Source organism: Xenopus laevis, chromosome 4S, assembly GCF_017654675.1.
Source record: "Xenopus laevis strain J_2021 chromosome 4S, Xenopus_laevis_v10.1, whole genome shotgun sequence".
Classification (NCBI taxonomy): Eukaryota; Metazoa; Chordata; class Amphibia; order Anura; family Pipidae; genus Xenopus; species Xenopus laevis.
Window position 1 is genome coordinate 93781400 of NC_054378.1, and position 144179 is coordinate 93925578.

Below are 144179 nucleotides of genomic sequence, written 5' to 3' on the forward strand. Positions count from 1 at the left end.
TTTCCACTTTCTGCTTTTATGATTATTCAGATCAGTGTCCTTACATGTGTATGGCCACTCCGTATCTGCCTGTTTGGTTCGCAGTCCGGGGGAACAATACAGGCTGGTCAGTACCACACTGGTATATAGACACATTAAAGAAGTAGTTTAAATTACACTGTGATATTCTGAGACTATTTGTACATTTAATTCTAATTTAGATTTAAATAATCTATCTTTTTGTTCAGCAGCTCTCAAGTTTGGCTGGCAAAATTCCAATTTACCCTAGGAACCAGGAAGTGGTTTGAAGAAAAATGACTGGAATATTAATAGAAGAGGGACTGAGCAGAAAGATAAGTAATAAAAAGTAATAACAATAAAACTGTAGATTCATAGAGCAATGCTTTTTCAGCTATCAGCTGGAAAGAGACAGAAGAAGGTGGCAAATCAATTAAAAGCTATAACAAATTTAAAAAGTTGCTAAGAACAGGACATTCGATAACATACTACATAACACTGAACTTCCCCTTTAAGTCAGCTGGAACATATCCCATAAAATACATGGATCCTGACTTACATGAAGCTTGGGTTCCCATCCTAAAATGGACTAAGAATTTGATGTCCCACAGACAGACTTTATCCAGGATTCAGGGCCGTTTTTATATATAGGCCCCCCGAGGGCCTGTGCCTAGGGCGGCACCGTTTTGGGGAGCGGCCCTCAGGTTGCCAATATTTTTCTTTTTTTTTTCCTTAAAGAAAACCCTCCCCACGGATTTTCATTGGAAATCCAGTGACGAAGCTGAGGCACCCCCACTGGGTAGGGGGTCAGAGGAAAACTGCGGAAGTGATGGTACATGGACGGTGTGCTAATGTCACTTCCACTGAACGCATTGCCTGGAGTCAGCGAGTACGGCGGCGCATGACGTAGGGATGTGTTTAGGTCCAATGTCTATGGCATCGGACCTAAATACAGCCCTGATTCGGGGTGATGATGACATTAATTCCCTCAGTTAAAAGTGACCCACATAGATCCAAAGCATTTTGATGTCAATTCTAGGAGCAACAATCAAAATCTCTGATGTGCCATATGGAATTCTGTGTGTTACTGGGCATTTGTAGATGTTTAAGCCCAAGATGATAACCAGGAACAGGACAACTCCTACTGATTGAGGAGATGATGGAGATTTACAAATTGGGACAGAAAGGAGACCAGACAATATTTCAAATAGCAAAACTTAGTTAATTCAGTGGGAAAGCAATTGCTATTGTAACACTTTCTTGGGCTATTCAGCACATACCTGTACAGTAGATAAAGGTGTCCAGCTAGTTTATGAGCATGGGTTACACTGCAAAACTACACTCAGGGCAGAGCCTTCGCCAAATGGAAGCTTCCCCTTTAATATGTTGTAAAACTACAACCCACAGGCTAATTCGTGTAAAATAGATGAATTGGACGCCAGGAGGTTCTTGAATAGTAAAACAGGTGAACAGGTTTATTATGCACAAATGCAAATGACCACAGGTTTACTCACAGCATATACAGGATACAGCAGATGGAATCACTTAGGACATAGTAAGGATCACAGAAGCGACTCCTTTAGGTATATGCAAATAGGTGTACATCAATTCCCAGTTCAACGACGTTGCCAGTGAGGGGATCGGGATCTATCAGGTAGGGTACAGGTAGTCCTTTGCTAACCAAGATGCCTATCAACTGAGTTCCCTGCTCTAAAGGAAACAGGCCTTGTGGGAAAGCTACTTCCTTCTACAATCCTTGTTGGAGCGACAACTGCTCTTTCCGCTACACCTCTCTGTCTTACTCTCCTAGAGAGTCTATTACAGGAGCTTACTATGCTAGCTGTTCCTCGTTTACGGAGTTACCTGGTCCCCGATTTAAGCACCAAAAGGGTCAGGTCCCTTTGGGGTAAATGTATTTAATTTTAGCCATCTCAGGTAATTTTGCCTGGTCATATGCTTTCAGAAAGAGCCAGCACTTCAGGAATGAACTGCTTTCTGGCAGGCTGTTGTTTCTCCTTCTTAATGTATCTGTCACAGTGTGACATAGATGTTTACTATTGAGTGCTGTACTTATAGTAATCTGGTTACCTTCCCATTGATCTGCTAATGGGTTGCTGGTGGGGGGGGGGAGAAGGGAGGAGGGTGATATAACTCCAACTTGCAGTGCAGCAGTAAAGAGTGACTGAAGTTTATCAGAGCACAAGTCCCATAACTAGGGGCACCTGGGAAACTAAAAATATATCTAGCCCCATGTCATATTTCAAAATTAAATATTAAAAATGGATTTCAGTGCAAGTGTCTGCTGGAGCAGCACTATTAACTGATGCATTTGGGGGGGGGGGAAAAACACGTTTCCCATGACAGCATCCCTTTAAGTCTACTAAAAAAATAACTAAAACATTAATCAAAAACAATAGTTTTGCCTCCAATAAGGATTAATTACAGCATATATTATATAGTTGGGATCCAATACAAGGTTTTCATGTTACAGAGAAAAAGGAAATCATTTTCAAAAATTTTAATTATTTTAATTATTTGATTAAAATGGTGTCTAAGGGAGATTACCTTCTTTTAATTTGGAGCTTTCTGCACAAAAGGTTTCTGGATAACAGATACCATACCTGTATATGAAACAGAAATGAATGTAAATTGGCTCAAAGTAGGGCTCAGAGAAGAACCCTGAGTAGGTTCGCATCAATTCATTGTTTCGATTCAGAACTCCTTTAAAGGGACAATAATGTTTGTCCTTCAGACAAGAACATATGCACTAGCCTCTTTTTTGTACAAAGCTGGCTATAGTACTTACTATTTTACTCCTCATTCCAAGAGTCAAGCTCCTCCCACAAGAACACAATTTTATAGGTATCTGTCACAATATACAGTAAGGGACATGTGGCAAAGTCCAGTGTACTTAATACTTGTTGAGGTTGTGCCTTCTCATTCTCAATGTCTGACCATGTTTTGGGGCTCAATATCTCCCCACCCAACTGCCACCCTGTGTCGTTATATAGGCAATGGCACATGGAAAATATACATTGCTTTGTTTTTTCCGAAGATGCCCCCCATGGTTTCCTCTTGAGGCAACTTCAGGCAACTTTGGAAAAACAAAGTGCTTTATACTGTATGTTTTATCATCTACAATTCACTCTATTGCTAGTGGGAAAGAATATGGAGGAAGTTAATCACCCGCAGAAGAATTGATTTGATCTAAGAGTGGGGTGCAGCATTAGTTTGACATATGCTAGCATCTCCAGAAAAGACAAAGAGTTAGATAGTGAACACTAAAGACATAGACAGGATTTAAAAAACCAGCAATACGTTTTGATCAGTCTGCAACAAATCAGAAAATGAAAGCAAAGTCCGGATTGGTTGATATGGGTAATTGCTCTGGTACATTTAGTTTCAATATCCACTCAAAATATAGAATTTTACCGTTGTCTTCCTCCTAATAAAATCTTTCTGTGAAACAAGAGAATGAATACTTCAGTAAGATATATGTAGAGAGGCAAAGAGGTCAGTGGAAAGAGATGCTTTTAATAAGACAGTAAGTGAGAATAAACCTTGTGACCTCTTGTCTGAGCTGTATATATATATATATATATATATATATATATATATATATATATATAGCACAGGTTGGTGGCAATACCTTAAGAGATCTCATTGGGCAGCGGCACAAATGCAAGTAGCCAAACAGTGTGAATTAAAAGCTCTACAGGTTTGTTAACAAACTATGCTGCAGGTTATCCCCAAAATTCATTAAATGTACCTTTTCCGTTTGTGTTATAAAGGGCAGGTGTTTGTTCCAAAAATACATATTTTCGAATACAAAACAAACGATATATTCTGAAATTATGGAGTTATTAAACTAATTTAGATGAGGTTAGGCAGTCAGATTTGCAACCAATATTAATATAAACATGAATAATTTATTTCTCCTTATAATAAAGATGGTTATAAAATATAGGTTTTTCTGCACTAAAGGGAATGTTTAACCTTGTAAAAACATTCACATAAATATGCACCCCAGTGCTCTTTTGCAATTTTTTTTTAAAAAAATGCCTGGACTGAACAACAGGGGCACTACAGTTCACACATAATTCATAATAGCAGTGTAGAAAAAAAATACAAAAGAAGCAGTTTGTTCTAGACATAACAATGGTTTGGTGCTATTGACATTCCATGAGTGAACAAACATACATTTTATGATTTTTTAGAAAGGAAAGGCATAATTAGGTCAGCTTTAATCACTGAAGACTTAATTACTTAAGTGGCGCAAAGGAAAAGAACATTCTGACAGTGTTATGTGTCAACTTCCCCTCTTGAACTATAGAGGAGCCTCTAGACATAATGCTGTGAAACGCATGACGCAGGTCTAATAAGAAGTAATGGGGGGCTGAGGGAATGACGATCATTACATGTTTGTTTTTGGGTTAATCGGATGAATAAAACTCAAGTGGGGCTCAGCTGTGGTAAGAAATAACTTAAACAACGAGTTCTCTGGAGCACTCAGTGTAAAATGGACTAATCAGATAAATAAACAAGTGGTTTAATTAATACACATTGCATAGCATACCCTGGGGAACGGAAAAGAAACAAAGTAGAACCCAATAGAAAGCAGGATATTTAGCTCCTTAATTTAAACGTGTGTGTGACTTATACTCAGTTCATCTATTTTCCCCCCTCAAAAGTAGCACCGCCTTGTGTAGGACAAGTCATGTGATAGTTACCAAATGTATGCATTAATGCAAATATACAGTATATAGCGCAAATATTTTATGTGCAAATTCAACAATGAACAAGAAACCTAACAATATATAAATGATGTAAAGGTAAATGTATTTTTCCATTAAGCTGGGTGCTAATTGGGCCCCTTCAAGTCCCTAGTACTGGTGCCACCTCTGTTATTGTTTCAGTCAGAAATGTAATTTGTTCTTGACTCTGGGATTAGCTCTTTGTTAAATAAAGCGTTGTTCAGATGCACAACTATTAGGGGCAGATTTATCATAGGTAGCATTTCAAATTTATGTGAATTATGTGAATTTATTTTTTACTCCAATAAATTTGTATGTACTCAAAACGCGAATGTTATCTAAATTTAAGAAAAAACTTGAACGTCTAAAAATTGAACAAATGTAACTGACCCAAAAACTCAAATCGAATTTGATTCGAATTAGAATTAAAATTTGATTCAAGTTGTTCTCCATAAAAAAAAACCTTGAATGTCAGGAAGGCTATTAACGTCTTCAAATGGGTCAACGGACCTCTGCCATTGACTTGTAAATGAATTTTAGGAGGCAAATATTCGAATTAGAACTGATAAATTTCCCATTTAAATTTATGTTCGAGTTGGTGCTTTTAAATTTTAATCTATGAGTTTTGAAACAAAAAAAATTAAAAAGTTCTAATCAAACCTTAATAAAGCTGCCCCTTAATGTAATAGTAGGTCCCAGTGCGCCCATGGGCTAGCTAAAGTAATGCAAATATAGAAAAATAGAACCAATTATTGGTACACGCTATATTATTATTATGTACACTTTAATGGTCAATTACATGACCCACAATGCAGCATTTTTCCCAAGAACACTCCTAATAGCAGGAGTCCACTGAGCAGTGTGTATGTCATAGCTTATGCAAGATTTATGGTAATTTATGTGTAAGCCACATTTGTGCTTTTCTGTTATCACTGTGAGTGGGTATAATATGATTTCTGACCTGAGGATACTTATTGCACAGGAGCAGCATCAGCATGAAAACAATTAGGAACAAGTCAATTACAAGTATTGGTGCAAGATGCAAATGGAGCCCTTAGTAACATCTCCACAATTTTACACCTTACACACAGGCATTTTTGTGCTTTTCATGCTAAGGTGTAAGTGCACCTAAACACATCAATTGTTCCCAACAATAAAATATGTCTAGTTGTACTCTTGAGCATTCAGAATTGCATTTTATTGCATTCCCCCTTTATGGGGGGGGGGTTAAGAACCAACATAATGCTGGGGATCTAAGATGTGCACCAATTGGCTTCATCCTCGATGATCCCAGTAGAGTGCACACACTGCAGGCCTCCAGGCCACTGTGTTGCTAAATTTCCCCAATAGTTGCACTGCTCTTACTCAATGCTGCTGGTGGTGACAGAGTACAGGATCATGCATCTGACTGTGGAAGAGAAGACTTTCTAATAAATTCAGCTTGCTGGGCTGCACTTATTGCAAACTGATCCCATGTAAATGCAGTCAGTGCAGCCATTCTAGCTGGATTGCCTAGAAACAATATTTGGTAGATTGTTACACTGTAGTGTTTTCTTTTATTTAGCGATACTGAATATTTTTCTGTAGTCATGCATGCAATACGGGTCATCAGATTGCTCGGTGAAACAAGCTGAGACATGAGATGTTTGTATTCTAAGAAACCATGCGCACTGAATTTCCCAGGGGTGGCTGGTCAGCTAGAACTAACGATCTTTACAAATAACCATTTGATTTTCTGTCAATATCACACAAAAACAACTTTACCAGGAGAGTTTTAGTATTTGTAAGTAAAAAAAATGTAAAGGTGCAATTTGTGCAAATACGTTATCTATTTTCAAAAGTTGGACAATGTGTTAACCCCTAAATGTTGAATGTCATGCACTTGTTATATCTGTTACTCTAAGGAAGAGTGTAGGGCTCATTTACAACCCTGGGGAGGCACAAGTGCAAGAGCACTAAAGCTGGCCATAGACGCAAAGATCCGATCGTACGAATCAACGTACGATCAGACTTTCCCATCTCCCGACCCGCCACTAACCATTCAGATCAAAGTCTTACCAGTCAGATTAGTAAAAGAACAGATCAGCCGATGTTCTGCCCCTGACAGCAATCGTACGAAAGTTATGTCCGACAAAAGCTGGTGACAGTCTCCCACTGAAAATCGTATGATCAGCAATACACGCAGAGATATTATCGGCAGCCGACAGAAATTTTCTAACCTTTCCGATCGACCAAACGACCAATCTCCGCCGGACGAAAAATGTCAGGACTCTCCACACACGGTCCGAAAATCGTACGAATCCTCAATTCGTACGATCGGATTGTTGCGTCTATGGCCAGCTTAAGGGGTGCAAGAGTTTTCCCAATTTTCTTGCTTTTGTAAATTGCACCTCTTGGGTTGTTGCACTCAATCTGGCACTGTGTGCTGAGCAGCGTCTGAAGACACAGCCAAGCCTTGTCCATACTGTCTGCCCATAGGTACAGGTCACCAGTGGCGTAACTGGGCCCCACAGCAAATTAATTTTAGGGCCCCAAACATATCCAGAGGTTGTCCTGTTTTACCAAAATGTATTGAAATTGTATATGAATTTGAGCCTCATGGGGCCCCCTATACCTCCTGGGCCACCTGCAGCCGCAGGGTCTGCTTCCTCTGTAGTTACGCCCCTGCAGGTCACCCATCCGCCCCTTTATATAATCCAGCAATCTAAGGAAGGCTGCACTCAAGCCTAGCGCCATCTCCATCATCCAAAATGGAGTGCCTGTGGCTATCTGCATAATGCCCCACTCAGTGGGCAAAGTGCGAAAAAATTGCCAGTTTACACCTTTTTTTGCTCTTGTGAGTTTCTATTGTGTTGGGGTTAAATAGTGATAGCCTGCCAGGGATCCAGGGAGCACAGTGCAGAAACTTTGTGATAAGGACTGCAGGGGGTAACATTTCAAAGCTGTCTTATTGGTTAAAATTGCCAGTATGTCTCACAAATATATGTGTAAATCAAATGTAGTTGAAGTGTGCTTCAAAAGCAGATTAGGCTCCTTGCAGCCCCGGGTGCAAGCCATACCCCCTGCCAGGGCAAAATATGCATATATCAAATAAACAGCAGCACTCCGGTATTGTTGAAAATAGTGAAAAACTTTACTCAAATGCCATAGGCAACGTTTCTGGCTACACAGGCCCTTTGTCAAGCCAATGGCTTACCGGAGTGCTGCTGCTTTATTCGATATATATACAAATACATGTGTAAGTTCATGAAAATAATAACTGTGTGCATAGGAGCACTGTTATTTCATTCGTGCCTTTTCCTTGTTGACATTGTAGACACAATTTTAAACACTGGCAAAGCAAATGGTAATGGTGGAGCAACTGGGAGGCACAAATGGTGTGTTAACTGTGTGCATTTAGAAGGAAGGATCGAAGGAATAATCGTTCGGTCGAGCGATAAAATCCTTCGAATCGAATGATTCGAGGGGTTTTAATCCATCAATCGAACGATTTTCCTATGATCCCAAATTGGCTAGAAAGCCTATGGGGACCTTCCCCATAGGCTAACATTGATGTTCGGTAGGTTTTAGGTGGCGAAGTAGGTGGTCAAAGTTTTTTTTAAAGAGACAGTACTTCGACTATCGAATGGTCGAATAGTCAAACGATTTTTATTTCGAATCGTTCGATTCGAAGTCTAAGTCGTAGTCGAAGGTCGAAGTAGCCAATTCGATGGTCAAAGATGATACCATCAAAAAAATATATGCATTAAGCAGGTTTAAACTGTAACAGGAAGAAGTTTGAGAGTAAAAACCACAGCTCTGTCCATTCATTGGTTGATGTAACCTAGCATGCACGTGTGCCCTTGGTTTGTGTGTGAGCACAGTGTCTGATGCAAGCCAGAGTCATGGTATATTTAAAATGCCAGTTTTTATGTCACGTTCTACAAGAACAGATAGATAGATAGATGATTTTATGAATAAAAACTGGTTGCTATAGGGCACTGCACCTGGGAAAACATTGGACCTTTTATTACACATGGGGGTAAGGGTTTGAATTGGATTTAACAGAAAACACATGCATAAAGTGTTGGAATTCTGGACTTGGAACGTGCCATTTAATATTCTGGGGGTGGGTGTGCCCGAGAAAGACCGCTAAAACCCCTCATCCTTTTCCAACCTCTATCAATAGACAATCTCATTTCAAGTGCTGGATAAAAGCACAAGTCTCTGTGTTACCTGTAACAAGCGCTAGCCAAGGATAATTGGCAAGTACCCAGTAAAGTGGTATGTTTGCCTTGTATTCTTTCCATTATCCTACCCCCCCTCCAGCACACACACACTTAGAAGAAGGGAAGGATAAAAGGGAATAGGTTTGTTTCAAAACCTTTTAAATCTTAGAAGAATGTACGTTGCCATAGAAACTCAGTTGTGCAAGGTTTGTTATGATATTCAGCTCTTCATAAGGTTTCAGCTGAGGAGCTGGAACACACATAATTACAAGAGCTTTCAAGGCTGAAGGCAGAGACAGGCAGCGGCTTTCATATTAATGAGAGCCCGATGTGTCAGGATCCGGCAAACCTCAAAGTGTTACATAGACATCTGTAATATAGGTTGTAACATCATGTGTCACAATCACAGCAGCAGATTTTTAAATCATTATTTACTGGATAATGGCTGCAAATAATGTGATTTGTTGTTCTGTTTTTGCCAGGGCTCACTTTCATTCTTCTGCAGATTCATGTTCATTAGCTCCCTGCTAAAAAGTGCCCAACTAATGGCAAGGCAAGCATGATGGCTTCCCACAGAGAAGGAAGGTAACCCAAATGTAGAATACTCCAATAATATGCTCCAACAGGCTTCCCTTTGCACCCTACTTCTTCAGAGACCCTTGTGCAGCCCTGTCTGTGTTTATCCACCCACATTGAGGGTGAGGTTTGAAAACAAACATTTTATCCCACTAGACTTATTGTATAATTCCAGAACTTGCTGTCATTTGTGTTATCATCTGCGTAGATCAAATTACTATTTCATCCACAATCTTGCCTAGTTGCAGGGAGTTGACTGTGTGTACACCAAGCATCGTGAATAGACGTCAGTCTTGCCTAGCTGCAGCTTAAATTCCTCTTAAAGGAGAACTAAACCCTAAAAATTAATATGGCTAAAAATGCCATATTTTATATACTGAACTTATTGCATCAGCCTAAAGATTCAGCTTCTGAATAGCAGCAATGCTCCAAGATTTTAAATTTGTCACCATATTGGAAAGTGCCTGCGACACTCACATGCTCAGTGGGCTCTGAGCAGCTGTTGAGAAGCTAAGCTTAGGGGTCGTCGCAAATTATAAAGCAGAAAATTAGTTTGGCCTGTAATATAAACTGATGCTACAGGGCTGGTTATTGAATGCTCATGCTAATTGCACTGGTTTACAAGCTGACATGTAGTAATTATCTGTATTAATTACTAATCAGCCTAAAATTGTGACATTTATATTCTATATGTACTGTTTATTGTGGGTGAGCCCCTAAGCTCAGTAAGTGACAGCAGCACAGAGCACGTGCAGTGAATCAGCAGAAAATCAGATGGGGAGCTACTGGGGCATCTTTGGAGACACAGATCTTCCCTGCTAAAGGGCTGTGGTTGCCTTGGGCTGGTACAGAAGCTCTGCACATTTCTAGCCTACTTCTTTAGTTCTCTATTAAGTGGCCATACACAGGCACTGTCCGATAGGGGTGTCTTGGCAACCAGGGCTGCCACCTCAGGGGTCCCCACCCAGTTACTCTTCCAAATGCTGCCAGCCACCGCTCACCCTACTCTTGCACTGCATACAATGCTTTCTACTTCCTTTCTGCAGCTGCAGTCAGGGGGTGGGGCTGAAGCTGGTCTGGGTTGTCCCGCTGGCCTAGTCCAACCCTGTACACGGGCCAATTGAGCTGCGATTTGGCCCTGCAGACCAAGTAGGCAGCTAATCTGTCCATGTATGGGTATAGGTATAGGTTTAAAAATCGTATCACAGAAACATCCTAACACATGACGGTCTGCATTGCTGCCTTATGATTTTATGGTTGGCCCTCAGTCTGATATCAGCCAGCACAAGGTGGCCATATCACGAAAAAATCTGCTAATTTGGGGAGATCTTAAAGGAACAGTTCAGTGTGAAAACAAAAACTGTGTAAATAGATAGCCAGGGTAACCAGTCAGTGTAACCAAGAGAGCTGAAAAGCAGGAAGTAGTGTTCTAACTGACATGTTATACATCAAATCACTCCAGCCTTTATACATTACATTTTTGGCTAACTAACTATATCAGAAACATTTTTTATTTTGCACAGCCTATCTATTTACCCAGTTTTTATTTTTACACTGAACAATTCCTTTAAGGTGTATGGCCACCTTAACACTAAGATTCAGCAGGTAACCACCAGTGATTATTGGATAAATGCTGATGTGTCTATAGAAGGTCAGATGTAGAGGGGCCTCCTAAATAAACCTCTTTACAGTAAACACAAACTAAAAAGTAGATTTAAAAGGCTAGTCCAACTTAAAATTACATTTTAGTGTGTTGTGTCAAATTATATATTTTTTCATCTGCAATTCTTTAGGACTGCTAGCAACTGGGCAGTGGCTTGGAAGTCAGTCAGAGAGGAATAGGCGAGGAGCACACAATTCATTTTTGGTTACAGAAGACACAAGTATTGTGAACCACTTAAATACTTTGGTAAGAATTGAGTTAAACCTTCCACACCTATAGTTAATTTAAAGGCAAACTTAATCACAGGCATTCAGGTGACCACTGGACAATTCTGTCTGATATTGCAGCAATTTATATGGTGTAATAGCTGCAACAAATTAATGCCACAAGGTCTCCAATAATATTATGTACAGCTTGCTTAAATGTGAATGTTATATTGTTGTGTGTGTGTGTATATATATATATATATATATATATATAACGTTACGTTTCGGTCCCCTCTGGGACCCCCAGAGGGGACCGAACGTAACGTTGGCTGTATATGCACTTTAAAAATATAAATGTTTGATTTGTTTCATCAAAACTCCCAGTGTTGCTGGTCTTTTTGAATATTACATACACGATTTTACCGTGCACCTGTGTTCTCAACGATTGAAGCGGTGTGCCACCCTATGCATAAATATATATATATATATATATATATATATATATATATATATATATATATATATATATATATATATATATATATATATATATATATAGTAACATAGGAAGCTCTTCTGTCTGTATCATTTTAATTTCAGTGTTTTACGGTTTATAAATATTCCAGTAGTAAAAAAAAATTTTTTTTTTACATCGTGTGCCACCTTTGCTGAATGCTTTTTTTTAAAGAGACTTAACCCCCATATGTAATAAAACATAGTACGTTTGCCCAGGTGCAGTAACTCATAGCAACCAATAGGATGTTTGCTTTCAACCATGTGACCAGTATGTGCTACCTGCTGATTAGTGGATAAAATGTGAATGTTATATTGTTGTGTGTGTGTGTGTATATATATATATATATATATATATATATATATATATATATATATATATAACAAAAAAGAAAAAAGATGCACACCAGGATTTGTATACAAAAAGTTAAAATTCCATATTTATTAATTTACATTAAAAACGTTTCGGTCTGCTCCTAAGACCTTTATCAAGACCATATTCTTAGTAAATCCACCATGTTTAAATAGCTAAAAACATGTCACTCAACCAGTCGTGCACACCCCCGCAATCATGTGACTGTGAAGAAACCCAGCACCATGTAGGTAAAACAAGTTTGTGTTGTTGCTACAAAGTATAAAAAAAAACTTTGTTACACAAAAATTTATACAAAATAAAACAAAACATACAGACAAATCAATGTGGAAACATTTAAAGCTTAATGGCAACAATATAACTGGTAGCTCCTGGTTATCGCTGGTTTAAATAGCATAAGAAGGAACAGTATTCATTTAATCCTGCAGGGGCAACAGTGTTAAGTTTACGGATCCAAAAGGTTTCACGCTGCAGTAGCAATCTAGATCTGTCTCCACCTCGCTTCAGCGGTGGGATATGATCGATAGCTATGAACCTGAACATGGGTAATCTGTGACCTTTTTCCAAGAAATGCTTGGCCACAGGTTTGGTGGTATGGCCATCCCTGAAGGCTGTGCTGATAGCAGAGCGATGCCCATCCATCCGTAACCGCAATGTTTGATCGGTTTTGCCTATATAAGATAGCCCACAGGGGCACGTGATCAAATATATCACATGGGTGGTAGTGCAGGTAATGTGATGTCTAATGGTCAGCCTTTTACCAGTTTGGGGATGGAGAAATGATGTACCTGGGCTCATGTATCTACAAGATGTACAATTTGGACATCTGAAGCAACCAGGTTTCAAAGTGCTTAGCCAACCTCCGGGTTTTTTAGAATAGCACATTATTGGATCACTCTTGACCAATAGGTCTCTTAGATTAGTACCCCGTTTGTAGCACAACATTGAGGGCCCTGATACCACTTGTCTTAAAGATTTATCCGCCTCAATAATTTTCCACTGATCCCTTATATGGTTACTGGCCGTCTTGGCACATGTATTGTAAGTGGTTGTGAAGGTAAGTCTAGGCTCTTTTTGTAGTGGCCTACCTGAATCAGATGTCCTTTGTCTAGCGGTAGAAAGGGCCTGTTTTATGAATACTGTTCCTTCTTATGCTTTTTAAACCATCGATAACCAGGAGCTACCAGTTATATTGTTGCCATTAAGCTTTAAATGTTTCCACATTGATTTGTCTGTATGTTTTGTTTTATTTTGTAACAATTTTTGTGTAACAAGGTTTTTTTTTTATACTTTGTAGCAACAACACAAACTTGTTTTACCTACATGGTGCTGGGTTTCTTCACAGTCACATGATTGCGGGGGTGTGCACGACTGGGTGAGTGACATGTTTTTAGCTATTTAAACATGGTGGATTTACTAAGAATATGGTCTTGATAAAGGTCTTAGGAGCAGACCGAAACATTGGCTGAATTTTTAATGTAAATTAATAAATATGGAATTTTAACTTTTTGTATACAAATCCTGGTGTGCATCTTTTTTCTTTTTTGTTATTTGGATAATTTTGCCAGTAAAGATAGCACCCAGGTATTTTTAAAGAGACTTAACCCCCATATGTAATAAAACATAGTACGTTTGCCCAGGTGCAGTAACTCATAGCAACCAATAGGATGTTTGCTTTCAACCATGTGACCAGTATGTGCTACCTGCTGATTAGTGGCTAACAATTCGGCTTCAGACCAATGCATGGAAGAGCATAAGAACGAGAGTGGCATTGTCATATCTAGCAGCAAAGCAGCCAGACCAGACCCTGAAGACCTGCAGTATTTAATCCATGGTGTTCATTACAGAAAAATACCATATGTAGAAACCGCTGGTGCGGAGCACTCCACAGCATGTACTGCACGTAGAAAAATAAAAATAAGTAGACTCAAGCAAGCACGGGGGACATGTGAATGATAACGGGCATTGCGTGTTGTGTATGTAATAAACAGCTAGCATTTGAGCACGCCCATGTGCCTGATCCCATAAATATAACAGAAAAGGAAATGAACACAGTGAACAACAGCTCCGAGAACTGGCCCAACAAAACTGCTTCAATACACCTTGGCATAGATCCTACAAATGTTTCAAACTCAACTAGAGGGACTTCAATATGCAATGCAAAATTCCATCTGCTGTTTTCTTGATGGTGAAAATGTCAGAATGTTATAGACCGTGAATACTTATATTTAAGTCTTCAAACCATTCATTGGTGTCTGGTCTGTGGGTCAACATTATCCTGAAAATTTCACTCCATCAGAAGATAGATACCTGCGCATAGGGTGAAAGGGGATCTGCAGAAAGGCTTTGTCCTTAAGATGGCCATAGACGTAGAGATCCGCTCGATTGTGGATCTCTCCTCAATATGCCCACATTGAAGTGGGCCGATATCCGGCTGATCCGTTTGTGGGCCCTAGGGCCGAACGATCGGATCAGAATGGATCCAATCGGGCAGTTGGATCACGGGACAGCATAGACGTACAGATGAGGCTGCGATCAGACGGGATTTTTTTAACCTGCCCTATCGAAAGTCGGCCAGATATCGAATGGGATGGCTCCGCACACATGCCAATAAGCTGCCGACTCGGTTTGTCGGCAGCTTTTATCGGTCCGTGTATGGGGGCCTTAAGACTAGGCAATCATTCTAGAGGCTGTATGGCCCACAGGCTATTTAGTTCTCTGATGTATTTAAAGCTCACCTCTTGCTTTCCATTTGCGTAAATGGAAAATGCCTAGAAGCACAACGATTTTGTGCACGATTTTCTTCAGCACGTCTTTTTTTCAACAATGGAACCTTGCGGGGGCTTCTTGCCGATTGCTTGGTTTCACATAGCTGTTTTCTAATTGTAACAATACTCACAGGCAACTTTCAACTTCCTAGAGCAAGTCTTTGCTATTTTGCCTATTCTTCTATCCATTAGGTAGTTTTCCGTTTTCGTACACTTCTTTAAGGTTTTGTTGCCATTTTAAAGCAGTTTGGATAATTTTAGCAGAGCAACCTATCGTTTGCTACAATTCTTTATAGATTTTCCCCTCTCCAATCAACTTTTTAATCAACGTATGCTGTTCTTCTGAAAAATGTCTGGGATGACCTATTTTACTCAGCATTTCAGAGAGAAACACACTGTAACTAGCATGCACAACATGAGCTGCCTTCCTTCCTTAAATAAGGGCCATAACGGACACCTGTTTTTTCACAGAATGAATGAACTCACTAATTGAACTCCATACTGCTATTATTTGGAACATGCGTCAATTAATGGTTCAATTACACAGAATCAGCATCATACATGTTACGACTATTGGGTCTGTTTGTTTTCTATTAATCAACTACACCTACTAGTGAATTATAGGCCATGTAGAAATGTAATTTCTACCAAAAAAACAGTGATTGATCAGGTTAGTGATGTCAGACTGCTATTATTCTGTACACAACTGTAAATGTATAGCCTTTTAATACTGACAATATTTAACATTAATCAAAGGGAATAAATGTTACATGGTTACCTGATATGTGCCAATGATTTAACCTTCTTATCTTTGTACATGCATCATAAGAAGCTGCTGTTTTTGTTGGTCAAAGATATAATATCCTCAAATCAACAGCATTTAGGCAGATAAATCCCACTGTTTATAGATACAGATTCAATTGAAAAACTACAGGAAACTACACTCTGCTTCTTGTTTTAGACTGACCTCTGCTGGACAAAGCCACTTCTTACAGTGTAACAGCAAATTAAAGTTGTCTTTTTCCTGCATGCTAATGCAGTATATTTTGATGAAGGACACACAACAAAGTTTAGCTAGTTACCTGAAATTTTCCTATTTGTTTTTTTACTATAGGCCCTTTAGGATGTACTATGCATATGCCAATGCAACAAGAGAGTTAATTAGTGACCCTGCTATAGCAAAGTGACCAATCCCTAATTGTCTAGTTCCCAGATACAATGCATAGCTATGGAAATCTATTATATGATCAATTCAATTCAGTTCTGAAATACAGCAGTGAATAATCAAATCAGCATCTTTGATTTGATCTTTACTATAAAACAATAACTTGTACTTGAGCTGCCATTAACCAATGTTGATGGCAAAACAAACCTCTTCTGTATAATGATTTTACAGCTCTATTACATTAGTCAGTATAAATTAGTTAAAACTTTTCAGACACATCCAACAGTTTGGGAAGAAGTCACCTCCATTGCAGTAACATGAATAACAGAAATCAAACACAAGGATCCTTTTGTAGCATGTATGAAAATTACTATTATTCTACTACAAGTTGTTTTGCATTAGAGAAAGACTCTTTAACTGAAAAACCACAGTACATAAGCATTCCAGTTAATATATCCCATACCTTTTTTTAAAGGACATTTTTATTCCATCCACGGTTATTTTGATTTGGAAAATGTCAAATTGGCATACCTTTTCAATTGTTTTGAAGCTCCACAAGCCATTCATTGGAGTCCAGTGTTGTACAGCAGCATCCTAGAGCATCTGACTCCATCAGGTGAGAAATATCTCACCATGGGATGAAACTGAACTGCACAGCGGCTTTGCCTTTACTGGGATAAAGCTAATGCCATGAGGTTAATGGAACGGGGTATGTTTTCTCCACCTACATATTTTGATGGTAAAGAGAACTGCCCAGAACTGTACCTGCAGCCTTCCAATCATATTACTGGAAAAAGCTCAACTGCTGCCCGTCAGATGTTTCTCATTTCTAGGAACGGGTGGCAGCTGGGGGAGATATCTATGTTGCTCGTTCAGCTGAAACATTCCAATAGAGAATATATCCATATAGCCAACAGCCATATACAGGCCTCTTCAGGCTGAGTGAGCAGCTTACAGGTGGGATTTATAATGCCATGTTCGATATTTGGCCAGATATCTATCAAGCACCTATCGGATGAGGACCATATCATTATGTTGGTTTGGCCCTTCCTGGCAGTTCTTCATCTACATTTGTGTATTAGCGTATGATCCCAAGTGATTGGACTAGCCTGCTTTGTCTCAGCACATGGGTGGCCATTAGATTTATTAATTTGGTAACTTTTCCAACAAAAGCGGATCTATAAGTATAATACCAAATATACATTTTTTGAAAACATTTTTTTTACATTAAATAAAAATAAATATGGGTATTGGAGGTTATTTGGAAACCCAATATCCATAAATCTCTGATATACGGAAAGGCCATCTCCCATAGACTCCATTTTATCCAAATAATACATTTCTTAAAAATCGTTTCCATTTTCTCTGTAACAAAAAAAAGAAAGTAGCGTGTACTTGATCCAAACTAAGATATAATTAACCCTTATTGGAAGCAAAACCAGCCTATTAGGTTTATATAATGTTTACATGATTTTCTAGTAGACTTAAGGTATGAAGATCCAAAACACGAAAATAACCGTTATCCGAAAAACCCCTGGTCCCGAGCATTTAGGTTTACAGGTCCCATATATGCCATTTTAATAAATGCACAAAGTATATAAAATAAGAATCTGACAAACCAGGTCTAGATGGATGCACCTCTTTCAATACAAAGTGACAGTTACCTGTAGCAAACCGCTCACTGACTGTCATCTAATGCAGATATTCGAGCACAAGACTGAAGAGGACAAATATCGTGTCACAGATAGAGCTCAAGTAATATAGGAAGAGCGGGAGGGAATGCAATAATAAAGCTATATACCCCAGAACATTACCTGCTTGCCTGAGCTGAAGTGATAAAGGGAGAAAAAGGAACAAAAGGTTAAAATGAACTTTATTTTTTGTTTTTTTAACTTTTTTATTTTTTGTAGTTTTTCTTTTTCTAGAAAAAAAACAGTTTCATTTTCCCATGTGAAACACCTAACTCCAAAAATTAAAGGTTTCATGGCTGAAATGAAACACACACGAAAGGCGCCGCCCACCCCCTCCCACCTTATTTGATCATGTGGGCCAACATACAAGAGTTATAAAAAAAATATATATTGTCCATAAGAGGCTTATTTTGCTTTAAAAACAAAGAAAATGTTCTCTTGACCATATATTTTTTTACAATATGCTTTAGTTTTAAAAGAAAACCGATGAGCATTTTCCCAATGTTGAAAAAAAACAACTGAAGAATGAAGGGGGTGAAATAAACAAAAAATTCCTGTGTTTATTGTACTTGATAGATCTGCATATGGGCTTCTGACCAGACTATTTCATCACTATGTAAGACTGATGCCGTTAACTATATAGTCAAGCAGGTTTTCCTCCGACTTTGTACAGTCTGCCATAACTTCTATAGGTTTCTCATGAACATACTTTCATGAGTATGAGTACTGAGTGCAGCATACATGGAGAGAGAACACTGCACCACAGTATACTGAGAAAAGGTTGGACAAATTATGTTTTTTAAAAGCCAGTTCCAAAAGTCCTGTTTTTTTCTTTTACATATTTGGGGTTATTAAAATGAAATTTCAGCTCAACCATAAAAAGATTTTGTGACTTCCCTTTCAAAGTCTTTTCAGACTAAAAATATATTTATATATATTTATCTTTTTGAATACCCCCCCCCCCTTTTGTTAAACAACCCCACCCTCATTTCAGGATGTAGACTTTTAAACTGTGAGGTCACTTCCTGATGTCACAATTCTGAGGTGATGTCATGAGTCCATGTAGGAAATGCTTGCAGCCAAGTAGGAAGAATCCCAAGAGAAGGCGATGTCCACCCAATGAAGGGAGAAGAGAGTTTTGTTTCACTCCTGTGTGATGATTCCACTTTATCTAAATAGCTTTACCTTAAAAACAGAATAGTACTGTGAGAAAATATTACAGATATGGGAAATTAATGTAAACAAAACAAGATACCAGGAGTAACCTATACATTATTAGCATACATATAGTCTTGTGGCCTAACAATGTCATAGGGTCGGTTACAGGTACTGGCAAAAACGTTTAGCCTTTGATCTGAGTGGAGAGGACATGAGTGTGCAGGCCTTTCCATAGTTAATAAAAAGAGATCCATTATTGATTTGGTGAACTGCAGGAGAAAGAAAGCTGGCATATAACAAGGGTCAGCAACCCAAAAATAATCCACACAGCTCAGGGAAGTTGAGAGTCTTGATGTCGCACTTTCCTTTTGAGAACTATAGAGAATTACAGCCCGAATTAGGAGTAGGCAGAAGAGGCAGCTGCCTAGGGTGCAATAATAGGGGGTGCTGGGCAGCTACCTTCTGCTTGACTTCTGCCTACCCCTAGTCTGCACCTCTTAAGCTGGCCATAGACGCAAAGATCCCATCGTACGAATCAACGGACTTTCCCATCTCCCGACCCTCCACTAACCATTCAGATCAAAGTCTTACCATTCCGATCAAATAAGAACAGATCAGCCGAAGTTCTGCCGCTGACAGCAATCATACGATAGTTATGTCTGACAAAGCTAGTGACAGTCTCCCACTGAAAATCATATGATCAGCAATACATGCAGATCGGCAGGCGACAGAAATTTTCTAACCTGTCTGATCGACCAAACCACTGATCTCCGCCGGACGAAAAATGTCGGGACTCTCCACACATGGTCCGAAAATCGTACAAATCCACGATTCGTACGATCGGATTGTTGCGTCTATGGCCACCTTTAGTCCTCTTCCTTCCCTTCTGACACCCTCCCCTCCGTCGATCTCCCTCCCCTCTGTCGATCACCCCTCCCCTTCCTCTCTCCCTCCATCGCTCAACCCTCTCTGTCACACATGTGCGGGGCCGGGGCTTGCCGGCCTGTCTGCCTAGGGCGCCCGGCCCTGCCTATTACGATCTACATCCACAGCATTCTGTTCCATGTAAAATTTTACTTAAATATTGATTTGAGAAAATTTATATTGCTATATTTAACAAACAGCTATTTCTTATTTAACTAACATAATAAATAAATTAATGAAAAGCATGAAATAGGATGGTGATTTAGACAAGCCGTTTGTTAACAGTGTCTTGAGATCTACTTATCCTTATTATCTACCTTCTGGGCACCCCTGCTTTAAGCAATGTTAAAGACTACCTCCTAGCAAATTTGTACATAATTAATTTTCTACAGTTCAAGGTTCAAAGAGTGGCATAATTATGTGTTAAGAAATGAGGCAGAAAGGTGCAGGTAGGAGAAAAAATAACGAATTTCCATTGCAGTTAACTTTAAATTACTGATACAAATAAAAATAACAAGAGCAAAGGGGAAGCAAACACTTAAATACGAGAAACTGCTACACAAATCTTCCTAACAACTGGTATGCTGCCCGCGTGGAACACCTTATGCCTAATGGACTGGGCCCAACTGCATGTTATTCCCTGAAATCACCCTGCATGCAGCTAACCTCCCACATATAATACATCCCACCATTACACAGTTAATTTAGGTTGAAAAAAAGACAAGTTCAACCCTTCAAAATGATCTCCAGTGCATTCATATACAGACCTATCAATACACTTGCAAACATTTATATATAAACGTAACAGCAGCTCCCCACATTCACTCATGCACCAAATCATAATCAAATTCCAGCAACACAGAACTGTATATATTAGCAGTCAATTTGTAAAGTAATTAAATCAGTGTGCATCCCTCATCAGTAATTCTGTAAAGAGAAAACGGATGGGCACCCCCCGTCCAGCTTTTTCAGTAAACACTTGGCAGCAAATTTATATATGAACCGTCTGTCAAACAGTAAATCCCCAACTCCGGCAGGCAGACCAATGTTTGCTTTTGGAAAAGAATGAACTAAGGGGTTGTATTACCTAATGATAATTAGGTAATAATGTCTTAATAAAGGATGGACATCAAAAGGTTGACCAAAAAAAAAAGAAAGTCTCAAAAACAGCCTTATAACACAGAATGAGTTGGAAACTTCATAAAAGAGTCAGTAAAATCAATTATTATTGCAATCTTTTTAGTGCTATGTCCTCTCAAGATATTAGATAAATTGTTGCTCATTATCAACATATTTTTGCAGAACAATGAAGGCTAATTTTTTATTGGTTGCCATAGCTTGCTGACCAGATACAATTTTTCCCAGTATTGATAAATACTCCCAATTGAGACTGTGAAGTAAAAAATGACAAATGAAATGTTGCCTATAGAGGGAGCCAGAGTAACATTGCTCATACCAGATTATGTTTGTCTTTCCCTCTGAACCTAAGTGTGAAGCTCTCTTTAAAAAAAATACAGCTAATTGCCACTGACCCTAGACACCAGATACAGTCAAAGCTTAAAAAGTGAAGAAAGATATTTTTTATAAAAAAAATTTTATAAAAAAAAATAAAATAAAGGAAATCAACAAATAAAAGACAAATGCCTCCGCCTCTCTTCATCAGGTGCACTGCTCTACCTTTAAAGGGGAACTATCGCGAAAATGAAAATTTAATATAAGCTTCAGCATACTGAAATAAGAAACTTTCTAAATACAATCAATTAAACATTTGGTACTGTTACTGAAATAATCAAGTTTATCTTCACTATTCCTCTCAGCATCTGTTTCTCTTCATTCTCTCCATGCAGGCATTGGATGTCAGATATTCATTGACAGTTAGATACAGCATATCTTATCGGGGGGCTCCTGTTGCCTAGAAAATGTATTAAGAGCTCACTATTAAAATCACAAGACATCATGTCTCTCTACATGCAGGATTTTTGCAAAAGGCAGTTATTTTGTTTGTACTGGAATTTGAGTGAGCTCTAATACATCTGCTAGAAAAGGGAGATATATTGGATCTAACTGTCAATGAATATCTGACAGCCAACCTCTGCAAGAAGACAGAATGAAGAGAAACAGATGCTGATAGAGGGATAGTGAATATAAACTTGATTATTTCAGAAACAGTACAGAATATTTAATGGATTGAATTTACAAAGTTTCTTATTTCAGTATGAAATAAGAACATAAATTTATGTTTAAACCCTATATTTTCTAGGCAGTCTTAAACATATTTTTCAGATATTTGTTTGTTGGGCCAGCTCATAATTCTGACAGCAGGAGCCTGTCTGTATATGTGTGCCTGACCCCCCTGAATATTCTCTGGGTGAATCAGAATACTCTGAGCCATGCAGAGCTCAGTGAACACAAGGGATCCCTCATGCTTGGAAGTGATCTCATAGTCAGTCTGACAGTAGCAAAATGCATTGCTTATTCACTTACAAACCCTGAAATGGTGCAGAAACAAATTGCACACGTGCTCAGAAGAACACTAGGCTGTGTTGAGGTAACACATGCCCCAAATAAACATGTATCATATTTCCCCAGAAGTGTATAATCAACAGCCCTCTCCCAGTTAAAGGGGAACTATTGTGAAAATGAACATTTAATATAAGCTCTTTCATACTGAAAGAAAGTAAGAAACTTTCGAAATACAATCAATTAAAAATTCTGTATTGTTTCTGAAATAATCAAGTTTATATTCACTATTCCTCTCTCAGCATCTGTTTCTCTTCATTCTGTCTTCATGCAGCAGTTGGGTGTCAGATGAATGATCCAATATATCTTATAGGGGGGGGGGGGCTCCCTTTCCTAGAAATGTATTAGAGTTCACTCAAATAACTGATTATAGTCCAATCAAAATCTAACAAAATAACTGTCTTTTGCACAAATCCTGCATGTAGAAAGACAGGATTTCTGGTGATTTTAATTAGGCATGCACCGAATGCTAATCCATTTTCAGCAGGATTCGGATTCTGCTGAATCTTTCTGCCTGGCCTAACCGAATCATAATGTAAATATGCAAATTAGGGGTGGGGAGGGAAATCATGCGTTTTTTTTTTGTCACAAAACAAGGAAGTAAAAAAGGTTTTCCGCTTCCCACCCTTAGTTTGCATTTGCAAATTAGGATTTGGCCAAATCTTTTGTGAAGGATTCGGGGGTCCCGCCGAATCCAAAATAGTGGATTCGGTGCATCCCTAATTTTAATAGAGTGAGCTCTAATACATCTTCTATGCAAAAGCCCTCCTATAAATTATATTGGATTGTTCATCTGACACCCAACTCCTGAATGAAGACAGAACGAGGAGAAACAGATGCTGAGAGAGGAATAGTGAAGATAAAATTGATTATTTCAGAAACGGTACAGAATATTTAATTGGTTGTACAGTATTTAGAAAGTTTCTTACTTCAGTATGCTGAAGCGTATTTAAAATTTTGTGGTCTGTGGTACTACTCTGTCTACTATCACCAGGCTTACTCACCTGTGCTTGAATATTATTTCCAAATCTAGGACATAGTTCCCCCCTCAGCCCTGTTCAGGCTGTTCTGATGAAACACCCTTTACTGTCTTGGTCTGAAAGGAGGAAAGACAGGAGGTGAAAGAGAAGGAAATGACACAGGTGAGTAGAACGGAAAAGCAAGGTTAGACATAGAAGAAATCAGACCTAACTAATAGCAGTCCAACAGGGATGGGAACCCCAAGTACTCTGGAGAAAAATGAACCCAGTTACAGAAACATTATGCTGTAAAGCAAAACCACAGAGCAAATTCATTACACTGAGAAATATGGCATGTAGTATTTGAAAACATGGTTTATCTTGCCAGGGTAACAAAAGGTTAAACAGCAGACCTACGAACTATAATATCAATCTGCCACTAAGCAGTACTTATTATGCCCTGCATTGTTCATGTCAAAACAAAGCTCTATCACAAAATAGGAAGAGGATACTGGATCCATTGCTTATTGATAAAGATCTGTCAGTAGAATGTCCAGTCTGCACATACCTCGATATCATAGCCGCACCTCTGCTGCCAGTACTTATATTGTCTCACTATACCTTTTGTGTCAATTACCCATTATTAGGTGTGGGTAACTATATAGCCACCTAATAGGAATCCCAAACCGAATGATAATGTATTTACATGCAAATTAGCAACAACAAAAAGTCTCAGCATGTGAAGCATCAGCTTCCGTACTCATTTGTTAGTGCATCTCTATTAATGAGAATATAAATGATAATGTTTATGTTATGTAAATGATAGCCCCATGCATATTTTCTCTATTAGTCTGTGTCTATATAGATATGTTACTGTGCAGGTGAAATGGTTTTGCAGAAGAGAGACACAAGAAATTGTTCAGGGATGAAAGCATGCCAGGACCCCCAGCCGACGATCAAATATGTGTGCGTGTAGCAAAGCAGTATGTAATCAAATGCACTGGATTCATTAACAAAGGCGGCAGGTTGGCTGATCCATTTAAAACATAAAAGTGCTTCCAGTACAAGAATAATTATGCCCCACTAGCAATGCATTTGATTATCCAAATTAGACAGATATATTTAGAACTCAGCATGACATACCTTGTGCTTGGGGCAGCGTACAGAGAAGTTCTCCTCACTTAGTAAACATTCTGCAAGAAGCAAATGTGTTAGTTGATTGTCACTGTTTACAGTAAAAGCGGGAATAGGTTCACTACACATATATATAAGATGGGGAATTCAATAGGCCCTCTCTATGACAAATCCTGCTAGAACATGAGAGCCAAGTGGTAGTTCAGCAAGCACACCCACAGCAATAACTCATCACTCACAGGACTTGCTTGAAAAAAACATTTTATTTTGCAAAATCAACGTTTGGGGATTTTGCACAATAAAAGGTATTTTTCATTTGTTAAGCAATTCCTGTGAGTGCTGAGTTATTGCTGTGGATGTGCTTGCTGAACTACCACTTCGCACCCAGGCAGTTGGTGATCCGACCATCCGTTTGGCCTCTGTTCTGATGTTTTGTTACTTTGGAAACTGACAGTCTTCAGTTACCATGGCAGACATAAGTTTGGCTTTCAGGCCTTAATGGAAACAGCTCTAAAATACTACATTTTAAAAAGGTGTTGACAGATACAGAAAAGACCGACTTATTTCCAGATATACCCCTTCTTGCAGCCTTCAGTTTCTGAGATAATGGTATCACAATTCGATTCTCCGTAGAATTTTAGCAATTTTGCCCATTTTATAAATATGCCCCACTGTAAGGTTCAAAATTAGCCTGTTTAGTAGGCCTGTGTTGAAAGAGTAATCTACTTACAGGCTTCATTTTAGTAAGATGCAGACAGGGATAATATTTTGAGACAATTTCCTGCTGGTTTTAATTTTTTTATAGTGTTTGAATTATTTTGGTTTTTGTTCAGCAGTTGTGCTGTTTGGAATTTCAACAGCTATCTGGATGTTAGAGTCCAATTTGCCATAGAAGTAGAAAGTGATTTGAATGAAAGAGGGGGGAGATAAATTAGAGAAGTTCTGAACAGAAAGATAAAACAAAGTAACAATACTAATAATAAGTGAATCATAATGGAGGACTATGGTGATGTGCTGAAAGAGAACTACATCCATGCACATCTCATCCAACAGGATTTGCAAACCTGTCACATATCAATGGCATAAAACCTCATACACGGGCCGATAAAAACTGGCGACAGACCAAGTCAGCAGCTTATCGGCCCGTGTGTAGAGCCCCCCGCTTGTTTTTCACGATGGCGATCGGGCAGGTTAGAAAATCCCATTGGTTCTACCATTTCGTAGATGCGGTCCCGTGATCCGACCAACCGTTTGGCCTCTGTTCTGATCCGATCGTTGGGCACTAGGGCCCACGATCTGATCAGCCCGATTTTGCCCACTTCAATGTGGGCATATCGGGGAGAGATACGCTCGTTTGGCCACCTTTAGGGGCAGATTTATCAAGGGTCGAATTTAGAAGTTATGGGAGTTTTTTAAAAATCCCATAACTTCGAAATTCAAATAAAAAAAGACCAAGCAAAATTTATTGAAAAAATCAAAGTTTTTATTTGGGGGTGAATAGGCTGTATCCGATCGTTCGAATCGAAGTAAGATCGAATTCGATTCTATGTATTTTCAAAAAAACAACTCAGATTTTTCAAAGTCCACCAATTGACTCCATATAGGTTCTAGGAGGTCCCCCATAGGCTAAAACAGTAATTTGGCAAGTTTTAGATGGGTGATCGTCGAAGTACATGATAAATTTTAATATTCAAATTTTTTTCAAATTCGAAAAGGTATTTGGACTATTCCCTAGTCGAAGTACACAAAAATAACTTGAAATTAGAATTTTTTTTACTTTGAATTTTCACTTCGACCCTTGATAAATCTGCCCCTTAATATCACCTGAAATTGTGGCTCTTTACAGGCAGGATTTATGTCAAAGACAGTTACTTATTCGATTTTGTTTGTGCCGCAATCAGTTAGCTGAGTGAGCGTTGATACATTTGCTAGAAAAGGGAGCCCACAATAAAAGATATATTAGAGCTAAATGTCAAAATTTGACAGCCAACTCTTTCTATCACAAGAGAATGAATTGAGAGAGATGATGAGAGAAGGACACTGAAAATAAACTAGATTATTTCAGAAACAGTGCAGATTGTGTAATGGATTATATTTAGAAAGTTTCTTATTCAGTATGATGAAGCTAATATTGAGCTTTTCATTTTCATGATTATAGGTTTACAACAATGTATATTGCCCTTCATCACAACATTTTGCTGCAAAGTTCTTATCTTACCAAACCTCATTGGTGAACTCTACATATAATTTTCAATGAGTAAGTACTCACTGGAAGATAGCATGCCGCGGCTCTATGCTATAACAAAGAGTAAAACATAAATTTGCCTTGTGTGAATGTCTTATATGAAGAACTAGCAGACAATGGAAGGCTCATATTTTGGATTTGCAGTTAATGTCTTACCTGAGTCCATGGCACATGGCAAGTGATAGCAGCAGGCACAACCCTTGTTGTAGCAGCCCAATGTGGCTCCAGTTTCCTGGCAGTGAGTACATTTCTATGGGGAAGATGTACAGAAACAAGTTAATTTCTTAATGCGTAAATATATTGGAAAATGCAGTCACATTGTAGTCTAATGGACAAAGATCATGAGCATATGGCTCTGGAGGTTACAATAATACCACATACCAAATAATACCATAATACCAAGTGAAAATGTGAATTTACTTTTAAAAGGTTATGTCTTGTTAGCAGCACCAATATAAATGTCATCCTATAGATCTTCAGATCCATGAATGAGACTTTGACCTCTGATGATCTAAAAAGACTATATTATGTTATTGTGTCTTGTGTCTGGACACCTGACTTCCTGAAATTGAAATGAGGTTAGCCCTTTGCTGCCATATAAATGTTTCTGAGAATGAAAGAACATGGTGGCATTTGCTTCAATTCAGACACTAGAGCATTAATGAGTCTGGGCATAAATGTTGGGCAATCAAGCCTGGCAAATCAAGTTCTTCTATTTCCATCTCAACAAACCAATTCTGCCTGCAACTTGCTTTTGCACATGGTGCATTATTGCACAGGTATGGGACCCGTTATCAAGAATGCTCAGGACCTGGGGATTTCCGGATAATGGATCTTTCCGTAATTTGGATCTTCATACCTTAATTCTAGAAAAGCTAGAAAATCATGTAAACATTAAATAAACCCAATAGGCTGGTTTTGCTATCAATAAGGATTAGTTGTATCTTAGTTTGGGTCAAGTACAAGGTAATGTTTAATTATTTATTACTATTCAATTATTACAATGAAAAGGAAATCATTTTTAAAAATGTGGATTTTTTGGATAAAACGGAGTGTATGGGAGATGACCATTCCATTATTTGGCGCTTTCCGGATAACAGATCCCATACCTGTACTAACAAAGGAAAGAGCCTTCTTTAGATTTGTAGCACAAAATAGGAAACAAATTGTCAAGTATATTTCTGTACATATATTTTTGCTTTCAGTGAAACCAGGGGCCCTATTCCAGATCACGCAAAACAACCTATACCACTCCAACAAACTACCCTTTCAGTATATTTATACAGGCAGTGTTTTCCCTGCATTTCTTTACATAACTCCTCTGAGATCCAGTATGGCACATATGCACAGAAAACACACAGCACTGGTAATGGAAGTACATGCCTGCAATAGCAACAAAGCTATTTGTTAATCTCCATTTCTTATACCTTCAAATACAGAATACTGGATTTCAGCAGCAAAGACTTCCGCTATAGTATAATGAATTCAGGGTGAGCACATGAAATAAATAGCTTTCAGGTAATTTTCCTTTCAATGGTGCTTGAAGTGAAAAGATGCATGCAGCATGCAACCCCTGGGTATAGTGATTCTAATTCTACAGACAATAGCAGATGTAAAGCAATGGCACAGTCACTCATACACACACAGCCCACAGAATTCCATGCAGAACATATTCCATACACATACTGTCCAACAGATTTACAGTGCAAAAAGAGACCAAACGTATCCATTCTATTTTGAATGCAGATATTCAGTAAAGGTATTACCATTGCTCCCAGATCTGTATTACTAGTGTTGCCTTTTCTGGAAAAAAAATACCAGCCTGAGCCTACCCATATTCTCTGCAACCTTAAATATGACAAATTCAGATCAATGTTTGGGTCCAATAAATATGAACTGTACCTTCCACTATTACTACCAGTGTCGGACTGGGATACCAGGGGTCCACCAGAAAACCTTAGGTTGAGGGCCCGCTTTCCAAAATGTACACCTCTTCTCCTCACTCAACCTCTTTATTCTCCTAGTATCTTTTCTCTACATACTATACTCTTCTTCCATTATTAAACCTCTTTGTTCCCATAAAGTAATAGGGAATGACCATGAAATAGCCCAAATGGTTAGAAGGAAGAGGCCCACTGACACCTGGGCCCACCGGGAGTTTTCCTGGTATCCCTGTGGGCCAGTCCAACACTGCTTACTACACTGTCGCACTGTATATAAACATAGGGTCCATAGACCCAGTGTACAGACACTCCTTCTAAACTACGAAACCCACTAGCACCTTGTCATGGTGTTTATGTTGCTCTGTAAGGGGGATATTCAACATAGTTTCCTCAGTTTTTTATTGATATACATAGCAGCCAATGGCTGTCTATATGCGTCACAGTGGGACTTTTACTATTGAGTGCTATTCTCATATCTACACCTAGCAATTCAGGTGTCAGGGAGCGGTTATCCTGTTACTTTGCATTATTATGTTGTGAGTCTGCTGGGGGAAAAGGGAGGGGATGATATCGCTCCAACTTGCAGAGCAACAGGAAACAGTTCCTAACGTTTATCAGGCACCTGGGAACTTAACAGCATGTCCAGCCCTAGGTCAGATTTCAAAATTAAATATAAAAAAAATATCAGTTTGCCATTTTGAAAACTTAATGCAGAATTTACTGTTAACTGATGCAATAACAAAATTATGTTTTCGCGTGATAGAAAACCTTTAAATACAGTACATCACTTTATATAGACTGACAATCACATATGTGCATCATCATCTGCCATCAGCTGCCAAAGGTCACTGCAGTATGACGGCAAGCATAGTGATTAAGGATGCACCGAATACAGGATTGGGTTCGGGATTCGGCCGAATCCTTCTGACCATCTGAACAGAATCCGAATTTGCATATTCAAATTAGGGCCGGGGAGGGAAATTGTGAGACTTTTTGTCATAAAACAAGGAAGTAAAAAATGTTTTCCCCTTCTGACCCATAATTTGCATAGGATTCGTTATCTTTCGCATAGGATTTGGCCGAATCCAAAATAGTAAATAGCCTCCTCTTATTTATCAGAGATTCGCTCTTCGGCACTGATACTGGCACACTGTAACCCAAAAATGCTTAAAGGAGAGGGAAAAGCTAAAACTAAGTAAGCTTTATCAGAAAGGTCTATATAAATACGCCAGTTAACACTCAAAGTAATGCTACTCTGAGTCTTCTGTCAAAATAAACACAGTATTTCTTCCCTGCTATTGTGTACACATGGGCTTTTGTATCAGACTTCCTGTTTTCCGCTTAAACCTCCAGGGCAGGGCTTGAGCATGCTCAGTTTGCTTCTCTCCCCCTCCCTCCTCCCATCTCTGCTGTAATCTGAGCTCAGAGCTGTAAGTGAGCAGGGAGAGACTCAAGCAGGAAGTGATGTCACACCAAGCTTATATGGCAGCTTCTATCCTAAACAAACAGCTGTTTATTCAGGTATGATAAAGCATTCTGCAGAATAAATATAGAGTTGTAGCTTGCACTATTGTGGCTACTCTGTTGGAGCTTTCCTTCTCCTTTAATAAAGCATTTTTAGAATGCTGAGTCTTGTCGGTACCTCATGGCAAAGGTCAAAAGACCACATGTACCAAACGGGCTTGCTTAGAGGATTATCTTTCTTCCTTCCAAGATACAAGAGCATTGGATTTGATCACTCGAAAACATTCTCTTTATAAAAAACTAAAAAATGCTATTTTACATTTAGATAGGTTTGTACAACCTTTGCAAGAAAAATATTTTACAGATACAGTAACAGACTTTCATCCTATTGTAACTTTCAAAAATGGAGGAAGTACCGTGAGGTACGAAACCGGTCAGTAGTAACGATAATGTGCACTGTGTCAAGGCTGACATGCAAATAATATAACATTAAATAAAGAAGCTTTTATTAAATCACGAAAAACAAGCCATGGAAATCCATTTTTGAAAGTTGTGAGGACGCTCTGTTGCCAGGGAGCTGGATTTTGGACACGTGATGGTCGGGAGCCAATTGGGGAGCTTCACACTGGTGAGAGAAGTGTTTTCATCCTATTGTGTTTTAAAAGCCCAAAATGACATCTGACCTATATATGCTAAATGTCAGGGTTAGTAAAGGAATAGTAAAAATACATTATTGCTATTATTATCATGGTTGCAATGTTATTTTGTATATGGAAGGTGTTATACTGTGTGTAAAGACTGATAATTGACATTTGATGTGAATTTCTTAGGCCCCATAGAGGCAATCTGCGTTTTTATTGCATAGATTTTACTCTGCTATGAAGTGGTCCCCTAGCAAGCATCAAATCAGGGCTCTACTGTATATACAAACAAATATATAAAATATTGGGGTTTTTTTTCAAAATGCATCAGTTAATAGTATGGCTCCAGCAGACTTCTGCACTATCCAATATTTCTTCCCTGTGCCACAGGCCTTCAGCAAAGTGGGAATAAAAGCCAACATTTCGCTGGTTCAATTTTTTCAGCATATATGCCACATTTTCAGCTATCCATCTTGTGATTTATTTGTGTTCATGTGGATGCACAAATCCCACAATCTCTGATGGCTTGCCCTTAGGGATGATGGCTTGTAGTATATCCAAGCAAGCATTCAGTATTTCTCATGATGGTTCCATCACTTACAACAGTGCTGTCCAACTTCTGTGGTACCGAGGGCCATAATTTTTCTGGTCTACATGGTGGAGGCCCGATAATGGAAGCCAGTGTTAGTCAGTCCCTGTTTTTAGACCACACACACTTTAAACCACACCCTGTTACCACAAACCATGTCCACATTAATAACACACCAAAAAACCAAATGGTTGGTGCTCACTAGTGAAAAAAGTTAAGTCATATTAAAACATACCCTTAAATCCATATACCTCCTCCTCCCCTGTGGATAACACAGCACCCCAGCATATGATTAAACACCTAAGGGGTCCCTAACAATAATTTCCAAATGCTAACAAACCCCCAGAACAAATACCAGGCTTATGTTCCACAGGCAGAGCAGGGCACACACAGGGAGCATGAGGAAGATAGAGTATGGCACACACTGGCAGAGTATGGCACACCCAAGGAGAAAATGGCATGCAGAGTATGGCACACCCAGGGAGTATAGGATACGCAGAGTATGGCACGCATAGCGAGCATAAGGCAGAGTATGGCACACCAGGGAGCATAGGGCAGACAGAGTATGGCACACACACGGGGAGCATAGAGGAGGCAGAACAGAGCAGGAGACAGGGAAACCCATCAGGACCAGTCTAATATGTACTACATACAGTGACACAGTGCTGGTGCCCCAATATCATTTTGAATAAGGTGTGAACAGGTGAACAATGTGGGCAGTTTCAGTCTGGGTCTCAGGTGTGAACAGTACAGGCCTTTAGGGTGTGAACAACAGAGGTGTCACAGGTGTGAAAAATGCAGGGGGAATTACACGTGTGAACAATACAGAGGATTACAGTTACAAGGACAAGCAAACAAAGAATCACTACCTAAAGGAACCTATGTCTATATGTTTAAGTGACTATGTGAAGAGGAAAAAAATCAACCTCTGCCAATAAACAGTGTGTATTTCACCTTGTAGAGCAACCAAAAAAAAACACATTTACATGTTCACAAAAAAAAAGGAATAAACTATAATTTCTTCCATAATAGCATAATGAACTTGTTGCTTTTGTAAATATCCTGATCGTAAATCCTACACAAGTATGGAATCAGTTACCCCGAAAGCTCTGAATTAGGGAAAGGCAGTCTTTTATAGATTCCATTATAATCAAATAAAGATAAGTGGGGAGGGCATATAATTAGGAGCTTGCAGCGACTTAGGGTCAGGTGTGTGTTCAAGTTCAGCTTTTTTTGACCTGCAGATCACTATGGCAGTCACTGTCTAGGGCTGCTTGGATACATTAAATAAAAAAAATCATTATGCCCCTCTCCAAGTGTGCATACAAGACTTGACAGAGTATGATGACGTAGCATTTGTGAAAGCCACTTAACGCAGAATTTGGCATTATTTTAGTTTTAATTTTGTACAACAATTACAGGCATGATACGTGCACATGGGTGTATAGGCATGGGAATTACTAAACAAATAACATAGGCCCTGTATAAAGAGTCACTGTAATATAAAGGACCATGTCCTTTAAACATAAAAAAAATGACATATAATTGCCTACCCATTCACCCAGCCAGGTCCTTAAATATTTGGACAGTCAACTTGATTGAGCGTTTCATAATACAGATGGACAAAAACATACAGCCAAAGCAACCCAGGAGTTTATTAAAGCAAATGGAGAATATTCTTGAATGGCCAAGTCAGTCACCTGATCTGAACCCAATTGAGCTGCATTTCACTTGCTGAAGACTAAACTTCAGACAGAAAGGCCACAAACAAACAACAACTGAAAGCCACTGCAGTAAAGGCCTGGCAGAGCATTTAAAAGGAGGAAACCCAGAATCTGGTGATGTTCAGGCTGTCATTGCCAGCAAAAGGGTTTTCAACCAAGTATTACAAATTAACATTTAGTTTTCAGTTTTTTAATTTGTCCAATTACTTTTGAGCCCCTGAAATGAAGTGATTGTGTTAAAAAAAAAAAAAATGCATTTTTATGCAATCTTTGTTCAACCCACGGAATTAAAGCTGAAAGTCTGCAGCTCAACTGCATCTCAGTTGTTTCATTTAAATTTCATTGTAGTAATGTACAGAACCAAAATAAGTAAAAAGTTGTCTCTGTCCAAATATTTATGGACCTAACTGTATGTCAGCTCCAGCGAGTTCTTAAAGGAAAAAAATACCCAACTTTTTGACACAAGCTCATTCATTTAGGCTTATGTTAAAGGGTTTATTTTTTAATTCATACATGATTCCTGAGAGGGAAGCATAATGGCTTACTTTCTACTGGCACATACATAACAGTAACAGCAATTCCACAATTATGGATCCGCACACACCAGTTTTTCTGCAGTGGGGAAGCCCCCTTTCTTTTATTTATATTCACCATCAATATCAACGTTTCGGGGGGTACAACCTCCCTTCGTCAGGATATAATTCCAAATGTGAAAAAACACCTTTATAGCCTTAGCTCCAATATACATGTGATCTAATTAGCATTTTACCTTTATATCCCCTTCAACCAGCACCTTCAACCAGCACCACTAGAGCAGCGAAAGTGAGTAAAATTCCGGGTGTGCGGTGTAATCACTACAATACATACATAACAGTGTCATTCTAACAAGAGACTGCAGACTCCTTTTACAATATTAATATAAATGATATTAATTATAATTTTCACAGATTTTTAAATAAGCTATTGCCTGGCCATCTAAACCAGGTCACACAAGCTAATTTTTCTTGTAATTTGCAGTTACACAAGGAATCCGTAGAATTGTGCTTTATCACTTAATGTTTTTATATCAATATATTTATCTATTTCTATATAGCACTGGCTAGTGGCGTAACTACCGGGGGAGCAGGGGGTGCGATTGGGCCAGGGCCAGGGCCAGCACCCCCTCAGGGCCCCCGGCAGCTCGCGCACCACTCTGTTCTGCGGCCGTTTCCGGCCGTACAGAGGGGGGCGGGGCCCGGCTGCACGTCCCGCACCAGGGCCCGCCCCCTCTAGTTACGTCTCTGTCACTGGCTCTATCACTGAATGTTTATATATCAATTTATCTATTTCTATATATCACTGGCCCTGAAAGCAAGTTTAATAGCCCCCATTAAGGGGTTCCAGACTTCTTTGCCAAACATACGAAAAGAATTGCCACGTCAAGTGTACTGTGCTGTACAAAAATATAGCAAGGTCAAAGCAATATGCAGCTACTGCGGGACGCCTGGAAAGGTATAGCAGTTGCTTTCCTCTATTCCAGCGCAATCAAAGTTTTGCAATCACTCTGCTTAAGTTTACAGGTAATTTTAACAATCCACAAATTACACACAGAATTCAATTTAGATTGTGATGCAATTTGCTTGATTTACCACATACACATATACATTGATAAAAAAAAGTGTAAATCTCAACAAACACTTTAATAAATGAATTATATTGCACTAAAAACATTTGGTGCAAGATCATCTTATCAAAGCCTTAAGGCCAATAGCAAGTTTACAACCGATCCTGTTTCATCAAATGTGGCTTCCTCAGGGGAATATTCATCTATATACATGTTATTGGTGCACAACACACTTCACAAATCACTGCACTGCTGTTGCAGTGATTTGTTACAAATACACTGAAGGACAAGCCAGTGTATGCAAAGTCAATTCCCTTCATTGGAGAGAAAGGGAAGAGGTGCCTCATGTGTGAACAGTCATTGGCCCGTCACACAAAGATGTGGCTTCCTTAGAATGGAATGCACACAAAGGGAATAACACCTGACAGGTGTAAAACATTCAATCTGCCAATATACTTGTGAATATTGTCACTTAATGAACTGCAGAGAAAGCAACAACCATCGCAACTCTATGTAAAAGTATAATAGTTAAATGACCCGGCATGAAAACAATACCACATCAATATGTATATATACATATATATATAAAGTACATCATATTACTATAAAATCAGACATGTTATTAAGACCATTGGGTATTAAAATTTGAAGATTATAAATCCAAAAATTCTCCCTTTGATGTACAGTTGAACAGCATCTGATCTGACAAAAAGGTTGTCATTTGTTTAATATCTTTTAACATGCACACCACTAATATTTCTGTTGTGTATCTCACACGTCTGGAAAAGCCATGGGTTCTCTCACCTTTTAATACCTGAAGTCTAAACCTATCCTTTAACTCAGAGATCCCCAGCCTTTTGAACCTGTGAGCAACATTCAGAAGTAAAAGGAGTTGGGGAGCAACACTAACATGAAAATTTTTCCTGGGGTGCCAAATATGGGCTGTGATTGGCTATTTAGAAGCCCCTATGTGGATTGTCAACATACATTGAGGATCTGTTTGGCAGTGCGCCTGGTTTTTATACAACCAAAACTTGCCTCCAAGGCAGCCTGAAATTAAAAAAATAAGCTTCTTTGAGGCCACTGAGGGGTTGGAGAGCAACATGTTGCTCATGAGCTACTGGTTGGGGGATCACTGCTTTAACTCCTTGTTTGACCTAGATCACACCCATTGAGACCCAAGAAATATACTGATGGATCTTATGTTACCTATAATCTTTTGACGTGAACAAAATATTTTTTGTAAGAGTTGGAGATAAGGTTTCATTTCATCACCCTCGTCCTAAAGGTTTATAGATAGATAGAAAGCTGTATTTTTTGATGTATGGGTCGGGTTTTTCCCCGAACCGCACCCGCCCTCCCTCCACCCGGCTACCGGCTTCATTTTATAGACCTGCGCTGCTGATGACATCACAAAAGGGGTGGGGCAAGCTAAAAGAAGAACCCAGAAGTCTGAAGCCGGCACTGCAACGTGGCGGGCGGGGAGAGCAGGAGAAGAGCCCGCAAAGAGGAGTGCGAGGTCGGCCCAAACTCACCCGACCCGTGGGTATCAGCTAGCCCGCACATCCCTACTGTCCGGTACCCAGTGGAATACGTGCCTGACTGGAAAAAACCTGGTTAAAAAAGGAAAGCTCTGTGACTAACCCAAAAATATTTTGAGCAACAACAACATCTAAGAGTTAACCATGGCACGTGGATTTGACTCAAAGAGAAATGCAATGTTATTAAAACTCTTGTGACTATAAGTCTAACAAAAATATTAAGACAATCTACATTAATTATTCTATGTGAGTTTCAGTACATTGTACACATTCCCTTATGTGCACCATGGTAATGGTATTATGGAAGGTGTTAAAGGAACATTAACATCAAAAAATGTAATTTTTTTAAAGTAATACAAATATAATGCAGTGCTGCCCTGCACTAGTAAAACTGTTGTGTTTGCTTCAGATACACTACTATTGTTTATATAAATAAGCTGCTGAGTAGCAATGGGGGCAAGCATTCTAAGCTCAGGTTACACAGCAGTTAAGCTCTGTAGAACATAATAGTGTTATCCACAGTTTAACCTGTACCATATAGCCTTATATCAATTTCTGCCATTGCTACACAGCATCTTGTTTATATGAACTATAGTAGTGTTTCTGAAGCAAACAGATAATTTTTACCAGTGCAGGACAACAGTATATGATATTTTTATGACTTTAAAACACTTTCATTTTTGGTGTTACTGTTCCTTTAAGGCCAAACACAGACCAATAACATTGTCAGCTCAGCCCCTCTAGAGAATCTGCCCAACCATATCTGGCCAAAAATCATCCAGGTATCAGGCACGTTTGAAAATCCTAAGGGGCGAAGACCTCATCAGCACATTGATGGGGTCCTTGCCCAGTGGGTCTCCATAAGCCCAAAGTATGTATACGGTTATACACTGCATGTTTATGCTTGCGGGAGGTGAGTATAGTGGGAGGTGTCCATAAGGTGTTTACTTATGCGCTGGGGGTTGTTGTTCTATCCATAGGGTAGGCAGGATATGGATTTAAGGGTACTGTATGTCTTAAAGGAACAGTAACACCAAAAACTAAAAGTGCATCAAAGTAATGAAAATGTAATGTACTATTGCTCTACAATGGTAAAATTGGAGTGTTTGCTTCATAAAAAGTTCTATAGTTTATATAAACAAGCTACTGCTTAGCCATATTTTACCAAACTTAAATTCAAACAGAAAAGCTGTAGAAGAGTGGTTCTCAAACTGTGCGGCCCTCCAGCAAAAGGTTAGTTTGAAAGAGATTTGAGGAGAAAGCATTTTTGGTCTCATAGATACACCAGAGAACTCTTCTCTGGTGTATTTGGGTGGCCAATTATTTGCGGTCCAATACCTATTTTTTTTTTTGTTTTTTGTTTTGGGTCCTGACCAAACACTGGACTTTAGAGGAAGGCTTAAAATCCAAAAAAAACATCACTGATCACTAAGATAAGGAATTCAAAAACTGAGTGTAGAAAATAAATAGGGATGCACAGACTGAACTTTTTCTGTGCATACTTTGTATCCCCCTTCAGTACCCTAACCTGCACACAGATTTGGGAAGGCATTCGCCAGAATCCTTCCTGAACTATTCAGTGCATCCCTAATAATAAAGGAAAACAGAACTAAGAAAACCACAGTCTACAGGACACTAAATATAAACATAAGCATTATGTAAAAGAGGAGACATTTTATATCCATTCACGCAAAACAGGATTAAAAAAAGTGTGTAAAGAAATTGATAGAAATGCCTAATACTCTGATGAAGCCTTAGAGCAAAAAACAAAATTCATCATATGGAAAGGCAACATAGAACAACAATTAAGAAAATGGAAGTATGTGTACATACTCGCTGTTCACTGTCTCAATTTATCTCAGGATGTACCATACAGCAAAATTGCATGCCGCTTGAGCTGCATAAGTACATAGTTGTACTGCAATTTACCTCCCTGTAGTACCTGTACAAATATTAAGATTAGTAAAGGAAAACTTGTGATATTAGATCACTTTCACTGAGTCAGCATAACATAAAGTACAGAGAACAGGAGGTGGTAGGGGCCATTCTGACCACTTTACTGTAACCTAAATTAAATGCCATGCACATTTAAACTTACTTTAGTCATTGTATGACCACGTCACAGGTCTGGTAAGTATCATGCACGGCTAAGTGTTAAAGCTGTAACTGGCCAACCCACAAATGAACAGCAGAGCTCAAGCAATTACCATGATAATTCCAAATAGCTGATAAAAGTCAGGCTCTTGTCCTTATATATAGTTAACTTTCTCTGGCAATGCTAAGGGCTCTTTTCTGGAGTTTACCAGACTAAAATAGGAATTGTCCCAGAAAATTGACATGGTTATTGTACACACAGGCAGATATTGCAGAATTATATTTTGTGGCCAGACCCTACAAAACCATTATGGAGTTGCAGGTTATTCTTAGATAACTGTATCTGTTTCCCCCTCTAGACAACAAGCCAGAAAAACAGTGTGTGTTCTAACCTCTAATCCTATATGGTTATCTTGTTTGCTGGTAAAACTATGTTTGTAAAGTATCCCCCAATTTAAAAAATGAGCAATTCAAGATACTGTTGTAAACAGTCATATAGCAAGCACTCACCATGTCTCGTGCAATGTCAACAGCCTCCCGAAGACCATATAATCTGGCACAGACAAAGTACACACCATTGGCCCATAAGACACACCCCTCATGCATCCAAAATTCATTGCTGTCAAGAGGTAGTTGGGGGATCTGAACTCCTTGCTCAGGGCCTGCCTCAGATGTGGATGGCCCACTAGAGTCCATGGGAGTTAGTTCAGAAGGGTCAGTGGTCTTCCTGCAGGAAGGTACAGTAAGTCTGGAGGAGGTACACTCTCCTGAACGGTTCCGACGTTTGTAGCGAGGGTGAGTAGTTAGGCTACGTTGTTCTCGCACTTGCTCTGGTTCCTCTTCCTCCTCTTCATCAGAGTCAGTCTTAGAACCATCAGAGGTGTCTTTGTGACGAACTTTAACTTTTCGAGGAGTCTCTGATGATTTTTTGGGAGGGGGATTTTTAGAAAGAGTGGACGCATATTCTTGGGTGTAAAATGGGCCAAACAAATCTCCCAAATTCCTGTAATTAGCCCACTTACCACAAAGACAACAAACAAGGTGACCCATGGTTGCAGACTCTGTGACAGCTGGCCCTTGTACCATGAAGCTAGATGAGGGAAGTGCTTTACTGTCTGTGCTAGGTTGTGGGGAAGCAGATCGCTGACCTTTGCGAACTGATGTTAATTTTTTCCAACGCTGCTCTTCCTCTTCAGCATTGATGATGACACAAGATAAGCCTAGCTCCTCTTTATTTTCCACATGTATGTAAGGAATAAAAGATTTAGTTTTGGTCTCAGTCTTGTCTAAGTTTTGGATGGCGTACTTAAGTTTGATTTCAGGCTCTACTGGGGCAACTATTGGAACGGCTTGCTTTCCCCTTCTTCTTGGCGCTCCAGTAGGTTTCCTTCTTTCTGTCCTCCTCCTTTTAGGTTTAGGCTCTGCCTCAGGGCTCTGCTCTTCCAAATGCTGTGGCTGGAGATCAGACACTGGGGCTGGTGGGGGAGTGGATGGTGGCTGCTGATGGTCTTGCAACAACTGCTGTTGTTGCTGCTGTTTCTTTTGCTTGTTGACACTACCAATAGGACGTCCTTTCTTCTTTCCAGAAGGGAAGTAACCTTTTGGAGGTATAAATTCTTGTTTTGGGGTAACATTACAAGGTGTACTTGCAAGTTTTTCCTTTTCTACATTTTCATGCTGCTGCACCTGGGGTAAAACACATTTTGGTTCCAAGGCTGTAGATGTACCTTTTCCTTCCATATAATGGTTAGATGCTTGTGCTGGAAGCCCAGACACTGATAAGTCTTTGGTTTCCATAGAATGCTCCTCTACTTCAGTTTTGATTTTCTTTTCATCATGGGCCCAGACATCAAGTGACTTGGGAGACAGACTTTTAGCAGTTTTCTCTTCACTGCAGGACATTTCTGGCTCAATAACTACAGGTAATTCTGCTTCTTGCATGGATCCATTCCCACATTCTGGGCCCTTGATCTTTAGAGAGAGGATATCATCTAGTGTTACAGCTTCAGCTGCACTTTCTGCACTACTTGGTGCTGAAATCCGCCAAACATTAGGTGAAGTGATTTTTTGTACAATAGCTTCTAGTTTTAGACCCCTCCCTTTGCGTGGAGGAAGGATTTTTATCTTGGTTGGACTAGAAAGATATACGGCTGATGGACTTGTCTGTTCAGGGCCACCTTTGGGGCACTCATCTTTGCTTCTAGATGTTAATACCGGTGACATAGATGCCCTGTCTGAAGTTTCTTTTACAGTAGAAATAGGCAGGCGCCCTTTGTCATCACCAGTCTGCCTTTTGCTGGGAATTGGAGAGATAAAAGAACGTACCCTTCTCCTCATAATAAGTGGGTTGTGATGTGATTGATCCTCTGCGCCTTGAGGTCTATGGACATTGCAACCAGGCTTAGAGATCTCGGCTCCTTCTCCTGGTCTATGAGCAAGAGTATCAGTTTCTCTAGCAGGACTAAAAGGTTTTTGGTTTGTCCCTACAGGAGACCCACGTTTTTTGGCAGGAGAAGCCTGACGGCCCATGTTCCAGTTAGTAGATTCCATTGGTGGTGTTTTTTGAGCACTTCTTTTAAGCTCTAGAGCGGTCAAATTGGTGGGTCCTCCCTCACCAACACGCAGCTGGCGACCATATTCTAGAGTACCAGACTCATGATATGCGCCTGGTTGGTTATAAGCCATTACCTCATTTTCACTCCTTCCTGGACTACGGACATAAAACTGCTCCTGCCTTGGGCTTTTACGCTGCATTTCTTGACGATGCTGTGATGCAGAAAGTATAGCTTGAGCAGAGCTTCCCAGCCATTCTTTAAATTCCTCCTGCTGGTACACTGGTCTCTTATAATGAAGAGGAGATGTAAACGTTGGGTGAGGTTCTCCATAAGAGCTTGATCTAGAGTTTGGATGATAACTCAAAGAAGCATTATCAGCATTCTGAAAAAAAGCAGAGTAGAACGCTTCTCTGCTTGCTCTTTCTGAGAGGCTCATTGCTGGATTCATGTGATGAGTTTCTGCTGGCCCTCTGCTTCTTCCTGGAGACATCTTCAGTTTGTCACCAAGATCCTGTACAGGTGATCTACCACGGGCTCCCACTCTGGCAGTTCCCCTTCTGGGATGAGGTCCTCTGCTATTATGTGGACTGTATTCCTGGGTTGGATCAAAGGTCATAGATCTTGGGCTGGCATTACACCTGGCAGATTCTTTGGTGCTGTATGGCATGCAATGATCTACAGTTCTTTTTCTATGCATCTTTGCTGCTTCAGTGTCTTGTTCTTTAGGTGTCCCCCCTTGGCTGCTTGATTTTGCATCTAAAGAGATCATCCCACTAGGCAAGATTACAGACTGCCCTGATCTTGCATCGGATGATCTTTCTTGTCCAGGGCCAACATGATGAGAAGTAGTAGGGTCTCGCACAAGCTGCCTCAGAGGAGAGATGTCACATATTACAGACCGTCTTTCTGAGGGGACACCACTAGATTCCTGAGAGGAGGCCGGAGGGTCCACCTCAAATTTCCTTGCAGGATAATCAGTTACATTCAATGGTTTGACATCAGGAGCCAACTTTCTATCCCATGGACCCCAATTAGGTGTTTCTAAATGCGGAGTCACTGTTTTGCCAAGAATGTTACGGTTGGGTAACTCACTTGCCTGACTCATGAGTATGTTTGGTCTCAAACTGACATCAGCACTTCCAGTAACTGGTAGAGGGTCTTGTGTGTTTCTTGCATACCTTCGTTCTTGCTGATGATGTCCTTGCAGGACTTCCTGAAGGAGGCTAGGATACTTATCATTTCTTCCTGTTCCTGGTTTCCTATCAACCTGTCCCCCACACACCCCTGTTTCAGGAGTTTTAATACGCAGAGGCAAGTTGCTGGCATTTCTGGAGCTTGTTCCTCCATCTTTAAATCCAAACCCAGACCCCACAGGAGATTTAGCTTCAGTTCTAGAAGCAATACTTGCTGTGATAGATACAGGCTGAGAATCAGAATCGCTAGGTTCTCCATTCTGGCTGGGGGTGCATTCCTTGACATTATCATCATCTTTAACAGTTTCAGGCACCTCTGGCTGTGATGTTGTTTCAACTTCATCATTATCTGGTGTTGAAGATTCTTCTGTAACTTTATCCAACCTGGTGGCTACAGTCTCCATTGCTACTATGACACCCACCGATTTCTCACTCACTTTGGACACTTCTTGAAAGGTTTCAGTGGCTTCTGGAATGGTTTCTACTTCTTGCACTTGTGTTTTTTCTGAAAGCTCAGTTGACCACCCCTGTGCAGGGGACGCTGGTTTTTCAGAAGAAGGTCCCTTGTAACCAGCTTCAGAGCTTGTGCTTTGCCCACTGAGTTGCCTTACCCTTTCACCTGGATCTCCTAAACTGCTAGAACAGCTGCCATCTAGTGACTCTGCCATTGGAGATTTAAGTTGGTCTTCAGCTTGGGAAGAGGTTTCTGAGTTGGCACAGCTGTCAGTCTTTCTAGATGTCCGCTTCCCACTCTTCTTGTTAGGTGCCAGGGCATCTGAGAGCAGCATGTGTTGAACGGTGTTGGGCAGGTTGGCAACCTGGCTGCTCAAAGCACTAAGGCTACTTAGACCTGGGTCAGTCAGTCGTTTTTCAGGTGGTCCTTCAACACCAAATCCTTTATAGCCTCCACCATGAGGTGTAGGGCTTAGCTGTGGCATCATCTGTAGAATACGATTTCTGGATGACAGAGGCACATTACCCTGACCACATGAGAGGTTTTCTCCACTTGTCATCAGAGGTGAGGGAGTGGAGCTACAGCTTGGAGACTGCACAACCGAGGCAGCAGGAGAGGGATTTGAAATTGGACTGAAATTCTGTTGGAACTGCATAGGAGAGCGTACTGGGACTTCAGCCTGATTGTATTGTCCTGTCTGGCTTTGAAGGGATATTTTAGAAGAATTGGAATACTGCATGACATGAGAAGTCTGTTGCTGTGACTGTCCCTGCCCTACATTCTGTGGCAATTTAGAGGTCTCAAAGCTTTTCATGTGCTGGCTGGCATAACTACTATATCCTTGCTGTGCTGCATATGATGACCCAGACATATGACTCTCATATGTAGAGCTAGACCCTCCTGGACTGTAACCCTCATAGTTTGGACCAGTCTGTCCAAATCTCTGAGAAGAAGGAAAAGAGTTAGAGGAAGAGCCAGGAGGTGGCTGGTAGTGTTGTCCATATTGCCCCATTCGTAAATGGTATCCAGCAGGGGAGCTAAGAGCAGTTGAACGCTGCATCTGCTGTAGATGTGGGGTAGCTGCAGATGTTGGTGGGTTCCCAGACTGAGACAGGGATTGTTGAGATTGATAAAGCTGCTGCCTCAACTGCTGGTTAGTGACATGAGATGGGTACTGACTACCACCAGGAGAAAAGGAACTGGGAAAGTCCTGTGAGTATTGGGAGAGATTGCCTGCTGCTGAATGCTGGTTAGCAAACTGGTTGTGATGCCCCTCTCTTCCATAGGGTGTGCCAAAATTTGTACCACTGCTGCTGTTTCCTTGAGGAGGACCATAGCTTTGCACAGGCCCAGATGGCCGCCGCTGTGGTGTCTGGCTTGCAGGTGTCCCTCCTTCTTTGTTACCCAAATAATAAAAATCCCCAGATTCTTTTCTGTAAGACTGGTAGCTCTGAATACTTGAAGATTCTCCAGCTGGATTCGTAGCAGGAGTGCCTGACCCTCCTCGACGTCCTCCATAGTTTTCCTGGAATATCTGACCCTGCTGTCTTGGGCTATACTCTTCCAGCCTGGAGGGACCGTGAGCTTCCGGAGGATACGCCTGCTGGCTACCATGATAACTGCTTTGCTCTCGGAAGGACTGCATGACGTCGAGGAGAGGTCTCTCGCTACCTGCAGAAATAGAATACAAAAAGAATGTCAGATGGTACAAACAAAGCAGAACATAACTTGTTAGAATATTCAGGTGAAGCATACATTTAGAAGAGAACTAAACCCTGAAAACAAACATCGCTAGAAATGCCATATTTTTTATACTGAATTTACTGCACCAGTTTAAAGCTTCAGCATCTCTATAGTAAGTCACCATGCTGAGGGAGTCAGAGTTTCAGTTACACATATCATTGTGGTCTGGGCTGCTGCTGAGAAACAAAGCTCAGAGTTCACTACGCAGAAAATGAGGTTGACATGCCATAGAATCTGATGCTACAGGCTGATTATTCATTTCTGGTGCACTGGTTTCTGCGCTGCCATGTAACGAATCGAAATTATCAATCAGCTTTGTTTTGTGAGGTTTATATTCTATATATACTATATATTGTAGCAGCCCAGAGCATGTGCTTTGAATCAGCAGAAGAGAGGGTGTAAAACATTGTTCAACTTGGGCTAGTACAGAGTTTTAAAAATGTATGTGCAGCATTTGTAGCCTTCTTTTTTAAGCTTTAGTTCTCCTTTAAAGTCATCGCATTACTAAGGTCCCAACTAGCAAAGTGCTTGAAATAGAGATATTTAACCATTTCAATAACAGCCCACTAGTAGCCAACTCAAAAATGTATTAAAAAAAAAATCACTAAACAAGTATGTGATCTATTTTCCAGAATGCATTGGATCTGAGGTTTTTCAAATCATTCCGTAATGTCGAGCATCAAGACTTAAGGAAACTTGAAACAACAACCCTAGCAAGATAATTTTTTTGTGCGACATAGATTGATAACTGTTTAAACAAACAATTCTTCATTTTGGACTATACCTTGTATTTCATATTAAATAGCACACTATGGGAAATTAATTAATTTGTTTTTTTTGTATTAAACTGTAACTTAATATTTGTTAAATGTCCATTGGTTATCCTAGAATTTGAAAAGAAGTGTATGGAGAAAATATTATGTTGTAGTTTTTCTTATTAAGAATATTCAGTACCTGCTTAAATTTAAAAAAAAAAAAAAACACACACACACACACACAAATACAAAATTCTGCTTTTTAAATGCCTTGATCATATCAAAACTCACACTCCTTTCTCAAACCATTTCAACAGTCTCTATGCAGAACACTCCACAGAACACATAAATAAATTATAGTTTCTGCAGCATCTAAGAAAGAAAACTAAAAGAAAAACTGAACCGCACTTCGCACCTGACCTAATTTATATCTAAATGCATGCCTAGCCCTTAAAGTCATGTTAGGGGTTCATGGTAACTTTACTAGCAAAAAAATACATCTAGAATTGGGATATGGCATTTGCCAGCAAAACACAAATATAATAAGAAAACTAGTGATAGAACTAGTAACTTATTAATGGCAGGAGATCAATAACAGCAAATAATGAAAATGCTTTATAGATTTTTTCAGCCCAAACATTTTCAAATTAAATTTTTCTCTGCAGTAATAGACCTGTTTTGATTAAGAATGGTTTCATTCCATAGATGGGTAAAATAAATTTGACAGCATATCACGCTTTAGTACAAATTTCAGTTTTACCATATATAGTATTTGCTATGCAAATTGGGACTTAATGCCCTGGAATCTACCTCGAAATAGCAGAAGAAAGTGCTTTTTATAACAAACATCTTCAGGTGTGTTTTCAAGCCGAGTGCATGGAGCACACTGAGTAAGCAGCATGATGGCAGATTGACAGACTCAAAACACTGAATAGAAATATGATCAGTTTTCCCTGATTGAGAGTTAATACACTGTATGTTTTGTATCTACTTCCATTCAACACAAAATATCCCCCATACCTGGTGCAGATGGGTTACTATAGATACATGGTGTGGCTGCTGCTAGACTGTTTAAAAACAACTTATATTTGCAATTTTTTTCTTTGCTATGTGACTTATGAGGATACATATGCAAATTATGGGGATGGGCAAAGAGAAGCAATATTGGGGGTTAATAAGACCTCTCTATGTCAGATAAACTGGGTATACCACAAGCATATTTCCGCTAGTCGCTATAATAATCAAGGAAGCCACTCCAGCCATAAATATGGAATGAATAAAAACCAAATAGCAAAGTGGTTTTGAATCACAATCAAGCACAGCATGTTGGGCTGTAAAAAAAAAGGCTGCAAATGTATTGTTATTGTTACTTTTTATTACTGATCCAGGGATGTCCAAACTATGGCCCGCGGGCCAACTGCGGCCCAGGGATCCATTTTTAATTGGCCGCAGCAAATTCCTAAAAAATACCAGAATATGCTACAATGCTCAGGCGTCAGAACCGGAGGGCTGTGTGTTTGGGCTGGCTCCTTCTCCTTCTCACTGGCACCAGCCAGTGCAGTGGAAGTGGCCAGCGGTGAAAAGGAAGTCTGCTGCAGAGCCAGAGAGGGAGCCGGAAGAGGAGCCGGAAGAGGAGCCGAACGTCACAGCAGCACATCACAAGCGCGCCTGCTGCACTTGAGAATCCTGCTGCCGACTGGGATTCGGCCTCTTCTCACTCACCGGCTGCTGCGCTGCCTTACATGATGCCACAGCACAGGCACGCCAACCTGCCTCCCCATTGCCACTACAGCAGCCAGCCTCGGTGATTTTTTAAACCTCTGTTCTCTCTCTGTTCACTCACCTTCTGTCCCCTCCCTCCCAGAAACCAGGCATGAAAAAAGAGCTGCCCCCCCTATAGTTTTACAACTCCGGTCTCCTTTACACACAAGCTCCTCTCCTTCTGGAGCTGCCAGCTCCCCCTCCCTCCCAGAAACTAAAGGTGGACTCTGTGACTGTGACTTACTTCCCTGCTGCCGCACATTCATTTCAATGTGATCACAGAGATAGGCGTTAGATAAGCAGGATCAAGCTGCAGCAGCACATTCAATATTCACGTATCTCTGTGATCACATAGAAATGAATGTGCGGCAGCAGGGAAGTAAAGGTGGCCATACACGGGCCGATAAAAGCTGCTGACAGACCAAGTCGGCCGCTTATTGGCCCCTGTATGGGGCCCCCGACGGGCTTCCCTGATCGAGATCTGCCCGAAAGTCGGCCAGATCTCTATCGGATGGGACTAAAAATCCCGTCGGATCGCGGCCACATCTGTTCATTGATCCGACCACACGCTACTATTCGTTAGGATCCAATCGTTGGGACCTCAAGGTGGGCATATCGGGGAGAGATCCGCTCGTTTGTCAACATCGCCAAATGAGCGGATCTCTCCGTGTATGGCCGCCTTATGTCTCAGTCACGGAGTCCACCTTTAGTTTCTGCCAGGGAGGGGGGAGCTGGCAGCTCAGAAGGAGAGGAGCTTGTGTGTTACGGAGACCGGAGACCGGAGTTGTAAGACTATCAAGCTTTTTTTTCATGCCTGGTTTCTGGGAGGGAGGGGGAGTTACAGAAGATGAGTGTCTAATGGAGAGAGAATGGACAGTTGAAATAAAAGTTACAAGACTACAGAGGCTGGATGCAGGGGTGGGTGGGGGCTGGCTATGGGGACAGAAGGAGATCAGTGCAGTAGGGCACTAACATACCATAGTGGCTTCACATTTCATTTTGCCTGGATCCAGCAGCCCAGCAGCTTCATGAATACAAACATAATGGTTTGAATCAAAGAATTTCAAGCTGAATGGTCGGCCCCCACACATTTTCACCTCACCAAATCTGGCCCTCGTTGTAAAAAGTGTGGACACCCCTGTTCTTTTCAGACTCTCTCCTATTCATATTCCAGTCTCTTATTCAAATCAGTGCATGGTTGCTAGGGTAATTTGGGTCCTAGTTACCAGATTGCTTAAAATGCAAATTGAAGAGCTGCTGAATAAAAAGCTTAATAACTCAAAAACCTTCAACAATAAAAAATTAAAACAAATTGCAAATTATCTCAGTATATCACTCTCGACATCATACTAAAAAAGTTATGTCAAAGGTGAACAACCCCTTTAAGGGAAATGCCACCCATATCACCAGCAGGGATCTTTATTAGGATACAGTCTTTATTTAGCAAAAACATTAGTACATTTGTTCATGATTGTGCATTCTATAACTCACAGAAAAACAGAGAAACATCTGCGGTCTCACTGCAATGTTGCATTCTCTGTAAAAAAAAAAAAACATCTCCCATTGAAGGGACTGACGCAAATCCTCAGCAAGCTCTGTAAAGCATGGCCTCACATATTAGCGCTATATATAATGTTAAGGAAGTTGAATGTGAATGGTCAGGGAGGTGAAGTTGGAGGTGATACCAGCGCTATCTCAAGCACTCACTGAATATACGATCATACATTCTAGGATTTAGAAGCGACTTCACCTGCATACAGTGATGCAATGAACAAAGCTAGATGGCAATACAGAGAAAAGCTAGGGAAGGACTGTTACTGAACTTGAACTCTGTTCACATGTAACCTGACCCCTCCCCTGTAACATCTGGAGAACAGCAGCCCGGGTGCTACATACATGTAGCCAGAGTGCTACATATCTCCCATCAGAACACAGCTCTCGTTTGGTGACGGAGAAAATGCTGAAAGAAACATACGCACTAGCTCTTGCCTACACAGCTGCCTGGCACAATAGTGAGCCCCTTTGTCTGATGTGAGACAAATACAAATGAATACCCCGCCCCCGGGGACGTCAAGTCACTCTCACACATCAGTGCAAAGTGAAAGCCTTTTCCCCGAATCATTTACCTCCCAATTTAACCCGTTCACTCATGGCGTGGCTGCCAGGTACCCACCACACCCCTTTACCCATTTCCAGCGTGCCCAGAAACCTTGCCGTGATACCCCAGAATGACAGCATCTACTGCTGCCCCGCGTCCCCTTCTCCTGTAGTACCTGCGATACCTCGGCTCCCTCAGGTCTTTCTGATCTGTTGCACAGAGAACACGGCCATCCTCTGACATCACTTCCTGTATGTGTAACCTCTTCCTTCCCAGCTGCATTTCAACCAACTTTATTGGCAAATAGGGCGCTGACCACTACATGAGCGTTTGTATAAAGACTGGGTATTCTTTTGTACTCCATCTCTGTCTTACTGTACCACACATGCAGTTAAAGTCCTCTCTCTCTTATTACCAATTTTGGTTAAACAAACAAACAAGCAGAGCCTCACAACCCAACTGTGCCTGGGACCCCCAAGAGAAAAAAAAAAAAAAAATAATAATAATATATATATATATATATATATATATATATATATATATATATATATATATATATATATTAGATGTATTAGATATATTAATTCTGTATGTTCTTCTATATATAAACACATTTATTTTACAGCGTTGAGCAATCTTTTGGCCCTCTAAAGAAGGTTGAAAAAATACTGTCCTTCCTAGATATTTTAAAAATATGGATGCAAAAAATTGAATAACTGACAATTGGATAGCACCTGGGTCAATGTAATAATTGAAGCGTGGGAGTGCTTGATCCACCACAACTTAATATAATATATATGTATATTTATTTCCCAGTTTCGATCTGCACCCGCTCATTTCAAATCTCCAAATGAACACCAAGCCTGATGACGGTCCCTTGTGGATCGAAACTGTGGTTGGAGGAACAAAGACCTTGTTTTCTTTTTTTTATGAAAAGTTGGTGCCGTGAGTGCTTTCTGCTTGTGAACTTTAACTATATTGGTGAGCACCCGACCTTTACCGATGCGAGTGGTGAGTGTCGATACACGGAATATATATCTATATATAGATATTTAGATAGATATATATATATATATACATATATATATATATATATATATATATATATATATACACACATATATACAGTAGAACCCCCATTTTACGTCTTTCAAGGGACCGGGGAAAAACAATGTAAAGTCAGGGAAATGTGTTAAAGACCCTTAGATATGAAGTATACAAAGCAAATAAGGTCAGAAGTACTAATTTTATTTAAAACACATGAACTGCTCCCCTTCTGCTCCAGCAATGCTCAGCACTTCTGCTGCTTCTCAGTCTTTGCATTTTCACAGTACAGCTGCATACAAGCCCCCCTCCTGCTCCCCTGCAACGCACAGCTTTCTTCTTTCCCTGCTCACAGCTTGCCATTTTTGCCTGGAGGGTCACCTTTCCTTTGTCTGCCTTCACCACTAGGGCTCCTCACTTTTGCCTGGAGAGTCACATTTCCCTCACTCCCTCTCCCTCTCACTGCTGCTACTGTCACAGGCTTTCTCTTCCTGCTTCACTGATCGGCTGGATATGGATGTGAGGGAAAGTTTCAGGAGCCATAAATCGCTAAGTAAGGGGGTTTCTTATCAAAAAATATAGCGATTAGCATGGGACAGGGCTAGAAAAACTATCTAAAATCCTGGAAAACCAAACGTAAAATGAGGGAAATGCACCCATAGGAATGCATTGAGGCTGGTGGTACTGTAAAAAAGAGACGTAATATGAGGGAAAACGTAAACTCCGGGGACGTAAATTCAGAGTTATACTGTAGATGTATATATAGCAGTCCATGAAAGCACTCATAGCAGTCGCCATCAAGCGTGTATCAAAAAGTCATTTATTGGTGCATGGACATACCATGCACCAATAAATGACTTTTTGATACACGCTTGATGGCGACTGCTGTGAGTGCTTTCATGGACTGCTACAATTACTTATGGTTAGCACCCAGCAAATGATCATGTGAATGGTGAGTGCCGATAATCTCTACATATATATATATATAGATATATATATATATATATATATATATATATATATATATATATATATATATGTATATATATATATATATATATATATATATATATATATAAATATAAAGATTCCACTGACAGCACCACTCCCATATTTCGGGCAAAGAGCACATTTGAACTTTCTAATCCACCAGCTTCAATAAAAACCTTTGGGAAGATTCTTAGATATGGGTCACATACCCAACAAACAGACTGTATATCATAATCTCACTCCGTCAGAGCGTCAGGCCATCAAATCCCTTAAAAAGGACACAGACCTGCTGATCATACCGGCGGATAAGGGTGGAGCCATTGTTCTACTGGGCTACTCTTACTATAGGACTGAGCTTTTGGGCCAATTGGCTGACACCAGGACATACCGACTGCTTCTCGGGGATCCTACTTGCATCTTCAAAAAAGAGCTGGACAACTACCTGGCAAGGAACACTGGATGGCTGGACCAAAACACCCTTCGTTTTCTGACTACTGAGCACCCACGTACACCATCATATATACACTTCCGAAGGTGCACAAATCCCTCTCTGCCCCTCCTGGGAGGCCAATTATCTCAGCAGTCGGTTCTCTGTATAAGTCTATTTCCACCTACGTGGACCACTATCTTCAGCCTTTCGTAAAGGCCATGCCCTCATATACCCAGGATTCCAGCCACGTCATCCAACATCTGAACGATCTACACACTATTCCAATCAACAGTATCATGGTGACCATGGACGTCAAAAGTCTCTATACTGTCATTCCACATGTACAGGGTATACTTGGCTGCCAGATAGCTTTGAGTACCATACCTCCGAAAGGGATACCAGTTGATTTTCTCACCCATTTACTTGAACTTACGCTTTCCAAGAACTTTTTTGAAAAACAGTTCTACCTACAGGTCTTGGGCACCGCGATGGGCAGTGCATTGGCACCATCCTATGCCAACATCTTTATGCATGAATATGAAACTTTGCACATCTTTCCCCTAGTAGGTCAACAGATCCTAGTATATCTATGCTATATAGATGGCCTGTTCTTGATATTGACTGTCACTGAGGAAGCACTTCTCTCCTTCCATCAGCAGCTTAACAACCTGGACAGCCCCATCAGACTGACCCTGTGCCACAGTCAAAGTAACAGACTTTCTTGACCTTAATATTTTCATAGACAATTCGACATTGGGGACCTGTCTCTACAGGAAACCCACAGATCATAATTCAACTCTGTACGCATCTAGCCACCATCAACCAGCCATTACCCGTGGGATACCTTATTCACAATTTCTGCGAGTTATCCACAACAACATATGGGCCATATATATATGTATACATATGTATATATATATATATATATATATATATATATATATATATATATATATATATATATATATATATACACACACACATATACACACAGACTACAATGGATCAAGCACTCCCATGCTTTTATAGACCCTGGTGCCATCCTTCATTTAGAATTTCTCAAATGTATGGATGCACACTGGGATTTGTCTATAAAAAAAAAATCTTCACCTTTAATATTAAAAGAAAACGTTTCGGTCCCCATCTTGGACCTTTATCAAGACACAGTTTCCATTTTAAAATCTCAATAAATAGTTCAAAGCATATTGATTAACCAATCAATATACAGCCTCACTATGGAGTATGACATCACAGAGACACCCACTCAGACTAGGGGAAGTTAAACTGACTTTATCATTTGTCATTGCAATAAAGTATCGGAAGATATATAATGTATCCCTTAAGTCTATACTTATAATATACTCCATCTTACAGCAAAGTGCCTTATCTTTTATTCAAGAAGCACGAAAAAGAACAATGTTCATTTAAACCACATGGTGAAAAGGTATTCAATTTTTTTTATCCAAAAGACTTATCTTTGTAATAGTGCCCTGGATCTATCGCCTCCTCTACGCAAAGGGGGAACACGGTCTATGGCAATATATTTAAATGTAGGAGTCTGTGGCCCATCTCTAAAAAAAGTTTAGCCACTGGTTTTTGAGTTTTACCATAAATTCTATATATATATATATATATATATATATATATATATATATATATATATATATATATATATATATATATATATATATATATATATATATATATATATACATCCCAGTTTTGATCCGCACCCACTCATTTGAAATCTTCAAATGAACACCAAGCCCGGTTGCTGCTTAATGAGGTGCAACCATAAAAATATATAAGCACACTCCTGGGTCTTCATATAAAGAAGACTTTATTGATTCATGCCAGTATCAACGTTTTGGCTCGTCTAGAGCCTTTCTCAAGATACTACACTATATCATTATGTAGGGATGCGAAATTCTTAGACACCCTTACACTTTACAGACAGGCACATCCCTAGTTATATGGACGCCTAAAAGGTCCTTATGGGGACCTTGTGCTTATGTAGCCCCTGTAGTTCACACAGTGTACACCAGATGGCACTGTGCCAGAGTATAAAAGGTTTAGGAACCATGAGGTCTGGGTCCATTGCTTTAGCCCAACCAAGCAGGCTGGAAGGGAATGGGTAGTGTCGACCCTAGGCGCCTTGGCTCTAGTAATTAGACAGCTATACTCAATTATAGATCATTCTAGGAGTGATAGAGAGGTTATTTAGTTGAGCAGCTCAAGGCTCCACGGGGAGATTAGAGGGATTAAGATCCCAGGGTATTACTGACCCGGAGTAAGGAACCAAGTGTTGAGATAGGGATGTCAGGAGTTCCCCTAGTCTGCCACTGGAAGATATCCTGAAAACTGGGCAATACCAATCACATGCTGCCAACTTACTCTCTGCTGTATATTCCCTAGCCTGTGGGGATTCAGCCTATACGTGCTGTGAGTATATGCTTCCTTTATGCTGCTGTGTATGTTCTATACTCCATTGTGGATCAATGTGCTGAATGATCTATGTGCTATTGTTCAATAAATACAGTTCTATGTTCAACCGTTAAAGAACTACTGCCGCCCATCATTGTGCTATCGCACCCAGTTACACTAAACCTTGCCTCCACCCCGCTGCGAGGGCTTGCCCCTGAGAAAGAGAGCTCATCTGTGGTATCAGCCCACAAAGGAAAGTAGCTATAACTGCCCTCACGCAAGTCAGTTTACTATAGCGCTACAATTATATAAGAATTTGTTCTGTAAATTGTATAAGAACATAGGCGGAGGGTGTTTTTTTTGTTTGGGGAGACTAAAGATAGTTATACAAGGGCTAACCTAAAGCTAATGTCACGTATAGTAAATTGTTCACCGGTGTTTAAATAGCCCCCCTCAACTACCACCCGCATTTTTTTTTTTTTTTTACTTTAATGGAAACTACACAACATTTCAGTTGGGATGGGGAGCTTTTCCACTCTTTAAAATTTTTGTCAAGGTATCATATATTTAAAAGGGGAACAGACATGTTAGTAAGGTCAATGCAGCTAATTAATTCAAAACAAAGCATTAACCCTCAAGTTCCAGTAATATTACTGAAAAAGGATAACAAGGATTGTACTTCAAAACAATTATTTAGAACATTGCTGTAACCCCACACAAGATGATAAGAAATCTGCCGAAAATTTATGATAAATTAACCCTAGACAAGACACTAAGGTCACTGCTGTAACAACATGATAGAAAAATCAGGAGCTAACAAAGAGAATAGAGGCACCATGGGGTTAATACATTTGGCCATAGAGACAGGATTAGAGCAAAGACAGAGGATGGCTGGTTATGAATTACATTTACAATTATGGTATTTGTGTGGAGTTATGTAGTTAAACCAGGGGTGTCCAAACTGCGGCCCGAGGGCCAAATGCGGCCCAGGATGCATATGAATGCGGCCCAGTTTGGTTCCCGAGGAAACGTCATGTCGCAAAGGATATAGGAGGAGGGGGGACTCTGCCCATTGTCCAGTTAGTAATAATAATAAGTCTATTTAATATCCAGGTGTCCCATATTACAGTGTATAGCTCCATCTGGTTATCCAACTGGCATTGTATTTCTTTTCTGTGTATTTCCTTTACTTTTACAAATCAAACGTGTTTGTGTATATCATGTGTGGCCCCAGACAAATTTTTCTTTTTCCAATGTGGCCCTGCGAGCCAAAAGTTTGGACACCCCTGAGTTAAACAGTTACCTTTTTTTCATCCAAGACAGATGTATTTCTAGCTGGAGGAGTGAAAAATGTGACTCAGGTTGCCATTATATAGCTATAATACACAAAAGCCATGAATATCCTGTAAATTATATCCTTATAAACGGTGAGTTCTGATGTCATCAGTTATAAACGGTGAGTTCTGATGTCATTTCTGTCACATGACTCACTGAAAGTTGTGTATTATAATAAATAAAGTACCCCCAGTTGCAAAATATGAGGATATTAGAAGTTACCTCGGAGTTCCATGACCTGTATAAAAACACTCGGCCTTCGGCCTCGTGTTTTTATATGGTCATGAAACTCCTTGGTAACTTATAATATCCTTATATTTTACAAGAGGGGGTACTTTATTCACTATTTATTTTGCAGACAATAGTCAGAGTGCCTCTTTTCACAAGGATGCTAGCCATAAGCCACTCTGTGATTAGCTAAGGGAACAGTAATAGGGATGGGCGAATTTGACCCGTTTTGTTTCGCCAAAAATTTGCCGTCTGCGAAATGATGCCGCCGCCAATTAAAGTCTATGGGCGTCAAAAAAAATTTGACGCACAACGCCATACAAGTCTATGGGCGTCGTTTTTCGGCGAAACAAGGCGAAAAAATTCACCCATCCCTAAACAGTAACATCAAGAAAATTTTTTATTTTGTTTTAATTCGTTAGTATACATCAAAAAATAAACACCAAGACAAAAAAAAACTTTAAAATTACAAAGCCTTTATTAAGAAATAACTTACTGAAACTCCACTTCCTGTCCTGTCCTGTTCAGAAAAGGCAACATGGCGACCATCCATTGTGCGGAGCTGGATATCTCCTCCTTGGCTATCTCTCATGTACTGACAGCATATGAAGAGGCTGCTGCATCAGGAGCGTGGTGTCCATGACTGCGGATTGCTGGCTAATTGGCGCGCTGGCTCCAAGGCCCCCTGGTTAATGTTCAGCTCCTCCTTTACCAGATCGTTATAGGGGTCGCACTGCTCGTAGGGTCTTCAAAAGCTGCATTACGGATCACGAGAGCACACTGAGTAGGGAGCTACTTCCCCGCATAGGAAGGTGCAGGCAGCGCACACCAGCACTTGTAGCTCTCCACCAGGTAGGTGAGCACGGTGAAGAGCATGGAGATTCCGCACAGGATTGCCTAGATGCCCACCCAGAACCGGGCGAAGCGCACTTCCTCCTCCTTAAAGTACATGAACTCGTTAACTTTGCCCGGCTCGCAGGGGGCGCCGCTGTCTTTCTCGCCCAGGAAGCGGTAGCCCAGGTAGGTGGGAACTGTGGGGCTGACGAGGGCACGTGAAGTCCCGGTTGGGATTCGGCTGGAAGGTGAAACTGTCCGGCAGGTAAGGGGTGTGCTAAGCGGTGGGGCCGGACGGGCTGTTATCTGGTGTTCTGTCCCACGCGGATCTCCCCCGCCCTGTGTACAGGGAAATTCTCACAGCGCAGCCGCTCGGACCACTGGAAGCCAAACTTGTTCATGAGCGCCTCGCAGCCCTGCCTGCTTCAATCCTCGCCTGCACTCGTAGGCTCTGCTGTGGTGGAGGTGCGGGTAAGAGAGCTGAGGAAAGGTGAGCATTGGAAGCTGTTCTCCCTCTGCGCCTTTGACAGGATGATGGGAACATCACACCGGAGGCCACTTTGCGCTGGATTTGCTCTTCTCTACCTCCCACAGCCACGGGGAATTGGCTACCAGTGCTTGTGTGCGCCGCCTGCATCTTCCTATGCGGGGAAGTAGCTCCCTACTCAGTGTGCTCTCGTGATCCACAATACAGCTTTTGGAGACCCTACGAGCAGTGCGACCCCTATAACGATCTGTTAAAGGAAGAGCTGAACATCAACCAGGGGGTCTTGGAGCCAGCGCACCGATGAGCCAGCAATCCGCAGTCTTGGACACCACGCTCCTGATGCAGCAGCCGCTTCACATGCTGTCAGTACATGAGAGATAGCCAAGGAGAAGAAATCCAGAGCCGCACAATGGATGGTCGCCATGTCGCCTTTTCTGAACAGGACGTGGAGTTTCGGTAAGTTATTTCTTAATAAAGGCTTTGCAATTTTAAAGTTTTTTTTGTCTTGGTGTTTATTTTGATGTATACTAACGAATTTAAAAAAAAAAAATTGATGTTACGGTTCCTTTAAAGGTGGGGGACCCTTTGACCCTCCTGACTTGAATAATTACAGCACTGGCAGTACCTTCATTGAAAGAAACAAACAGCAGTTTTTACGATGTGCATAGGTTAAATAATTTCACTTCACTCGGAGGCTAACAGAATTTTGTTCACCCCTATCGACTGTTCCTGGAACAGGAATAACCGATTGGCTGAGACAGGGGTGTCCAAACAAATATGTGAGAGCGGACTCACACCCACAACACCCTCCTGTAGAGTAGCCTGTTGCTTGGTAGTGGAAGTTTCGGCAGCTTCCTATTCAATGTACAAGAAGAAAGTTACCAGCACTCACGGTCTTAGTTTGCCGGAAAACCTTGCTTTATTTGAGTGTGGTGATGCAACGTTTCGGGGCCACTCTTAATAAAGGGGCGTGGCCCCGAAACGTTGCATCACCGCACTGAAATAAAGCAAGGTTTTCCTGCAAACTAAGACCATGAGTGCTGGTAACTATCTTCTTGTACTAAGACAGGGGTGCCCAGACTTTGTTACCCTGGGATCTACTCTCGACACCTGGCCCCCATCAGGAGATCTACCTTGAGAAAAATAGTTTGCGGTCTATCGTACGGCACAAGAACAAGTATCCCAAGCCCATAAAATGGTTGTATTTAAATGTGAGCAATGCCTTTTAAAATCACTGAGGATAGTGATGTAATCTGCATTGTAAAACACTCTCCAGGGTAATATCCACTGACTGCAACTTTTGCAATGCTTACCCCAGGTATAGATTAAAGTGAAATGTACCCTGTATAACGGTTGCCCCTCTCCCCACCCTGTGTTGTCCTCAGCCATTGGCTGACACAGCAAGATTTATACATTTTTTGATTAAGGTGAAGAAGATGGCTACATTTTATAACATTTTCTATTATAGTGCAGAAAATACAGGCCATGGTGGGAGATAGGATGGAGGAGCGGTCCTAAAATCTGCTGGATGGACAGAGTGGTGTTTGCCACTGCTGCTAAAGTATAACAAGCTGCTGATAGAGGTGAGAGAATTTTCTTCGGCGTCAGTTTTTAGTTTGTGCCTGTATATGTTTTTCAGCTGCCAGGCACATTTGGGAAGGCTAAGCCTCCCTAAGCCTTAATGAAGATCCGCCTATGTATAAGAATCTCAGGTAATGTAGTGGATAGCAGGGAATGCTGGGAGATGTAGTCACTAGGAGGTCTTTTATGATTGGTGAACTGAATATGGACATGCCTCTCTCCACGCGCGCGTCTATTGAGCACTGCGACTGGCCGGGTTGCCCAGGGCACCTGGCCCGCTGCTGGATGTGCATTCAGCTATCAATAGAATAGAGGGTTGGTGCTGGAATGGGGAAAAAAAATGCTTAGCTGCATTTAAAAAAATCATTTAAAGCAAAATATGTTTTTTTTCACACTCAGCGTGTATTTGAAAAATGCAGGGAAAAATATCCGTTGTAAGAGCCCTTAGGTGCTCTTAGGGCCATATTTTCTATATACAGACAGTATCTTGGGGCATATAAATGTACATATATATATATTAATCCATAAGGAATGAGTGCACACAGTATATATATATATATATATATATATATATATATATATATATATATATATATATATATATATATATATATATATATATATACAGTAGTAAAGGGACCCGCACTCCAAGTTTTATGTGAAAAAAGTGCTGAATTTTATTCACACATGCATATCCAACGTTTCGGTCCACACTGGGACCTTCCTCAAGGACTGTATATATATATATATATATATATCTCAAGGACCTTGAGAAAGGTCCCAGTGTGGACCGAAACGTTGGATATGCATGTGTGAATAAAATTCAGCACTTTTTTCACATAAAACTTGGAGTGCGGGTCCCTTTACTACTGTGTACAAGAATACTTTGACCAACGCACCCACCTCGTTTGAAATCCGGTAAGAGTGCGCTCACTCAACAGACTGTATATATATATATATATATATATATATATATATATATATATATATATATATATATATATATATATATATATATATATATATATATATATATATATATATATATATATATATATATATAGTTTATTATCCAGTGTTAATAAAAGCAACCACAAATGCTTTGATGATTAGGCAAACTATAACTCTGAAGGTCTCTATATACAGTAAATATTATCACATAAACAGCCCTTATTACAAATATTGTATAAATAAAGCCTTTTCATGAAAATGATTTTATAATATGTGCTATTGGAGAATCCCATGAAGTCTGTCCCTTTTGCTCTTATGAGACTTTGTGCTCACACACAAACTAAGTACACTCAAACATGCTAGGATACATCAGCCGATGAATACACAAAGATGTATCTTGCTCCCACACTATTAGGTACAATATGATTGATGATACACAGCTTATCAAAAAATGGAGGCTCAAAGTAAAATATGTAAAAGGAAAATATTTATTTATTCATATTTATATACCAATTTGACAAGATTCTTTACTAGTTTTTCATTCAGCAGCTCTCCAGTTTGCAATTTCAGCAGTCTGGTTGCTAGGGTCTAAATTACCCTAGCAACCATGCACTTATTAGAATAAGAGAATATGAATAGCAGAGGGTCTGAATAGAAAGTTGAGTAATAAAAAGTGACAATAACAATACATTTTCTGGCCTTACAGAGCATTTGATTTTAGATGCGGTCAGTGACCCCCCGTTCAAAAGCTGGAAAGAATCAGAAAAAATAGGCAAATAATTAAAAAACTTTAAAAAAAATTTTTAAATTAAGTCCAATTGAAAAGTTACTTAGAATTGCCTATTTTATAACATACTAAAAGTTAACTTAAAGGTGAACCACCCCTTTAACATAATAAATTCTGAATGAAAAGCATGAAATAGGAGGGTGGTTTAAGCAAGCTGACTTGCGTGTGTCTTGAGATCTACTGATCACCAGCTAAAGGTCTACTGGTAGATCCGGATCTACCTTTTGGGCACCCCTGCATTAGCTGTTGTTTACATTTTAGAGAACATTTTGTTGTCCTTTAATTACTTGTAATGGTAATTGTAATGTAAGACTTGCCCTACAATGTCCACTGTAGAATGTATGCTTGGCTATACCCACAATGTCAACTGTAGAATATATACTTGTCTGTACCAAGTAAAAATTTGAAGAATTTCTCAGCATGGGAGAACTTCAACTCAGCAAGAAAATCAATATGAAGCATGGGATAGCTTTCTAAACACTTAAATTGCCAGTTTGATATTCAACTTACTGTGCCACCACCTACAAGGGAATGCATATGCCAGCCTTAGTTTTTACACAGTCTCTGTAAAAGCTATGATAAAACTTAGGGGAGATTGGAGGAATTTCCTATGATCAGTCTGTTACATGAACAGTTTCCAACAAATCTACCCTTTTATTTAAAAAAAAGAAAGAAAGAAAGACATGATTTTTAGGGCCAGGGTATATTGCGCATTGGTTCTATTATCCTGCATTGGGGTTTTTTTTGCAGGCTGAGAAAAACAGGTTCACTCCCTTCCCCAGCTCAATTTATCTGAACTTAAAGGAACAGTTCAGTGAAAAAAAACTGGGTCAATAGATAGGCTGTGCAAAATAAAAAAAGTTTCTAATATAGTTAGTTAGTTATGAGCTCTCTAACTCTGAGTTATCATCATCATCATTATCATCATTTATTTATATAGCTCTGTCAAGATACGCAGTCACTGAGTTAGTCAGTGACTTTAAGGTGTGGGGGGAGGCACATGGGACATAATGGTTTGCAATTGATCCTTAGCATGCAGCTCAGGTTCAAAAGCAAACAGTTATGGCCCATCCGCCCCCTTCACCTGAAGTCTCGGACTGATTATTGCCTGTTAACCAATCAATGGAAACCAAGAGAACTGCAAAGCAGGAAGTAGTGTTCTGGCTATTATGTTAGGGATCTGGTCACTCCAGCCTTTATACATTAATTTGTGGGCTAACTATATCAGAAACAAATATCAGAAACAAATATCAGAAAATTCCTGCTTTTGCATTTTCGGGCCGACCTTCACATTTACTCACATGATAAACCTCAGAAAACTATCCAATTCTGACTTGGAATCTTACGTTTAAAGGGGAAAAAACGCACCTCCTAGATATTAATGGTAAATGTGAAACATGTTACTACAGAACAACAGAACATGAGAAACCTCACTGTATCTTTAAACAAATCTGAGCAGCAATCGGCAAATTCAAAATGTGACAAATCGATTTTATGGGATTTTACAGCAGACTACACATATGGTCAAGAAGTTGCAATTACAAAAATGGTGACCACAAGTCTACGTGCAGAAATGAATGTGAAGTTTGTTCAGACCATGCAGCAGCTTATAGAAACAGCAACCACAGACCTTTTTGGGAAAAGACATTGCCCATCTTCAGGGAAGATCCATGCGGCAGCTGTGAACTGCTGCTTGACATTATCCAACAAACCTCACATTCATTTCGCACTATAGAGAGCTGCTCCTTTTTTATTTCTCTTAGAATGTCTGAAGGTCCATGAAGCATAAATCTAGCGGGAGATGCTGCATCGATAATAATCCCAAATGTTATGAGCTAATCCAAAATTACCCGTGAAGACACGCACACACAATGTCAAAGTGCTATCACTAGAGGAGCTGAAATATTGATTTCCAGATTCACTGTGGTATTCAGCAACATATTTATAATTTAAACCAAATCTTCAAATATGGATTTGTGCATCCTTAGAAAACAGTGGGGGGAATTCAATAATTCCCTGGTAGGAAATTTAATATGCTCTTGCTCTACCCTGTTAAATGTAAAAACTTATTACCAGGAATGCATGTCCTTCGATAATAGATGCCAAATATGCAGAAGTTCGAGTTTCAGACTGCCAGTGGAGCAGAACAGGCACTGTTTATTTTTAGTATTTCATAATAATGCACAAAACATGGTTTACTAGTCATCAATATTCCTACTTTTTGTAACTTATATTTTATGGGCTTTCCAAAAAAAAATAAAAATTAACATTTCTCCAACAAACGTCCCTTATGTTTGTAAGTGATGGACACAAAAATTCTCTATTATGCAACGTAAGCATAAATAGTGAGCTGCTGGCAAGCTTCCCAATGCAGGAGGCTTCTGTTAGGGGACTTAAGCGAGGAACAAACTGGCACGGAAATTTAGATTATGTTCATTCAAACTAAAATTAACCTACACTGTACTAACAAAGATATTTTTGATGCTCCACTTGTATGTATTGACGGTGTTTCAAAATGTATTATGTACTGTATCGTTATAAAATTTATATGTAGACTAATAAAAGACTATGAAATGTGAAGCTGTCCTGCATGTGCATTTTACAGGGAATAACTATAAGTCCCAGAGAACATGGGGTGTAATCTGTTCTGAGCTGTGGAACTTTTTAGCCAGAAGAGAAGTGCATGAACATGGCTGCACAGTTAATAATCTACATGACACTAACAGTAGACAAAAAAACAAATTTGACAATTTTCTACCTGGGCAGCAAGACTAAGGTCTGTTTGGCAGTAACACGCATAAGCCAATAGCTGGATAAATCAGTGTAAAATTACTTAGGCAGGCCACTTATCCTATTGTGATCAATTAAACACACCTTTTGATGACCCATCCCAAAACAAGCATACAATAAAAAGGGCTCTGATCAACGCACATTCCCTGTTTCATTAATAAAGTACCTGTGCAAGTATATATATTTTCAAAAATATGGGTTCTTACTTACCAAATTATAACCATAGAATTGACAAGGCAAAATACAGTATAAACCCCATATGACAAAAGATCGACTGCTGCAACTGTTATGTCAGATATTGCCAAATAAGTATAATTAGTATCTTTCATATCTAACCTCATCCTTATTTCACCTTGTATATGAAACCCATAGACACTAACAGAATGTGCTGATCGTTCAATAAATGATTATAAGACAATTCATGTTGCACTGCTACAATTTCTCTAACATCACTTCTCCTTTATAAACACTCCCTCCCATAAACTTACATATACTAAAATAAGCTGTTGGTGAGATACTGGAGAGTCACAGTTTGCCCATGACTGAAAAAAAGTATTAAAAAATAAAGCATTCCATTCATTGAATCAAAACTATAATAGGCTCAGCCATGATACTTCCAAACGACACCAAGTTATGGTCAGCTCAAGCTAATGTTGTAAAGGTTGGGATGGATTGCAGCACTGTGACAATTCATTGTATTAAAATATATAAATATATAGCTTTTTATAGCTTTTTGCATTGACGTCATTACTATAGATGCACCAAATTCAAGCTTTTGCTGACATCAAATCTTTGTGAATGCAACTGAATCTCTGTATAACTGAATAATTAGGTTTGTGCACTAGTAAATATAGCAGAAACTGCCTCAGAATATTTACCCTCTCTATGCAATGTTCCTTTCTATTTAAAGGGGCAGTATAACCCCTTGTTCAACATGTATTTAGTGAATAGGACTTGTGCCGAAGATCCTCATTGTGTATTGTTTTATTCATAAAAAAAATCTATGGTTCATATTATTTCTAGGATGGGACAAACATGGAAACTGAAGCTACATTTCAATTAATTGGTTTTTGGGGTAGATAGGAATAGTTAATTTGAAAGCCCCGCTCAAAGTCTGCGAACCTTTGCGCAGCCGACCCGCTGACCCAGCTAACTGATCTTCTGCCTTGCTTTTTGTGACGCTGGACTGGGGGCGGAGCAATCCTTCCATAGGCTGAAGTCCTGTTTTCATTCATAATCAGCCTATGGAAGGATCGCACCGCCCCCAGCCCAGTGTCACAGAAACAGCACAGAAGATCTTTTAGCAGTGTCGGAGGGTCGGGTCAACGCAGGTTCACGGGGCTGGGGGAGGCTTTGAGGGGAACTATTCAGGGTGCAGCAACTATTGATATTCATACGTTCCTATGATTTTTATAGGAAAGTGTCAGTATCGCTTTAATAAAAGTCACAACAAAGGGTGAATGAGGGGGGTTCTTTACTCCCTGTTTAGCTAAAAAAATAAAAACAATAGATTTACTGTAATTAAAACAATAGGCAATATTAATATAAAAGTACATTTGGCACAAATGATATTCCTGAACTCAGGACAAGGAGGCACACTCTCCTTTTAAAGGTGTTGGACAGAGACCTGTATGTCCCACTTGCTATGCATACATCACTAACACAATGGGCATAAAGAAAGGATATTTATAAATACTGGTGACTGCAAGTTTGTGTTTTCCATCAATCAAGTAAAGCTAGAGGTGACCTTGACTACACATGCCCCCGTTATGCATGGCTGCAACTGTATCATGACATTAGCCAATTGTACAAAGATACTTTTTTGAGCTTTTCCTTTTAGGATGTGGTGTAGCAACTGCATTCTGACAGCAGCACAGGAAATTAAAACACCAATAAAAGTGAAGATCAGCTTTTTCTAGTTTATTTTTCTGTAGAATGTAATTTACTGTTGCAATCTCTGAGCTGGTTAAAGGAAATAAACTGTCATTTCATACATTTCCTGGAGCAGTTCAGGTGGTATCTCAGCCCTAAAAATGATTTTAAAATATATGGCAGACAATGTAACTGCAAAAAAGCCACCATATACCAAAGCACACAACACTTCTGATCTGTCCTGAAGAAAGTGACTTACTTTTTAATTCCTTTCTGGTTAAAAAATGTAATCTTAGAGAAAACTTTCTCTTTTTTTTTATTTTTATCAACACTGGTATTTACTGCATGGTAGCTCACTAAGTCATTACTTATAACACAGAATACTGCACTGGCATCCAGCCATTTTGGGAAGTGAATAGGCTAAGGCACTGTGCATTCTCATTACTGTAGTGCCAATGAACAACTCAGGGAAAGGGACCAGACATATCTCGCAGGGTTGCATTTTGAAATGTTGTTGAACTAATTAAGTAAATGACATTGCATGAAATAACTCTTGAACAATGGCACCTGCTTTGCGATATTCAGATGGGGTATGTATTGGGCAAGTCAAGAAATCATGTATGTACATTTATTAATTGTATCTAATGCTTTCTTTGTTTGAAAGTGAAACCCAACACGCTTGCAAATCTGCAAAAACCCACAGCAAACTGACATTTGCTTTCATTATTCCAACTCCTCTAGAGACATAAAAGCTAATATTGTCAGTTGCTATGGGTTTAAAGTCACCTGATGTCAGATCATCTTGGTGCTGATATTGACATTGCAGGCTTTGCCATGCACTGCACTATAACAGCACAACAAAAAAAACAGTTGTGGGGATTATTGTTGTGTGTCTGTTTGTGCTTAAAAGGGAATTTTAAGGCTACTGAGATTTTAAAACAGTTCTGCTCTATACAATTCCCATAGATGTCCATGTTCCATGGTGAAAGAGAGACTTTGGCACAGTTGTGCACATGGCTCCTGGGGTAACTGAATATGTAGCTGGTGTCTCCAAAAAGATATTACTTTGTATAGTGACCCCTCCTTCTCTGTGGGATTGTGAAATTTATGGATAGGTGAAAGATGGGAGCTTGTCCCCATGGAGTCAATACAGACACTGCCTGCAAATTCAACTAACTTTTTATGCCACCAGCTTGGCAGCCATGAAAAATAGATATTTAGCAGCATCAAACTGTAAATCCTGTAAAAAGCTACAGTAGAAAAAATGTATTTTCTTAAATGATAAAAAGTAGTATTCCCTTTTAGGGCATGCTAAGTGTGAAAACTGCATAAAAAAATCAACTAAGTTGAGTAAGTCAATTCCAAAAGCATTTTAGTCTATTGTCTTTTAAATGCATGTCAAGCTGAAAAAAATTCATCAAATTGCATGTATAAAATGTAATGCAACACAATTGCAGTGAAATGCAATTATGAAAACTCATGTGTACTACCAGGCAGAATATAATGGAATAAATTAGCTGGTGTGTTTAGGTATACTTAAACCAGCACACCAACTGCTTAAAAGAATACTTCAGTGTACAAATAAAAAAAACTGGGTAAATAGGTAAGCTGTAAAAGATAAAAAAATGTTAGTTAGCCAAACATGTAATCTTTAAAGGAGAAACAAACCCCTTATTAAAAAAAACACCTACCCCTTACCCCCACATGGACTTCTCCTCCCCCTCAGCCTAGCTGCTTCCCCCGGGCAAATGCCCCTAACTTTTTACCTACCCCGCCTCGGTGCAGATTCAGGGATTGGAGTTCACGACAGCCATCTTCCGGGTCTTCTGTAATCTGAGACCGGAGTGGCGGCGATTGCGCAGTTGGAGCAATTTCCCGGTTCAGGACATGTGAGCATGAGCTGAAATTGACGGAAATTGCTGAAGTGCCGGAAGAAGACACGAAGACCCAGAAGATGGCTGCCGTTGAACTCCGATCCCTGAATCTGCACCGAGGGGTAGGTAAAAAGTTAGGGGCATTTGCCCGTGGGAAGCAGCTAGGCTGAGGGGGAGGAGGGGGGAGAAGTCCATGTGGGGTAAGGGGTAGGTGTTTTTTTTAATAAGGGGTTTGTTTCTCCTATTAAGACTGCAGTGACTGGATGTCATAATAGCCAGAACACTACTTCCTACTTTGCAGCCCTTTGGTTACCAGTCAGTGACCTGCGTGCTAAGGCTAAAAAAAAAACTACCTGAACAGTTATGTCCCATGTGTCCCCTTCAAGTTGCTGACTAATTCAGAGTTAGAGAGATGCAAAGCCAAAAATGTAACGTATAAAGACTGGAGTGAAAGGATGTCTAACAGAATAGCCAGGACACTACTCCCTGCTTAGCAGCTCTCTAACTGATACTTAGTCAGAACTAGGGGGGCCACATGGGACATAACAGTTCAGCCTTTGCATGCAGGTCACTACCAGAGCGCTGTAAAGCAAGAAGTTGGGTTCTGGCTAATATGTTAGACATCCCTTCACATCAGCCTTTATAAATTACATTTTGGCTAACTAAATATATTAGAAACACTTTATTTACTTTATTTTTACACTGAACTGCTTTAAAAAAAAGGTAAGAGCCATGTTGCAGCTTCCAGCAATGCCACTCCTAGAAGTTTTAATTAAACAGGATCAGCAGCACAGGTATCAAAGCCCCGCTGCAGTGTGTTCTCCAGAAATTGCCCTTGCCGGTTAACCAGTATATATAACTGAATGTACAAAAACCCACAGACATACTGCATATGAGGCTGTGATTTATATATATATATATATATATATATATATATATATATATATATATATATATATATATATACATATATATACACACACATACTTAGTAGTAATTCTGCTAAACCTATAGTATACAAGCACATTTTTGGCTTATGCATGTTTGTACAAACTACGGTATGTGAACAAATGTGTCTCATTTTCACTTGTATGCAGGTAATTCCTCTCTTTGCCTGTATAGCTAATGTTTTGCTTTTTTTCTGTTAACATGTATTTATGCCACTTTAAGTTTTTGGAGTGCTGAGAAAGTTTACATTTTAATATATATATATATATATATATATATATATATATATATATATATATATATATATATATATATATATATATATATATATATATATATATATATATATATAAAGATTCAAATATTCTAGTGTTTTATCATGTTAATTTCAGTCATTGCTTACTATATATATATATATATATATATATATATATATATATATTATATATATATATATATATATATATATATATATATATATATATATATATATATAGATTCAAATATTCTAGTTTTTTATCATGTTAATTTCAGTCATTGCTTCGCGTTACAAGCTTGTTTATGTGTGTGCGTGTGTATATATACCGGTCTGGCTGGTAAAATTATAGTTGATCCCAATGTTATTGATAGGGAAAAAAGATAAATATATAGGAAAGCCGGTATTTTTTTCAGAAAAGATGGCAACCCTATAGACATACATACAATCTATAATTTGCACATTAAATTTGCAATTCTATATCAGTTTGTTAGTCGGGTTTCTTTCATATCACACTTAAAAAATAGATGTATCCAGTTTTCCATGAAGCATGCAGGATCAATGCCTGACAATTGGTATTCAAAGGAGGCTAAATATGCTGTCGGAGAGGGGGAGCCTTCCCTTCCCCCACAAATGTGAGTGCATTACTGCATCACTGCAAGAGCCCCTCTCAGGAAAGGTGCAAAGCATTTGCTTACAGACACAATTCATTTTTTCAGCATGGAACAAGATCTGTCTGTGTTCTGAATCTGCCATATTTTTCCACTCTAAACATAGATCAATTCTAATTCATGCTAAATATATAATAGTTCTTGATCTGGCATTTATGGGCCAGAGAGATTGCCCCAGAGTAAATCAAATGGATTTTAATTTCTCAGTCAATTGAAAGTGATATTTCCGGCGGTTGCTCCTAACCACTTCTCAGGTGGGATACAGTTGCCCGGCATTTCAGCGCTGTGCTAGTAAATCTGGCAATAGAGATATCTTCCAGCTGGACTGAATCCTCAGAAATGTATATACACATGTTTTACACTTGAAGCACAAAAAAAGTCAGAATCCTGATCATGCATATACATATAGCATATTCCTGATAATAAACATATTGTCTGTAGTTGGTATATTATATCACATCCCCACCCCAAAAAACAAACAACCACAATTATGAGAGCAGTTTGAGGCCTTGTACGGCCCCCTATGACAAATGTGGGGTTAGAAAGGGTTGTTTACAACAGAGCAGTCTATGAGGGGGCCCTGCCTATAAAATTACATTATCGAGACTAGTGATTGACTAGACATGTGATTCAAACCACCGTCACGGGAGGCATTTCCTCCCGCAGGCTCTAAAGCTCCTTATTATATCTGAGCTATTTCAATCCAGATTGCCATGGAAACAACAAGGCCGCAGCCTCAGATTGCAGTTGTGTGTGAATGCTTAGCCAATTACACCTTTTTCCTGTTTAAAACTATACCCCTTTTTATGATTAAAGTAACAAAAATGTCTGCTAAGCAGATGAAAAGCAAGTGAACATTTTAAGGAAAGGCCTTTTTCAGGCTAAAATAAAAAAGATTTAATTGTAAAAAATTAAATAAGCATGTTATTTATTTACATTAATTATATTAATTAAGATTAGAACGAATACAACCATAAGAATACAATCACTCTTTTCGAGTGTAGGCTGTATCTTTAATATTGTGGGCTCTATTACTTTTTGTATCATTATCAGTTGTATACTGATAATTCTGTACAGTTGTGCGGAATATATTTGTGCTTTATAAATATGTGTTAATACTAATGACCTGATAATATATTGTATGCGTCATATTCACTGTTGTGGATTTTCATCTAAAATTACTTCAAAGTATATGAACTGGAATTTAATTTCTGGAAATGACAAAAATAAGTAACAAAACAATAATTTTCTGAAATATAGATGTATTATTATTACTGTTAAAGCTTGCAAAAATAACGGTTCCTTTTGCCTCTGCATGGAGAAATGCATACATATACTGTAGTTTAGTAGCCTTCCTATCAGCATTAATGTGTGCTTTCCAAGATTTGCCAAATACCCACTGTTATAATTATTATAAAACAATGATGTCATACAAAGAAGTCTGTGAAGATCTTGGGCATGGGGCCTATAATCCACCAGTTAGACAGCCCCCAAAAATTCCACAGAAGAATGATAGAAAGATAGACAGATATACACCTATACAGACCTATCAAAACACATAAACATCACAATATATATATATATATATATATATATATATATATATATATATATATATATATATATATATATATATATATATATATATATATATATATATATATATACACATATACACACACACACACAGATATACATAGATAGATAAAGGGGCGTAACTACAGAGGAAGCAGACCCTGCGGTTTCAGAGGAGCCCAGGTTTTTAGAGGGCCCAAAAAATGTCCTAATTAATAAGCAATTTTGGTATATCTCGGTAAATGTTTTTAGGGCCCTAAACTGAATTAAGTGTGGGGCCCAGTAATATCTAGTTACACCAAAGGATAGACTAAAGTAACTGTAATTCTTACAGGAGAACTAAACCCCCATAGTCAAAAGTCCCCGCTGGCCCCCCTCCCCAGTGTTATTTTAGAATTGTGTCCCCTTTTGAAATATTGACCGCACATGCAGAACAGCACAGCGGAGCACAGGGGCGCCATGTTTGTCAGCCTCAGCGTCTTCTATAAGTGAGCGCCGACATGTCCATATATAGCACATGCACAGTTGGAGTGGGAAAGCTCTGTAAATTACCGAACGGCAAGAAGATTATCCGGAAGAAGCCGAGGCTGGCGAACATTGCGTCCCTGTGCTGTTCTGCACGTGCGGTCAGTATTTCAAAAAGGGGACGCAGGGGGAAGGCAGGGAGGGGGCCAGCAGAAGGGGCCAGGGGGAGGTTTAGTTCTCCTTTAAGATGACTATAGCACTGGCAATTATTCTTACCCCAATGATTTTTTTAAACCATCCTCACTGCCCTCATCATAAGGAACCATTTTTGCTGTTTTCAAATGAAAGTTCATCAAATTTAAAAGCGCGGCTTCTGTTTCTTCTATATTTTCATGTGTAAAAAGGTTCCCCACTATCTGGCTATGTATTGGTATCCTCAAATCATCAGAAGCCTCCCAACACACTGCCATTCAAAAAAAAAATTGCGGTAAAAAAAAATTGCGGTAATTTACAAATGCAAAATCAATTTGCATTCCAACTAAAATGGTGCACTTACTGATGCCATTTATTAACGAAACAGCACGCAGCCATTTTTAACATGAACTCAGGACTTTCACTAAACATGCTTTTTGTTTTAATTAAGAAATATACATGGTTTCTATTATTTCTGGCACTAAACAAGACTATAAAGCCAGGCCACCAGTCCACTGAGAAGTCACATGAGCTGATGAAAGGCTGCTGCTTAGAGAAGCAAGGGGATTGTTTTGTCAAAGGTAGAGTTCTGAACAAATTGCCTTTTTATAAAGAGGGGAGGGGTTAAGTTCAGTGAAAATTGCCCAGCTTTAAATTTGGGCTTTCTAATAGCAAAATGCAGCAAAATATATATTTTTTTACATCAAAACAATAGGTAACATATAATTTAACAGTGTTGTTCTTTTTTTTAGCAAAGGTGCTTTTACACAGTCAGGTAACTGAATCTAAACACGCTACTTTTTGTGTTTAGTTGCGCAAAGTTACTTCTATCTGCCTCTTCTGAATCATGCATTAGTCCATCTGTTGGTGCTGAGAAACCCTGGAGCTTTTGCCACCCTAAGCTTGGCAGTAATCCTGGTATTTCCCCAGTGGGTTGCATCAATAGGCACAGCAGACTTTCACCAAAAGAATCACTTCCAGAACTGGTGCAAGCCGGAGTCTGAAACAGGGTTGCCATCTGTCCAGTTTTCCAAAAGGGCTGTACAAATTTCAAAATTAGGAAATCTGAACAAGACTTTGAATTGAATGGCATGTCGACCAGCCAATTGCTGATTGCCATGTCATAGCTCCCCCACCTTGGTGCCCCCAACATCATCGGCCCCATCAGCCCCATCCAGACCATCTGAACAAGACTTTGAATTGAATGGCATGTCGACCAGCCAATTGCTGATTGCCATGTCATAGCTCCCCCACCTTGGTGCCCCCAACATCATCGGCCCCATCCAGACCATAAAGCCGAATAAAGGTAAATCAGATTTGCTAACACATGCACGCACAATTGCAATCTTTTCCATGTATAAGGTGTGATTGCTATTATGCTGGAATTATGGAAGAAAACATCGGATCATGGATAAAACATGGCAATTTTGCACTTGTGGTCTTAAATGATCTTTAGCATATAATTTTGTCATACAGTTACCTGGGACAATGGCAAGCATAATTAGGAAAGCTTTATAAGAAACATGACTCAAATAAGTTGCCCCTTCCACATATATGGTCCTAGCACTGGTTGCTAGTGTTCATAAGTTTGGCAACTAAATGCCAGATTCAATTTTACATGCGAACTGAAGAATGAATTAAATAAATAAATTACTACAAACACGAAAAACACTATAATTCACCTTATGCTGACATTCAACTTCATTCAACTTGTAAACTGTAAGGTTACATTTTCCTTTTATAAATGTACAGCTCCTTGGGGTAGCTTTTGTTTAAACATGCTGTACCCTGCAATAACCATGTGCTGCAGAGACCACAAGAACATTCCCAAAGATGACAACCAAAGGCGCTCTCACTGCTTCATTTACTTTCTTTGGAACATCATTCCTTTTCATCAATGCCCAATTTGCTACAGGGGAGAATATCATCAAAGGCCTGCAGCTACTTTAAAGGAGAAGGAAAGGATTCTTGCACTTGGGGGTGCCAAATGTTAGGCACCCCCAAGTGATTGTATTGACTTAACTGAAAGCCAGGGCCGGTGCTCCTATCAGCAGAAAACTGGGTTTATACCAGTGAGCACCACTGAGCGATAATCTTCTGTCCTCCCCATTCCTTTGCACAGCAGCACATGTGCAGTAGAACGAAAAGCCGAACTTTAACTAAAAAGTTGGCTATTTCGTTCAACTGCGCATGTGTTTGCACCGGGAAATTGAAAGAAAGAAGCTGCCGGAAGAGGATCGCTCCGTGGTGCTCACTGGTATAACCCCGGGTGCAGTTTTCTGCTGATAGGAGCACTGGCCCGGGGTTTCAGGTAAGTCATTACAATAACTTGGGGGTGCTTAACATTTGGCATCCCTAAGTGCCCGAAGCCTTTCCTTCTCCTTTAAAATGTTCCCAATACGAACCCACTGTGCTCTGATCTTTTTTTAGGACTGCACATACTGTAACGAAATTGTCAAATGTCACTAATTGTGCAAAACTGTGAACCACTATTCTGAAATGTTGTACATTATGCACATATTTTTGTCCCAAAGTGATGCTATTTACATTATATACAAACTAGCAACCTGCGTTTTTTACCAGCTGTGATATGCATATACAGTAATCCAATCTGCAACTGGTTTATCCGCAACTCAACCTGTTATCTGCTGGCCACCATGAAATGGTAAATGACATCATAGACTGGAACAACAGCATCATCATAAACCTGGAAGTGACATTTTTGGCAGGGAAGGTGGCAGTTTGTGTTACTTTGTGAGCCACGGCCTACAGTGCCAATACCCATATCTGCAATTCCTAGCCTCAACCAACAAATTACCTTCATTTTTGTGAATAATGCATAGGTAACTATCTACTGCAGGTCTCTAGTCAGTGGTGTTACTAAGAATGGCTAGACACCGCCCCCTACAAGAAAATTCTTTGGGGACACCAGCGCTGACAGACCTTCCTTACCATTTCACGACCCTCACCTACTTACTTAGCCACCCGACTACAACAAACAAGTTAAATTAAAGAGCCAGAAGGCATTAAGTCTACCAAACAACAAAACCCGGAGTACTAGCACCCCAGGGTCTGCTGTATAGTACTTACACTACTGACACTGGTGCATATTGTTATCCTGTTATGTACAGAATTCCTATTCCTTTTTTTTTTTATTCCTTTGAAAGCTAAATAACTGCAACTGCACAGTAAGAAAGAATTCTTTAACACAAAGTGCTGTCTACACACTTGAAGTCCGTTAAAAACACAGCATTTCCAATTCCTTTAAAGCTACCACTACTAAATACAGCATGACCTGCATGAATGACAACCTTCACAGACACAGCACTTCAAATAAAAAATAGAATATACAGGATTTTAGCCTGAAAACAGATATTGTGTGATGTGATATATGATATGATGAAAGCCGTCTTAAGACAGTCTCATACTACCCACGAAGAATAACCTTCATTTAAAGGGGATGTGCTTTAAACCCAAAAGTTACATTTTTGCCAATGGATGTAAATGTACATCAAAGCAACTTTTCAATATACATTTATTAACAATGTTAAATGGCATTTTGGAAATGTAATTACTACTGAAATCGGAATCTATCCCTTGCTATTTTCTGCACTGGCAGTAGTGGTAGTAGATGATAACAGACCTATGAATATGAACGCAAGCAGTGAAAAATTCTGTTTGGAGAGCTGAGTTTTGCTACATTGCTCCAAGAGTCAGAAAGAGGAGAGCAGAAAGGGATGGACAAACAGTGCTTTTAGTTGCAGTTAGCTTCATAAATATCTTTAAACCTATTGTCATTTTAATTTGTGTATACAAAGGTTACTCAGAACTACATTTTCTATCATTAGACAAAATGTATTTGTGGCTTTAGCTGTGAATCTCAGTTCTCCCAAGAGACCTGATTATCTTAAATAGTTACATTTGCATCCTTGCTTATCTTAAATTACAAATGTATTGAAGTGCAGCTGTTCAGTGTTCTGGACTCTAATTTCAACTAAAGGAACAGTAACACCAAAAAATGAAAGTATTTTAATATCATATAATGTTGCCCTGCACTGGTAAAACTGATCTTCAGAAACACTACTCTAGTTCATACAAACAAGCTGATGTGTAGCAATGACGGAAACTGAAAAAAGGCTATATAGCACAGGTTAAATAGCAGATAACACCATTATGTTCTACATAGCTTATCTGCTGTGTAATCTGAACCTTTTCTCCTTTGAATGGCTCCCCCCATTGCTACACAGCAGCTTATTTATATAAACAATAGTAGTGTTTCTGAAGCAAACACAGCAGTTTTACCAGTGCAGGACACCACTGCATTTTATTTGTATTACTTTAAAACACTTTCATTTTTTGATGTTACTGTTCCTTTAAGTTTCAGAAACGTTGTATCTTTTTCTGGTGGCAATGCAAGGGATCAAAGAGAAACTCGGGACATTTCAATAATTAAACCGGGACTGTGGGCTGAGCTGTCAATATCGGGACTGTCCCTCAGAAAACGGACAGTTGGGAGGTAGGCTAATGAAGGTGAAACTGTCCTTTAAGTTGCTAGTTCTCAGTTCTCCCTGTTTATTGTAAATAGTTACAATTGTAAAAGTTGGAGTATTCTGGGCTCTGCCAAAAAGCCTGTTATTTAATTACGTTTCAGAAACTTTGTGCAATATATAATAGAGATGTGTCGGCCGGCCCGATACCCAGCAGGTGTACCTGAGGGTCGGGAAGGTTCGGACTGATCTCAACACACCACTTGCAGGCTTGGGTTGAGCTCTTCTGCTTGCTCTCCCCGCCCGTGACCGGCTTCCGTTTAATACACGTGCGCCCTCTCCACCCCTTTTGTGACATCATCGGTGTGGTTCTATAAATAGAGGGCAGAAGGCGGGTGTTCTGGGGAGATATATTAAATAAGCATCATATGGAACCTGTTCTACTATATGGGTAAAGTATGTCACTAAATAAGACCAGATATTTTGGGGCACTACCCTATAACAGTGCTGGAATGTATAAAGTATGGGAATAATATAATAAAACAGGTGCAAAGCAAAGTTTATTTCTTGGAATAACAGGTTTACTGCTCTCCTGTTTAACAGCTAACAAATAATTGGTTGCTATAAATTACTTAATCTGCACTAAACCATGCCAAAGTTATAACTTTAACCCATATATTTGTTCCACAAGTCTGCTGTGGATTGTTTGTTGTGCCATTATTGAACTGCTTAATGCAACATCTTGCAGGGGGCAAAGGCAAACTGATATCTACTCAGAAAGAAACAAGTCATTCATGGTTGTACAGTGCCTTGCAAAAGTCTTCATCCCCATTTGGCATTTTTCATGTTTTGTTGCCTCAGAACCTCGAATTAAAATGGATTGTTTGAGAGTTTGCACCATTCCATTTACAGAACATGCCTACAACTTTGAAGAATACAAATAGGACAAAATAACAGAAATATTCAGCGTGCATAACTGTTCACCCCATCTAAAGTCAGTACTTTGTAGAGCCACCTTTTACAGCAATTACAGCTGCAAGTCGCATTTATTATTATTATTATTATTATTATTATTAACATGTATTTATATAGCGCCAACATATTGCGTAGCACTGTAAAGTAAATGTGATTATACAACTAAATCACATGAATTATATACATAGAACATATGGAGTTACATACATCACAATCAATACAGGTACAAAAGGTGAGGAAAGGCCCTGTGCATAGGCATACAGTCTAAAGGGAAGGCAGTAATACACAAGGTGTGGGAGTGGGCAAGATCAAATTAAGTGGGTGAGAAATGTGGTACTGTATGTGGTGTTGCGTTTGGTAGTTAAGCAGAGTGAGGGTAGGCTTCTCGGAAGAAGTGCGTTTTAAGAGATTTCTTGAAAGCAGAAAAATTGGGAGAAAGTCGGACACACCGTGGGAGAGAGTTCCAGAGGAGGGGTGCAGCCCTTGCAAAGTCTTGAATGCGAGCATGTTAGGAGGTAATGAGAGAATGAGTAGCAGTTCAGTAGAGGACCGTAGTAAGCGGTTGGGTGAGTATATAGAGATGAGTTCAGAGATGTAGGGTGGAGCAAAGTTATGAAGTGCTTTGAAAGTCAGTGTCATTAATTTGAATTTGATTCTGAAAGGTAACGGTAGCCAGTGCAGGGATTGACAGAATGGCGAGGCAGAGGAGGAGCGGTTGCTGAGGTATATGAGCCTCGCAGCAGTGTTCATTAAGGACTGGAGAGGTGACAGTCTCTGGAGGGGAAGGCCAATTAAAAGAGAGTTACAGTAGTCTAGACGTGATATGATGAGAGAGTGAATAAGAATTTTGGCAGCATCTTGGGTGATAAATGATCGTATTTTGGATATGTTCCTTAGGTGGAATTGACATAATTTAATAAGTGACTGGATATGAGGAGTGAATGACAGAGCAGAATCTAGGATAACCCCAAGGCACCGGGCCTGGGGAGAGGGGGTGATAGTTGAATTGTTAACTATGATGGATACTTCCGGGATGTTACTGGTGTTAGTTGGAAGAAAGAGAATCATTTAGTTTTAGAGAGGTTTAATTTAAGGTAGCGTTGCAACATCCAGGTAGAGATAGCGGACAGGCAGGAGGAGACGCGAGTTAGGAGTTCTGGGTTGAGATCAGGAGATGAGAGATAGATCTGAGTATCGTCAGCATAGAGGTGGTAGTGGAAACCATACGAGTTGATTAATTTGCTGAGGGAGGAAGTATAGAGGGAGAATAGTAACGGTCCCAAGACAGAGCCTTGAGGAACTCCAACAGAAAGAGGTAGGGGAGAAGATGATACTCCATTGTAGGGGACACTGAAGGAAAGATTGGTGATGTAAGAAGAGAACCAGGACAGAGCTGTGTCACGAAGGCCAAGCAAATGGAGGGACTGGAGGAGGAGAGGGTGATCTACAGTGTCAAATGCGGCTGAGAGATCAAGCAGTATTAGTAGTGAGAAATGATTGTTGGCTTTAGAGCTTAAAAGGTCATTAGTTAGTCGAGTCAGGGCAGTTTCCGTGGAGTGTTGTGGCTTAAAACCAGATTGTAGGGGGTCCAGCAGGTTATTGTCAGAGAGGAATGAGGTAAGTCGGTTGTAGACTAGGCGCTCAAGTAGTTTAGAGATGAAAGGTAGCAGAGAGATAGGTCGGAGGTTGTCAAGATTGGAGGGATCAAGAGAGGGTATTTTCAGAATGGGGGTGACAAGAGCATGTTTTAGTTGAGAAGGAAACAGTCCAGTTGTGAGCGAAAGATTAAATAGGTGAGTTAAGGCTTGGATTAAACAAGGATTGGTATTGCGGAAAAGTTTTGAGGGAATTGGATCAAGCGGGCAGGTGGTAAGGTGAAAAGAGGCCAAAAGCTTTGAGACTTCCTCATCAGTGACAGGGGTGAAGGAGCACAGGATGGACTGGGGAGTGTGGAGGGAGGGTGGTGGAAGTCTAGGGGGGTTGAGTAGTGTAATGTCCCTTCTGATAGTGTCAATTTTGTTTTTGAAGTGCTCAGCAATATCTTGAGCAGAGACAGATGTGCATAGAGGGGGTGGAGAAGGGGAAAGGAGAAAAATTGTGCTGTTTTTTTAGAAAAGGAGTTAATGAGTGAAATAAAGTATGTTTGTTTGGCTTGGAAGAGGCTGGTGTTATAGGAGCGCAGGGCAGATTTGTAGCTCCAAAAGTCTGATTCTGAACGCCAGCGACGCTCAAGTGCACGTGAATGTCTTTGGAGCGCTTTTGTATGAGCAGTATGCCAAGGTTGAAGTGGTTTGGGTCAGTCTCTATAAGTATAAGTCTCTATAAGCTTGCCACATCTTGCCACTGGGATTTTTTCCCATTTCTCAAGGCAAAACTGCTCCAGCTCCTTCATGTTGGATGGTTTTCCCTTATGAACAGCAATGTTCAAGTCTGACCACAGATTCTCAATTGGATTGAGATTTGGACTTTGACTAGTTAAGAGAAACATGGTGCTCCAGAATGATTAGTAAATGACTCACCAAATAGTGAATGTGGTCTGCGTGCTCCAGCCCCAGACCCCCAGCTTTAGGGAGCGGTACAGCGAAGGATAAATGGAAGCAGGGCCGACCGGCACTCAAACGGATCCACAGGACCAGAGAGGATTAGTAAAAAATATATTTTATTTATACAAAGTTAAAAAAAAGTGTATCATCTCCATCCGCCATGGGCGGTGCAGTTTTCTACTGATAGGAGCAGCGGCTCAATGTGTCAGGTAAGTAAATTCAACCACTTGGGGGGTGCATAGCTTTTGGCACCCCCAAGTTAAAAAGACTTTTCTTCTTTAATATTAAGGCTAGGACTGATAAAGCACTGCAGGTTACAATGCCAATGGAACTTCCATGCAATGACACAACTTCCTCTACCCAGCACATTAGTAAAGAGATTTTCCCATTGAGTAGAATACACAAAAGCCAACAATATCTTGTAAATTATATCCTTATAAATGGTGAGTACTGTCAGTTATAAATGGTGAGTAGTGATGTCATTTATGTCACATGACTCACTGAATCTTGTGTATTATAATAAATAAAGTAACCCCGGTTGCAAAATATGAGGATGTTAGAAGTTACCTCGGCCTTTTGCCTCGTGTTTTTATATGTTCATGAAACTCCTCGGTAACTTATAATATCCTTATAATTTACAAGAGGTGGTACTTTATTCACTATATAATCTACAAATGTAGCTTTTACAATTCTGGCTTCTGGATAACGGATCCTATACCTGTACTTACTGCATGTTATATCCTGCTTTACTTTAACTCTTATTATTATTATTTATTTTTTAAATTTTAAATGCTACAAAATAACTTTATAAATGTTTCATTGCAGAAACAATTTTAACAGTTATTTTTTCACCCAATAAAAAAAAAGGTTACATCAATTTTACCCACAAAAATCTGTAAATGATTAAATAAAAATGACAAACACAGAACTAGGGATGCACCATATTCACTATTTTGGATTCGGCCAAACCCCCAAATCCTTTGCGAAAGATTCGGCCAAATACCGAACCCTAATTTGCATATGCAAATTAGGGGTGGGAAGGGGGAAACAATTTTTACTTTCTTGTTTTCTGACAAAAAGTCACACAATTTCCCTCCCAGCCCATAATTTGCATATTCAAATTAGGATTCGGATTCAGTTCGGTTGGGCCGAAGGATTCAGCCGAATCCGAATCCTGCTAAAAAAGCCGAATCCCGAACCGAATCCTGGATTCGGTGCATCCCTACACAGAACTATTTAAAATATTAGAGTGCCAAGCTAAACCTCAAAGCCAGATTGGAATTTTTTTTCAAACAATACAGATACATGAAACAGCATTCATTAAATACAAAAACTACACAGTGAGCAAACCTATTTCTAGAAAAGCAAGTCAATTTGACTTGCTGTGTGTGCATTCTGTAGAAAAGCTGGCTGCAATTTATCAACAGAAGGGTTAACTGCTCCTTATGACAGTTTTTTTATATATGCCTTTAGCGCTTTGCACTTCAGGGGTCCCCCAAGGAAAAAAAATCCGAATTTCTACAAATGATCATAGTAATCACACATCTACCCCTAAGTAGAAATCCTACAAAAGCCAGTTTGTGTTGGCTGGGGATCGTGCAGACTTTTGCAGTTCTCTCTCCATAGCAACAAGGAGGCAGTTTGAGAAGAGAGCAGTCATACATGCTAAAAGCAAGCGATTAGCCGTGCTAATTAGGCCCTCTTTATACTGCAGCACACACAGCATAGGCTTCTGCGTCACAGACAACTGCAAGCGGCCCATGTCTGCTAGAGGGACACAGAAGCCAATAATTTTTGCTTACAAGTGTAAAATGTGACCTGATCCAAATGTCCCCTAATAAGTCTCACAGGAAAGAGCAATACAAAAACAGCACAGGTACCCCAAAGATCCCAGGAGGGGGGCTTCTGAAACGCAGACTTATTGAACGATATACTTACATGAGAGTACAGCTTCTCAGGCCGGGTCACAGGACCACCTGACTGCAAACTTTTCATGCATAAAGTCACATGAACAATCCCAGGCTGATCAGTCGGTGGAAAGCAGCTTGAGAGGGCATGAGAGTATACACAACCACACGTAGACACCAATACATACACATATTCTCTGAATCACCCTTTCTAATGGGAAAAAGTAGGTGGGAGGAGACTCAAATTTCACGAGAGGAGAGAAAAAAAAATGGAGAGAAAAAAGGGGGGTTTGCGCCTCACTGTTTCATTGTGTGACTCTTCTATTTAAGTTTGTTAGTGGTGTTTATGTACAGCAGTGCAAGGGCTTTATAAAGAAATTAGGTTATCCCAGAGCAGCCGCAGCAAGGGACGTTCTATACAGACAGAATAAAAGGCAAGTACAGCAGTAGGAGGATTGAGGGATGCTGAAAGGAGACACAGCATGGAAATAGCATGCTGAATACTCTATCAATTGAAGATGGAGACAGGCTGCAGCTGTACTGAAGGTAACAGAAATAAACAGTGTCATTTAGATTAGCCAGCTCAGTAGTCATTAATCACAATGGATCACCATTCAATAACCAAACCAACCACTATAAACAACAACTTTCTTTGAAATATTTAATTTTAATTTCAGGGTTACAGGTAAAGCATCTCCAGGGGTTACCACTGAGATAAAAAGGCCTCTGGTTCATGCTCTCTCTACAAATGCTAATTTTAGTACCACCAAAACACTGTGTCTCCTGGGAATTGACCTCTCCCATTCTCCTAGATCCTAGAATATGTTAGAATGTAGAGTAGTGATGTGCGGGTTCATCTGAGGTATGGAAAGAAAGAAAGAAAGAAAGAAAGAAAGAAAGAAAGAAAGAAAGAAAGAAAGAAAGAAAGAAAGAAAGAAAGAAAGAAAGAAAGAAAGAAAGAAAGAAAGAAGGAGAAAGCTGGCCCTTAATCATCCAAGTATTGGGGCCAAGGAAAATATAGACCAAGTGACTTTCAAAATAATTAAGGGGAATTGGCATATCTGTATGGTAAGGTCTTCATTCTTTGCCAGGCAGCAGCTGCATCTCAAAAAGTCAGTTTGATTTTTGGGTTCCACTGCATCACACAGAATGATTGAGCACTGCTTATTAGAATATAATTTTACATTATTTACTGGCTTTTGAGTATTTGAAGGTTACAAATAACAGGATATCATACACATATTTAGGGTTCTAATGTATTATATATAAATAGAAAACAACAAACATGAATGCCAGAGATATGCCTGGAATAGGTGGCCTAAAGAGACTCTCTATACCTTTAGGTATATATAGAAGTACATGATTCATAAACAGGAGCACTGCTTCATATTCAACAGCTTGTATACAAAGGATGCACAATGAGTGTGTGAAGAAGGTTTATTCTCATGCTTTCTTTTACTTCTTCACAAATATCCTGCAGTTTGTTCCCTGGTGCAGAACAAAATCATTCCCTTTATGAATAAATGATAGTAATATTTCATAAAGTGAAATAACTAGGGTTAATAAAGCAGTATGCTGGAGAGAAATAAAGTGAAAGCCTAACTGAGCTAGTTTAACACACAAACATATATTTAGCCATACTACAAAATAATGTGTACTGATACAGTGATCATTAATATGTGAAACAAGAAAAGCCTTGCATTTACTGTCCCAAGAAATAAAGCTGTTCTCAATGAATGTAACATTTCAACTAAAAGCTGTATCTTGGCAAGGCCTGGTGTTTAATTGTTCCTATTTTTTTGAAGAGGCACTATTCCTGCTAATTAATATATATATATATATATATATATATATATATATATATATATATATATATATATATATATATATATATATATATATATATATATATATATATATATATATAGGGGTATATATGAGGTGACAAGAAAGGTGACAAGAAACCAGATGTTCTTCTGTCTCACAGAACAAGACAAAAGGTCTGCAAAACTCATATTGAGGCTACAGTAACCCATCTACAACTTTCTATACCTTGTCCAAGGCACCAATACAAAGTAACTATTTGTATCTCGTCAATACCGGACTGGCAATCTGTGGATGCAGAGGGGGTGCCATAAGAAAATAACCAGAAATAAACTAGAAATAACCAGATCCATTTTTCACTATGTTCACAAAGATAATCACGTTATAGACAAGGGGTTTGTGGCAAACGGAGCACTTTTCAGTCAGCTTGCCCAGCAAAAATTATTTTATATACCAGCCACAGAGGCTCCACAGACAATTTACAAATAGTGTAGGGGGTTCAGAGGGAAGAACTGCAAAAAAAACAGGCCAGATGTTTTTTGCTCACCATGCAGTTCACAGGCTCAACTCTCTCATCTGTGTTTGAGGCCCTACATAAAAGAGAGGCAAGACAAGTACAGCACTCCCTTGTTCTGTTATCTGCACCTTGCACTCATTGCACACTGGTATAGCCAACACATGGGTGCAGAGCACAGTGGCTCCACACTAGCACCACTTAGAAGATCTAGGCATATTGTGTAACCACTGACACATCTGATATCCATTAGTTTACATAGCACTTGTCCCTGGAGTCCCTAAGTTGGTTTCCATTTAGATTGTAAACTCTACAAGGCAGGGACTAGAGTTGCCCAGTCTGGCACAAAACCCATGGGAACCACAAACTGGGTGGGTTAGGCTTGTGCAACAGGTGGGTGATGTGTCTAACTATGCACTTGGTTCTCTTAGTCTTTAGGAATTCTGCCTGCCATTTTTTATTTATATTGCTGTACCTGCACAGTTGCCTCTGGCACAAAGGTATGGTATACAGCACAGAAAGTTCTATTAATAAAGCATACGACTGACACTATGCAAAAGGTTTAAGGGCAACAGAAATGCAGTCATTTTTTCACCCCCTTTCCCTGTGCTCAGAAGATAGTATACAGAAGTATACAGAAGCCTGGAATCTCCTCTCTAATACATTGTGAACCGGGTGAAGACAATCGCCCTTCCCTTTATTGCAAATAAAAAAAATGTTATACGCTTTCAAGCAAGTCAGATTCATCTGGCCTCAGATTTCTTTTGCAGGGCATACCCACATAATGGATACGGTACTACAAGTCTGTGGATGTAGGTGTGCTTAAATCTGTCAGACAACAGCATGCCCTCACTTAAGGGCTTATTTAAGAAAGAGTGACACTAGAGCTTGCAACAGTATAATTTCACCACTTTCTATACATTTCTACTGCATTTGCATATTTCCCTAAAAATCCCATAGAAATAAATAGAACGGTGGAATATCACTCTAGCGGACTGAGGCAAGCTCTAGTTTCACACTTTGACGAATATGCTTCTTATTCCCTAATCCAGTGGTCCCCAACTTTTTTTTTACAATGAGCCACATTCAAGTGTAAAATAATGTTGGAGAGCAGCAACCTAAGCATGCAAAAAAATTGTGGGGCTTCTAAATATGGGCTGTGATTGAGTATTGTAGCTCTTATGTGGACTTGCAACCAGCACAAGGCTCTGTTTGGCAGTACACATGGTTTTTATGCAACAAAAATTACTTTTAAGCCAGGATTTTAAAAATAAGCACCTGCTTTAAGGCCACTGGGAGCAACATCCAAGGGGTTAGAGAGCAACATGTTGTTCAAGAGCTACTGGTTGGGGATCACTGCCTTAATCCATTGGCTTTCCAAACACCTATTCAAGGCAACCCGAGAACCCAGAGATGCTGATGTATACAATGACCAGAATACTCATGCAAAATTGGGCTCTTGTTTTTGCAATATTTAAATTAAAGTTTAATAAAGAATAGAAATGTATTCTTTATTAAACTTTAATTTAAATATTGCAAAAACAAGAGCCCCCACTCAAATAATTTATAATAAGGCATTACTCAGCCTTGCTGTTAAAATATAACAAAAGAAGAGGGCAACACTAATATTTTTCTTTCTTGGAGGATTGTTTTGGCTTAGCCAGAGAAGAAAAAAATCATGGACAATAAATGTTTTAGGACTGTAGAGGTTTGTGTATAAACAAATAATCAAGCATTCAAGTAATTTGGGATTCGGGAAGGAACATTTTATTAGCCATGGCTTCTTGGTTCTCAGAATTTAGAAAGATCTAACTACAGGTAATCTAAAGTGTGTGAGTTAAGATGGCCATAAATGTAACAATTACAGTCTTTCCTGTGACCATTATTTTTCAATACAGATGTGATAGCGCTAAATCATCAGATAAACAGGTAGAAACAATAGCCTCTACCAGATTCTGACGATTCAGCAGTAAACCCTGGCCGATGTTCAAGCTCCCTCAAGAGCACTAAATCAAAATTCTCTGACCTGGCCAATCGACGAGCCGACCAATATCCAAGTCATTTGCTGATATCAGTCGGCTCATCTCCCGCCATACATGCACCATTTTATAGGATACCAGCTGTGCATCTATGGCCACCTTTATCCATCAGCAGCCCACAGCTACCACTTTCATAAAACTAAAATACACGTGTGAGATGGGAACTCTGATCATTAAAACAGAAAAAAACATTTTTAAACCAATAATTTTTTTAAAATGCAAGGAAATCTTTTCTGAAAATAACTTTTCAGTTTTAGCTATGATAAATGCTTTATATAGTTGAAGGGATCGATTTCTCTTGCATTTCTGATTTCCTGCTCACAGAGGAGTAAGTAGGCTCAACCAAAAGCCATAGTGCAATCACATCCTATATCTTGTACAATAGAGCACGTGGAGCAAGGGATACACAGAGTTGTGCCAAAGAGTAGCACATATTACAGAATGTGTAGATGAGCTGGACCAATGAAACTGCCAAGTCATCTCCTTTCCCAGAGCTGGCTCAGAGTAGCTTAGTCTCACACTAATATATTAAATCTGTTTGCCTTTATCTATAAAACTGCAGTCTTCTGCTCTTTCTCTGGATTATAAATTACTGAAGATTTATGGATGCTTCTCTTGTTACACTAAAAGCAAAGATACAGCCTGCGTCCGCAAGCATACATGTGGTTCGTAATTGAACACTGCCTGACAGCTGTCTGATGTAATAGGGTTCAGAGGCCCAGACATTCTAATAAGGTTATATATACGTGCCCATGGGATACATATATAACCTTATGTACAGCTCGATCTCTCCTGGCAGGTGAGAATGAGACAAGAACAAGGCTCCCTATGGCTGTTTGAAATGCACTATACCATGAACAATGAATATTTAATTTTTGGTCTACCCCAGCTTTCAAAACATGACTGTGTCTAGGAAACGTGCATTCAACACACATCCACAATTTATATTTTTTTTACCTACAATGTTCCACCCTGCTGTGAGGGGTAGGGTCCTCCATCCTTTTGTCTCCTTAACACTGAGCACTTAATCGGTATTGTAATTAGATTTTGTACTTATGTGAATTGTATTTCTAATAATGCACTTATTGTTATACTTATTATTGCAGTGAACTACTAATTTATTATTTTCCTGTACAGTGCTTTGCCCTCAAGGAGCGCTATACAAATAAAAATATACATACATACATATAAGCTCAAGTCTATATGCATGCAATGCTGATATTGTCTTGATCTCAGGCACAGTTTAAAGGGATACTGATTTTTATTATGTAGTTTTTATTTCTAAATAACTTTGTTTACACTGCAAATAATTCACTCTACCATATAAAATTTTATTCCTGAACCAACTCTTAGTGGAGTTGTATACAGAGTTTAGTTAGAAAAGCTCAAGTCCCTCTGCGCACAATGCTGAGGTCATCTCAATGATCTCAACCAGATTTAAAGTAAAGTTATACAAAGAGTTTACCTTGAAGCAGCATTAGATGAATGAATCACAACAGTTTATCCAAGTGAATGCTTAGAATAAGTGGTGGAAGGAAGTTAAAAAGCATGCAGGACTGAATGGTTCACAGTATGGTAGAAAGTAGGTGGATCAGAAAGATTGTATGAAACAGAATAGTGAGGGATAAATGACGACTAATCAGACTGTGTGAAGCAGAATGATTAGAAATTGCCACATTAAGGGGGTTATTTATCAAAGGTCGAATTTTAGAGTAATGTGAATTTTTTTAAACTGCATATCTTATTTATGAAAAAATTAGAACGTCTAAAATTAGATCGAATAGTCCCGACCTGAAAACTTGAATCAAATTCGAATCAAGTTTTCCTCCGAAATAAAAATTCTTGAATTTTGACCCGCAGCATTTTTTTTCCTCTCATTTTTTTGACCCGCAACATTTATTTTGACGTGCAACATTTTTTTTCTCCCATTGAAGTCTATGGGACATCATTTTCAAAGCGAAACTTGGCAAAAATTTGGCTCATTACTACTATTAACATCTTCAAACAGTTCAAGAGACCTCTGCCATTGACTTCTACATGAACTCGGCAGGTTTTAGATAGAGAATAGTCCAATAAGAACGGTTTCCAGGGTCAAGGTGCGATGAATTCGAGTTGGTGTTTTTAAATCCGAATTTGTGAGTTTTGACCAAAATTCTAATTTACTATTCAAACCTTTGTAAATCTGCCCCTAAATGGCTAGATACTTTGTAATGCACTGGATAGAAGAGTTAAAGCATGTGGGATAAAAAAAAAACTAAATTATGCATGAAATAGTGTAAGTCTGTGTGGGAAAAGCGAGTCAGAATATGAGAAATTGAATCTTTACATTATGGTGCATGCAATAATTGATCAGAATAATTAGACTTTGTGGTGCAGAATGGCTATAAAGTGTTGCCTATTGTCACTAGAAGGAGAGAATGTGTGTATTATTATACAGGTTTAGGGTCTGTAATCCAGAATGCTGGAGGTTTTCCAGATAATGGGTCTTTTCATAATTTGGATCACCATGCCTTAAGTCTGCTAAAAAATCATTTAAACATTAATTAAACCAAATAAAATTGTTACATCCAATAAGAATTCATTACCTTAGTTGGGATCAAGTACCATATTCTGTATTATTATTATTATTATTATTATTATTATTATTATTATTATTATTATTGATAAAATCATTTGATTAAAATCGAGTCTCTGGCAGATGGCTTTCCAGTTATACAGAACTTTCTGAATAACGGGTTTCTAGATGACAGATCATATACTGTACCTGTACTGCCTTTATACTGCACTGACAGAGACATCCACATAGTTACATGGGTCATGGGTGATATAGGTCCCAGGGGAGACTGTTTTATCACATTCAGACAAAAAACACACAGTTTTACAAGGAGCCAATAAATCTGTCCATTTTGGGAGTGTTGGAGAAAACAGTATTAGGGTGAAACCTACACAGACACAGGGAGAATATCTCAATGAATTGCTGAGAGTGCCCTAGTTATTATTATTATTATTATTAACATGTATTTATATAGCGCCAACATATTGCGTAGCACTGTAAAGTAAATGTGATTATACAACTAAAATCACATGAATTCTATACATAGAACATATGGAGTTACAAACATCACAATCCATACCAGTACAAAAGGCGAGGAAGGCCCTGTACAAAAGAGCATACACTCTAAAGGGAAGAATCAAACTCAGTTTTACATTGCTGCACAATCTCTGGTGCTTCAATCTGGCAGCTCAATAATTCAGGTGCAGATTCTGAACTGTTACAATTATTTGATACATTTATCAGCAGTATCTATGGAATATCAGCAACTATTGTATCAAATTCTGAAAGGCACATTAAAGGCAGCTGTTAAATTGGAAGTTCTACATATTTGCTAAACTCCGTCCCCACTATGCCTTATCTTTCAGTGCCATATACCCAGGGCCGCCATCAGGGGGGGACAGGGGGGACAAGCGTACCGGGCCCGGGCATGAAGGGGGGCCCGGCAGCGCTGCATTTTTTTGAAGATCCGGGCCCCCCTTACGAGCGCCCGAGCCGTACGTCTTGCCTCTTCAGTGCCGAATGCGGAAGTGCCGAAAAGCCGAAGCCGATGCGACGAAAAGACCCGAAGTCACGGAAAAAGCCGAAGTCCCGAAGTCACGAAGCGCCGAAAAGACCCGAAGTCACGAAAACAGCCGAAGCCGAAGTCCTGAAGCAGCGCAAAGACCCGAAGTCACGAAAACAGCCGAAGCCGAAGTCCTGAAGCGGTGAAAAGACCCGAAGTCACGAAAGGAGGCGAAGTTGAAGTACTGAAGCCATGAGTTCAATTCTACTGAACACCAGTTTGTGTTTTTTTTTTTTTTTTTAATCCCCTGGCCACCAATGTATTATTTTAATATTCTATAGGCCCCTGCCACCAATCTTTTTTTTAAAACTTTTGTTTTTGGGGCCCCAATTTTTTTTTTAACTCGTAAGGGGCCCCTTGCCACCATTGTTTTTTTTTGGGTTTTTTTTTTAAAAAAAAAATTAATTTTCTTTTTGGTGGCCCCAAATTTTTTTAACTTGTAAGGGGGCCCCTGCCACCAGTTTTTTTTTTTTTCAAAAAAAAATTATTTTTTTTTTAAATTTTTTTTGGGGCCCCAATTTGTTTTTAACTTGTAAGGGGGCCCCTGCCACCATTTTATTTTTTTTCAAAAAAATTTTTTTTTCTCCAAATTTTTTTTTTGGGGCCCCAATTTGTTTTTAACTTATAAGGGGGCCCCTGCCGCCAATGTTTTTTTTTTTTTCAAAAAAAAATTAATTTTTTTTCAAATTTTTTTTTGGGGCCCCAATTTGTTTTTAACTTATAAGGGGGCCCCTGCCGCCAATGTTTTTTTTTTTTTTTTCAAAAAAAAATTAATTTTTTTTCAAATTTTTTTTTGGGGCCCCAATTTGTTTTTAACTTAGAAGGGGGCTCCTGCCACCAATGTTTGTTTATTTTTTAGTTTTTTTACATTTTTTTTTGTTGGGGCCCCAAGTTTTTTTTAACAGGGGGCCCCTGCCACCAATGTTTTTAAAAAAAAAAAAAATTTTATTTTTTTTTTTTTGGGGCCCCAATTTTTTTTATAAGGGGGCCCTGACCATCAATAGCTTTTTACAACTTGTGTGGGGGGGGGGGTTACTTTTTTAGCGCTGATGTCTGTGTGGTCTTTTAACTGCGATGTGGGCGGGATATGGGGCGGAGCTTGGTCGTCAGTGTGGGCGGGGCCCAGGGGGCCCCAAAAATTTTGTTGTACGGGGCCCCGTGATTTCTAATGGCGGCCCTGCATATACCTGCATATAAAACACTGGATGTTAGTTCCTAACTGTGACTAAAGTACAGTATGTCAAAGGGGGAAATGTACAGGATTTCCAATGCAGGAATTTAAATTACATGTTGGGAATTTAATGAAGGGATGTCCAGCCTGTAACAATTAAATTGTTGTTTAACTAAAACTCCCAGCATCCCAGACAGTCACACTTTCAACAAGATAGTGTATGTTGGAGACTGGGACAAATGCTGCCCTACCCTAAAAATAAAACTAGGAATCCATTATATACATCATTATTAATACTTCATTAGTTAACAATACAATAGTATGTCACTAACACTTTTACCTCAGAGCCTGGGGAACTAGGACTTATAATTAAAGGAAAACTATACCCCCAAAATCAACACTTAAGCAACAGATAGTTCATATCATATTAAGTGGCATATTAAAGAATCTTACCAAACTGGAATATATATTTAAGTAAATATTGCCCTTTTACATCTCTTGCCTTGAGCCACCATATCGTGATGGTCTGTGTGCTGCCTCAGAGATCACCTGACCAGAAATACTACAACTCTAACTGTAACAGGAAGAAGTGTGGAAGCAAAAGACACAACTCTGTCTGTTAATTGGCTTATGTGATCTAACAAGTATGGTTTGTTGGTATGTTTGTGAGTACAGTGAATCCTACGATCCCAGGGGGCGGCCCTTATTTTTTAAAATGGTAATTTTCTATTTATGATTACCCAATGGCACATACTACTAGAATAGTATATTATGATGAAAATGGTTTATTTACATGAAGCAGGATTTTACACATGAGCTGTTTTATGCAATATCTTTCTATAGAGACCTACATTGTTTGGGGGGTATAGTTTTCCTTTAAGATCCTGCTCTAAAACCATTCATTATATGCAATCCTCTGAAACTTGGAAACAGACCATTCATTTATCCGTTTATAGGTTCTGCATTAAATATCCTCTAACTGGGACTCTACCTCAGTGTCATTACGGTAATACCAATACTTCTACATGATAGTGTCAGTATGACTTTAAATGTCTACTTAGCTTCATTCATTGGTTGATCAACAACATGTTCCCTGCCACCAGCCTTGTGCTCAATTCCTGTGGCAGTTTCATGAGCATGGGGCTGCCACTTTAGCACGGAAGATGGTTACAGTATACAACATCAGTACAATGGAACAATTGCTATCTTTATTGCTTTGTGTGGCATTATCTGCAATCTAAGAGACTAAGCTAAGATTGTTAGCTCCACTGAGGCAGAGACTGGCGTGGGTAAAGCATGTCTTTAAAGTGCTATGGAATATGTTGGCACGATATACACAACTGATTATATTTTGGGAGGCACAAATCAAGGATTTTTGAATTTGCCCAAATACCAAATCCTCTACAAAAGATTATGAATATTTCAAAACCAAACTACGGTCTAAATTGCACATTTAAATTAAAGAGAATTTTAAAAATTAAATTAGTTATGAACAAACATTCCTCACGTTGTTCCTAGTTTTAAGGCTTGTGCCACAGTGGGCTGTTTCTTGACCTGCATATGAGCATAGGCAAAGAAACAGACCCTCTTATTGAATCCACTTTGTCTTCTGTCTGCACCCAGACCAACGCAGCATCTACCAAACAGACTAGATTTTGTTGCTGAAACGCGTGAATATGAATTCTTGAAATGAGCTCTGTGTCAGCACAGTGCCTTTGGGTGCAGACACAAGTGAGGATTCAAACCTAGTATGCAAGCCAAGAAATTAGACTAAAGGCTTGGATTCAGTTTGGCTGGAGATTATTAAAGGTTGAGGTCAGCAAATTCTGTTCTAATGAAAGATAATGGACAGTACACTCACAGGAAATACCCCTAAAATAAGAGAGCACAAAATGTTCAAAAACACGTCTGGCACTGATGCAAATGAAATGAGAAATTTTGCTGGCACTTAAAGGGTTAATAAAGTTGTGTATATTGATATGTATAAATGTATGTAGTGCATCCAGAACTGTCTTTTGGGGGATGCAAATAAGTGCTGGGCTCAAAAGACAAAGATGCCCTACACAGCAGCGTTATGAAGAAAGAATGAAAAATACTGATTCTCTACTGACTTTATATCAGCAATGTTCAACAACAACACCTGAAGGGTTACATAAATAGCTGGCCAGGGAACATCTACAAAGAAACCTGCAAAGGATTTTATCCATACCAAGATTTTAGCCATCCAATAAAAAGTTGATATCTAGGACTGTTTGCATGGTATTCAACAGGGGTATCCCTAAAAACGTCCAAAACCAGGAGGGACATATTAGTAGCCTGGCTCTCTGGCTTGTGGACTCAGCGCAGCCCTGAGGCATCAGATGTACATATAAAGTAGTGGCCAACTCGGATGTGGAAACAACAGTGTTTTCTTTGGTATAAAACAATATCATAACTATGTAATCCATGTGAATTATGGAGGAGTCATATGGCAACGAGATGTGCCTGGAAGCTGATGTATGCAGATTTTAGCAGAACAATTCATTGCAGAATGCGGGTTCTCTCTGCTTCTGTAGAAAAGGCCCATGTAAGACAATACATTGTTATTAGATTGTGTAATAAATATGTGTTGCTTTTGGACTACAACTCCGACCATACCTCAGTAAGCCTTCCCCAGTAGTGCTGTAGGAGTCGTGTATGCTGCATTATCCCAAACCTTTTTTTATTTTTTCTTACTCCATCTTGCTGGGTAGTAGTTGGATGCCCACGCAGTTCTGTCAATCGACAGTCAGCCCAGGCCCAAAGTTACCAGTACAAATCCATACTCAGACTCCATGCATCCCAACAACAGAAAAGTTTCTCTGGTCACAAGCAAGTTTCTCAGCTTGGATGACATTTCATTTCATTTTACAAATAAATGGTGAAGTACAGATTCTGAGTGGGCTTCTTCCTCATACAGGCTGGATAATCACCTCCTGATTAAATTGACCATTTTGAAAACAAGACATGGCCCTTAGATTGTAAGCTTCACTGGGGCAGAGACCCCAGTGAGGTCAACTCAAGTAACTAAAAAAAAAACAGTGGGTACGGACTTGTCAGACCTACTCCCCAATGCAAAAAAAAGTCTTTATTTCTGGGGAACAATCTAAAAACAACTGAATTGAAAAAAGTGTTTGGAAGGTGAATTACCCCTTTAACTATAGTTTAAACAAGCTGCTGTGTAGCCATGAGGGCAGCCATTTAAAGCTGAAAAAGGAGAAAAGGCACAGGATACACAGCAGATAAGCTTTGCAGTATACAGTGGTATTCTTCAGAACTTATCTGATCTGTTATCTACTGTGTATCCTGTGCTTGGATGGCTGCCCCCATGGCTACACAACTATTTGTATTTGTTAATATAGTTGTTTTTCTAAAGTAAACACATCAGTTTTTCAAGTGCAGGGCACCAGTACATTATGTTGTCTTTCCTTTAAAACACCTTCATTTTTTGGTGTTAGTGTTCCTTTAAGAAGGAATTTGATGGCCTGAGGGAATACAGGGTTATGGGAGATAGCTCATAGTACAAGTTGATTCTAGGGAATGGTCCAATTGCCGTCTTGGAGTCAGGAAGGAATTAGAATCATTTCCCCCCTCTGAGGACTTGTCTTTTTTCAACCTATGTTACTATGTTATAACAATATGGATGATTTTCTGATTTTAGATACTGATCACACAGACCATTGACTTGGCCACACACATGGCCAATAATCTACCAAAGCTGCAAAGTCATCCGTTAATACTGGGCACAGTATTACCAGCTTAAGCTACTTTATTTAATTCTATTAATCAAGCCATGGGCATTGCACACAGCAGCATAGTAAAAGTTTATGAGCTAGTCAGATAAATTGTATTTGATCCTGGTATAATGTACATATCCCTACCATAAAGCAAGATTGGCTTTTGTTACTTGGAAGTTAGAAAAATAAAAATAGAAAATAAAAAACCAAATAACCAGGTGAGTTCCTAGAAATGAATTTCCCTAATCAAGAACAAAAAGTGCCAATTACTTCTAAGGTTTTTTGCATTTATTTAGTCCATAGAATGTAGACTAAACACTAGAAATCTACCCACATTTAAAGTGGATAGGATTAGGAATCACTGTGATCCACCTTGACCTGTTAATTTACAGACTGTCACTAGACATGACAACAGGGGCATATTTATCAAGGGTTGAATTTCGAATTGAAAAAAACTTAGAAATTCGAATTCAAAAAGACCAACTGAAATTAAGTCAAAGTTTTTTTTTTTTGGTCGAATAGGTCAGTTTTTGATCGAATAGGTCCGTATTCGGCCGAATTTGAATCGTACTAATCAAAGGAATATCGCATTCGAAGTTTTTCCCAAAAAAAAAGTTTATTTTTCAAAATCCACTAATTGACTCCAAATAGGTTCTAAGAGGTCCCCCATAGGCTAAAACAGCAATTCGGCAGGTTTTCGATGGCGAATGGTCAAAGTCGATTTTTATAAAGAGACAGTACATTATAAATTTCGATATTTGAATTTTGACTATTCCCTAGTCAAAGTACACAAAAAAATAGCTTGAAATTCGAATTTTTTTCATTCGAAAATTCACCTCAACCTTTGATAAATCTGCCCCTTAGCATGCATCATTCCAATACATTTTGCATTAAGGTATAGGATCAGTTATCCGGAAACCCATTATCCAGAAAGCTCCAAATTACTGAAAGGCCATCTTCCATAGACTCCATTTCATCCAAATAATCCAAATGTTTAAAAATGATTTCCTTTTTCTCTGTAATAATAAAGCAGTGCCTTGTACTTGATCCCAACTAAGATATAATTAATCCTTATTGGAAGCAAACACAGCCTTTTGGGTTTATTTAATGTTTACATGATTTTCTAGTAGACTTAAGGTATGAAGATCCATTATCCGGAAAACCCCAGGTCCCGAGCATTAACAGGTCCCATACCTGTATCATGTAGTAAATGATACTCTCTTCAAGCAAAATTATATAGTTGATATTAGAAGTCAAAGAGTTTTGTGACCATAGAAGTGACCCAAGGGTTCTACGGCTTGGATGAAGGCATTCTCCCTGTAAAACCCTTTCTTAAAATACTTTAACCCTTTAAGTGCCACCCAATGTAAAATCACTAACTCCAAAATAATAGTACCATTGTGCCAACGCTGTAGAGCCTACATTTCCAGGTTGTCTTCTGATCTTTGCTGTGGTGTGTTTACTGGTAACATAAGGCACAGGGAATAATACAACCATATATATTTTAAATTTAAACATGCAGTTATCCAAGATGAATTGCCAAAGGAGGGAAAAGGTCTTGCAGGGTCTACAATCTAAAAGAATTGCTGACACGAATAGGTGAGTAATACGGGAAGGTTTTACACAATTTACCTTTTTTGAGGTTTTTATCTCATAACATTACTAAGTACCTTTATAAATATATATTTTACAGTTTATTCATGTATCTGTGAAACAATTAGACAAAGCATGGGTGCTTGTTATATAAAATAATCCACGTCAAAAATGTAACATCCGCATAAGTTCCACAGATACATAGTTATATATGCAAGTGATAAATATACCGCCACATCCATGGCCATACCATCAGAGATATATTCAACATAGCCATACAGTATATGTAATAAAATGCAAGGTAACAACCCATGAAGTCAGCAAACTTGCTGTCCAATTGCAGATGAATGATAGACACAACACTGTCTATATACAAATGGCATAAAGGATGTTATGTTGACCAAAAATGGGGCAACTCATTGAAATTACATGGCATGATCCTATTAACAAAAATGGCTTCCATGAATATACAATTATTATTTCCCCACTCCTATAATACAAATGCAATGCACCATGTTATAGTCTAATCTAAACCATCTGAGAAGCATTAACCGGATTTTGTCAAAATATGCCCAAAGACCAGGGTATAAGTGATTCCAGGATGGAATTGCAAAGGAATATTGTGTTAAATATGTCAAATTATTCAAATTATATTTAATAGGCAATAGGTATTTCAATAACAAGCCCTATTCAGTGAACATATATTGACGGGGGGTATACTTCTCCTTTAAACCCTAAAAATGAATACAGCTAAAACTGCCATGTTTTATATACTGAACTTATAACACCAGCCTAAAGTTTCAGCTTGTCAATAGCAGCAATGATCCAGGACTTCAAACTTGTCACAGGGGGTCACCATCTTGGAAAGTGTCTGCGACATTCACATGCTCAGTGGGCTCTGAGCAGCTGTTGAGAAGCTAAGCTTAGGGGTCGTTGAAAATTATCAAACAAAAAATTAGGTTGGCCTATAATAGAAACCAATGCTACAAGGCTGACTATTAAATTTTAATGCTAGTTGCACTGGTTTCTGTGCTGACATGTAGTAATTATCTGTATTAATTACTAATCAGCCTTATACTGTGACATTTCTATTTTATATGTACTGTATATTTTGAGTGGGTCCCTAAGCTCAGTAAGTGACAATTTCACTGAATGATTCCAAATCACTGTGGTATAAAAAAGTGCAGTCTTAAAACTGATGGCCCATACAGATTAAGTATATAGTAGGTTATTTTAATGTTATGTATAGCACATAGAATATTATATGGTATGAATCTCATTGTCAGTGCTGTGCAGCTGGACTCCAGATTAAACCTATAGCTCAATAAACCTGTATACCCTCCAACTAGCATATCTATATATACATATGAATTGTTCAGTTCTTGATGTCATGCTACTGCTACTATGACGACTACTACTAAACTCAAGAAAAGGACTGGCATACACCAGTAATATAATGTAAGGGAGATTTACCAGTTGCCAAAATGTAAAAAGGCATAGTGTCTCCCTATGGTTAGATTCATGGTGAATAACCACCAGCTCCCAGTTCTGGGAAGGGGCAATAGGACCACTGCAGACTTGCCCCTAGGGGACTCAATTTATATTATATATATATATATATATATATATATATATATATATATATATATATATATATATATATATATATATATATATACACATATACACACACACACAACAGGTATGGGACCTGTTATCCAGAATCCTAGGGACCTGGGGCTTTCTGGATAATGGATCTTTCCATAATTTGAGTACCTTGAGTCTACTGGAAAATCATATAAGCATATGCATAAACAATAGGCTGGTTCTGCTGCCAATAAGGAATAAATATATATTGGTTTTGATCAAGTACAATAACAGTTTGGTTATTAAAGAGAAAAAGAAAATCATTTTAAAAATTTGGATTATTTGAATAAAATGAGCCTTTCCGTAATTCGGAGGTGGATAATGGCCTTCTGGATAATGGATCCCATATATATATATATATATATATATATATATATACATACATACACACACAAACTTATGACCTGCTTCGTTTGCATACAAACAAATAAAAGGGTAGTCAAACAAAGAGTCCTATATAGGTATGTTTTGAGATTATATAAAATATATTAAATAACACACAGTATACACTACCATATAAATTCATGAATATAAATATTAAAAATGAAAATCTACAGATATTTTTAGCTCTATAATGGGTATGAACATGCCATACACTGAAAAGTAGAATGGATAGGCAGTAAGGTAGAGAGAAAACGTACACTGTGCCCAAAGCCTCTGATTAGCAGTGAATACATTGCGACTACTGAGAAGCACAGTGTGTTTGAGTGGCTTGTCACAGCTCCCATCTTATCTACACTTCCTACCATGGAATTCATCTTCATTTCTTGCTTGGCAAGATGAGAATCCATCACTACCATCCCAATGCTCTCTCTATACACACAGACAGATCTATACACACATCTATACACACAGACACACACATGCCATTCCCTATACAATAGCACTGCCAGTGAGGTGACACAAACACACTATTTCCTATACAATATCACTGGCAGTAAGTTGAGTGTGTAAATGGGGTCAGAATGACTTGGAAGGGTAGTAGTGTAGTGTGTATTAGTAAAGTGAATATGTAGTGTGTATTAGTAAAGTGAATATGTAGTGTGTATTAGTAAAGTGAATATGTAGTGTGTATTAGTAAAGTGAATATGTAGTGTGTATTAGTAAAGTGAATATGTAGTGTGTATTAGTAAAGTGAATATGTAGTGTGTATTAGTAAAGTGAATATGTAGTGTGTATTAGTAAAGTGAATATGTAGTGTGTATTAGTAAAGTGAATATGTAGTGCGTATTAGTAAAGTGAATATGTAGTGTGTATTAGTAAAGTGAATATGAAGTGTGTATTAGTAAAGTGAATATGTAGTGCGTATTAGTAAAGTGACTATGAAGTGTGTATTAGTAAAGTGAATATGAAGTGTGTATTAGTAAACAGAAGTACATACAAAGCACAAGTGGGAGTGGATAGTGAAAGCACAGAGGAGATTTCCAGCAACTGTGCGAGCTGAATGAAATTGCAAATAAGCATTGCTCTCTTACCTTGTGCAACTCACTCCCCCATTCCTCTGGGATACTGCTGACTGGAATATCCCTTGGGCCAGAGGGAATAAGGTGAATTTTGGAGCCCCTGTACTATCCCCTTTCCCCCAGTCCTTGCTGTTTGGATGCTGAACAATCAGCCCCTGTGTCAGGCTTTCCTGGCAGAGCACAGATGCTCCCTGTGTTTGGGGGGGGGCAGAATCTGGGATCAGACACTCAGGTCTGTCGGGAGAGAAAGAGGTGGGTTACTTTAGGTTGTGATTTCCTCCTGCTCCTCTTCCTTTCCCCTCCTCCTCCTTCCCCCTTTCCTCCTCCTTTCCACTCATCTCCCTCCCCTTTTCATATTAGCACTCACTCTGACAGGAGGAGATTGTACCCTCCCATTAGACCTGTGCCTTTCTGCCTCTTGCTGAACTTTAGCTCCCAGACTCCAGCACATGTACAACTGTAACTCACTTGTCACTAGTATAGAAGCCTGGCTTCTATACTCTAGGCTGAATAATCAGAGCCTGATTGTAGGGCACCAGTAATCTAACAGAGGTGCCCAGCAGAGTTACATGTGGCTGAATTATGTCCTGTATTCCAGTAAAGTGTGCAGTAGGTTTTTTTAATTTTTACTATCTTCATTTACATCCAAACAAGTCACAATTTAAACCTTTGTTCTTCAAACTCCATTGTCACAAAGAGTCTAATGGGTTAATTCACCGCACATTAAAACTGCATTTTTTTAAGCTCCAAAAATTAACTTTAGTCCACCATGGTGCTGTCTTGCTACATCTGCCGTTGTTTACACAATATTGCAGATTATTTAGTTCTGCCCCCAAATGCAAATTCTAACAATTAATAGCTATTATGAATTTTCAGTAAATTGGATCAATAAAGTAATTATTAGCAATATATCAATGTAATTGAACATTGAAATATAAACAATTACCATATTTTTTATACATTACAGGTATGGCATACCTTACCCAGAAACCCCTCATCCACATTCGGTAGAACCCCCATTTTACATTTTTCAGGGGACCAGAAAAAAATGGTTTAAAATGTAAAATGTATTATGCATAATATAAAGGTGGGACCACAAAACAGCAATGTAAAATGAGTGAAAACTTAAAATCAGGGGATGTAAAATGGGGGTTCTACTGTAGTTCTAAAATAAGGGAAAGCCAACTCCCATAGTCTCCATTTTAAGCAAATAATTCTAATTCTTAAAAATGATTTATTTTTTCTCTGTAATAATAAGATAAGACAAAACAATCCTACTGGTTTTATTTAATGTTTTTTTGCAGACTTAATACAGGGGATCCAGAGATCCAGATTACAGATGCCTTATTCAGAAAACCCCAGGTCCCAAGCATTCTGGATAATAGATCCTGTACCTGAATTTTCAATTTAAATAATTTTAATGAATTGATTGATAATACAGCCATATGTATTATATTTTCTTACACCTGATGCACTAGTGCTCCCTGACGTGATATCTTACCCTCTATACAATTTTTGGTGCTATTTCACATAACAGCACTCTAGGTGGCAAAAAAAATGCATTTTGTCATGATTTGGCTATAATTCTAGCACTGAATTCTAGTAAACTATGCAAAACTGCTGCTGAAGTGTGGGTGTGATAATACTTGATAACATATATGTATCCCAGAACGTGAGTTAGTGTCTCAACAGACAGTGTTGGGACTGGGCCAGCAGGACACTGGGCAAAAACCCAGGTTTGCTCCCTCACTCAGCGCCGTTGCTTCCCCACTTATCTGTTGGGTTGCCACCTTTTCTAAAGTTCTTTACCGGCTGGTGGGGGGCAGGGACACAAAGGGGCGGGCCGTGACATCAAAATGGGCGGGCTGTGACATCAAAAGGGGCGGGGCCGCGCCATGGACAGTTTGAATTTGGAAAAGAAAGGGGATTGGAGGCAGGCAGAGGAGTCTTTTTAAGCGTATTACAAATTTACCGGCAGCTACATTGGCTAGGCTGGTAAAATACCGGCCGAGTGGCAACGCTACTCATCTGTGATGACGCCAAGCAGGGCGAACCGTGGGCTGCTGCCACCCCCCTCTCCCGCTCCTCGCTTAAAGGTTTAGTGTTCGAGCAGGTCACTAGGGGCTGCATCGGTAGCGGAATGAGCTAGGAGGTCCCCCATAGGTTAAAACAGCAATTCCGCCAGTTTTAGATGGTGAATATTTGACGTTTTAAAGAAACAGTACATGATAAATTTCGATAATTCAAATTTGAATTTTTTTCAAATTCGAATTGAATTTGGACTATTCCCTAGTCGAAGTACACAAAATAGCTCGAAATTTGAATTTTTTTACTTCGAATTTGCAATTCAACCCTTGATAAATCTGCCCCTAAAAGCTTTTTTCATATGTCCTGTTTAACAGTATAGAAATCAGTCTTAGCCAGTTAACTACAGCAGCTGAATGGGGGTCCAATGAAAAATGTAATGGTTATATGTACTTTTGTACATAAGTGTTCCCGTTTTATAATATAAAGGCAATATTGTGGCTATAAATTATAATGTGATTGTTCTTCCATCTGGTTGTGTTGCTCTAGAGAAGCAGCATTTTTGTCTTCATGACTGGGGTATGGCAGAAAGGGCCTCCAGCATCACAGGTGCGTCTAACAGAAGTTGATAAAAATACAAATTACATTTTATATTAAATATTTGTAATTTTTTGTATAAACATTTGGCATGTCCAACTTGTGGCCCTCCAGCTGCTGCTATACTGCAGCTCCCAGCATCCCACTGACAGCTGAAACACCCACCATCTCCAATTTTCTATTCAGTGATAACTATATGCCACTATACACTGCAATCCAAACATTTGGGGGAAATTATCTGTATTGCAGATATGTGTTAAAACTGTGCATCAATTTAAACCCCACCCCTGTTATCTTAGGTCCTCCAGCAACTATAATTTGTGTTCTGCTGAGCACAGGCCAGTCAGCCTTATTTGCACACCCCAGAGATAGCTCTGCTGTTATCACTAATCTGGGTGCAATCTGCATTGCCAGTCCAAGGATCCAAAAAACACTGTGCCAGTGGTGGCAGATCCCATAAGTCTTCTCCAGACAGTCACCAAAGCTGATAATCACCAGGGGGCTGAATGTTGTTGGGTGAGGACATGACATAGGGGACTGGGGTGGGACATCGGTGGAACAAGGGCAGGACATGGGAGTCTGGGGCACAGCCCAGGGCCCAAAGAAGATTTTCTCTGCCCCTCTACTGTGCTCTATCAGAAAAAGACTTTCATTTTTAAATAAGGGCTCAATCATTAGCAGAACCGCTGAAGCTAGCACCTTGTCAGTTAATAAATACTTATTAGGCACCACATGTTTTGAATATGGCCATGCATGCAGTGCACGTTACACAATATGCAAATTAGAAACATTAACGGTAACATCCTAATAATTCCTCCTACCCTATTACCATAGCTGTGCTATGAGTGATACAAATGAACATCAATCCCTTGCAAAGGGCATGACTGATTTAGGGCTGAGAATGCATAGGACAGTGAACTAGTAACACCAGAAAGTGAAAACTGTTTAATCAAATTTAAGGATTTTAGGACTCATTTACCACCAGTACAGTGGAAGTACTGCAGCTTAAAGGGATACAAAATCCCATTTGCTAGCAATCGATACTGCTGTTAGGAAATATAGAGATGGGTGATATTTTGTATTTATGTCTTAAATGATTATTCTTGATTCATAGCACCGGATCTTTAAAGGGACCAATCACCCTGAGAAAGAAATTCAAATCCTGGCCACTGTTGTTAAGGAAAGTTAATAACTTTTGAATACACCAGAATGTGGAACCTAATGCCTATGCCCATGGGGAGGGAGAATGTGAGTAGGGCAGGGACATTTAGAAAATGCTGACTTGAAAGTGAAAGTAAATGGTAGGATATTATTTCTTGTAATAACAAGTTAAGCTGAGCCATAGTAACATAGTAGACAAGATTTAAAAAAAGAACACAAGTATAACCTGCTTAGCTCCTAGTTTATCTAAAGGAAAAAAAACCTAAAGCATTTACAACTCTCCAGTGGCGGATCTACCAGGGTTGAAGGAGGTGCGACTGCACCAGGGTCTGTACCCCCTCGCTTTTGGAGGGGGTGGGGGGGGCAGTTGCACAGCCTGCACCCGGGCCCCACGAGGGTAGTTACTTTACTGCAATTCACCAATTAAGCTCTGGACCCTGTCAACCAATACAAACACTTATGGGTTATAATTCCACAACTTCATTGTGATGGATGCCCTTGTGTCCCTATGTATATATTTCTCCATAATGATGGCATTCCCTCCTAAACCAGTGCAAACAATCCCAATGTGGCCAGTCCTTCATAACTGGGACCTTCTATTCCCTAAATCCCTCAGCTTTGTCAATCTTTTTTGGACTTTCTCTATTTTATTAATATCCTTTTTAAGCATTGGAAACCAAAACTGCACTGCATGTTCTATTGAGATACCTTGGAAAGGAGAAGAATGGATCTCTCCTCCCATAAATCTACTGTATATTTATTTAATGTTACACAGCAATAACTTGCTGGCCCATCCTGATGCTGACTGGCGTAACTTGCTACAGCTAAATGTATAATCCACAATTGTTCCCAGGGTTCGTCTCCATTATGATAAGCATAACAGTCCCATTAAGGGTATGGAAGGTGCACCATGTGTCATAAATTACATCACTAAGCACTAATCATGACTGATGACATAACATCAAAAATTTGTATAGAAATGCACTCCAGTTTGTGTAGCTGCATGACTGCTGCATCTATTGCAGAAATAGGAAATCTGTGATGCTCTAGATGCTGTTGGACTATACACCCAAAAATACACTGTCCCTGTTTTATTATTATTATGCCTTCAGTCAATCACATATACAGTATTTTACAAGGGGTTACAGAAGAAGATAGTGATGATATTCAGTGGCATAAGACCCAAAACTAGGATTTTTTTTTAAACAAATGTAATTGAAAACATTGAAATTTAATTCAAAATAGAATATACAGCAAGTCTCTCTCTCACTCTCTCTCTCTCTCACTCTCTCTTTCTCTATATATATATATATTGTGTGTTTGCAGGTAGTTTTTTTCATTAATTGTGTAGAGTTTTCCAATGCCTGAGCAGACAACATTGTTGTAAATTTGTGGTAAATGAAATGCAGAGTGCGGATTTGCTTCTTGCAGCATTATTCTGCTCCATACTCCCTGATAAGCCATTAGCTGAAAATTAATCCTGATTCATTTCATAGCATCTTGTTTCCACAGCAACACAGGCCTGAAAAATGAGTGAGAAGATAAAATAAAGGGAGACGTTTTTTCCTGGATGGTGCATTATGATGTTTATAAAAAATGGATTAGAAATTACCTTCTTGTTCCTTGTTTTATTGTGCAAAAAGCAAAAAAGAACAGAGAGGGAAAAGAATGGCAAAAAGACAGGCAGATCGAGGGGAAAAGATCTTTCCATTTTAATGTTGGGGTGAATTTGCCAAACATGGAAAAAAATAGCCAAATAAACAGGCTTTTCATAAAAATGGCAAAGATAAATGTAATATGAAAAACGCGTTTGATCATCATTTTAATATGATTGTTATTTTATATAAAATAATCATACTGGGTCCCATGTAGAGACCTGCACAGGTCTGTTTTTTAAAACCTGCACCCAAACTGTACCCATTGTCCCCAAGCCTGACCCAGCACTGCTTACCTGCCTTTGCAACCCCATGGATTTTTACCCAACCCGCTCCATGCAGTGTTCACTGTGCCGACAGGGAATGACATCACACTGCTCAGCTTTTACCATTAGGACACTTTGATTTTCATCTCTTTTTCCTGGATTGACCACCTCTAGCCCCCCCACCACCACCACCACTGCAGAGGATCGGGTACCCGAAGCCCACCCACACACTGGGCTAATGAAGAATAATCCGCCCAAATCCCAATCATATTCTGGGTATTCTGTGGGTACCTGACCTGATGCAGCAGTGGCGTAACTAGATGTTGCTGGGCCCCACAGCAAATTAATTTTAGGGCCCCCAACATATCCAGTGTTTGTCCTGTTTTACCAATATATGTTCAAATTGCTCATCAATGAGAGCCTCATGGGGCCCCCTGCAGCCGCACGGTCTGCTTCCTCTGTAGTTACGCCCCTGTGATGCAGGACTCTAGTCCCATATAACCATGGAAACATTTTATGATTGAGAAATGAATTCTTCTGGCACTGAAGTAAACAAACTCTCTGTTTTTTGGGGGTAATGTAGTGGTGAGCACAACTTTTTTTTTATGTAAGCATAATGAATGGGGATTTTATGAAAAGTGCCTTTTCTATGTTTTTACCATCTGTCTTTTTATCTGTCTAACTATCCTTCTGTCTCTTTGTTTGTCTGTCTATAATCTATCTGTCTGTCTTCTATCTATTGATCTACAGTATCTGTCTGTCTATCTGTCTGTCTGTTATCTATCTACCTATCTGTAAGGGTACAGTTGCCCTTTCTACTACTACACATTCGGTTCCCTAGCCTGCCCAGAACTCTCTCCTTGGTTCTCTTACATTAAGACCTGTAAGAGAGTAGTGGAGGGCTCCTTCCGAAGCCAAAGGCAGTTATAGGCAGAAGAGTGAGCTGTGACCGGGTCCTTGGAGTTAGTTCTGTTGGGATATCATATGTTACGCTATCATCCATCTGTCTTATATATGTCTATCTCTTTCTATCTATCGATCATCTTTCTCTATCCATATCTATCTATCATCCAGCAATTTATTTCTACACCTCCTATATGTCTTCTATCTATCATCTCTCTAGCTATATCATTTGTCTTCTATCTATCAATTGATTTCTGCTCCTCTATTAGGAAGTACTTAGTTGAAGTTGGTGAGAATGCTTTTATTATCAGTTAGAGTGTGGCAACCAGTACGTGCCTTGTACTACATGAGTCAGGCTCCTCATAAGATAAAGGACAGACCAGGGAACCTGTGAGTCCTGTCGAGAAATATGATCATTAGACTCCGCCAGAAAAAAAAAATTCTGTTGTACTGGGAAAAGGGACCTTGTGTGTTGATAATTGGGAAAAGGTGCTCTCCACCAATGCAATGTGGACACCATGGCACTTCTAGATGACTGCATTTTGAATTTTGAATATCTTGCATCTTTTCACCTTGCTGCCCTAGGCACAGACCAAAACAGCAGTTAGTTTTAGTTGATCATTGTGCTACGGGGTAGAAAATAAAGGCAAATATCTGATTGGTAGCACCTATCTTAGTAAAATAGGCCCTGAGTATATCCTGCCCAGCAGCAAATGTTATAAGTGATTGTGACATACAACTGTGAAAGTCTAAAGTTTTACTGTACTGTGCACAGCCTAGGGCAGCCATAAGGACACTAAAATAGGAGGCAACATGGAAGTGCAGCCCTTACTAGAATAGTAACCCAGGCCAGTATGTATGTATGTATATTTTTATTTATATATTGCTACTTACTGTATACATATATATACGCATACTTACTGTATACATACAGGACTAAGCAGCAAAACAATACATTTATAAAAGAAATAGGGGTCAATACAATACAGCAAAAAGTAGTAATGACTCAGGGTCTGACGGACTGATCAGGCATAAATGTAGAGCCAACGGCTCTTGTGGGGCATACCACCCCAGACCCGCTCCCTGACCTTCTTTTTCCAGTCTTAAATCCTGTCAAAAAAGCCTACAGTGTAAAAGATGTCAATCTACTGATCACTCCCTCAGATTGCCCCTGTTGATATATTGCATTATGTGTCCTGACAGACTGGCTTTGTTCTAATGAAATTGCAGGACGGTTCTGTTTGAACTCTCTACAGAGGCACCCGTACATTTAGTAGTAATCTGCCCAAGGTCATGGCCTGAAAATTTTTTAACGCTTCTGCATTGCTATTCTCAAGACCCAGTATACAGAGGATGACCATTTTTAGCCAAATCATCACAGGCCACAGTGTCCCTATGAAAGCATGCAGCAACCCAATTGCCTAAAACACTCCTTAAGCAGTTGAATCAGTAAGTTTAGCCTGTGGCCCTAAAAATGTTGTAATTTGAAATAACAATTGCCATAACCAGTATATCAGTTGCTAGGGACGGCACTACATGATTTTCTGGTTTTATGAACTTTATTCTGTATGAAACTTTCCTGGTCAGACTCAGGACTACTGCTTACTGTGTACAGCTCAACAATAATTGCATCCATATGGAAAGTAGGGGAACTCTAAACAGAATAGCTAAAGTTTTTCCCCCTGACTGTAAGTGGAAACAGATGTTTAACTGCTTTTCTTTCCTTTCCTCTGATTTACCTCAAACCTGTGTACAAGCACAAATGCACAGTACTCAGGTCACACTGCAAGCTTACACGCGCTCTACTGAAACTTCTGCCTAATATTTACCCAATGTGCACATTTGTGAAAGGATTGAGTATGCATGCATTTGTTAGCTAGCAATTGGGATATTGCTGCATTGATCAGGGGGTAGATATACAATTAGCTGATTTTGTGTAAATTGTTTTAGTTCTGTTCCAATCACTAGATGGCACTGACAGGTAGGCAATCCCCTTGAGGAGGTTTACTTGATACTTGAATACTTGATAAATGCCATATCTTCTCCCACGTACCTGTGATCTATAGGACCCTTGACACAGAGGGTGGACAGAGAGAAAGGGCCAAAAAACAGCAAATAAATCCCTTTACTGGTCTGATAGATATATAGTGAATAAAGTACCCCCTATTGTAAAATATAAGGATATTATAAGTTACCGAGGAGTTTCATGACCATATAAAAACACGAGGCCGAAGGCCGAGTGTTTTTATACAGGTCATGGAACTCCAAGGTAACTTCTAATATCCTCATATTTGCAACTGGGGGTACTTTATTTATTATAATACACATATTTCAGTGAGTGATGTGACAGAAATGACATCAGAACTCACCGTTTATAACTGATGACATCAGAACTCACCGTTTATAAGGATATAATTTACAGGATATTCATGGCTTTTGTGTATTATATATATATATTTACATAGTCACAAAAACATATATCAAAAATGTGTCAATAGTATTATGTGTCATCAAACCTGCAACAAAGTTACCCCTGGAAAAAACGTGTCAAAGTACATGTATTCAATGTGCATCAAGAACATATGTTAAAATATCTAAAAGGGCTATTTTGTCATCGATAGTGTATAATCTGATGTTTACCCTGTTACAATCTTAACAGGGTTATTTCCATTTAAATAAAGTCATTGTTTTGACTATATAGAGGACATGTTGCATTATTTTATACAGATTCTTACAACGGACTTCATCCACATCAATTTCTAGATTCTGATATTTTTAAATGTTGATGTTTTTTAAATTTTGATTTATTTGATTCATTATTATCAAAATTTAAATATTGATTTCCCTTCAGGTCTTCCTCAAAGTCAGCCAAGTCACAGGATGGCATGTGCCTGAAGGACCTACAAGCAGGGGAGGAGCACAGGAGTAAAAGAGTTAAAATGAGAGGGAAATGGATGAAGATGGAGGGGAGGGAGAACTGAAATGGAGTGCAGAGACCCATGTTTCCTAATTAATACAACACTTCCTACATTCAGCAGCTCTTTATGCATATGTGACAGACAAGAGGGACCCAGACAGATGTGCTCTTTGAATAAACACTACGAGGTGCAGATCCACAGCTCACCGCTGTTCACTGCTCCACTGCAAAAGCCACTCCACCTCCGCTACTTACTTTGATGTTAAAAATTAAAGATGGAGTGTGTTTCACAGTGATCGGAGCAGGGGTGGCTAGCAGGCAGGTGGGCAGTTTGACCATTTGGTCTGATGCAGGGCCACTCCTGCCATAAGGCAGTTACAAGGGGCAGCAAAAAACTGCCTCTTGTAACTTTAAGAATTTCCAGGTGAAAACCTGCTAGTGGAGAGAGTGATATTGCTCCCATTGCACTAGCGATGTGGCCCACCCTTTGACCCACTTGGATGCTGATGTTTTAAGCGAGGATTGGCCCTGGTCTGGTGTCTTGGTAAATGACCCCATTAATTTCCCAATATCTACAGACTGTTATCCTGCTTTCCCCCTGACACATGGTCCACAGCAGTAACAGGCCAGTCACCCACTCCCTGTAATTTACAACTGAACATGAACCACCTCCAATGTAACAAATTCTCAGAAACAGGCAACGGCTGGCAGAGCAGGGAAAGCAATTACACAGCATGGCCAGGGGCATGGTCAGGGTGTAAAAATATAAAACTTCTTAACGTCTTGGGATATGGTGATTCATTTTCTTCCAGTCCAGTTATGCCAGTGTAATTTTCCTATGCTTAGAAGGTTTTTGGTGTTGAGCCACCTTTAGAGGGAAATACAATTACTATGAATACTGTGGAGGATATCAATTTATAGCACATCACCGAGTCAATTAACACTATGATTACTTGAATTGGCTGATACATTGGACCAAATTGAGCTTATAGACAATTACAAGAGTCCTCTGCACTCAACCCATTATCAATATATTTAAGACAGCGACATTTTGTGCATACTGCTACTGAAAAATGCCTTACCCTTTAAACAACACAGGGATTGTTTGTCCATATATTGCAATATATTTAAGCTGGCCAACTACGTCAGTCATCCCATATCTGGCCAGTCCTATGCTCAATTTTCATCTGATTCATTAAGAATTCTATTGCTTCATTATACATTTTACAAAGGGACTAAGTTTTACCTGCAAATTACTTGCTGCTTTCAAAGTAAAACTCCCAAACTTGGCTGCCCTTTTATTAGACACCAGTGGGATCACCTGACTATAGCTGGGAAGGGTGGGAGCTACAACATGGAGCTGGTCACTGCTCCTATATAACTATAACAAACAAGGGAAAGTTGTGCTCACCACTAATTTTTAAAAACATTAGGCGGGGGTGCAATGAGGCTGTGAGCACAAAATACTTATAGACAAATACAAGAGTCCTCTGCACTCAACCCATTATCAATATATTTAAGACAGAGACATTTTGTGCATACTGCCAGGGATGCTTCGCCAATGAGGCGAGTTGAGGCTGTCGTCTCAGGCGGCAGCGCCCAACTAGGTACCAGGGGCAGCAAAAATGCTGCTCCTAGTACCCGCTGCTGCCTCAGGCGGCAGAGGTGCCAGGATCGCCCCTGCATACTGCTACTGAAAAATGCCATTATATTGATAATGGGTTGAGTGCAGAGGACTCTTGTATTTGTCTATAAGTATTTTGTGGTCACAGCCTCATTGCACCCCTGCCTAATGTTTTTAAAAATTAGTGGTGAGCACAACTTTCCCTTGTTCGCCAAATTGAGCTTATCCAGTTGTTTGACCCCTGAACCAGAGATCGGATCACGATGGTGGACTATGGGGAGACAGCAGCATCAAGGCACTAATTTGGCCCTTGCCCGACACGATTTTCACACCTGCCCAGTCAATATAAGGCAAATTTTTGGCACTATATTGATAGGGAATACATGGGTCAATAAGCTGCTGATCAGTCTGTAGGGGTCGAGCCGGCAGCTTTTATTAGCCAGCAGGTCTTAATTCTAAAAGGGAACTTTAAAACTGATTAGGAAAATAAGATTTATGAATTCAAATGTATGGAGTTACACATTAAGACAGGGCCTTAATTTTGGGTCAGGTTTCATGTCACACTATGTGACCTGACCTGACTACTGGACTATTTACAGCCCACCCTAATTCATTGTATTATCACTATCTATCTGTAACTTCCTAATTTATTGCCCATGAATACCTTTCACTGATCTAACAGAATATATGCTGTGCCTTTCTATCTTTTATTTCTATTTTGCCTGACAAAGGGGCCTTGGTGCTCCGAAAGCTTGCAATGTATTTTTATTGTTAGCCAATATAGGTATCACTTCTACAATACTTTTTGTAAGGGTTAAATTAGTTACTTATGCTGCACACTTCTTGTTTTTCCACAGGGTGTCAGCATTTGCTTATTTATATCCCAATCCTGCTGGATACTATCATTATTGCTTCAGCTTGCTAGAAACTTGTTAGAAGCTTTATAAAAATGCAGTTTCCAACATCCACAGAAACAGCCAAGTACTTTATAGTATTGGTAGAGGATCCCTGATTTTCTGGAAACTCCTTAACCAGAAACATCCACATTACTGGAAGGCCATTTCCCATAAGCAAATAATTTAACTTTTTTTTTGTACTTTAATGTTTAATTTTTTTAGCAAAGTATGTAGATCAAAATAAATTAATTTTCTGGAAACTCCCAGGTCCCTAACATTCCGGATAATATATCCTGTACCTGTACCTGTAGTAAATATTTCCTACAAAAACCCAGGCAGAAGAAACACTGCATTGTATGCCATGGAATTGCCATCAGAATTGTCAAACTTTAGTAATCCATAAATACTTTAAGGGCAGAGAAACACGTTCAGATTCGGAGAGATTAGTCGCCCAGCAACAAATCTCCTTTTCTTCGGGGCGACTAACTCCCCGAACTGGCTCCCTCCAGCTAGAATGTAGATCGCTGGCGGGATGCCAATTGGTGTGCTTGCCTCACGAGGAAACTTTGGACAAGCGCTCCGAGTGCCACCCTGCCGATGATTTACATTCTAGCCGGTGGGAGGCAGTTTGGGGAGATTATAGGAAGAGGTCAATAAATCTCCCCAAATCTGAGCGTATGTCTCTGCCCTAATAGAGAGGTGGGTATTTCTTCATTTTCATCTCTTTGCATTGCTTGTTTTTAACTGGAGGAACTGCTGGTATTTCTCCATGATACATTTAGTAATTTAAGGTGGCCAATTGCAAGTCGTGCTTCTGTTTGACTCTGCTCTGTATAGAATCCTCAAAGCAACTCTCAAAAGAGTTGAAAACAAAGATTGTTCCGTATCATGGTTTAGTGAAAGGCTACAAAAAGCTATCTCAGAGGTTTAAACTGTCGGTTTCAACTGTAAAGAATGTATCAGGAAATGGAAGACCACAGGCACAGTTGCTGGAAAATCCAGGTCTGGCAGGCAGGGCCAGAACTAGGGGTAGGCAGAGTAGGCACGTGCCTAATTGCGTAATTGCGCTTTTGCGCATGCCCGCACGTAGTTTCGCGCATGCACACCATAGCGCAGTTTTGCGCATGCGCACCAGAGCACGCACTCACCTGGCGCTGTGGCCAGCCAGGTTGCCTAGGGCGCCTGGCTGGGTTGGCCCAGCTCTACTGGCAGGCCAAGAAAAATACAGGAGCGGCATATGCAGAGGATTGTGAGAATGGTTACAGACAACCCAAAGATCACCTCCAAAGACCTACAAGAACATCTTGCTGCAGATGGTGTATCTGTACATCGTTCTACAATTGAGCGCAATTTGCACAAAGAACATCTGTATGACAGGGTGACGAGAAAGAAGCCCTTTAAGCACTCACGCCACAAACAGTCGCTTGTTGTATGCAAAAGCTCATATAGACAAGCCACAGTCATTTTGGAACAAAGTGCTTTGGACTGAGGTACAAAAATGTAGTTATTTGGTCATAACAAAAAGGGCTTTGCATGGCGGAAGAAGAACACCACATTCCAAGAAAAACACCTGCTACCTACTGTCAGATTTGGTGGAGGTTCCATCATGCTGTGAGGCTGTGTGGTTAGTTCAGGTACTGGGGCCCTTGTTAAAGTCGAGGGTCAGATGAATTCAACCCAATATCAACAAATTCTTCAGGATAATATTTAAGCATCAATTTGAAAATGAGAAAAAGATAGTAAAAGCCCCCGCACTCTCAAATAAATTTAATTAAACATCTAAATTATATCGTGAACCAATCAATTAATGGATATAAAGTGCTTGTAAAGTGTGTGGGAATGTTCAAGCATCAGTCACAAAGTTGAAGTTACGCAGGGGTTGGATATTCCAACAAGACAATAACCCTAAACACACTTGGAAATCTACAAAGGCATTTATGCAGAGGGAGAAGTACAATATTCTGGAATGACCGTCACAGTCCCCCGACTTGAATATCATGGAAAATCTATGGGATGATTTGAAGCAGGCTGTCCATGCTCGGCAGCCATCAAATTTAACTGAACTGGAGAGATTTTGTATGGACGAATGGTCAAAAATACCGCCATCCAGAATCCAGACACTCATCAAAGGCTACAGGAGGCGTCTAGAGGCTGTTACATTTGGAAAAGGAGGCTCAACTAAGTATTAATGTAATATCTCTGTTGTGGTGCCCAAATGTATCCACCTGTCTAATTTTGTTATGATGCATATTGTATATTTTCTGTTAATCCAATAAACTTTATGTCACTGCTGAAATACTACGGTTTCCATAAGGCATGTTATATATTAAATGAAGTTGCTACTTTGAAAGCTCAGCCAACGATAAACAAAACTCCAAAGAATTAACTTTTTCATATGACTGTATATATGTATAATGTCTCAAGACAAGGTCCCAGACAAGACTGAAACGTTGACAATAAATAATTTTTCCTCTTTGACTACATTATGAAGTCCTGGAGTGCGTCAATTATGGGGAACAACTATCTATGATATACTGTATGTGACAGCACCCAGGAATGAGCTGAATTTTTACAGGAGTGCACCACATATGGAACTGTATGTATGTACATATAAAATGCCATTTTGGCGCCAGTGAGTGTTGCACTCACTGGCGCCAAAATGGCATTTTAAACGCCTCCCTGTGCACTTGTTCTGCTTTTTCCCTGAAGAAAGTTCCAGTTAGGAAATGAAACGTTGGATTCAATAAACCTGCTTTTTGTTTAAAAATCCTTAAGAGTGCTGTTGCTTTGCATTTCTCTCTCTCTCTCTCTCTCTCTCTCTCTCTATATATATATTAGATATACAGTAGATGATGAGGTTCACAAAAGAAATGTTAAACCTTTTTGCTACCAAAAGAGTCACAACAAAGGACAAATTCACTAACCTGCGGAGTTGTGCTAGCGCAGGCTTCGCCACACTTCGGCGCACTTCGCCAGGTGAAGAAAATCCGAAGTTGTGCTCAGGGAGGCGAACGGCAGCGAAGTTGCGCTAGCATTAATTCATCAAGGAAAGCGAAGTTACGCTAGCGATGCCTAATTTGCATACGCAATTTGCCCTACACATGTGCCCACTGTATAGTTTAGGTGCCATACGTTAGGAAATGTAGGGGGGAAGGAGGGTACCCCCAAAAAAATTTACGATCTTTTTCAGCCTATCACCCTTAAAAAAGGAAAAGACGCCAGCGTTTTTTGGGACTTAGAAAAAATCTCAACTTCTTTTGAAACAATCCCTATCTATTCTATTGCACTTCGCCTGGTCTGAGGTGGCGAAGGCAAGTCTGGCGCATGAGGTAACGTTCAGTAAAATGCGCAAGTTAGTGAATTAGCGTAGTTACGTCCCATAGCACAACTTCGCCTGGCGTAAGGGTGCGAAGTAGCGCTAGAGTAGGTCCACTTCGCTAGCAAATTAACGCCAGCACCCATTAGTAAATCGGCAAAGTAATGAAATGACGTCACGCTGGCGAATTTGCGCTAGCATAAGGCACTTCGCACTTTAGTGAATTTGCCCCGGGTGCAGGAAGGGGCATGTATACAGCTTTTTTTCTGCTTGTGAAGAAATAAATGAGTCGGGACACATTCTTGCATCTGTAGTACCAAAGGTGCCATAGAATACTCCCAGAGAGTGAATAACTTTGAACCATAAGGCATCTCCCCAGTTTCAGGAGTAAGCATCACATCATAATGATACAAGGAGGTAACCATAAAGCAGCTTCTACTGGACTCTAAGGTGAAGCCAAACCTTATAGCTATTTATATGTCCAGGGAGCAATATATTATTTGCAGATAAATGCACAGACATACTTTCAGTTCCACTCCAAGAAAGCTGTGTTTTCTATACATTGACAGGCAATGCTCCTGAAGCAATAGTTGCTTAAAGTGATACAGACACTAAAAATATTATTTTCAAAATATTAATCTATATTAAAAGTTGCCTATAGCTCATGTTGATCATTTTTGCTGGTAGTTCTGCTTTTGTAAATAATTGTCACTTGAAGTTCCTAAACCTGACTGTTTTGCCAACTGACTGTCCCTTCTCAACCTGTCAGTTAGAGTTTCTAATGCTAACGGACTTCTGCTGCACAAATATGGCAGCCCCCTCATAGTGGTACATGGTAGAACGAAAGGTAACGTACAAGCATCAGGAAAATACTTTTATGGCAAAATTATAAATAGCATTCAAAGACAATGTTATGATAGATATACAAAAAGGTTATTTTCTGATGTCAGTATCTCTTTAAGCCTTAGCTACACATGGCTAACAGTAACATAATTACAGCACCATGGGCTCAGGTGGACAAAATCTGCACTGGGCTCCCCACACACCTGTGCCCACATTCTTAGCCAAGAGCCTCCTTACCTGAACGGCTGTGGTTCATGTAGTTCATGTTACATAGTTACATAGTTAAATTTCGTTGAAAAAAGACAAAGTCCATCAAGTTCAACCCCTCCAAATGAAAATCCAGCATCCATTCACACACCCCTCCCTACTTTTAATTAAATTCTATATACCCATACTAACTATAGAGCTTAGTATCACAATAGCCTTTGATATTATGTCTGTCCAAAAAATCATCCAAGCCATTCTTAAAGGCATTAACTGAATCAGCCATCACAACATCACCCGGCAGTGCATTCCACAACCTCACTGTCCTGACTGTGAAGAACCCCCTACGTTGCTTCAAATGAAAGTTCTTTTCTTCTAGTCTAAAGGGGTGGCCTCTGGTATGGTGATCCACTTTATGGGTAAAAAGGTCCCCTGCTATTTGTCTATAATGTCCTCTAATGTACTTGTAAAGTGTAATCATGTCCCCTCGCAAGCGCCTTTTTTCCAGAGAAAACAACCCCAACCTTGACAGTCTACCCTCATAATTTAAGTCTTCCGTCCCTCTAACCAATTTAGTTGCACTTAGTCTCTGCACTCTCTCCAGCTCATTTATATCTCTCTTAAGGACTGGAGTCCAAAACTGCACTGCATACTCCATGTGTAGAGGTAGGCCCAGAAACAGTGGTAGGCACATAACTTGGCACCACAGTGGGGTGGATGCTATAAAGGGGCAGCTATTGGCAGTGGAAAGAAGCAAGCATGTTGTTTTGACTGAACAGTGGCAGGGTTTGTGGTGTGCGTGGATGGAGCAGCCAGGGAAGGGTGGTATGAGCTAGTGCCAGGGGGTGAAGTTGTAGAGCGAGCAGGAGCTGGGCTAAGTAGTTTTGCCTAGGAGGTGATTATATGTGATTTGTACACTGTATTTGTTCTGCCATGTGTTCAGGAGCAACTTTCTGACACATTTTTTTCTCCTATGCCTGTACAGTGACAATCATAAAATGATACCATGAAAAAAAGCATAACTACTCCACCTAATTCCTTATAGAGTGAAAATAGGTGGTACGGACACCATCATTATATTACACACCACCATGACATTATTCAGAGAGAGCAACGAGTATGTAAAGACATTTCCAGGGAATTATGTGATAAAAACAATGGTCCAGAGGCATAACTAAAGGGGAATTAAAAATGTAAAATTTACTAAAGAGTAGGGATGCACCGAATCCAGGATTCGCTTCAGGATTCGGCCTTTTCCAGCAGGATTTGGATTCGGCCGAATTCTTCTGCCCGGCCAAAAAATCACATGACTTTTTGTCACAAAATAAGGAAGTAAAACATTTTTTCCCTTTCCCACCACCAATTTGTCTATGCAAATTCACGTTCGAATTCTGTTCGGTATTCGGCCAAATCTTTCACGGAGGATTCGGGGGTTCGGCCGAATCCAAAATAGTGGATTCTGTGCATCCCTACAGGAGCAAAACACTTTTTTTTAGCAAACATTCGCCAAAATGACAATTTACATGGACATCGCCAATTTACTAAAAGGTGAAGACATTTCACTAGTGAAAATGCTCAGCGCACTACACTTAAAACAATAAAAAGAACACCTTTCAAAAAAGAAAATGCTCAGCGCAAAAAAAGTTTTGCACCACTTTGCCAGCCAAACGATTGTTTAAAAACGTATCAAATTATCAAAGCGTGAACATTTCTATTTGTTACCCTTTTCACCAAAGTCTATTTCGCCAGGTTCTGGCTGGTTAATTCATAAGATGATGCCACATCCTCATCATTATTATGTCAGTGACATCATATCCTGTACTCTAAAAAAAAGGCATAAAAAAAGACAAAACACTGTTGTTTTTTCATATATTAATTTTGGATTATATTTACTAGTTGTAACAGTTAAATATATGTTATTTATACTTTTTTTTAACCATTTGACGCTCATGCCACATTTGTTTTAGGGTAGGCTAATGTCTAGGACAATAGAGGATCTCTTTTGTTTTTATTTTGATTCCTTGGACATTTTTAATAATAAGTAGCCACTTCCAGCAAATTTCACCAACATCACTAATAAAGACATGCATATTATCTTTATGTGCCCGCCATATTTTAATTGACGTAAGCGTAAGAGTGTTAGCAAAGTTTATCTAGGAAGAAAGTAACGCTAGACAAAATTTGCTAAGAAACTTTCATGCTGCCAAATTTTCGCTGACAAAAGTACACCAGCATTCATTTGCCAAGATAAAGTTTCGCTTTTTAATAAATACATGTATTTGCCATGAAGTAATGCCTGACGTACTTCTGAAGCGAAAATTCATTTGTAAGTAAATCTGCCCCTATGACTCCTGTCATAAGGCAAGGTGAGAATCGATTTCAATATTTATTATGTATGTATGGCTTATGTCACATACGTTTAGGGATTCCTAAATTAAATTAGCTGCAAGGCTCAGTAACTTCCAATTACTTCATTGGTAGTGGCATCCCTAGCACATTATACAATGAGAGCAGTGTGCAATGGAGTAGCAAGCTAAGGGCATTACTAATGGCATCTTTAGCATATTAAAGAAGGACAGGTTAAATAACTGGGCAGTGGCAAATGTTAGGAGCCCCCTAGTGATTATAATCACTTAGCTGATATCCTGGGCCTGTAGTCCTTTTAGCAAGCAACTAATATTTGGCTCCACCCCTGTGATATAACCTTTCTTTTTTTCTTTAATGCCCATGATCAAGGGTCTAGAACTGAAATGAGTCAGGTCTTGGTCCCACACTGCATTTTTAAAAGGGTTGTTCCCCTTCAATCAGTGGTGTAACTAGATGTTACTGGGCCCCACAGCAAATTATTTTTCAGGCCCCCAAAATGTCTAGAGATTGACATATTTTACCAACATTTATTGAAATTGTATACGAATTAGGGCCTCATTGGGCCCCTATACCTCCTGGGGCCCCCCAGCAGCCGCAGGGTCTGCTTCCTCTATAGTTACGCCCCTGCCTTCAATTCAGTTGATAGACGGGGTTGCTGATATTCCACTGATGCTACATAGAAATGTATCAACTAATGTGTCAAATTGTAACAGTTCAGAACCTGCTCCTGAATTACTGAACTGCCAAACTAAAATACCAAAGAGAGGAATGTTAATGTTTAAACTTCAATTTCAGAAAAACGGTAACATATAAAAGATGAAAAGCAACTGAATCCTAATTCTGAAGAACAATATGAACACAACTGAACAGAAAAAAGTGTTTGGAAGCATCTTTGATTATTTAATAAACAAATGTTTTTAAAGTGGACCTGTCACCCAGACACAAAAATCTGTCTATTTAAAGTCCTTTTTAATCCAATTTCTATTTTTTATTAATGCATTCATAGCTGTTTTCAGCTCATTTAAAAATCTCAGCTGTCAATCAAATATTATCTGCCCCTTCTCTATACTTTAGTCATAGAGGCGGGGCAGACAATTACTTTCACTTTCCATTCAGCACTTCCTAGATGTCACTGCTCTCCCCACATTCCTTCTTCGCCGTTTAATTGTGTATCCAGGGCATGGGGATGGACATCAGGTCCCCCATTCTGGTGCACAAACAAAATTCTCAGATGATGCAAGGCTTGCCTTAATAACAGTGTCCACAAAATGGCTCCTGCCATCTTGCTTTAATTATGAATTCCCAGACTGAAGGAAACAAGATTCAAATAATTTATATAGTGTAATTAAAGTTCATTTTGCTTGACTAATGTGTTAAATAGGATTTTGAATACTTTTTTTGGTGACGGGTCCCCTTTAACCTGTGGATCTGGAATGCAGCAAATATTCTTTTTTTGGATTTTGTTAGATCATATCAATTTGATTCCTTTTATTCAACAGGCGTATATATAAATAATTTCCTCATACACAGGCTAGAGGAGCAAGGCTTCGACCTGACGCTGCCTTCCCAATGCTGCACCCCTCAATGCTTAACTTTTTTGTGCTCCTAAGTAGTGTGGCTGGCTGCATCACTAGCGCACATAGTACCATCATGCTGTTTGCTCTAGCAGAGACAAATCTGGTTTAAAAAACAGAATCTTAAAATTACCAGGACCAGCTTTTTGCCTCTTCTTGTAACCTGGGAGGCACTGCCAACTGAGGAAAGTTTCTAAACTTCCTTGCATCTCTGGTTGTGGTACCAGAGTAATCTGTACCAAGTTCAGTGTACATAAACAAACCATACACAGAGGGAAAGCAGAAGAGAGACAGCAGACCCTGGCATGGGTCCTGGGTTTACAGGCTGTTTTTGGCAGCATACTAACATGATGAATAAATCGGTGTCAATCCCATGAACTTGTTGATTTAGGTCCATGGGGGTAATAATATAAAGGTATTAGCTGGAACACTTCATCTAGGCCAAAGTAGCTTCAGGGTCAGTTGGGCTGCTCTTAGGTGCCTATATGGAACAAATAAGTTCCAAAATGTGTTTTAAGCCCTTGTATGCCATCATATATTTTTCAGTTGTCAAGTAGACTATTGCAATTGCACCAATTGTAGGTGAGGGGTGAAAATTACAATTCAAAAGTAAGAAGAGAAGTGGTGCTCCAGAATAAATTGTAAATGACTCACGGAATAGTAAATGTGGTCCGGGTGCTCCAGCACCAGACCCCCAGCTTTAGGGAGCGGTACGACAACAAATGTTTGTTGAGGGGTGAAAATGCCTAGGGCAGCACCAGGTATAAATCTATCTAGTGACAGAATGGAGGAAAGTCTGAAAACGGCTTTTTAGTCAATATATTTTAGGTACCAGGTAAGGCCTCGTCTGGAGTATGCAGTGCAGTTTTTGGCTCCAGTCCTAAAGAGGGATATAAATGAGCTAAAGAGAGAGCAGAGACGTGCAACTAAACTGGTCAGAGGGATGGAAGACTTAAAGGACCAGTAACATCAAAAAAAATGTTTAAAAATTCGTTAGTGCACAACGAAAAATAAACACCCAGACAAATAAATCTTTTAAAAAGCAAAGCCTTTATTAAGAAATAACTTACAGAAAATCCACTTCCTGTCCTCTTCAGAAACGGCGAAAAGGCGACCATCCACACTGCAGCAATCGATTTCTCCTTCCTGGATATTCACTGACAGGCATCTTCCTCCTCCCGGCGTCCAGCAACAGCTGTGTCTCTCCTTCCCCATGGATCGACTTCCCTCCTTCGCTCTCCTCACCAGCAGCTGCGGGGCACAGAGTGGGTAGTGATTTAGAAGTCGGTGTGAGCGGAGGCAGGGACGGAGCTCTAAGAAGCAGACAGTGCAGTGTAAAATACTTGTCTGTGTGTGAAATCCTTCCCATCGCTTCATACAATGCAGAGCACGGGAGAACGGCAAACAATCCTAGCGTGTGTATTTGATTGTCTGCTTCTTTTGCCCCCTGCAGACCTGGGCTTCTAGGACAATTAGTCGCATTGAGGGTCCCCGCAGAGAGAAATACAAAACCGGCTGCCAAAGTCCCCAGACTGAGCTAAGTTGCCTGCTCGTTGCTGTCAGTGAAAGATACGTGGAGCTGCTGGGATGGGAGCAATACCGGCAAAGAACAGTATGTGTAAAGAGCTCCGTCCCCTGCCTCCGCTCACACCGGCTCCTACATTACTACCTCAAACGCTGAATCCCATTTGACACTGAGAATTAACTCCTAGGAGCCAAGCTTTAACCCGCTTCCCCTTGGCTGTAGCTCCCACTTACCTGCGCTCCTCATTGTGCAGCGCCGAGTCCCTCTGTTCAGCCTTGGTGCAGTTCTGCTTAGTGGGGTCGCCGGCAGCGGCTACAGGAACAGCCCGGGCAGAACGTTCCCGGCGGGGTCGGCGGCGCTGCACAATGAGGAGCGCAGGTAAGTGGGAGCTACAGCCAAGGGGAAGCGGGTTAAAGCTTGGCTCCTAGGAGTTAATTCTCAGTGTCAAATGGGATTCAGCGTTTGAGGTAGTAATGTAGGAGCCGGTGTGAGCGGAGGCAGGGGACGGAGCTCTTTACACATACTGTTCTTTGCCGGTATTGCTCCCATCCCAGCAGCTCCACGTATCTTTCACTGACAGCAACGAGCAGGCAACTTAGCTCAGTCTGGGGACTTTGGCAGCCGGTTTTGTATTTCTCTCTGCGGGGACCCTCAATGCGACTAATTATCCTAGAAGCCCAGGTCTGCAGGGGGCAAAAGAAGCAGACAATCAAATACACACGCTAGGATTGTTTGCCGTTCTCCCATGCTCTGCATTGTATGAAGCGATGGGAAGGATTTCACACACAGACAAGTATTTTACACTGCACTGTCTGCTTCTTAGAGCTCCGTCCCTGCCTCCGCTCACACCGACTCCTAAATCACTACCCACTCTGTGCCCCGCAGCTGCTGGTGAGGAGAGCGAAGGAGGGAAGTCGATCCATGGGGAAGGAGAGACACAGCTGTTGCTGGACGCCGGGAGGAGGAAGATGCCTGTCAGTGAATATCCAGGAAGGAGAAATCGATTGCTGCAGTGTGGATGGTCGCCTTTTCGCCGTTTCTGAAGAGGACAGGAAGTGGATTTTCTGTAAGTTATTTCTTAATAAAGGCTTTGCTTTTTAAAAGATTTATTTGTCTTGGTGTTTATTTTTCGTTGTGCACTAACGAATTTTTAAACATTTTTTTTGATGTTACTGGTCCTTAAATTATGAGACTTCAAGCTTGTGGTTGTTTTCTCTGGTGCTTTGCAAGGGGACATGATTACACTTTACAAGTACATTAGAGGACGTTATAGACAAATAGCAGGGGTCTTTTTTACCCATAAAGTGGATCACCGTACCAGAGGCCACCCCTTTAGACTAGAAGAAAAGAACTTTCACAGTCAGGACAGTGAGGTTGTGATGGCTGATTCAGTTAATGCCTTAAAGAATGGCTTGGATGATTTCTTGGACAGACATAATATCAAAGGCTAATGTGATACTAAGCTCTATAGTTAGTATAGGTATGGGTATATAGAATTTAATTAAAAGTAGGGAGGGGTGTGTGAATGGATGCTGGGTTTTCATTTGGAGGGGTTGAACTTGATGGACACTCGGGGGCACATTTACTTAGGGTCGAATATCGAGGGTTAATTAACCCTCGATATTCGACCATCGAAGTTAAATCCTTCGACTTCGAAATCGAAGGATTTAGCGTTAATCATTCGATCGAACTATTTGAAGGATTTTAATCCATCGATCGAACGATTTTGCTTCGATCACAAATTGGCTATAAAGCCTATGGGGACCTTCCCCATAGGCTAAGATTGAGGTTTGGTAGGTTTTAGGTGGCGAAGTAGGTGGTTGAAGTTTTTTTTTAAAGAGACAGTACTTCGACTATCGAATGGTCGAATAGTCGAACGATTTTTAGTTCGAATCGTTCCAATCGAAGTCGTAGTCGAAGGTCGAAGTAGCCAATTCGATAGTCGAAGTAGCCAAAAAAATACTTCGAAATTCGAAGTATTTTTTATTCTAATCCTTCACTTGAGCTAAGTAAATGTGCCCCACAGTGTGTGGCATAATGAAAAGGAATGCTGAAAATGTGTAATATAAGACAGACAAGTAGCAGCTTCCAATATACAGCAGATATCCAGTTAAACTAATGTTTGCGAAAAGTGTTTTCAAAAGTCCTTCAATTAGTATAGTTTAGGATTTTTATGTTAGTTTATGCATAACAAATAAATAACAGGCCAGCAATGTTTTACACTGTACACAGGTGTGCGTGTATTCAGGCTAACAAGATATCCACAACATACTCATGGGAACTGCTTCTTTAAGTTCTAACTGCTTGCTATGGATTTAGCACCTGAGGTGTTTTCCAGCTGTCTCCATAGCCACCAGGTTGCCTGCCTAATATTTGCCTTGTTTGTTTATGGGAACAGGAAGCAAGTTCTCTACCTGTAGAGGTGGAGCAGAGGGAGAGATGGGCAGTGAGCAGTCAGAGGTGTGTTCAGTCGCTAGGGACAAAAATCATTCTCTTTGGAATAATCAGCAGCTGCCCGAAGATAAAATCCCTGTTATGGACAGACGGGTATAAGTGGAAGAATGGATAATATTTATAATACTAAAATTTCCATACAAAATGATTTTGGCAATCCCTAAAAAGACATCAACAGCTGCTTTCCTGGATCTAAGGTGAATGTCACGAAGATTACAGCAGAGCTCTAGAGACCAGGCACAACTTAAGGTATCACAGCCAGAAACAAAACCCCAGGGGACACCAGTTCTAATTCACAACTACCTCACAGCAATTTACTATAATGAAAAGCCTGCCTTAGAAAGCGAGAAATCCGGCTTTATCAGATGGCTGTGGTTTACCTACTGCTCTACTGTTAATCATTTACTATTATGACTAATTCTGGTCAAGTCATAAAGCAGCCAGTAGGGACAAAGCACCTGCATATCACATTGGACCGGGTATTTGCAAGATTGTGAACCTTGAACTCCACCCTATGGTTTCTTGCTCCATCGCTACCTCACCACATTCTGCAAAATGTCCCTTAGTCGAATAGGGCTTGGCCGATGTTCCTGCTGCTTCTGGTTGGCTGTGGCCTTTGACGTTTTTGGTTTGGTTGTTCTACTGATTGGGGTCTTCGCAAATGTTTTCTTCTATGACTTTCTTATTTATGCTGGAGCTATTGTCATCTTCCTCAGTCTTATCTGGTGGGTGTTCTGGTACACAGGTAACATTGAGGTGCCACCAGAGGAGCTAGCTGATGATGTTGGGCTCAGTAAGAAAAACAATGGGGTCTTGGGTCTGGTCAGAACACTTTCTGGTCGCATTTCCAGAAGTTTCAGAAGCAGAGGCTCAAGACCACCTAGTCCGGCAAAAAGAGGGAGTCGAGCACCAAGGCCAAATCGCTTCGAGAGACCAGTGACAGTTCCCATGACTACACAACTCGGCAGCATTTCAGCCTCTTTAGAAAAAGAAAGATACAACACAGCACCTCAACACAAGCACAGAACCCCTATTGTGTAATTATTCAGGTGAGTGTCTATTTTACAAAAAGCAGTAATCCAAGTTAAAGGTGAAGGTGTAGTATTAAAGGCCGTCTTTACTGTTTGTTGTGTGTCCACTGCAAAATACATTTTTTTGGGTCATTAGATAATACAGGTTATGGGATTTTGGGTGTCTAAATATTAATCTAGTTTTTTATCTTACATACTTACCATCCCACAGTCACTGTCCCTTCCCAAAGGTCATTACCCTCACTGCTACATGTACTGTATTATCTATCTATTATATACCTGCCACCTCACAGTCACTCTCCCTTCCATAAACTTTTTTCAGCAGTTGTACTACAACTATCCGCTCATCCTAACATACAGTACATGCTGACCCATAGCCACATTTCCTTCCCAGAGACTGTTATCCTCATTTCTAATAAAGGCACCAACTCTTCCTACTAAACCTGCTATCCTACAGCCGCAGCCCCTTCCCAGAGGTCATTATGCCTTCTGTTACTGTAGTTGCTGTTGTGTAGGGCCCAGTGCAACTAAAGGTAGTTCTAAATGTAATCCAATGCTGCTTGTGTCTCATAAAATACAGAAGAGTCCTTGAGTCGTATACATCTAATGCATATATCATATTATTTAAGCAAATTAAGCAGTATCTAAAAAATACAAATTAAAATATTTAGAATTACTGATAAATATCGCTTTCTACACAGATATGTGTTTAGTGAGCATATATAGTTTAATATGGACATTATGGGGTTTTGAGTATTGCACAAAAGTTAAACTAGGATGTCACACTTCCACTAATGCATTCTGTTGTTGGTAGCATGCAGACAGTTGTAGTTCAACAACAGCTGCAGGTTAGACATCCCTGGTGGATTAAGTAAAAATATAATGATATAATCATTTGAATAACATTAATTACTTCCTTATAAAAGAAGGGTCATGCGAAAGCCGTTATTCTCTGTGGCTAATCTAGAGCGTAATTTTAACCCTGAGTATAACTAGTTCCTCAGGAACACTATCAGACGACAAGCACTTCCCCCACTTTACACAACACTTTTGCTTAAATACTGTATAAGGAGTACGATTACTCAGAGCAACAGCTCCCTTACACACCCAGACAGACAAGCTCCTATTGTACAGTACAGAGGCTTGTGCCACATTACAGAGCAGGGCAGGTGTGATATCTGTAGCTTTCAGCCATGTTCGCTGTTACTGACAGATACCCAGCCAAAAGTGTCAGTGTTATGTCCTCATTATCAAGCAAAGCATGGTATATTTTCATACATATCAAGACCAACTTTATAAACACAGTTACTGGATTACTGGAAAAGTAACTTACAGTACTAGTGTACTGATGATTCTGCTTTGTACAGGTAATGCATTTAGGCTAGGGATGCACCGAATCTAGGATTCGTTTCGGGATTCGGCCTTTTCCAGCAGGATTCGGATTTGGCCAAATCCTTGTGAGTGGCAGAATCCAATCCAAATTTGCATTTGTAAATTAGGTGTGGGAAGGGAAATCACAAGACTTTTCATCTCAAAACAAGGAAGTAAAACATTCTTTTTCCACTTTTTCCTTTCCCGCCTCTAATTTGCATATGAAAATTAGGATTCGGTTCGGTATTCAGGCCGAATCTTTCATGAAGGATTCGGGGATTTGGCCGAATCCCAAATAGTGGATTAGATGCATCCCTAATTTAGGCATCCCAATAATGCAAATATTGATCCGAATATTGGCAATGCCAATACTGAGGTGGAATCTTGGTCGGCTTATCAACTCCTATGATCCCCTGCTGACACCCAACAGACCATCGGAGTGGTGTAAACAGTAACGTTGATCATGCACTGCTAGATCTGCTTGTTTGTTGAGGTCAACAAACAAGCTGATCTGGACCCAATTTGGCCACACTTGTGCATGGCCAAATCAGGCTAAACCAGATCATATACTGGAGCCTATGGAAGCCTGTAGGACAAGGACCATATTGACACACCCATGCACAAACTGTCTGATTTATATTAGTCGGCAGGCCATTGGTGGGCCCATACAACTTGGTCTGGAGGGTGTTTATTGGCCTGTGTATATCCATTTTGTATCAGGTTTACCACTTTACTGTATTTACTGATAAAACGTCAAATGTTGTTTACGAATTAACAACTTCTGGTTCTCAAGTCATGAAGAACAACAAGCTGAATAAGAAAGATAATCTAACCGTGCTGCTTGTATAAACACAAGTACACAATGAGGTTTGTCGTCTGTGTTAAAAAATCACTGCAGAGAGCGACAAATCTCCCCAAAAAATTCCTTGCCGTACACTTAACTTGAAATCACTGCAAGTAATATTTAACTCACTGTGATTTGACTTAATTGTGGGAAATTTGGAGAGCAGGTATTCTCCCACATTTTATTTAACACCGGCAACAAACCTCCCAGTGTGTCATAGCTCTAACTGTATATTCCGTTGCGTTGATCGATCATACTCTGTCAACAACAGGGGAAAAAACACCATGAGGGTGAGGACTCAGGGAACCCCAGACAAGGATGGATCTTCACTATTATTGAGTTCTGTAACTTTAGTCTGTGTCCCCAACACTTTATAGTTAACAATCTGAATAGATATTCTATTGCTGATTCACTAGAAAAAAAATATAAATATGTTCAACAGTTATATTATTATATAATATCAAATAAAATGTAAAGTATGTGTTGTGTTAAACCCAAAAATAAACTTGTCCTAATGAAAGGAAACCTTCAAAGTAAATTAATTACATATTTTCAGTGATGAAAGTTATTTGTAAAAAGCAATTGCTGTTGAAAGCAGAATGTGTCCCTTTCTATTCTCTGCACTTACTGCTAGTTCTGTTGAACTAACGTAGAAAGCAGAACCAGCTCTCCCCTAGCCAAGACCAGGGCCTGAACTAGGGGTAGGAAGAAGAGCCATCTGCCTAGGGCACAAAGATGTAGGGGCGCTCGGCAGGTACCTGTTCAAAAGTCTTTTGCCTACCCCTATTCCTGGTGGTTCGCTCCCCTGCTACACTCGGCTCTCTCCTTCCCTCCCCTCTATTACTCTCCCCTCCCTCCGTCACTACCCCTACCACCCCTGCCCTTTCCCTTTGTTACTTCCCCTCCCTCCCTTCTCTTGGCGCACGCAGGACTGTATTAAGGTCCGAAGCTGCCCTAGACCTAAATACGTCCTTATGTTGTGCGCACTGACGTCACTTCCGCGTGCTTCTTCGCCCCCTACTCCTCAGCTCCATCACCAGATTTCCTATGGAAAGCCGTGGTGGAGGGTGGGGGTTTAAAAATAATAAATAAAAAATGTAGGCACCCTGAGGGCTGACCCCAAAACCCTGCTGCCCCCAAAACCATGCCACCCTGGGCACAGGCCCTTGGGGGCCTTAATATAAATACAGCATTGAGGCCTGCACACACGGGGGAGAGGGGGGCAACGTTAGCCTAGGGCGCCCTATCGACTTGACCAAGCCCTGTCCAAGACTATAGTTCCCAAAATGCTTAGCTTAGTTCTTTACAAGTCTGTTAATCAGACCATCTTCTGTTTTACTGTTGCAATTGCCAGAACTCACAGCACATAGAATAGCAAGGGGCAGAGAGATACTGCTTTCAGTAGTATACAGATATTTTTAACAGCAATGCCATATGCAATATAAGTGACATTTTTGGCTATTTTGTAGCAAATAATTCTCCTGAACAACAAATGCTCAGTGTGAAATTGCCAAAAAAACATTCAAAATGTATAATAAATGTATACTGGAAAACTGCTTAGAATTATATTCTTAGAATTATAATTTTTTCATTAGAAAAAAAATTTTTTTTCCGGTTTCTGTCTCCACCAGCCCAGCTCTGTACTCTACAAGTGTCCCAATACATACCACATGTAAGAGTGGATGTCTCCTCCTTATTATTTTTCTTGTTGTGCCTCAGTCAGGTTTTGTCTCCTCCACCCTTCCTTTCCTTATACGTGAGGGTCCCTACACACTCACCCATTTAGCCATGCAGAAACAATACACTGTCTACATAGGTCACAATCTCTGTTGGACCCAGAGATGTGAAAGGGCCAAACAAAAATGGCATCTTTTGCTACAGATAAAATGCCCAATTCATGTAGCTGCTAGCTGTGCCTAGTTTCTATGACCTAGTTTTTGATGTTCTGTCCATAGAAGTTATTGTCTCTGGTTTTAAAGTTTAAAGTAAAATATAAAGTTATAATACACAAAAGCCATGAATATCCTGTAAATGATATCCTTATAAACGGCTCTTAGTAATGTCATCAGTAATAAACGGAGCTTAGTGATGTCATTTTTGTCTTGTGTATTATAATAAATAATGTACCCCTTGTTGGAAAATATATATGAGGATATCAGAAATAACCTCAGATTTCCATGACATGGCATGAGGCCTTCGGCCATGTGCTTTTATATGGCCATGGAACTCCTTGGTGACTTATAATATCCTTATATTTTACAATAGGGGTTATTTTATTTACTATATAATAGTCAGGTTATAATCACATTGTGCTGGGTAAATTTAAATTAACATACATATAAATATAACATTTATCGCTCTTTGCTAGCATTTTCTTGTAATAAAAGTTGCCTGCTGCCCCCCCCCACCGGCTTACCTGTTTGGGGGGAGGCCACAACGCTAGTGCGAAGAGCACAATTGTGCTCTCTCGCACTAGTAAAGCCATATATCCGGTTTAAAAAACTTTTTGCCGCCCCTGGTAACCTATTTGGCACTGCCACCTGAAACAAGCTTTTCAACTCACCTCATTGGCTGACTAGTTCTAGTTCTATTTTGTCAATGGGAAGTGTGACCCATGCAAAGTGGTAGCATGTGTCTTTGGTAGGTTGTTGGTGCCACTAATCAGGACAGCATGTACTGGGTTGTTCCCAAGGAATGTCTCCATGGAATGTCATATGCCTGTAGAGAACACAGAGGAGGCAATTGGTCAGAATCCGCCTGTGTAAGATCCCCCCTGGGATACCTTCTGAGTTGGGAAGAAAGTCTTAATAAAGGTGCAGAGAGTGAGTACAGGGATTGCCCTATATAAAAAAATATAAGGATGCCAAGAAAAAACAAGCTTTGATTTGAATGCTGAAAATATCCTGCTAGCTGATACTTATACCATTCATAGAGATGATGACCTATCTCCAACAGGTCACAGATATTGATATTCTGCAATTATTATATCTATTCTATAGGACACAATATGCTTGATAATTATCTTCATATTTATTAGGCGCATATGACAATGAATCAAGTGATTTTTTTTTTGTATGTTTGCTTTCACCTTTACCTATATAGACTTTCCTTTCTACACATTTGCACTCACTGAAAATGTTTATTTTTAGAAAGACACATAACATAAGATTCAAACTATTCACACGCCAAACAATGTATAACATAGGGAGATAATCCGCTGCACTGCTGCTCCCCTTGCCTTTTCAACTGCAGGTGGATTTCTGTGTGAAGTGTAAAATGTTATGTTTTGGCACCGAAATCTGCCACATCTGTGAGTATAAACAATGCTTTCGAGTGCAGTCAGAGCAGGAGCGGAAGAGCAGCAGGGCAGCAGAATCTCAGCCTGAGGAGAAACGCTGGCCGAGATCTGTCATCATTTGGCCTCAGCCTTAAGGTATGGAGACCCAGATTACCTAAAGACCCTTATCCAGAAAACCATATAAAAATAATTTTCTAATTCTAAATCTTGTCCCTTTAGCCCATTACCTACCATGCTGCATAAGGCTTCCTGGCCCTGTTACAGGTGTTTATCTTTGGGTGTTCTTGAACAGTGTATCAATAGCTATTGTGTAAATAAATTTGTTATTATACAGGAAAGAAACATAATGTTTCCTAAATTCAGAATCAACCAGTATATTGTCCCTTTTAAGCATAGTGCCATGCAGTGTTAGGCTTATTGGGCCAGGAAATTTTCTTTTAGAAGCACTTGAAGAGCGTACTAGTGCCTAGCATGTAAATAAATGGATCATTAAGCAGCTAAGAAGGTGCCAAGAAGAGATCTGAAAATGCAGTTTGACAAGCAAGTGCCGAGCATGGAATCTGACATTTGGAGCAGCCCCTAAACACAACTCCAACTGACTGGTATCCAACGCCACAACCTGAGCTTGCCATGTATGCAGGTCTGGACTGAGAATCAAAACAGGCCCTGGCATTTCATGTACCCAGAGGCCCCAACAGGCCACACAGAGGCGCAAACAGCCCCCACCAGCCCACTAAATAGTGACTGTCTATGCCATTTTACAGCAGCCCCTCTGGCATTTGCCAGAACCCACAGATTGCCAGTCTGTACCTGCATGTATGCATCAAATACTTTTTATATACAAGCATGGGATCCATTATCTGGTTACCTTCCCATTGTTCTTGTTCCCATTGTTCTTTTGTTTGGCTGCTGGGGGGAAAAAGGGAGGGGGTGATATCACTCCAACTTGCACAAAGTAGTGCTACACACACACTCTCACCGCTCTTTGCAGCGTCGGGTGCCGTCTGTGACCCTGTCTGCCCAGGTCTGGTTCACATACAAGAAAATACTTCAGCAGCACTCCGATTATGGTGAAAAAATTGGTACTTTATTCGTGCCTCAAGCTAAGCGACGTTTCGAGCTTTTCCAGCCCTTTATCAAGTATTTTCTTGTATATCACTCCAACTTGCAGTACAGCAGTAAAGAGTGATTGAAGTTTATCAGAGCACAAGTCACATGACTTGGGGCAGCTGGGAAATTGACAATATGTCTTGCCCCATGTCAGATTTCAAAATTGAATATAAAAAAATCTGTTTGCTCTTTTGAGAGTGTCAAGAGCAAATATTACTCATGCCCTCCATGCATACATCATATGGGACCAAGAGCTCTTGAAAATTAAAAGGAAATATTGAAAGGCTGCCTTTAATGGTGTAGCAGTAATGAGTAACCCCCATATGTACAAACAAGGTGGTATTTAAAAATTCTTTTTTATATATAGATAAAAGCAATAAAATGTACATCAAATAAACTGATATCTTATACAGAACAGTTTATACACAGCAATATTAACAAAAATATACAAACCACCTAGTTATCATTTCAAGGCAAAAAAGATACAAACCACAAGGGACGGATACACTTGCCAGTGATGAAAATGCCCCAACGTTTCTGCACTATAGCCTTTGTAAAGGGGAATTCTGATTTTTTTCCTCTTCACTGCATTTGGAGTGCCCTCCCTTGATTTGTATTCTTATATGTAATAAAAGACTTTAAGTTTGTCCAGGAGCAGTAACCCATAGCAAAGTGGCTGGTAGCCACGAAATGGGTCAAGCGCGTGGTCTTGTTATGCGTTCCTGAAGTCTCCTTGGTTTTAATGATATGAATATAGGATTATTTCAAAGCAACTCTGTGTCGCTGGTGCTCCATTCTAAGCATTAGTCTTCATTTGTATTCCGCCTTTCGGGGGCTGGGCTGTACATGGCAGCACTGTGTGGGGACCAGTCCGGTAAGTGCTCCTGCTTGATGACCAGTAGATACTATCTGCTGATTGGTTGTATGAATTGCTGCTTCTGTGTAAACTTACTACTTGCTACATACTGCCTGTGTGTAATTTATTCTCTTACTCAGTGGTCCCCAACTTTTTTTGCACCACTGACCAGTTTAAAGCCAATTATTCTGAGGACTGAGTGTAGGGTTGCCACCTTTTCTTGAAAAAAATACCGGCCTTCCCATATTTGTATGCATTTCCCCTATTAATGACATTGGGATCAAGCTTAATTTTTACCAGCCAGGCCGGGTAAAATACGGGGCAGGTGGCAACCCTAACTGGGTGGGGGCAGGCTGATGCGTGTCCAAACAGTATTTTGGTCTTTGTCCTGATCAGTAGAAAGTTTCCTGGGCTTTGCACAGCTATTGTTATGGCAATGGAGCACCAGGGAGCTGAGATTGCAGGTAATTGAGGCCTTTTTAATTATTTTTGCCGCTATTATAGACTGCAGCCAGGACCAGAGGAGGCCCGGTTCAGCACAGGCCACAGCCTGGTGGTTGGGGACCCCTGCTCTAAGGGTAGGGACACACTGGGCGATTTGGGGAGATTTAGTCGCCTGGCGACTAATCGCAGCGACTTTTCTCCCCGAATGCTTCCCCTCTCTCTGCGCCTGGCTAAAATGAAAAATCGCCTGCGCTAATCACACGCAGCGATTCGTTTTCCGAAGTCGCCCGAAGTTGCCTCACGAGGAAACTTCGGGCGACTTCGGAAAACTAATCGCCGCGTGTGATTAGCGCAGGCGATTTTTCATTTTAGCCAGGCGCAGAGAGAGGGGAAGCATTTGGGGAAGATTGGTCGTGGAAAGTCGCGGCGATTAGTCGCCAGGCGACTAAATCTCCCCAAATCGCCCAGTGTGTCCCAGCCCTAAAGGTGGGCATACACGGGCCGATAAAAGCTGCCAACAGACAGAGTCGGCAGCTTATTGGCCCGTGTAAGGGCCCCCCCCGACTAAAAATCCTGTCGGATCGCGGCAGCATATGTTCGTTGATGCGGTCCCGTGATCCGACCGCCCATTACAATTTGTTAGGATCCGATTGTTGGGCTCTAGGGCCCACGATCGTATCAGCCCGATATTGCCCACCTCAAGGTGGGCATAACGGGGAGTGATCCGCTCGTTTGGTGACATCGCCAAACGAGTGGATCTCTCCGTGTATGGCCACCTTAACTCTATAGGAATTACATCCAGTAATACTATATGTAATAGGTCCGTACAAGTAGAAATCTAAGATATGTAGTTGACTGGCCTGTTATGTGGTAAAACCTTTGTTCCTACATTACGCAATGTCAAGTATTATCAGGGGTAGGGCTGGGGGAGCAGCATTTGAATAGTTCACTTAATCATTTACTGATATTGATTTGCAAACATGCAAAATGACAGCTTAGAAAAGTAATAATGTCCTTATTTACCAAATGTAAAAATCATGTCACTTATCTAATCTGTCTTTTAAAAAAAGGCTTGTTTTTAAATCTTCACTGAAAATCTACTCTGCAACTTTAGATGTGAGCATGACAAACTACTTTATCTGAAATACTACACTGTGATCACACACACAGGATGCTTCTCAAAATTGTATTCAACTGGAATCAGTGTTAGTAGAGTGCTGCAACCACCCACAAAGCCATTGTACGAGGCACATTGTACAAATATAATCACTGACTCAAAAAGATACTAAGGTTCAATAGAAATATAAGAGTAGCTAATACTGTCCCCTGGGTGTAGCCTTATTAGTCAGAAAATTGCCTGGATGCCGACAATGGGGGAAATTTATAGGGGAAAATTACCCAAAACTGCTTCGGAGTTTTTTAACCCAAAGGTACACTCATTTGCACACATATCAACAATGACATTGTATGCACCGAATTGTGGAGTTCACAGAAAATTTTGCATGCAAAATTTTATTGTATGTTTGCTCCCCATCCTACTCTGGAAATAATGAATACCCCCTATATTTCCCCTAAGTGTATCTAGCAGGCACCACCCTCAATCGCCTTTTTATTTTTACAGCAGGAGAGACTACTAACACTACACTTCTGATCTCGCAGTGTGACATATTGTGGACCATTTAATAATACCCCAGATACTAGTACTAGACCATTGGGGGCACAAAATGGTGCCCCTAAGGCCAGAGGCACACAGAGCAAATTATCTCGGCTTCCTCAGAAAGTGGATCTGCTGTTACTTTCTCCTTTGTGTGGCCCCATTGACAGGCATGGTGGAAGCCTGTGTTGAGCTATGCTGAGTACACTTTGGCTCAAAAATTCATATTTTCTCTTGTTTCTGCACCAATATCTGCTTAGTGTAGTGCCATAAAGTCTGACACCCTGCCTGACAGTGGGGCTAAAGGAAAGGAGCAAATGGCAGCAGGTCCACTCTCCTCCACCTGTGTACAAAGTTCAGGCTAGGTGTGCCCCTGCCCTAAGTGCACTTTACTCAGCATTTGTGTCTGGAGCTTTTCCGCAATCTACACCTCATTCCAGATTACAAATCCAGCAAGGGGTCTATAGCACCTTGTACCTGCTGACTCTTAACACATTTGTAAATGTAACAATTACAGAAATTAACTTGTGCATTTTTTTTATTGCCACAGGTTCAGCCATGAAAAGACCCAACCAATCAGGATGTTTTCTTCCTGGTCTCCCAGGACTTACTCAGCTACAGATGTTATGGACATGAAAGGCGTAGGTTTGAAACAGACTCAAGAGATGCCTTAATATTTTGTATTACTGCCTTAATTTTGGTTCATCCTGCACAGGGAGTTATTGGATCAGAATATAAATAATTATAATTATCATTCCATTTGAGTAACTCTAGAAAATAATTTTTGAATCAATTGCTATGTAGAGCAACTACAAGCATTTCCATTTTTTGATGATGGAGTTGTAAAATATGGCTGGCTTTATCAGGCTACTCAAGACTCACCTGAGGACAACATGTGGGTGGAATGTGAGGCTTCGGCAAGCTTACAGGCAGTTATGGCAATGTTGCTATGGCAATTTCCAGTCTCAGTTATGACATTTCCCAGTAAAATAATGGATTCACTTCTGTTGTGAAATAAATGATAGTGTAGGCAAAAACAAAAGAATGCAATGCTCATTTCTTGTGGCACCTTTTCTGGACAACCATAAACTGTATTATCAGTCTTTTGGACCCTTAGGTGCTATGTACGACACCTGTCAAAATGCTGCTATTCATGAATTTCATATTTCATATTGTCTGTGTTAGTGACATAGCATTTGTTATATGCCCAATTCCTTCCCTGAACATTAACACCCAGTATGCTCCTGTGCTCCAGGAAAACAAACTAATGACAAGAATCATCCTGTCATGTGCTATCAAACTGTAATTAAATCACACAAATAATTCTTTGAGAAATGCTCATTCATGTCTCTGCAGTTATCCATCTTACTCTCAGTGTACTGTAGGCAAGAGATGGTCAGTATCATGACTGTAATCAGAGAGTAACTGAGAAGAACGGCAGTTCCACTTCCTCAAAACCAGAAGCAGCAAGATGGAAATCTCATGATTGCAGACCTAGTACTTATCAGTTGATGGTGAACACGTGAACAAATATGGATACTATATGCCAGCACCATTGGTCCTTCTATGGCTATCACAGTGAAAGAGCAGGATGATACTATGTCTTTGAATCACTGTTGTTGAGAACAATGCATGGACTATTTGAACTCTTTCTAGATTGACCCTTTAAACTTCCATGCATGTCTACTAATGCCCAATGCATAGGGGCATATTTACTGAAATGCGAATTTTTTCCTCGTCTAACTTCAGCAACGTTCATCTCAATTCCTCAGGTTTATTTCCACAACAAATCACATATTTATTGGAAATCGTAAGTACAGGTATAGGATCCCTTATCCGGAAACCCGATATCCAGAAAGCTCCGAATTACGGAATGGCTGTCTCCCATAGACTCCATTTTATCCAAATAATCTAAATTTTTAAAAATGATTTCCTTTTCTCTGTAATAATAAAACAGTAGCTTGTACTTGATACCAACTAAGATATAATTAATCCTTATTGGAAGCAAAACCAGCCTATTGGGTTTATTTAATGTTTGAATTCCTTACTAGTAGAATTAAGGCATGAAGACCCATATTACGGAAAGATCCATTATCCGGAAAACCCCAGGTCCCTAACATTCTGGATAACAGGTCCCATACCTGTATATTGTTGTAAGAGAACATGGTTCTCCTGGCATACATTCTCTGTGAAATTCCGCAGTGTATTTTCCCAATACAATTATAGTGGGGTAAAATCCCTAAGGAATTTTTGCCATAAAGAAAAAACATACATGGGATATTAGTATTGGGGCAGCGTGACGTAGATACAGTTTCGGACTGGGCCCGCGGTGCACTGGGAGAAAACCCCTGATTCTCTTGGGGGGCCAGACCCACTTCCTGCCTTACTCTACTGTTCTTATCCTCGACCTTGGTCTTCGGCCCAATAAATTAATTATTGTGCTTTTATTAAAGGAAAACTATACCCCCCAAACAATGTAGGTCTCTATAAAAAGATATTGCATAAAACAGCTCATATGTAAAATCCTGCTTCATGTAAATAAACCATTTTCATAATAATATTCTAGTAGTATGTGCCATTGGGTAATCATAAATAGAAAATTGCCACTTTGCCCCTGGGATCGTAGGATTCACTGTGCACACAAACATACCAACAAACCATACATGTTAGGTCACATGAGCCAATTAACAGACAGAGTTGTGTCTTTTGCTTCCACACTTCTTCCTGTTACAGTTAGAGTTGTAGTATTTCTGGTCAGGTGATCTCTGGGGCAGCACACAGACCATCACGAAATGGGGGTTCAAGGCAAGAGATGTAAAAGGGCAAGATTTACTTAAATATATATTCCAGTTTGGTAAGATTCTTTAATATGCCACTTAATATGATATGAACTATCTGTTGCTTAAGTGTTCATTTTGGGGGTATAGTTTTCCTTTAAGTTAAAGAATATTTAAGGGAGAAATTTCACCTGGAGAAGAGGTATGATTTTATGTCAATGGAGCAGTGTACTAAAAGAGCTCCCCCCATAAATAAATCTTTAGAGGGGTCTTGAGCACATAAGCGTTCTACCTCCATTCCCATCACATGGCAGCATGTGAATATTTAAAGAGATAGCACCTTTCTGGTTGTGTGGCTAAACAATAATATTTATATAAGAAGTGACTGGGGAGGTCGAATTTTAAAGCAATACAAGAAGACAACCTTGCGGTCCAGACCTTCCTTTTCCCTGGGCCCTCCCACAACAGTAGGGTCTGCTTCCTCTATGGTTACACCACTGTGCCAATCTAAAGTACATTTTAACCACTGAAAAGTTAATTTTCCAAAACTTGCAATGTTGTGGAGATTTTTCATTTTTGATGAAAATACTTAAATTTTTCACTGTCATCAATCTGTAAATATGGCCTATTGTATCAGAGAAAGAATTTTTGGCGTCTCCAGAGGGTGCAAAACTGGTGTTTATCATATAGTTCTATCATTGCCTATTGTATCATTGCCTTGTATGTCAATATGTATTATCTCTTCATTAAGCAGTCACTCTTTGTTTCCTGAATTTTCATTTAAATGTTTGCCGTACAATATTTCCCTAATTACTGTTCTTTCATCTAAGCATGGCACCATGGGGGTGTTTTTACCATTTTTACAATCTTTTAGAATCAGGGTGAAATTTTTTTAGGCAATACATTTTTTGTCTAATCGGCAATCAATTATCGTGTTCTGCAAATGTGTTTTAATTAAAAAAAGGATTTTTTTGATAAATGAAATGATGCAGCTGAAGTATTGTATATTGTACACTTTCTTTAGAACAATCGGAGAAGAAAAGTTATATATGCTGTCACAGTAAATACCTCTATTAAATGAAATTATCTCTCCCGGTTTATTATGCCTGGGACATGGCAGCTCCGAGAACTTGATAGAAAGACCTCATTGTCTTTTCAGGAGGAACCCATTATTTTATTTAATTAAAAGAGAACACGTGTTCTTTACAAGACCTGCTGGTTTCATGCTTAACATTTTTCTTTATTTTACATTAACTCATTTGCAATTACTTTAAGTGGTTTATTCTCAGGTTGTAAAACTGAACCTACAAATAAGGCCTAGTGTTCTGTGGCCCTCTCTGTAGATAAGCTAATAGTTTGGGCAGCACACACTTGCAGCAAACCTCCATCCCACAATAACCCATTCAATCTTCATAAAGCTTTTGCTTGCCGATTGCCTTTCAGGCATCTAGATTATAGTCAAAAAAGCTTATTGTTAACGTGCCAGCTAAAGTACGTAATGCCGCAGAATGGCCAGTGACTCACCCCGCACTGAGTTTTTTTAAATATCAATTCCAACCCTGCAGGGGAATGGTATGGTCATAGAAAGAGTGGGGTATAGTCAAAAAAAGAGCTGGGCATGTTGTTCACTTTAAAGGAGAACTAAACCCTAAAAATTAATATGACTAAAATGCCATATTTTAATTACTAAAATTATTGCACCAGCCTAAACTTTCAGCTTCTCAATAGCAGCAATGATCCAGGACTTAAAACTTGTCACGGGGGGGGGTCACCACATTGGAAAGTGTGCGACACTCACATGCTCAGTGGGCTCTGATCAGCTGTTGAGAAGCTAAGCTTAGGGGATGTCACAAATTATCAGGCAAAAAATTGTGTTGGCCTGTTATATAAGCTGATGGTACACGGCTGTTTATTAAATTCTAATGCTATTTGCACTGGTTTCTGAGCTCACATAGTAATTATCTGTATTAATTACTAATCAGCCTTATACAGTGACATTTATATTCTATATGTACTGTATATTTTGAATCTGTCCCTAAGTTCAGTAAGTGACAGCAGCACAGAGCATGTGCAGTGAATCGGCAGAAAAGAAGATGGGGAGCTATAAGGGCATCTTTGGAGGCACAGATCTTCCCTGCCAAAGGGATGTGGTTGCCTTGGGCTGGTACAGATGCCCAAAACAAAATGTACAAGATTTCTAGCTACTTCTTTTGTTAACCATTGTTCTCCTTTTATAGTTTTAAACAATAGTCCATAATAATTGTTTTACTGTTAACTCTGCCCTAAGCGTCATTAATTTTGAGATGTTTACTGTCCACCCCACCCAGCTGGCATCCCAAGGTTCAGTACCAGCTCCAGTGACAGGATTTGGGTTTATAGAAGTCACCTTTCCCTTTGAAATTCCCTATGAATTACTGTATAAAGATTAATATAGAAGTACTGGTTTTGGTCCCGGGGTACAGTGGAAGACATTGGTCAGAGCAGGCTGTACAGTTGCAATGCTACAGTACTAGATAATGCACAGAACAGACACAAATATGTGCAGTGCTCCAATTCAGTTTATTGAACAGAACAGACAGGGGTACAGAATGGACAGCAGCATGTGAACAACTGTAGCACTGTAACTAGATGATACTGAACATATACAGTGTGATATCAATAGCCAGCTGGGGCAATTCAGCTCATTCTGCTGCCCACTGCTGGATCAATGCCTGGCTACCCTAGACCCCGTTTTCTTACCTCTAGGCTAGACTGGAGTGAGGAATCATACTGTAAAAAGCTCTGAATCCTTTACCCTGTAATAATAACAAAGCATTTTATGTGCAGCGGGAGTATTTAGCGGACTCCTATGCCAAATAATTGATCAGTCCTGTTCGTAACTGAAAATGCTCCCCCTCTAGATCTCAACAGGCCTAATGCCTCTCCAGTGGTGTGTGGTGGCACTACCTGCTGGATCTTTTTGTACCGTGGGATGTGGAAGGTTTTGGTAACTCAGATGTCCTGTTACACATCCATAGGATGAGAATTTAGCATCACACCTCAGCTTAAAGTAACCATTAAAATAAGTGAATAGAAAATTGATTGAAGTGCTATTCTAGGCACTTTTGGCATTTATATTATTTTCTTGTATTACTTCCAAGATATTAAGTGTTAAATGTTATGTTTTTATAGTGAATTTTGTTGCAACAGTGCCACCTACTGATCAGTTTTCAACCATTGACGTGAACAATGAAATTGTAAGGAGAAAGTAAGAAGGCCAGTCGTATGTTCTTAGGTTAGGAAACGTCAGAAATGTTAAATGTTTTTCCTAACCAGAAGAATGTCAGACCAGCCATTTTTCTTCCTCGACTGCTTGTGGCCAGAATGTTAACCAATTGACCATCAGGTGCAGGTCTGGACTGGGATTCAAAATAGGCCCTGACATTTCATTTAACAGAGGCCCAAACAGCCCCCACCAGCCCACTAAATAGTGAATGTCTATGGCAACTTACAGCAGCCCCTCCAGCAGGTGGATGTGTTGGAACAAAATTCTTTGAAATTAACAGTATGTGTATCTCTTATTATCTTGCAATTAAAAATAATTAATGAATGAATGTAAATTCATTTATTTAACTATTAAATACATTCACTTATTTAAATATTTACTTATTCTTCACTATTCATACTTTGTAGCAGCGACACTCACCTTGCGAATGACTGGAGTTCACCTTCATTGCAAAATCTTGTCCTCTGTATGGAAATGCAAAATCTTCTTCAATGTAGTTCATACCAAGACCTCTAGATTAGACTGGGAATTGGATATAGCTATGTAGCAAAATTAAAGAAAAACTAGTCAAAAGTAATATGGCTAGAAATGCATTTCATATGCTGAACTTTCTGTAACCTCAGCAGCCTTATAACATTACTGACCCTTGCCTGTCGCAGTTCTCTATCTTCTGATCCTACTACATTAACTTTTGGTGTCAGTAGAATGGGCAAGCTGGAGTTGATTGCACATACTAAACATGATGACATAATAGGTAACACAGAGACCCGGTGGGATGGAGCCAGGCAATGAATTTAAAGGACTGCACACTTTTTAGAAGGGACAGGGTGATTAAAAAGATTGGAGGAGTTTGTCTTTATGCAAAGCCAAGATTAAAGCCATGCACTAAAGAAATTACTGCAGGGGCGTGGAATCCCTTTGGGTAGAGATTTCTACTGGGCTAAAGATTATTTTATTGGTGTATGCTAGAAACCACCCAGTGTATGTGAACAGAATGAAGCCCAGCTACTATTACTAATGGAAAAGACTTCTCAACTAGGTTAAAATGTTGTTGTGGGTGACTTCAACTATGCAGGTATTGATTGAAATAATTCAAGATGCATTGAGGTCTGGCATGGTGCAGAGAGACTGGTGAATTGCTATATGTGGTGCCAGGTCTGTCAGTTTCACATCAGTGGTAGAAAAGCTTTTGGAAGGGGTAATAAGGGGTATAATACTTAACCACTTCTAAATCACCATACTATGAGTTTATGCCAACATGACTTTTAATGTAATTGCCTTCTTTGAGGAGGTGAGCAGGAACCTAGACTCTGAGATGGCAGTGGATGTGCTTTACTTAGACCTAGGCAGCTGATACAGTACCACACTGAATGTTACTGGTTAAATTAAAGGAGAACTAAACCCAAAAGTGAATATGGCTAAAACTGCCATATTTTATATACTGAACTTACTGCACCAGCCTAAAGTTTCAGCTTCTCAATAGCAGCAATGATCTAGGACTTCAAACCTGTCACAGGGGGTCGCCATCTGTTCAATTAAACCTGCATTTGTTCGGAGACTACTATAAGAGCACCATATTTTTTCGCTGTGTGCAGTAGATTGAAAAGAAAAAATAGTGTAAAAAGCTGTTTAAAATAAATGGCAAAATGTATTAAGGTGTGTGTAATTCCACACCATGCACACGCCATATTTGCCATATTTTACATTGCCTCCGGAGGAAGTAAAAAATTTACTCCATTTTTTTAATGGCAAAGCCCAGCGATGTGTGGTGTATCCCATTGTATTATACACAGCATAATAAATATGTCTGGGAATTATTCTTCATTTCCCTGTTTGATGCTTAATACATCTGCACCATAAGGTTCATTTAACACTCTATATACATTTATATACACATGTCAATGTCCGTGTCCTTTGTTTATTGGATAAAAAATAAGTGATAATTAGACAATGCTTTTTTATCACTAACCCTATTACACCTCACTGAGGTTGTTCTCTATTCAACTCTGGCTCAGTATCTACAAATGTATTTTTTTTTTAGCAAAAGGCATCTTGGTTTTCTTATATATATACGTTTTCTAAGAACACATCAGATCATTATTTCTTAGAATCACCCTACGCCCCCCCCCCCCGCACCGCAGTTTCACAAGTGGTTAACACTATGTCCTACATCCTTTGGTTTGACACATACACGACAAGTGCTGTGTATTTAGTTAATATCGCCAGGGTTTTCCACGATCGACAGTCTGTTTGTATCCAGCCATATAAAAAAAAAATCCTTAAAGGGGATCTATTGTGAAAATCAAAATCTCCTAATGGATAGTTGAGGTGGAAATAACAAAATCTTCAGATATATTTCTTTAGCAAAAATGCTTACTTTTTTTGTAAAATGAAATATTACTACATGCAAGGAGGGTGCTTACACGGAGAGACAGTTCAAGCTACTGCTGAATGGGCGTGGCTACTCACAAGCTATGACATCACTTAGCAACTAGCAAAGTCCCACCCTCCACCATGCTGAATAGCATCCTCACACCAACTTTTACTCTGGAAGCTCCTTGTGAGAAAAGTAAGGCTGTCAGGTCTGCACATTCTCCCAGTCAAGTACAGACAGAGTGACTGGCAAATACTGTACTGAGAACAATATACATATAGGGGGTAATGTAATAAAAGGCACTAACTTTGCCCAGGTGCAATTACCCATAGCAACCAATCAGCAGGTACAGTTTACTGGTCACCAGTTTAAAAGCAAACATCTTATTGGTTGCTGTTGATTACTGCTCCTGGGCAAAAGTAGTGCCTTTTATTACATATGGGGGTTTGTGTTGTATTGGCAGGAGAGCAGGGAGAATTGGAAAGAAGGTAATGGAAAATTGAGCAGGTGGGCAAAAAATACAGCCGTATCACTAACACTCCCTTCCCAGAGACTATTATCCACTGTTACTATAGGCAACATCTCTCCCTACTATACCTGTTATCCCACAGCCACACTCCCTTCCCAGATACTATTATCCACTGTAAAGCTGGCCATAGATGTTGAGACCACGATCTTCTCAGAACGATCGTACGAATTTACCATCAACTAAAAAGACCAATTTGCCAGGAAAACAAAGTGGAGCTGCCTGTTTGGCCCTGCAAACATAGATAGATTGCACTGGGGCCGACAAAGATTTTTTGACCTGGCCAATCAATTTCCTGACAGATGTCAGCCGAAAAATCGTAAGATGTACGATCGTTCGAATCCCACTAACCGCACGATAATTTCGAAAGGATTGGTCGGACTTCGCTAAAATCTGTCGTTCGGCAAGAAGAATCGCCGCGTCTATGGGGAGCTTTACTATAGGCACCATCTCTCCCTACTATACCTGCTATCCCACAGTCCCCAGTATGTGCTCAATATCTGTGAAGTCTCTAGGCTACACAGCCTGAATAACTGAGGTGCTGATTAATTAAATTCCCCATAGTCTCTTGTTACCTACAGCTGTTGTTATGGGGGGTCTAGGAGGGTAGCCTACACTTGGAACATCTATATGACACTGTACAACAGCTTTTTTTTCTTTATTTATTTTAGGTCTTCACTTTAGTAGCCATCATTTTAATCCATCTCAAGAATCAAACTCTGCATGTAGCCTTTGATCACTTTATATACCAAACTAAATCACAAACTACTGAATACATTTTACAATTCGAATTTGAAGGGTGCCCTGCTGATCCTCTCTGTATGCCCCGCTGATCATTTCAATATGCCCCTCTTATCCTGACCATATGCCCCCCTGATCGCAACGGAATGCCCCACTCATGGCTTCTGCGTGCCCAGGGAAACTCTGTTTTAATTTTTTGCCTATATAAAACTACCTAATAAAAAACTAAGAGACTTGTGCCTTTCACTGCCATCTTCTAAAAAGCGCTTACTTATACAGCTGTAAGAATTGGCACAGGTCTCTTTTAGTTGGCTATTAGGTAAAATATTTACATATAAAATACAATGGAGAAAAAGCACAATTTATATATTTTACCTTGCACAAATTTTTTGAAAGAGAGAGGCTGCATAAATAAGGATATGGCTGCAAGGAGAATGTGCTACATGGTCCTAATGTCCCAAAAAAACATTGCAGGTGAAAGACCTGTGCCGAGCCTAGCAACCAATACAAAGAAACCTACTACTGTCAATCAAAACACGACCCTGACCTTGAGCTCAGTGGACTCAGTGGCGGAACTACCGGGGGAGCAGGGGGTGCAAGCGGGCCAGGGCCCGCACCCATTCAGGGCCCCCCCGGCAGCACGTGCGCCACTGAAAATGCGGCCGTACAGAGGGGGGGCGGGCCCGGCTGCGTGTCACGCACCAGGGCCCGCCCCCCTCTAGTGATGCTACTGAGTGAACTAATGAGTCAGAGAGAATGCAGTGAGTCAGTCATAAGAAAAATAATCTATAGCTACTAAAGGAAATATAAATTTTAATCAATCATATTTACAAAGTTGACTGTTTTTATGTGCTCTACCTTATATTAAAATTGTATTTTCGCTATAGTTCCCCTTTAATTGCTACAAGATAAAGGAACGAAGTAACAACTCTGATCGTAGAGAAGTGCTGCATGTGCCAGTAATACAGCTAGTAACTAGTTGTAATATGGTCACTAATGGCCCAAGTAGTGGAAGCCCATGATAACTGTAAATGATAATGATATTAGAAGTCACTGAGGGGTTGTTCTGTTACCATATAAAGGCACAAGGCTGAGTTATACAGGGAACTCTGAGTATCACTCATGTATTATAAGGGATAATGTACCCCCTGCTTTCAATGATAAGGATATTAGATGATTTATTACTGTATAATGGGGGTTATTTGTTCTGTTAGAGCCAGAGAACTGACAATTTATTGCAGGTTGGAAGTAAAATCCTAATACAGCAATGGGGTGATTCA

At 39.8% G+C, this 144179-nt stretch overlaps 1 protein-coding gene and 1 long non-coding RNA gene across 6 annotated transcripts; one reads left to right on the forward strand and one right to left on the reverse strand.

The window, feature by feature from the left end:
• Nucleotides 1-18449: 18449 nt before the first annotated feature.
• tcf20.S (transcription factor 20 (AR1) S homeolog) lies at nt 18450-98614 on the reverse strand. Of its 5 annotated transcripts, none has more exons than XM_018261128.2 (6): nt 98294-98614; nt 38964-44326; nt 27011-27104; nt 24619-24668; nt 23521-23612; nt 18450-19099 (listed from the first exon to the last, which is right to left on the reverse strand). In XM_018261128.2, exons 2-5 carry the CDS (start codon nt 44298-44300, stop codon nt 23565-23567), a joined length of 5529 nt encoding a protein of 1842 aa, XP_018116617.1. In that variant the 5' UTR covers nt 44301-44326; nt 98294-98614; the 3' UTR covers nt 18450-19099; nt 23521-23564. The 5 variants fall into 5 exon arrangements, with proteins under 5 accessions (XP_018116617.1, XP_041417518.1, XP_018116618.1 ...); XM_041561584.1 differs by lacking the exon at nt 98294-98614 and adding an exon at nt 80690-81307; XM_018261129.2 differs by lacking the exon at nt 98294-98614 and adding an exon at nt 49188-49297.
• A 23921-nt stretch (nt 98615-122535) lies between these two features.
• Nucleotides 122536-134261, forward strand: LOC108715719. Its single transcript, XR_001935573.2, has 2 exons — nt 122536-123657; nt 133767-134261. It is a non-coding gene; the product is annotated as an uncharacterized LOC108715719 (long non-coding RNA).
• Nucleotides 134262-144179: the final 9918 nt, after the last annotated feature.

What these genes read in the sequence shown, in the direction of transcription:
- tcf20.S (XM_018261128.2), bottom strand. Translation starts at nt 44,300, where the DNA reads ATGCAGTCCTTCCGAGAGCAAAGCAGTTATCATGGTAGCCAGCAGGCG. An exon ending in TTGACATTGCACGAGACATG is followed by an intron (nt 27,105 to 38,963) that starts GTGAGTGCTTGC and finishes TCTTCCCCATAG; the next exon opens with AAATGTACTCACTGCCAGGA. An exon ending in TACGCTGCCCCAAGCACAAG is followed by an intron (nt 23,613 to 24,618) that starts GTATGTCATGCT and finishes TCCTCCTTTCAG; the next exon opens with ACCAAGACAGTAAAGGGTGT.